Source organism: Suillus subalutaceus (assembly GCF_016647625.1).
Source record: "Suillus subalutaceus strain FC151 chromosome Unknown DFJ58scaffold_121, whole genome shotgun sequence".
Classification (NCBI taxonomy): Eukaryota; Fungi; Basidiomycota; class Agaricomycetes; order Boletales; family Suillaceae; genus Suillus; species Suillus subalutaceus.
This window is the reverse complement of record NW_024540370.1, coordinates 10,619-140,742: the sequence shown is the minus strand read 5'-3', so window position 1 is coordinate 140,742 and position 130,124 is coordinate 10,619. Positions and strand designations below refer to the sequence as shown.

At 48.0% G+C, this 130,124-nt stretch overlaps 38 protein-coding genes across 38 annotated transcripts; 26 read left to right on the top strand and 12 right to left on the bottom strand.

Annotated features, from left to right (window-relative positions):
• Positions 1-5,605: 5,605 nt before the first annotated feature.
• Positions 5,606-7,165, top strand: DFJ58DRAFT_732278 (heterokaryon incompatibility protein-domain-containing protein; the record flags this gene model as incomplete). The annotated part of the gene is made up of 1 exon (XM_041386155.1): positions 5,606-7,165. One exon carries the CDS (start codon positions 5,606-5,608, stop codon positions 7,163-7,165), a length of 1,560 nt encoding a protein of 519 aa, XP_041239699.1.
• Positions 7,166-7,353: 188 nt separating this feature from the next.
• Positions 7,354-8,687, bottom strand: DFJ58DRAFT_916366 (uncharacterized protein; the record flags this gene model as incomplete). The annotated part of the gene is made up of 5 exons (XM_041395474.1): positions 8,256-8,687; positions 8,069-8,199; positions 7,932-8,028; positions 7,555-7,802; positions 7,354-7,444 (listed from the first exon to the last, which is right to left on the bottom strand). The coding sequence occupies exons 1-5, from the start codon at positions 8,346-8,348 to the stop codon at positions 7,354-7,356; spliced, it is 660 nt and encodes a 219-aa protein (XP_041239698.1). The 5' UTR covers positions 8,349-8,687.
• Positions 8,688-9,514: 827 nt separating this feature from the next.
• DFJ58DRAFT_68761 (CHAT domain-containing protein) lies at positions 9,515-13,083 on the top strand. Its single transcript, XM_041383331.1, has 3 exons — positions 9,515-9,738; positions 9,786-9,883; positions 9,940-13,083. Exons 1-3 carry the CDS (start codon positions 9,660-9,662, stop codon positions 12,895-12,897), a joined length of 3,135 nt encoding a protein of 1,044 aa, XP_041239697.1. The 5' UTR covers positions 9,515-9,659; the 3' UTR covers positions 12,898-13,083.
• Positions 13,084-14,919: 1,836 nt separating this feature from the next.
• DFJ58DRAFT_916364 (CHAT domain-containing protein) lies at positions 14,920-18,902 on the top strand. The gene is made up of 5 exons (XM_041395473.1): positions 14,920-15,146; positions 15,204-15,354; positions 15,410-15,549; positions 15,597-15,694; positions 15,754-18,902. The coding sequence occupies exons 1-5, from the start codon at positions 15,107-15,109 to the stop codon at positions 18,718-18,720; spliced, it is 3,396 nt and encodes a 1,131-aa protein (XP_041239696.1). The 5' UTR covers positions 14,920-15,106; the 3' UTR covers positions 18,721-18,902.
• Positions 18,903-21,069: 2,167 nt separating this feature from the next.
• Positions 21,070-24,671, top strand: DFJ58DRAFT_916363 (CHAT domain-containing protein; the record flags this gene model as incomplete). Its single annotated transcript, XM_041395472.1, has 5 exons — positions 21,070-21,109; positions 21,167-21,317; positions 21,373-21,512; positions 21,560-21,657; positions 21,714-24,671. The coding sequence occupies 5 exons, from the start codon at positions 21,070-21,072 to the stop codon at positions 24,669-24,671; spliced, it is 3,387 nt and encodes a 1,128-aa protein (XP_041239695.1).
• A 256-nt stretch (positions 24,672-24,927) lies between these two features.
• On the bottom strand, positions 24,928-26,589 carry DFJ58DRAFT_807456 (uncharacterized protein). The gene is made up of 4 exons (XM_041391241.1): positions 26,297-26,589; positions 26,061-26,243; positions 25,854-26,011; positions 24,928-25,803 (listed from the first exon to the last, which is right to left on the bottom strand). Exons 2-4 carry the CDS (start codon positions 26,241-26,243, stop codon positions 25,158-25,160), a joined length of 987 nt encoding a protein of 328 aa, XP_041239694.1. The 5' UTR covers positions 26,297-26,589; the 3' UTR covers positions 24,928-25,157.
• Positions 26,590-27,893: 1,304 nt separating this feature from the next.
• On the bottom strand, positions 27,894-28,719 carry DFJ58DRAFT_68672 (uncharacterized protein). The gene is made up of 4 exons (XM_041383313.1): positions 28,609-28,719; positions 28,159-28,553; positions 28,038-28,106; positions 27,894-27,987 (listed from the first exon to the last, which is right to left on the bottom strand). Exons 2-3 carry the CDS (start codon positions 28,486-28,488, stop codon positions 28,086-28,088), a joined length of 351 nt encoding a protein of 116 aa, XP_041239693.1. The 5' UTR covers positions 28,489-28,553; positions 28,609-28,719; the 3' UTR covers positions 27,894-27,987; positions 28,038-28,085.
• Positions 28,720-29,902: 1,183 nt separating this feature from the next.
• DFJ58DRAFT_916360 (uncharacterized protein) lies at positions 29,903-34,552 on the top strand (the record flags this gene model as incomplete). The annotated part of the gene is given in 13 exon segments (XM_041395471.1): positions 29,903-29,928; positions 29,992-30,131; positions 30,179-30,276; positions 30,333-30,594; positions 30,646-31,004; positions 31,024-33,163; positions 33,206-33,260; positions 33,293-33,422; positions 33,509-33,607; positions 33,757-33,900; positions 33,964-34,019; positions 34,325-34,418; positions 34,475-34,552. The coding sequence occupies 13 exon segments, from the start codon at positions 29,903-29,905 to the stop codon at positions 34,550-34,552; spliced, it is 3,681 nt and encodes a 1,226-aa protein (XP_041239692.1).
• A 1,571-nt stretch (positions 34,553-36,123) lies between these two features.
• Positions 36,124-38,723, bottom strand: DFJ58DRAFT_807424 (uncharacterized protein). Its single transcript, XM_041391240.1, has 21 exons — positions 38,537-38,723; positions 38,323-38,483; positions 38,191-38,269; positions 38,126-38,139; positions 38,014-38,073; positions 37,921-37,965; positions 37,858-37,867; positions 37,782-37,799; positions 37,692-37,717; positions 37,611-37,636; positions 37,524-37,558; positions 37,434-37,470; positions 37,367-37,382; positions 37,269-37,308; positions 37,122-37,222; positions 37,008-37,067; positions 36,924-36,951; positions 36,816-36,873; positions 36,740-36,764; positions 36,448-36,688; positions 36,124-36,397 (listed from the first exon to the last, which is right to left on the bottom strand). The coding sequence occupies exons 2-20, from the start codon at positions 38,397-38,399 to the stop codon at positions 36,499-36,501; spliced, it is 945 nt and encodes a 314-aa protein (XP_041239691.1). The 5' UTR covers positions 38,400-38,483; positions 38,537-38,723; the 3' UTR covers positions 36,124-36,397; positions 36,448-36,498.
• A 1,412-nt stretch (positions 38,724-40,135) lies between these two features.
• On the top strand, positions 40,136-40,951 carry DFJ58DRAFT_619290 (uncharacterized protein; the record flags this gene model as incomplete). Its single annotated transcript, XM_041381016.1, has 1 exon — positions 40,136-40,951. A coding segment is annotated over one exon (816 nt), but the record flags the coding sequence as incomplete, so codon positions are not given.
• A 567-nt stretch (positions 40,952-41,518) lies between these two features.
• Positions 41,519-43,904, top strand: DFJ58DRAFT_68475 (uncharacterized protein). The gene is made up of 9 exons (XM_041383282.1): positions 41,519-41,577; positions 41,633-41,816; positions 41,864-42,006; positions 42,058-42,669; positions 42,724-42,835; positions 42,896-43,298; positions 43,345-43,492; positions 43,548-43,777; positions 43,832-43,904. The coding sequence occupies exons 2-8, from the start codon at positions 41,687-41,689 to the stop codon at positions 43,584-43,586; spliced, it is 1,587 nt and encodes a 528-aa protein (XP_041239689.1). The 5' UTR covers positions 41,519-41,577; positions 41,633-41,686; the 3' UTR covers positions 43,587-43,777; positions 43,832-43,904.
• DFJ58DRAFT_856154 (uncharacterized protein) lies at positions 43,683-45,969 on the bottom strand (the record flags this gene model as incomplete). Its single annotated transcript, XM_041393922.1, has 7 exons — positions 43,683-43,792; positions 43,858-43,884; positions 43,956-44,058; positions 44,107-44,358; positions 44,405-44,785; positions 44,835-44,977; positions 45,027-45,969. 7 exons carry the CDS (start codon positions 45,967-45,969, stop codon positions 43,683-43,685), a joined length of 1,959 nt encoding a protein of 652 aa, XP_041239688.1.
• A 598-nt stretch (positions 45,970-46,567) lies between these two features.
• DFJ58DRAFT_856149 (uncharacterized protein) lies at positions 46,568-49,062 on the top strand (the record flags this gene model as incomplete). The annotated part of the gene is made up of 6 exons (XM_041393921.1): positions 46,568-47,815; positions 47,838-47,908; positions 47,958-48,338; positions 48,385-48,572; positions 48,742-48,887; positions 48,953-49,062. The coding sequence occupies exons 1-6, from the start codon at positions 46,774-46,776 to the stop codon at positions 49,060-49,062; spliced, it is 1,938 nt and encodes a 645-aa protein (XP_041239687.1). The 5' UTR covers positions 46,568-46,773.
• DFJ58DRAFT_807418 (uncharacterized protein) lies at positions 48,841-52,987 on the bottom strand. The gene is made up of 12 exons (XM_041391239.1): positions 51,675-52,987; positions 51,501-51,610; positions 51,166-51,357; positions 50,928-51,110; positions 50,738-50,880; positions 50,075-50,686; positions 49,909-50,020; positions 49,755-49,848; positions 49,447-49,680; positions 49,253-49,400; positions 48,968-49,197; positions 48,841-48,913 (listed from the first exon to the last, which is right to left on the bottom strand). Exons 1-11 carry the CDS (start codon positions 52,916-52,918, stop codon positions 49,159-49,161), a joined length of 3,111 nt encoding a protein of 1,036 aa, XP_041239686.1. The 5' UTR covers positions 52,919-52,987; the 3' UTR covers positions 48,841-48,913; positions 48,968-49,158.
• A 580-nt stretch (positions 52,988-53,567) lies between these two features.
• DFJ58DRAFT_844860 (uncharacterized protein) lies at positions 53,568-54,805 on the bottom strand (the record flags this gene model as incomplete). The annotated part of the gene is made up of 7 exons (XM_041393108.1): positions 53,568-53,791; positions 53,847-54,068; positions 54,124-54,175; positions 54,347-54,400; positions 54,454-54,612; positions 54,721-54,740; positions 54,775-54,805. The coding sequence occupies 7 exons, from the start codon at positions 54,803-54,805 to the stop codon at positions 53,568-53,570; spliced, it is 762 nt and encodes a 253-aa protein (XP_041239685.1).
• A 505-nt stretch (positions 54,806-55,310) lies between these two features.
• DFJ58DRAFT_807417 (uncharacterized protein) lies at positions 55,311-59,128 on the bottom strand. The gene is made up of 8 exons (XM_041391238.1): positions 58,967-59,128; positions 57,773-58,915; positions 57,648-57,721; positions 57,395-57,589; positions 57,102-57,345; positions 56,941-57,038; positions 55,675-56,885; positions 55,311-55,620 (listed from the first exon to the last, which is right to left on the bottom strand). The coding sequence occupies exons 1-7, from the start codon at positions 59,079-59,081 to the stop codon at positions 55,803-55,805; spliced, it is 2,952 nt and encodes a 983-aa protein (XP_041239684.1). The 5' UTR covers positions 59,082-59,128; the 3' UTR covers positions 55,311-55,620; positions 55,675-55,802.
• Positions 59,129-59,204: 76 nt separating this feature from the next.
• On the top strand, positions 59,205-61,056 carry DFJ58DRAFT_807413 (PIN domain-like protein). Its single transcript, XM_041391237.1, has 9 exons — positions 59,205-59,549; positions 59,599-59,772; positions 59,821-59,871; positions 59,919-60,071; positions 60,122-60,252; positions 60,307-60,454; positions 60,510-60,574; positions 60,623-60,800; positions 60,848-61,056. The coding sequence occupies exons 1-9, from the start codon at positions 59,259-59,261 to the stop codon at positions 60,899-60,901; spliced, it is 1,245 nt and encodes a 414-aa protein (XP_041239683.1). The 5' UTR covers positions 59,205-59,258; the 3' UTR covers positions 60,902-61,056.
• An 84-nt stretch (positions 61,057-61,140) lies between these two features.
• Positions 61,141-63,024, top strand: DFJ58DRAFT_807412 (uncharacterized protein). The gene is made up of 7 exons (XM_041391236.1): positions 61,141-61,374; positions 61,439-61,662; positions 61,727-62,026; positions 62,082-62,285; positions 62,332-62,462; positions 62,509-62,926; positions 62,999-63,024. Exons 1-6 carry the CDS (start codon positions 61,260-61,262, stop codon positions 62,654-62,656), a joined length of 1,122 nt encoding a protein of 373 aa, XP_041239682.1. The 5' UTR covers positions 61,141-61,259; the 3' UTR covers positions 62,657-62,926; positions 62,999-63,024.
• A 174-nt stretch (positions 63,025-63,198) lies between these two features.
• On the top strand, positions 63,199-65,351 carry DFJ58DRAFT_856138 (uncharacterized protein; the record flags this gene model as incomplete). Its single annotated transcript, XM_041393920.1, has 10 exons — positions 63,199-63,636; positions 63,690-63,822; positions 63,863-64,055; positions 64,114-64,249; positions 64,300-64,344; positions 64,400-64,541; positions 64,598-64,693; positions 64,745-64,803; positions 64,855-65,148; positions 65,205-65,351. 10 exons carry the CDS (start codon positions 63,199-63,201, stop codon positions 65,349-65,351), a joined length of 1,683 nt encoding a protein of 560 aa, XP_041239681.1.
• Positions 65,352-66,900: 1,549 nt separating this feature from the next.
• DFJ58DRAFT_68318 (CHAT domain-containing protein) lies at positions 66,901-70,719 on the bottom strand. The gene is made up of 5 exons (XM_041383257.1): positions 70,534-70,719; positions 70,326-70,476; positions 70,131-70,270; positions 69,986-70,083; positions 66,901-69,929 (listed from the first exon to the last, which is right to left on the bottom strand). The coding sequence occupies exons 1-5, from the start codon at positions 70,610-70,612 to the stop codon at positions 66,978-66,980; spliced, it is 3,420 nt and encodes a 1,139-aa protein (XP_041239680.1). The 5' UTR covers positions 70,613-70,719; the 3' UTR covers positions 66,901-66,977.
• Positions 70,720-74,205: 3,486 nt separating this feature from the next.
• DFJ58DRAFT_732263 (uncharacterized protein) lies at positions 74,206-75,124 on the top strand (the record flags this gene model as incomplete). The annotated part of the gene is made up of 7 exons (XM_041386154.1): positions 74,206-74,315; positions 74,389-74,446; positions 74,501-74,570; positions 74,621-74,740; positions 74,798-74,893; positions 74,945-74,988; positions 75,050-75,124. 7 exons carry the CDS (start codon positions 74,206-74,208, stop codon positions 75,122-75,124), a joined length of 573 nt encoding a protein of 190 aa, XP_041239679.1.
• A 210-nt stretch (positions 75,125-75,334) lies between these two features.
• Positions 75,335-75,832, top strand: DFJ58DRAFT_807376 (uncharacterized protein). The gene is made up of 2 exons (XM_041391235.1): positions 75,335-75,502; positions 75,557-75,832. Exons 1-2 carry the CDS (start codon positions 75,385-75,387, stop codon positions 75,787-75,789), a joined length of 351 nt encoding a protein of 116 aa, XP_041239678.1. The 5' UTR covers positions 75,335-75,384; the 3' UTR covers positions 75,790-75,832.
• Positions 75,833-80,047: 4,215 nt separating this feature from the next.
• DFJ58DRAFT_732262 (kinase-like domain-containing protein) lies at positions 80,048-81,410 on the bottom strand (the record flags this gene model as incomplete). Its single annotated transcript, XM_041386153.1, has 9 exons — positions 80,048-80,058; positions 80,115-80,316; positions 80,368-80,592; positions 80,641-80,678; positions 80,739-80,769; positions 80,821-81,003; positions 81,060-81,125; positions 81,193-81,313; positions 81,367-81,410. The coding sequence occupies 9 exons, from the start codon at positions 81,408-81,410 to the stop codon at positions 80,048-80,050; spliced, it is 921 nt and encodes a 306-aa protein (XP_041239677.1).
• Positions 81,411-82,298: 888 nt separating this feature from the next.
• Positions 82,299-83,809, top strand: DFJ58DRAFT_807335 (histone-fold-containing protein). Its single transcript, XM_041391234.1, has 5 exons — positions 82,299-82,522; positions 82,575-82,653; positions 82,768-82,884; positions 82,931-83,028; positions 83,049-83,809. Exons 1-5 carry the CDS (start codon positions 82,400-82,402, stop codon positions 83,334-83,336), a joined length of 705 nt encoding a protein of 234 aa, XP_041239676.1. The 5' UTR covers positions 82,299-82,399; the 3' UTR covers positions 83,337-83,809.
• Positions 83,810-83,894: 85 nt separating this feature from the next.
• On the bottom strand, positions 83,895-85,703 carry DFJ58DRAFT_856105 (uncharacterized protein; the record flags this gene model as incomplete). Its single annotated transcript, XM_041393919.1, has 5 exons — positions 85,573-85,703; positions 85,251-85,518; positions 84,796-85,208; positions 84,005-84,733; positions 83,895-83,951 (listed from the first exon to the last, which is right to left on the bottom strand). The coding sequence occupies exons 1-5, from the start codon at positions 85,675-85,677 to the stop codon at positions 83,895-83,897; spliced, it is 1,572 nt and encodes a 523-aa protein (XP_041239675.1). The 5' UTR covers positions 85,678-85,703.
• A 2,115-nt stretch (positions 85,704-87,818) lies between these two features.
• Positions 87,819-90,190, top strand: DFJ58DRAFT_707652 (arginase deacetylase). The gene is made up of 8 exons (XM_041383763.1): positions 87,819-87,862; positions 87,920-88,532; positions 88,582-88,788; positions 88,838-88,894; positions 88,945-89,105; positions 89,161-89,372; positions 89,425-89,686; positions 89,736-90,190. The coding sequence occupies exons 2-8, from the start codon at positions 87,941-87,943 to the stop codon at positions 90,096-90,098; spliced, it is 1,854 nt and encodes a 617-aa protein (XP_041239674.1). The 5' UTR covers positions 87,819-87,862; positions 87,920-87,940; the 3' UTR covers positions 90,099-90,190.
• Positions 90,191-90,544: 354 nt separating this feature from the next.
• DFJ58DRAFT_807328 (integral peroxisomal membrane peroxin-domain-containing protein) lies at positions 90,545-92,843 on the top strand. Its single transcript, XM_041391233.1, has 7 exons — positions 90,545-90,767; positions 90,806-91,021; positions 91,076-91,271; positions 91,322-91,927; positions 92,000-92,154; positions 92,214-92,650; positions 92,709-92,843. Exons 1-6 carry the CDS (start codon positions 90,602-90,604, stop codon positions 92,351-92,353), a joined length of 1,479 nt encoding a protein of 492 aa, XP_041239673.1. The 5' UTR covers positions 90,545-90,601; the 3' UTR covers positions 92,354-92,650; positions 92,709-92,843.
• A 105-nt stretch (positions 92,844-92,948) lies between these two features.
• DFJ58DRAFT_856087 (WD40-repeat-containing domain protein) lies at positions 92,949-94,531 on the top strand. Its single transcript, XM_041393918.1, has 3 exons — positions 92,949-93,115; positions 93,188-94,033; positions 94,092-94,531. Exons 1-3 carry the CDS (start codon positions 92,972-92,974, stop codon positions 94,407-94,409), a joined length of 1,308 nt encoding a protein of 435 aa, XP_041239672.1. The 5' UTR covers positions 92,949-92,971; the 3' UTR covers positions 94,410-94,531.
• A 2,536-nt stretch (positions 94,532-97,067) lies between these two features.
• DFJ58DRAFT_67984 (CHAT domain-containing protein) lies at positions 97,068-100,595 on the top strand. Its single transcript, XM_041383189.1, has 3 exons — positions 97,068-97,273; positions 97,321-97,418; positions 97,475-100,595. Exons 1-3 carry the CDS (start codon positions 97,195-97,197, stop codon positions 100,445-100,447), a joined length of 3,150 nt encoding a protein of 1,049 aa, XP_041239671.1. The 5' UTR covers positions 97,068-97,194; the 3' UTR covers positions 100,448-100,595.
• Positions 100,596-101,163: 568 nt separating this feature from the next.
• DFJ58DRAFT_732255 (cytochrome P450) lies at positions 101,164-103,390 on the bottom strand (the record flags this gene model as incomplete). The annotated part of the gene is made up of 14 exons (XM_041386152.1): positions 101,164-101,248; positions 101,299-101,431; positions 101,488-101,501; positions 101,553-101,675; positions 101,725-101,749; positions 101,803-101,859; positions 101,907-102,096; positions 102,145-102,158; positions 102,216-102,321; positions 102,376-102,488; positions 102,541-102,692; positions 102,759-102,950; positions 103,003-103,132; positions 103,195-103,390. The coding sequence occupies 14 exons, from the start codon at positions 103,388-103,390 to the stop codon at positions 101,164-101,166; spliced, it is 1,530 nt and encodes a 509-aa protein (XP_041239670.1).
• Positions 103,391-106,253: 2,863 nt separating this feature from the next.
• DFJ58DRAFT_666292 (uncharacterized protein) lies at positions 106,254-106,451 on the top strand (the record flags this gene model as incomplete). The annotated part of the gene is made up of 2 exons (XM_041382552.1): positions 106,254-106,282; positions 106,331-106,451. Coding segments are annotated over 2 exons (150 nt in total), but the record flags the coding sequence as incomplete, so codon positions are not given.
• Positions 106,452-109,218: 2,767 nt separating this feature from the next.
• On the top strand, positions 109,219-111,100 carry DFJ58DRAFT_67803 (WD40-repeat-containing domain protein). The gene is made up of 3 exons (XM_041383157.1): positions 109,219-110,456; positions 110,515-110,781; positions 110,844-111,100. The coding sequence occupies exons 1-3, from the start codon at positions 109,404-109,406 to the stop codon at positions 111,066-111,068; spliced, it is 1,545 nt and encodes a 514-aa protein (XP_041239668.1). The 5' UTR covers positions 109,219-109,403; the 3' UTR covers positions 111,069-111,100.
• Positions 111,101-111,562: 462 nt separating this feature from the next.
• DFJ58DRAFT_67780 (uncharacterized protein) lies at positions 111,563-112,938 on the top strand. Its single transcript, XM_041383152.1, has 4 exons — positions 111,563-112,024; positions 112,082-112,525; positions 112,577-112,647; positions 112,698-112,938. The coding sequence occupies exons 1-4, from the start codon at positions 111,745-111,747 to the stop codon at positions 112,707-112,709; spliced, it is 807 nt and encodes a 268-aa protein (XP_041239667.1). The 5' UTR covers positions 111,563-111,744; the 3' UTR covers positions 112,710-112,938.
• A 300-nt stretch (positions 112,939-113,238) lies between these two features.
• Positions 113,239-114,161, top strand: DFJ58DRAFT_856067 (uncharacterized protein; the record flags this gene model as incomplete). The annotated part of the gene is made up of 3 exons (XM_041393917.1): positions 113,239-113,315; positions 113,368-113,674; positions 113,713-114,161. The coding sequence occupies 3 exons, from the start codon at positions 113,239-113,241 to the stop codon at positions 114,022-114,024; spliced, it is 696 nt and encodes a 231-aa protein (XP_041239666.1). The 3' UTR covers positions 114,025-114,161.
• Positions 114,162-115,778: 1,617 nt separating this feature from the next.
• DFJ58DRAFT_732251 (uncharacterized protein) lies at positions 115,779-116,107 on the top strand (the record flags this gene model as incomplete). The annotated part of the gene is made up of 2 exons (XM_041386151.1): positions 115,779-115,855; positions 115,906-116,107. The coding sequence occupies 2 exons, from the start codon at positions 115,779-115,781 to the stop codon at positions 116,105-116,107; spliced, it is 279 nt and encodes a 92-aa protein (XP_041239665.1).
• A 1,096-nt stretch (positions 116,108-117,203) lies between these two features.
• On the top strand, positions 117,204-118,310 carry DFJ58DRAFT_807280 (uncharacterized protein). The gene is made up of 3 exons (XM_041391232.1): positions 117,204-117,422; positions 117,476-117,755; positions 117,839-118,310. Exons 1-3 carry the CDS (start codon positions 117,346-117,348, stop codon positions 118,160-118,162), a joined length of 681 nt encoding a protein of 226 aa, XP_041239664.1. The 5' UTR covers positions 117,204-117,345; the 3' UTR covers positions 118,163-118,310.
• A 2,381-nt stretch (positions 118,311-120,691) lies between these two features.
• DFJ58DRAFT_718084 (uncharacterized protein) lies at positions 120,692-121,317 on the top strand (the record flags this gene model as incomplete). The annotated part of the gene is made up of 2 exons (XM_041384431.1): positions 120,692-121,088; positions 121,115-121,317. The coding sequence occupies 2 exons, from the start codon at positions 120,692-120,694 to the stop codon at positions 121,315-121,317; spliced, it is 600 nt and encodes a 199-aa protein (XP_041239663.1).
• A 4,225-nt stretch (positions 121,318-125,542) lies between these two features.
• DFJ58DRAFT_856060 (major facilitator superfamily domain-containing protein) lies at positions 125,543-127,545 on the top strand (the record flags this gene model as incomplete). The annotated part of the gene is made up of 10 exons (XM_041393916.1): positions 125,543-125,584; positions 125,748-125,936; positions 125,988-126,018; positions 126,068-126,175; positions 126,226-126,339; positions 126,396-126,599; positions 126,650-126,800; positions 126,851-127,000; positions 127,062-127,280; positions 127,335-127,545. The coding sequence occupies 10 exons, from the start codon at positions 125,543-125,545 to the stop codon at positions 127,543-127,545; spliced, it is 1,419 nt and encodes a 472-aa protein (XP_041239662.1).
• Between the last annotated feature and the right edge of the window lie 2,579 nt (positions 127,546-130,124).

The following is a 130,124-nucleotide window of genomic DNA, read 5'->3' as shown; positions in this document are numbered from 1 at the left end:
ATTGCGCAGAGGAATCGAAGAATGGAATGTTGAGGACGGATTGGTGTTATTCCGAGGACTGGTATATGTTCCAAACGATAAAGAGATCCGCCGAGAGATATTGGAGTTGTTTCACGACTCTCCACCGGCTGGACATCCTGGACGTGCCAAAACCTTAGAATTGATTTCCAGAAACTATTGGTGGCCTTCAATGACGAAGTATGTCCATGATTATGTAGACGGTTGCGATCGATGCAAACAAACGAAAGTGTTCCCCAGTAGACCAACGGGACCTTTACAGCCAAATGAAGTCCCAGAAGGACCTTGGCAAACGATCTCATGTGACTTGATAGTGGACTTGCCGAAGAGTGAAGGATGTGACAGTATATTCGTTGTCGTTGATCGATTTTCGAAACAATCACATTTCATTCCCACCACCAAAGATGTAGACTCGAAAGGAATTGCCGAGCTATTTCTAAAGAACGTATGGAAACATCACGGTACACCAAAGAAAGTGATTTCGGATAGAGGAACACAGTTTATCTCGAAGTTTATGGGACAAGTATCGAAAAGATTAGGAACGAAATGGTCTGCCTCGACCTCCTATCATCCCAGAACAGACGGACAAACAGAACGCGTAAACCAAGAAGTTGAACAGTACTTGCGCATGTTTACCTCGTATAGACAAAATGATTGGGTATCTTGGCTGCCAATAGCAGAGTTTTCACATGAACAATGCAGTCACAGTAACCAGGTCATAGTCCGTTCAAAGTCCTTTATGGATATAATCCTGAATTCACCGTATCTCCGAACTCCACATCCCTTATTCCCTGCCGCCGATGAGAGAGCAGATCAAATGAAAGAAGCAAGAGATGATGCGGAAAATACTCTAAAGATGGTTAACTGAACGCATGAAACGCTTCTATGACCGAGGAGTTAAAGACGCACCTCAGTACCAAAAGGGAGACAAGGTCTGGCTAGACGCAAAGAACATCAAACAACGTCGTCCAAGTCAAAAGTTGTCAGATCGTCGTCTTGGGCCCTTTGAAATACTAGAGAAGACCGGCGAAGTGAACTATAAATTGAAATTGCCAGAAAGCTATAAGATTCACCCGGTTTTCCATGTAGAATTGCTTACTCCATATTACGCATCTCAAATGATCCCTCATTCTCAACCCACCCGACCACCTCCAGACATTGTTGACGATCAGGAAGAATTTGTCGTAGAAGAAGTACTAGATAGCCGACAATTCCGGAGGAAAAGTGCAATACCGAGTAAAATGGGAAGGATATCCGATAGAAGAGTCGACATGGGAGCCAGAAGAAAACGTTAAAAACTCCCCGATTCTAATTGCAGATTTCCATAAGAAAAATCCCACGGCTGCTAAATCCAAACGAATTCTTGGATCTATTTTGGATACGGATGCATTCAAACAATGGAGAGAGAAAAACATTCGACCATCCTACATTCGCGATGACGCTCATCCTAGAGAGGGGGTAATGTCACGAGTTCCAAATACAAATCATTATTCTTTTCTAAATACTCGTAAGACACCCGTTAAGCGCCCGTCACAAGCGCCTGTTGTTAGCGCTCAGCCAGCGTCTGTACCCATAACCTTTCCAAACCCTAACCCGAACTTCTCTATTCCATTAGCGCCTACTACTTCTATATCCGATATCTCTGATTTCGACTTCCTTACTCAAGCAATCAGATCACGTGACTCCAGAACCTTCGAGAACCCTTGTACAGCCATCACACGTTCCATGACATCATAGTGTAGTTATATTTAGAACATCGTACGATTCCCTTTCTTATTTAATGATTGGCTAGTTAATTCAGATTCAGATTCAGTCTCCGCTTCAATATATGTATATAAGTAGCTCATTGTAGTCAGTAGTTCTCCAGTTCAAACCTCTTTTGTATTAGCTTACTGCTAGCAATCCTAAGACGTACCTGCTATCCTCTATCTTCTCGTCGTGATACCTTTGTTTGAGTCCTAGTCTCTGCCCCTGCGTTAATTCATTATAAGGGTTGTGACAAATACAGAGGACTAGTGGAAACTCTGGAAAGCTCCAGATAGGAGTATGGCTGGAAAAATACCAATACCGCTGTCTTGCTACTTAAGGGTCTTATGTACAACGCGTGTATAGTGACAACACAACTATACAGGATAAGACTTCTTGCCAGTCCTTAAGTACACGGTCTACGACTTTTCTAGTTTTCGTTAGTGCTGCCGAAGTTCAGTTCCGTCCGGTTTTTTCAAGATAACTGAGGACCGAGAACTGAACCTCGGTCAAGTTCACAAAGGTAGGGTGGACTCTGGGCCGGACCACTTCGAACGGGTTCACAATGGTCGGGTTCGAGTTCGAACCAGTTCGAACCAGTTCGAACCGCCGAACGCAACATGAAATTAGCAAAATTTTCCAAGTACGAACAATTGTAGGCTAGACTATTCAACAATAAAAATTTGAGGAGCAACAAGCTCAGCCTGCACCATTGCTGATACATGGCCTTGACGGTACGCACTTTTTAACAGTTGAAGTGCCTCGAATGTCTCTGGAAGCAAGCAGTTGCGACGTGTGGTGCCGGTGACGCCGCCACTTGAGAATGCCCGTTCAGATGCTACTGCAGACCCCTGAATAGCGAGGTAATCTTTTGCGATGCGAGCAACAGTGGGATACTGAACCGAGTGATGCTTTAAAAAAATAATTGTCAGCTTCAAGTTACACGGAATATTAAGGATATGAGCTTACACCCCACCACACGACTACATTCTCAACATCCTCCAGTGGTGCAGCTAAGTAGTCCTCCAATTCCCGATGAGGCCTTTGACGAGCTGCGTCATGTGAGACACGAGCTTTGATTGCATCGTGCATCCAGCTCTGGTCATAGGAACCTTGGCGTGAGAGGGATGGTGTAGCAGAATGTGTCGTCGCAGCAGATGAAGGAGGGGCACGATAATACTGATCAAACTAGATACTAAGTTAGTGCACAGACAATTTATTGAGATACCCATGGACTTACCATTCGATGAGAGCCTACGAAAGAGTCCAGGGTACAATGAGAGGGTGCTGGGGGCAAAGCTTTAGATGAGGATTCAGGATGGGGCGAGATGGGCATGTCATCGTCAGGATCATGATACCATTCGATTTTGGACGCATCCTTCAAAACACCATTAGCATTAACTGCAGAGTTCGACATGTTTTGATGAATGAGCTAACCTTGGACGCTCCCCACCCTTTTATCCTTTGCTGATGTTCTGCGTAAGACCAGAATGAGATATGAATATCCACTCTGATCAATTGCATCGGTGATGATAGTGCCGGTGATGATTGCGCCGGTGACGATTGCACCGGTGACGATTTCACCAGTAAACTTACTGATATGTCAACAGTGAGCATCTTTTGACGAACCTGAGGAGTTGCAGAACAGAAGCAACAAACCTGCAACTCTAATGATGGGTTCGGACCGGTTCAGACTCGTCCGAACGGGTCCGACGTCCATCCGAGACCACCCGAACGAAGAACCTATGTAAGGTTCGGTCCTGTATCGTATGTCGAACTACTGACCGAACGGTGGTTCCGTTCGCAAAAGTTCAGGTTCGAACCTAGGTTCGGGACTGAACTGTGGCAGCACTAGTTTTCGTGGTAGATAATGTGTGAGTTCTTGGGAGGGTTTACTGACGTGTCCTCTTCTTGTTGTTCCCTGGTGGAATTACTCGTAGATTCCCTAATGTTCTGATAGTAAGATCTGTTTCAATCTCGTAGGTCGTGTCTCAACCTATGAAAGTCTGTCTCAACTTTGTCGTGTTCTCGTGTCTCCCTTCCTGAAAAAGAGAGAGTCTGTCTTAAAATACGTGAAGCCTAGTTAGAAAGCTGTTCTGGTGTTGTATACTCAACCCCTGTAAGGTAGTACACAACAAGTAAATGAAGTCTGTCTTAAATACGTAAAGCCTAGTACGAAAGCTGTTCTGGTGTTGTACACTCAGCCCCTGAAAGGTAGCACACAACAAATAGTTTATAAATAGATTGTTATATAAGCGACCCCTGTAAGGTAGTATACAACTAATCTCTGATACGATGTTTATCTTACTTCAAGGCACTCTTGGCCTGCACTTTAAGTCTTACGGACTCTCATGGTTTGAGAGAAGAGTGAAAAGTGGGAAGTTATTATTACTCAGTGTAGAATGGGCTCCTTTTATACCTTTTTGGGAGGCCATTTTACTAAGCATGACTCATCACGGCATTAGTAAGTCACTGGCTTACTAACCATGCCATTTGGCAGTGCTGAATCAGCTGCTTACAAAGTAGTTTACAAATAAAGTTCATAATATTACAAAGCATGATAAATCATGACAAAGCATGACCAATCATGACAAATCCTTACAAATCAGATTATTGCCTATCACATGACATGCTTACAAACATATCTGGCGGCTCACTGGTGGCTGAATATACCACATAAAAGAAAGGGGAAAGGTGAAAACTATCATACTGGAAATATAAATACAAGTAAATCTGTCAAAATGGAACCAATCATAATAATACAATGAGGTACACCTTAGTGTACTCTCTGTAGCTACTTCCTGTCTATCAATGTCATGGTATGAGTTCCATACCATGCATGACACCGCTCTGAACACTCAGATGAAGAGTGGCAATGCCGACGAAATATACTGAAGGCCTAGGACGTGGACCTGAAATGCAACTTTGACTGCATTTAAGTCTTGCGGGGGCGCACAGATGCTGTAACAGCTGGATCCTTATCACATCCACTGAAGCGAGAGCACTCTGACCTCGTTGTCAGGTCTGTCTTGCGCCAGAGTGTCCTCATCAGTCATGAGGTTCTTGGACTCGGGATTCACAGTTTCCAATGGCAATGGATTGAACAGACAAGGGCCCGTGATTTCGCCTCAACCACCCCAATGCTGTTTCCGGTTGTCTGAATGCGATAATACAGACATAACGTTCACGCCAAGGACACTGCTCTTCCTGTAAGAGTCCTTGCCTAACTAGTAATGCATCGACATTTGAGATTCCACTATCACTCCGAAAATCGATGGATGCTATGCCGTGGATTCCGATCACTTGTCAGTAAGATGCATATCTGGTTTAATGTTAGGTGATGATGTCAGGCGAGGTTGATAACGAATCTTGAATGTTTCAACTTTGCAAACTCGGATGATTATTCAGTCAACTAGGTTCTATGAGCGACCACCTGATTTCGAAGACCCTACTTATCCGGTATGCTTCTGATTTATATCAATTGGTTGATGGAGTTTACTTGCCAATCCAGGACGATCGTGCACCATGTACATGGTTGATGCTTGCCCTCAATCTCACTCGGCCATCATCGATAAAGAGTCGGTTTCAGCGCAGCGAAGCCCTCAGCTAGTCGCTTCCTGTGGTACTCTGATTGGGGTGGGTGAGTGGGCTTTGCTCCAGTACGCGTCGATGGTAGACGCTCAGCTATCACTTCAGCAGGTTGATATCTCACCAACACGCGACCCTGACCTGATTTTTAATTCCTGATTTGACATCGCAGATATGTAAGTAAGTAGTCCCTTGGTTGCTTTAGTTTTTGCCTATCTTACGTTAATGATGAGATAACATGCGGTTATTGAACATGAAGACCAGAAAACTCGAAGGGTTTTTCAGTCAGATCCCACAATATGCAATACTCTCGCATCAATGGCGTGATGGCGAGGTCCAGTTCCCTGATATCGACCAGCCTCACGCCCGTAATATGCCAGGCTATTCCAAGATTGAAGGTTGTTGTATCCAGGCTAACGAAGACGGCTATCGCTATGTCTGGATAGACACTTGCTGCATCAATAAGAGCAGCAGCTCCGAACTCTCCAAAGCGATCAACTCGATGTTCATGTGGTACAAGAAGGCCCAGATCTGCTACGCATATCTGGACGACGTGTCCAGATGTGACACTTTGACGGAAGAGTTTTCCAATAGCCAATGGTTTCAGAAGAGGGTGGACTCTCCAGGTGCTCATTGCCCCCAACAATGTCGTATTTTTTCGCGCAATTGGGAGGAGATAGGAAGCAAATCTAGCTTCACTCCCTTGATCAAAAAGATCACGGGGATTGACTGCGATGTCCTACTTATGAACTACCTGGAAGAGGTCAGTGTAGCGACAAGGATGTCCTGGGCTGCAGGAAGGCAGACGACAAGGGTAGAGGATCGGGCATATTCACTGCTTGGTTTGTTCGGGGTATACATGCCTACGATATACGGAGAAGGAGAAAAAGCATTTGTCAGACTTCAGATTGAAATCATGAAGAGCTCCAACGATCAAAGCATTTTCGCTTGGAAATCTCACCGAGAACATACGAGTGGTTTACTTGCTTCTTCCCCAGATGATTTTGCAGAGTCCCGCGATGTCGTTAGGATTCCCTCAGATTCATTCAGCAGTATTTTTCCAAGTTCCACCCTATCCATCAGACATCAGTATTCGGTGACGAATCGCGGGGTGAATATTCACCTACCTGCCAGGCGTATGGGAGACCACTATCAAGTGGCCTTAAGCTGCTGTCATCGAGCACAAAACTTCCATCCAATTGGTTTATGCCTCCATCCAGTCCAAGGCCAGACGGAACAGTTCCTCAGGTTCCAGCCCAATATTCTTGATGACGCAGTGGAGGAATCATCCGAGTTCACCTTTCAAGAACTTTACGTCCAAGAAGATGACCCATCGCTATTCATGATAATCGATCCCAAGCGCGACCCTATCCCTGAAGAATATTATTTCTTCGTTAAAACCGACGGGGTGGTAGAAAATGGATTTTCTATGGTTGGCTATGCGACAGCTGAGTGGTGGAAGCAGGAGGAGAGCAGGCTTATCCTGAACTTGGACCACAGTGGAATATTCAGCACATTGCTCTATTGCCATCAAATAACTGGCGAAAGTTTCGCAGTGGTGCTTGGTATGCATAACTATCACGTCTGGTCGTACATTGTCACGGCTGCGGACAGTGAGACGCCTGACAGCGTTCACACGTCATTCAACCAGGGAGAAAGAAGTGATATTCGATGGAGCAGTTTGGACTGGTTCACTCAGGAGCTGAGTATGGGAAGGGCGGCTGTGAAAATCAGGAAGGGAGGTAAATACTGCTCTGATTCTTCTGAAAACTCTGGCGGATACTCTGTGACCATCTCTATCACGGGCGTATAGCAATATTTATTTATCGAAGCTACAAGATAATTACATGTAGTCATAAAGTACTGTGTATCCGCCTAAATACTTTGCAAATCGTGGATCCAGCTCAGAACATGGTTGACAGGAAAAGTGTGTAGATAAATCTTGACAAGTATACCGAAAGCCGCCCCTGAGGGGCTGTGCAGCTTTGTTTGCCAAATCCTTTAGATCCAAACAACCGCTCTTGTCACTTGTGCTTCTGAAAGTCTACGTTGAATGTCGCTATCAACCACGACCTCCCGTCGATCGCGGCCCCTACATCCAAGTGCCAGTGTGCTACCCCCAGCAACATCCTGCAGCTATGGTGCGGCGCTACCATCGATGCAACCACCTGCGCCCTAGAGCAACCACCTCCCACTACACACCTACACCCCCAACCAAGACCCTTCTCCACCCTTCCGTTATCCTCCTGTTGTTCTCCATTGCCCCATACATCCAACAAGGACCTTCCTTGTGCTCGCGCTAACTCGGTGCTGCCGTCACGACCTACTGCAGTCTCCCATTTCCCAGTTCGACCTCCTGCACTTCCTGTCGTCCTTGCACGGTCGCTTGCTCCCTCAAGCTCCTGCTCTCCCCACGCTCCAAGTGCAACGTCCTGCAACGTCTCACTACCCTGGCACACCAATACAGACCCTTCCTCGCCCTTCCGTCAGTCTGATATTGCACACCCGACCATGACCTTTCTGTACTACCGCTAACCTGGCGCTACCACCGCGACCTACCGCAGTTTCCCGCTGCTCACTTCGACCCCCCACACTTCCTTGTCATTCTTGGTGCCTCGCACAACCGTGATTGCTTCGAGTCCACTAGTATATGTCCGTAGTAGAACGCGTGTACAACTGAACCCGGGTATCGGCAACACAGACAGTATGTAGTTACGAAGCAGAACTGCTTAAATAATCTGATGAAACATGATGTAGTACCCTTCGCATGAGTTTTACCGTGAAGAAGTTGTCATATAAATCATCGTGAGCATCCTCGATGATGCCATCACCTCTCATAGCATCAGCCTATAACAAAACTATGAGCAAACGCAATACAGGTAGTTACATGTGAGAGTACTGACATTGAGACAAGACAATGACACTCCAGACGAATTTCCTCCTGCACAACTTCTCTGTCGCCTTCTTGAGGAATGGGCACCACTTTGACCATCCATGGAGTGAAGTTCGTTTGAATATTGTCTCCACCATATGCTACGCACCTCCTGTCCCAAGAGAACGACACGCAATAAAGGGGTTCGTGATCCTGGAAAAATGGCTGGCCAAGTGGGTAAGTTCTTGCCATCGACCTTCACCAAACTGGACGATTAGCCAGAACAGTATCTCAGGTCATGACCCATTTTTTCTTCGTGGAAACCAACGGGGTGGTGGAAAATGAGAGGGTTTTGCAGTGTCGCTCAGGATCCATAGGGAATTGATACGTCTGGTTGTACATTGCTATGGCTAGCCTAGTTAGCTGCATTGATATTCACGTCCTACGCGTACGATGGTAAGAGATGATGTTCAATGAATCGGATTCATTATGTAATTCACTATTTCCAACCAGCCACGTCCGGAGTCCGACTCGGAGGTGGCATTTCCAAATGCATTCAACCTGCCCTGTTGCTTTGGCATGACCTCGTTAGACCCGTGACCAGCCCCTCTATGAGGCAAACCGTCGTATGTATAGAACAGATCGGCTTTTCAGTGGGCGTAGCGCATGACCACGTCAATTTCGCCTCCCCCGTGGTTTGTATTGTTTGCACCATGAAATACACTGCCTTAGCCTTGTGCTAATGATCATACTACGTCTCAAACAATATTAACACTAGTCTACGTCACAGGACGTTCTGAGTTGTCCTTGACGCGCCACTTTTGCTGATCCATTTGCTACTAGTTGGTGATCTTTTAGCTTCAGCGTTTAGTGCAACAATACGAGCGTCTATCATGCTAATGCTAAAAGCGCTGAACTGCCATTGGACATGGAAATACACGTGCAGCATCGCCTGAACGTCCTGAACCCTCGATTTCTCTTCTCTGTCTCACCTGAACTTTCTTTACAGTCCCCATATCCCCACTCACCACCCGGCCCATCTTCGATCACCCCGTGTTGCTTCATCGCACCATGCCCGGTAGCTTAGAAGGCCGATATATCAAACTCGAAGGTGAGTCGCTCCATAACACCTTCGTATCCGTTTCGTATCCTCACTCTCTTTCTACAGTTATCGGTGGAAAAAACCTCAAAGTTCCCTCGGGGCGCATTCCTGCTGGCATCTACATATCCTTCAACGTTGACACGAGGAGACGCTGGAAATCAGCCATTAGAGTCTTATCATCCGACGAATCAGTCGCGTGGGGCGATACTGTGACCCTGTACAGTGCCTGGCGATTTTCGGACGCGACTTGATGACTGAACTTTTGCTTGTAGATCATTAGACGCATCACCCGAATTATCAGCGGAGATCAGGGCGTCCTTCGAGTTCGATCGAATGCTGGGCAATGGAGAAGTCGTTGGAAAACTGGAAACATCATGGGATGCGCTGCTCGACCATGGAAATGAGCCTTTCGGTGAGTAACCTGCTTCTCATTCATGCGCATATACTCACATGTTGTAGACATCTCCTTCCCGCCCGTTCAGGGTGTTCAACCTTCCCTCACGCTGAAGGCCACTGTGCTACATCCTTGCGACGATCATGGTAGTGCACTGGTTGACGTGAGTGACATCAGCCTCTGGGTTGTTGGCTTTTGTTGACGAAACACCTGCTGTAGTCCATCGTTGAAAGTGAGATTGCTCGAGAGACGGATTCGGGCCATGAACGATTTGCCACATACGTGACAAGCAAGACGGTCTCTCACCTGAATGATGCCGTACAGTATTTTCAGTTGGTCCTGGATCAATGTCCGGTCGGCCATCCTGACCGCGCAGGGGCTCTCACCAACCTCGCGCGGGCACGCCTTGAAGGCTATATTCGAAACGATCTTCAAGACATCGACTGTATCACTTCTCTCTTCTGCGAAGCCCTTGCATTGCGTCCGCAGGGCCACCCCGATCATCCATTATATCTTTATCACCTCACCGAAGCGTTGAACTGGCGCCACGACTATCAACATACCGCCGCTGACATCTGTGAATCGGCCCAACTTTACTATGAGTTACTGCCTCTCTGTCCAGAGGACACCCGCCTTCGTAGCGTCGTGGCAGGGGAGAATGGCGTCGATTATGTGATCCGCGAGTGCAACGAACTTCCAATAGACGCATCCGATGAAGGCATCCACCTTCGACGAGTCATACTCGAGCTCTGTCCTTTGAGCAACGAGCGCCGTCTAAACGCACTCGACAAGCTTACATGGGCTCTCGGATCACGTTTTGAACAATGCGGCAGCATTGACGATCTAGACGAGTGCATCCAACGCGGTCGTGAAACCGTTTCTTTGTGCTCTCAGGAACATTCTGAACACAGTATCTGCCTGAATAACTTGGCTACCTCACTCCAAGACCGCTTCAAAAACCAAGGCAAGCATCATGACCTCAATGAGGCTATCTCTTTGTACGAAGAGGCGCTGCGCCTGTACCCTGTTGGGGACGAATTTCATAATATCTTATTGAACAACATGGGCGAGACACTCGTCACCTGTTTCAAGCAGCGTGGTGATCTTAACGATATCAACAGAGCCATCAGCCTCCATCGCGAGGCACTGACGTTGCGCCCGCCTGGGAATCTATATCGTGATTACACACTCAACAACCTTGCCAACGCGCTCAAATCCAGATATGACAAATTGGATGCCAGCGAAGATCTCAACGAGGCCATTGACCTATTCCGAGATTCACTTCAGTTAAGGCCGCGTGGGCATCCAGAACACCATGCAGCTCTTTTCAATTTGAGCATGGTGCTCTGCTCTCGTTTCACGCAAACACAGAAGAATGAAGATGTCGAGGAGGCCATTCGGCTGTGCCAAGAATCGTTGGAGGCTTTACCTTCACTGCACCCGAAGAAATATTTCGGCTACATGTGGTTGCAGGAAGCCTATTTGTCTCGTTACAGAGTGCAAGGCAAGTCTGCTGATTTGTCGCTCGCCGTAGAGAACTTCAGACTGGCATCGCGACATCCCACGCAAGGATTTCCGGGCCGCATCCTGATAGCCTGGAACTGGGTCGACGCAGCAGAGCGGCACAGTGACCCATCTACACTGGAGGCCTACACAACATTTTTCGACCTTTTTGATCGTCACTTGGCATCACGGTCGTCGGCAATTTCACGGCGCGAGGCTGCAACTGCTTTTCGTGACGCCCAATCACTGCCAGTAGATGCTGCATCACGTGCCATACATTGTGATGATCTGCAACGAGCGGTTGAACTCCTGGAGCAGGGTCGTGGTCAACAGTGGTCGCTGGCCTCGCGGCTCAGGACTCCGCTGGAAGATCTCCAGTCCACGAATCCCAACCTAGCTGACAACTTCTCGGAGCTGAGCAAGTGTCTGTCCAAGACTCAAGGTCCCGCAGTCAGTACAGACAGAGCTGCTGCTGACCTGGCAGAAACACAGTACAGGAAGCTTACAGAACAGTGGGGAGCAGTGGTAGCTGAAATCCGTAATCTTAAAGGTTTCTCAAGGTTCCTGCTCCCGCCTTCGTATGAAGATTTGCAAGCGGCAGCGCGTCATGGCCCAGTCATCATCCTCGTTGCGAGTCAATACTCGTGCAGCGCCATCATTGTCCCGACGTCAGGAGAGCCCCATCATGTTCCCTTGCCGTCTATCACTCTCACAGATCTGCAGAGTCTTAAGGATCGCTTCGCTAGGGCAATACGACAATCATCTCGGATGAAACCAAAGGAGTCGAGGACGGATCTCATAGTACTCTTGCGGACAATATGGGAAGAGATCATGCTACCCATTGTACACGTACTCGAGCATGTCCTTGAGCTCAAGCGCCAATCTCGAATCTGGCTGTGTCCGACTGCAGCTTTCACGTCCATACCTCTCCACGCAGCTTACCCCTTTCAAACAAAGGCAGATCGCTCGAAGGAGCCATGCCTGGAGGATCTCTACATTTGTTCTTACACGCCGACACTTTCGGCTTTGATCAGATCTAGGCAGTTGATGAAGAAACTTGTCCCTCCATCTTTCGTAGCGATCGGACAGGGTCAACCGCGTGCAGGGAAAAGCAAGGAGCTCTTGGCTGTCGACAGTGAGATTGAGCTTGTCCGAAAGCTCGTCCCTGCGACGGTCAACCGTGCCACTATATCTGGCGACGCAGCTACACGAGCAGGTGCACTCCAAGCATTGCAAGACAACAACTGGGTACACCTTGCGTGCCATGGAAAGCAGGACCGCGAGCAGCCTTACAACTCTCATTTCGTCATGAAAGATGAACCTATCACGTTGCTTGATATCATGGAGAAAGACATCCCTCACGCCGAATTCGCGTTCTTATCAGCATGTCATACTGCCGTCGGCGATGAGAAGACTCCCGACGAGGTGATTCACCTCGCGGCTGGACTGCAATTTTCAGGATTCAAGAGCGTCATTGGCACACTGTGGGAGGTCGATGACGCTGTCGCAAAACATGTTGTGAAAGCTTTCTATGAGAATATGTTCAAGGATTTGGAGGACGGTGGTGTGATGGACTGTACGAAGGCTGCCTGGGCACTCAATCGTGCTACGCACTCCGTGAAGACGAAAGTTCCGCTTGAGCAGAGAATGGTTTTCATTCATGTTGGTGTGTAGTTCCTGTCGTATTGCTTTCGTCTGGTATAGGTTTTTAAGTTGTTGATTTTCGATGCTCTTTCATCTCGGTCGCTGTAACACCTGGCAATTGTAGGATTACCTTCCATGTCTATTATACCGTTTATTCGCATTCAGCTCATATGATATCGTTAACTCTATAATATTTTGCAATTCATTCGATGTTCTAAGTATCAGTAGCGGTATGTTATTGTGCAACTAGGAAGGAGAGCGCTGGTGGGTTTGACCATAGCTTGTGATGACGATCCTGCCTGTAGTGTGGAGATCACTTCAATGTTAAGCTAGGCTGTGACGAGCTGGCACTCATGTGCAGAAGCAGGAGGAACACCACCCTTCGCTGCTACCGACTTCGCGCACCCGCTTCGCTGCGACATATCTCTCTTCATTCCGTTTCTAGTAAGAACTGAATCCTGCGCAAGATGCAACTGAAGCTCACCTGGAACCCGCAGCGTATCCCTCGAAGATCTCCGGACGTTTCATTGCTGGGGTCATTTCGGTGGAATACTTTCCTTGACTACTACGCATTAGCCGTTTCCAGAGGTTTCGGTTATCGGCGCTGTCGAGTTCGGGAGGGGGAGGGAGATCATCAAGCGGTAGGCCATGTGCGTCAGTTAGAGCTCCTTCTCGTTGCTCGTCTTAATATTTTTAATTTACTGCTGCCGGGCTGAGGATTCACGAAGAACTGACGACCCATGATGTTGAAGGGACTCTGAAAGCCGACAAAGAACTTGCATCATCATGCCTGGTACCTTGCTCGTCTTCTGCTCCTTCCCTTTTTGCGCTGGTTGGTTGGGTGTGATCGAATTGCAGGCTCCACGGGTAAGTTTGAACGAGCAAGACGAATAAAGAAGCTGCGCATGGGTCGTTCTAGTTGAACAGACTGGTCTACCGACGGGCGGTGTCGAAAGATGATGTTCCAGGAGCGGCAAGCTGGGGACAGGTGGAGGAGATGGGAATCAGATGGTGTCGATTCAGGAGGTGCCTTGGAAGAAGACTAATGGTAAATATCAAAATCACCGTGACTAGTACCCTTTGCATGAGTTTTACCGTGAAGAAGTTGTCATATAAATCATCGTGAGCATCCTCGATGATGCCATCACCTCTCGTAGCATCAGCCTATAACAAAACTATGAGCAAACGCAATACAGGTAGTTACATGTGAGAGTACTGGCATTGAGGCAAGACAATGGCGGAGGCACAACTTCTCTGTCACCTTCTTGAGGAATGGGTACCACTTTGACCATCCATGGAGTGAAGTTCCTTTGAATATCGTGCCCACCATATGTTACGCACCTCCTGTCCCGAGAGAACGATACGCAATCGAGGGTTTCGTGATCCTGGAAAAATGGCTGGCCAAGTGGGTAAGTTCGACCTTCACCAAACTGGACGAATCATTAGCCAGAACAGTATCTCAGGCCATGACCCATTTTTTCTTCGTGGAAACCAACGGGGTGGTGGAAGACGAGAGGGTTTTGCAGTGTCGGTCAGGATCCATAGGGAATTGATACGTCTGGTTGTACATTGCTATGGTTAACCTAGCTGCATTAATATTCACGTCCTACGCGTACGATGGTAGTAAGAGGTGATGTTCAATGAAGAACTTTGAAGTTTGGATCGGATTCATTGATTATGTAATTCACTATTTCCAACCGGCCACGTCCTCCGAGGAGGTGGCATTTCCAAATGCATTCAACGCCATGTAAAATGTTGCTTTTGTTTCTAGCTCTTCCCCTTGGCATGGACTCGTATATGTAGAACAGATCGGCTTTTCAGTGGGCGTAGCGCATGACCACGTCAATTTCACCTCCCCCGTCGTTTTTATTGTTTGCACCATGAAATACACTGCCTTAGCCTTGTGCTAATGATCATACTACGTCTCAAACAATCACTAGTCTACGTCACAGGACGTTCTGAGTTGTCCTTGAAGCTTGACGCACCACTTTTGTTGATCCATGGCATTTTGCTACTGGTTGGTGATCTTTTAGCTTCAGCGCTTAGTGCAATCATACAAGCGTCTATCATGCTAATGCTAAAAGCGCTGAACTGCCATCGAACAACATGGAAATACACGTGCAGCATCACCTGAACGTTCTGAACCCTCGATTTCTCTTCTTCGTCTTGTTTTACAGTCCCCGTATCCCCACTCACCACCCGGCCCATCCTCGATCTCCCCGTGTTGCTTCATCGCACCATGCCCGGTAGCTTAGAAGGCCGATATATCAAACTCGAAGGTGAGTCGCTTCATACCATCTTCGTATCTGTTTCATATCCTCACTCTCTATCTACAGTTATCGGCGGAAAAAACCTCAAAGGTCCCTCGGGGCGCATTCCTGCTGGCATCTACATATCCATCAATGTTGACACGAGGAGACGCTGGAAATCAGCCATTAGAGTCTTATCATCCGACGAATCAGTCGCGTGGGGCGATACTGTGACCCTGTACAGTCCCTGGCCATTTTCAGATGCGACTTGATGACTGAACTTTTGCTTGTAGATCATTAGACGCATCACCCGAATTATCAGTGGAGATCAGGGCGTCCTTCGAGTTCGATCGAATGCTGGGCAATGGGGAAGTCGTTGGAAAACTGGAAACATCATGGGATGCGTTGCTCGATCATGGAAATGAGCCTTTCGGTGAGTAACCTGCTTCTCATTCATGCGCATATACTCACATGTTGTAGACATATCCTTCCCGCCCGTTCAGGGTGTTCAACCTTTCCTCACGCTGAAGGCCGCTGTTCTACATCCTTGCGACAATCATGACAGTGCAGTGCTTGACGTGAGTGACATCAGGTTCTGCGTTGTTAGCTTTTGCTGACGACGAAACACTTGATGTAGACCATCGTTGAAAGTGAAGTTGCTCAAGAGACGGATGCGGGCCATGAACGATTTGCCACATACGTGACAAGCAAGATGGTCTCTCACCTGAATGATGCCATACAGCATTTTCAGTTGGTCCTGGACCAATGTCCGGTTGGCCATCCTGACCGCGCAGGGGCTCTCACCAACCTCACGTGGGCCCGCCTCAAAGGCTACATTCAAAAGGATCTTCAAGACATCGACTGTATCACTTCTCTCTTCCGCGAAGCCCTTGCATTGCGTCCGCAGGGCCACCCCGATCATCCATTATATCTTTATCACCTCACCGAAGCGTTGAACTGGCGCCACGACTATCAACATACCGCCGCTGATATCTGTGAATCGGCCCAACTTCACTATGAGCTACTGCCTCTCTGTCCAGAGTACACCTACCTTCACAGCGTCGCGGCAGGGAAAAATGGTGTCGATTATGTGATCCGTGAATGCAACGAACTTCCAATAGATGCATCCGATGAAGGCATTCACCTTCGACGAGTTGTACTCAAGCTCTGTCCTCTGGGCAACGAGTACCATCTAAAAGCACTCGACAACCTTGCATGGGCTCTCATAACACGCTTTGAACAACGTGGCAGCATTGATGATCTAGACGAGTGCATACAAAGACATCGTGAAGCTGTTTCTCTGTGCTCCGAGGGACATTCTGAACACCATTTCTACCTGAATCAGTTGGCCTCGTCATTATGGCACCGTTTCAATCACCAAGGCAACTATCATGACCTCGACGAGGGCATCTCTTTGTGCGAAGAAGCGATGCACCTGTTCCCTGTCGAGTCAGAACATCGTCATGTCACATTGGACAACCAAGGAGCCGCCCTCGCCGCCCGTTTCAAGCGCCGCGGTGATGTTAACGACATCAACAGAGCCACAAGCCTCTTTCGCGAGGCACTGACGTTGTGCCTGTCTGGGGATCCTTGTCATGCCAAAACACTTAATAACCTTGCCCGCGTGCTCAAATTCAGATATGACAAATTGAATGTCCACGAAGATCTCAATGAGGCCATTGACCTGCACCGCGATTCTCTTCGGTCAATTCACAATTCACATCGCCATAAATATCTTAACAATTTGAGCTCGGCGCTGTCCTCTCGTTTCACACAAACACAGAAGAATGAAGATGTCGAGGAGGCCATTCGATTGTGCCAAGAATCATTGGAGGCTTTGCCTTCACTGCACCCGGATAGATATTTCAGCTACATGCGGTTGCAGGAAGCCTATTTGTCTCGTTACAGAGTGCAACGCATGTCTGCTGATTTGTCGCTCGCTGTAGAGAACTTCAGAATGGCATCACGACATCCCACGCAAGGCTTTCCAGACCGCATTCTGGCAGCCTGGAACTGGATTGTCGCAGCAGAGCAGCACAGTCACCCATCTGCACTGGAGGCCTATACAACATTTTTCGACCTTCTTGACCGTCACTTGGCAACACGATCGTCGGCAATTTCGCGGCGTGAAGCTGCTGCTGCCTTCCAATATGCCAGATCAGTGCCTGTAGATGCAGGATCATGTGGCATACGCCGGTGCAACCTCGAAAAGGCCATCGAACTTGTGGAGCAGGGTCGTGGTCAACAGTGGTCGCTCGCCTCACGGCTCAGGACTCCGCTGGAAGATCTCGAGTCGGAAAATCTGAATCTAGCCCACAGATTTTCGGAGCTGAGCAAGTGTCTGTCCGGGGCTCACGGTTCCACTATCAGCACAGACAGAGCTGCTGTTGATCGGGCAGAAACAGAGTACAGGAAACTTACGGAGCAGTGGGGAGCAGTGGTGGCTGAAATTCGTAATCTTAAAGGTTTCTCGAGGTTCCTTCTCCCGCCGTCGTATAGAGAATTGCGAGCGGCAGCACGTCACGGCCCAGTCATTATCCTCGTTGCGAGTCAATACTCGTGCAACGCCATCATTGTCCCGACGTCAGGAGAGCTCCATCATGTTCCCTTGCCGTCCATCACCCTTACAGATCTGAAGAATCTCAAGGATCGCTTCGCCAGGGCGATACGACACGCATCTATTATGGGCCCAAAGGTGCCGCGGAATGACCTAATTGTCCTCTTGCGGACAGTATGGGGCAACATCATGCTACCCATCGTCAGCGTTCTCCAGCATGACCTGAAATTAAAGTTACAATCACGAATCTGGCTGTGTCCAACCGCAGCTTTCACGTCCATTCCTCTCCACGCAGCTCATCCCTTTCAAACAAATGCAGATCGCTCGAAGGAGCCATGCCTGGAGGATCTCTACATTTGTTCTTACACGCCGACACTTTCGGCTCTGGCCAGATCTAGGCAGATGATGAAGCAGCGTGTCCCTCCGTCCTTTGTAGCGATTGGACAGGGTCAACCGGGTGCAGGGAAAAGCAAGGAGCTCCTGGCTGTCGACAGCGAGATTGAGCTTGTCCGAAAGCTCGTCCCTGCGACGACCATCCGTACCACTATTTCTGGTGACGCAGCCACACGAGCTGGTGCACTCCAAGCATTGGAAGAGAACACCTGGGTGCACCTTGCCTGTCATGGAAAGCAGGACCGGGAGCAGCCTTACAATTCTCACTTCGTCATGAAAGATGAACCTGTCACGCTACTTGATATCATGGAGAAAGACATTCCTCACGCCGAATTCGCGTTCTTGTCAGCATGTCATACCGCCGTCGGCGATGAGGAGACTCCCGATGAGGAGACTCCCGACGAGGTGATTCACCTTGCGGCTGGACTACAATTTTCAGGATTCAAGAGCGTCATTGGCACGCTGTGGGAGGTCGACGACGCTGTCGCAAAACATGTTGTCAAAGCTTTTTATGAGAATATGTTCAAGGATTTGGAGGACGGTGGTGAGATGGACTGTACGAAGGCGGCCTGGGCACTCAATCGTGCTACGCACTCCGTAAAGACGAAAGTTCCGCTTGAGCAGAGGATGGTTTTCATTCATGTTGGTGTGTAGTTCCTGTCGTGTTGCTTTCATCTGGTATGTTTTTAAGCTATTGATTTCCGATGCTCTTGGTCACTGTAGCACCTGTCAATTGTAGGATTACCTTCTGTTTTGTCATACTGTTGTTTCGCATTCCCTCACATGATATCGACTACTCTATAATATTTTGCAATTCATTCAATGTTCTAAGTATCAGTAGCGGTATGTTTTTTGTGCATTTGCGCAGGGAGGGATGTGCAGGGAGAGCACTGGGGAGTTTGATCATATCTTGCGATGACGACCCTATCTGTATGGTGACCACTTCAATATTAAGCCAGGCTGTGACGAGCCGGCACTCGTGTGCGCTGCAGCGGGAACAACACCACCTTTCGCTGTCGGTGACTTTGTCTTGCGTACCCGCTTCATTGCAATATATCTCTGTTCATCCCGTCTCTAGTAAGAATGGAATCCTGCACAAGATGCAACTGAAGCTCACCTGGAACCAACAGTGTATACCTCGAAGACTTCCGGACGTTTCATTGCTGGAGTCATTTCGGTGGAATCCTATCCTCAACTACGCATTACCTGTTTCCAGAGATTTCGGTGATCAGCGCTGTCGAGCTCCGCAGGGGGAGGGAAATCGTCAAGTGGTAGGCTCTGCGCGTCAGTTAGAGGTCCTTCTCATTGCTTATCTTAACCTTCTTTTAGTTGACTGACGCCGAGCTGAGGATTCATGCAACACTGACGGCCCATTATGTTCAAGGGACTCTGAGAACCGAGAAAGAACTTGCGTCATCATTCCTAGCACCTTCCTCATTTTTTGCTCCTTCTCTTCTTGCGTTGGTTGGTTGGGTGTAATGATTGCAGGCTCCACGGGTAAGTTTGAGCAAGCAAGACGAGTGAAGAAGCTGCGCTTGGGACGTTCTAGTGGAACGGACTCGTCTACCGACGGGTGGTGTTGAAGGACAACGTTCCAGAAGCGACAGGCTGGGGACCGGTGGGAGAGATGAGAATCAGGTGGCGCAAATTCAGGAGGTGCCTTGCCAGAAGACTAAGGGTAACTTATGCCCTTTGCACGAGATTTACCCGAAAGAAGTTGTATACATCTTCGTGACCGTCCTCGATGATGCCATCACCTCTCGTAGCATTAGCCTATGTCAAAACTATAAGCAACGAGATACAGGTGATTACATGCAAGAGTACTGACATTGGGGCAAGACAATGACGGGGACTCGGGACGAGTTTCCTCCTGCCTAACTTCTGTCATCTTCTCGAGGTATGGGTGCCGCCAGCTTAGGAGTGATGTCTTTGACCATCCACAGAGTGAAGTTCCTTTCGTCCCCACTGTACGCTTCACACCTCCTGTCCCGGGAGAACGAGAGTTCGAGACACAATGAAGGGGTTTGTCGTGGTCCTGGAGAAATGGCTGGCCGAGTGCCTAAGTGCCTGCCATCAATCCTCACCAAACGGGACAGTCAGCCGGAACAGTATCTCAGGTAATGGCCAGATGTTACAAGATCTCGAGCGCGACTTTTCATGCCTCGGGCATATTTTCTTTCTCCGTGAAAACTACTGGGATGGTGGAACACGGGAAGGCTTTGCGGTGTCGCTCGGAAACCATACAGAATCGACACGTCTGGTTGTACATTGCTACGGCTAGTCTGACAGCGTTCATGCATTCATGTCCCACAAAGGCCCAGGAGCAAGAGGTGATGTTCAATGGAATTGATTCAGTCAGGATTGATTACATTGTGAAATATTTGTCAGCGGGAGAATTGATATTTCATTTATTATGTAATTCACTATTTTCGACCACGTCCTGCGGTGTAGGTGGCTCTTGCAAATGTATTCGACCTGCCATGTAAACTGTTGCCTTTGTTTCTAGCTCGATCATCCTTCCCCCTTAGCATGGACTCGTACAGAAGGGAACAGCTTTTCAAAATTCAGTGCGCGTCGTTTTGCGCGTAGCGCACGACCACGTCAATTTCACCTACCCCCGTGGTTTGTACTGTTTGCACCATGAAATACACTGGATTCTATATTTTGCCTCGGCCTTGTGCTAATGATCAAACTACGTCTCAAACAACCACCAGTCTACGTCACAGGACGTTCTGAGTCGTCCTTGACGCGCCACTTTTACTGCTAGTTGTGATCTTTTAGCCTCAGCGCTCAGTGCAATCATACAAGCGTCTATCATGCTAGTGCTAAAAGCGCTGAACTGCCATCGAATAACATAGCATTGGAAATACACGTGCAGCATCACCTGAACGTTCTGAACTTTCGATTTCTCTTCTCCGTCTCACCTGAACTTCATTCACAGTCCCAATATCCCCATTCACCACCCGGCCCATCCTCGATCTCCTCGTGTTGCTTCATCGCACCATGCCCGGCAGCTTACAAGGCCAATATATCAAACTCGAAGGTGAGTCGCTCCATACCACCTTCGTATCTGTTTCGTATTTAATTTCCCTATTTACAGTTATCGGCGGAAAAAATCTTCAAGTTCCCTCCTGGCGCATTCCCGCTGGAATCTCCATATTCATCAATGTTGACTCGAGGAGAGGCTGGAAATCAGTCATTGGAGTCCTGTCATCTGACGAATCAGTAGCGTGGGGCGATACCGTGATCCTGTACAGTCCATGGCGACTTTTGGATGCAACTCGATGTCTTATCTTTTGCTTGCAGATCATTAGACGCATCACCCGAATTATCAGTGGAGATCAGAGCGTCCTTCGAGTTCGATCGAATGCTGGGCAATGGAGAAGTCGTTGGAAAACTTGAGATATCATGGGATGCACTGCTCGATCATGGAAATGAGCCTTTCGGTGAGTAACATGCTTCTCATTCATGCACATATACTCACATGCTGTAGACATCTCATTCCCGCCCGTTCATGGTGTTCACCCTTCCCTCACGCTGAAGGCCGCTGTTCTACATCCTTGCGACAATCATGACAGTGTAGTGCTTGACGTGAGTGACACCAGCCTCTGCGTTGTCGACTCTTGTTGACTCAACACCTGCTGAAGTCCATCGTTGAAAGTGAGACTGCTCGAGAGACGGATGCGGGCCATGAACGATTTGCCACATACGTGACAAGCAAGACGGTCTCTCACCTGAATGATGCCGTACAGCAATTTCAGTTGGTCCTGGACCAATGTCCGGTCGGCCATCCTGATCACGCAGGGGCTCTCACCAACCTTGCGTGGGCCCGCCTTGAAGGCTACATCGAAAACGATCTTCAAGACATCGACTATATCACTTCTCTCTTCCGCGAAGCCCTTGCATTGCGTCCGCAGGGCCACCCCGATCATCCATCATCTATCTATCACCTCATTAAAACATTGACCTGGTGCTACAGCAAGGAGAACTTCACCGCCGTCTATATCCAGGAATCCGTGCAACTGTGCTGCAATTTATTGCTGCTCTGTCCAGAGGGCACCTACCTTTGTAGCATCGCGGCAGATGACGTCGATTATGTGATCCGCGAATGCAACGATCTTCCAATAGATGCATCCGATGAAGGCATCCACCTTCGACGAGTTGTACTCGAGCTCTGTCCTCTGGGCAACGAGCACCGTCCAAATGCACTCGACATGCTTGCACGGGCTCTCCGCACACGCTTTGAACAATGCGGCAGTATTGACGATCTAGACGAGTGCATCCAACGCAGTCGTGAAGCCGTTTCTTTGTGCCCCGAGGGAGATTCTGAACGCCATTCCTACCTGAATTACTTGGCCTCGTCGCTCCAGTCCCACTTCAATCACCAAGGCAAATATCACGACCTCAACGAGGCCATCTCTTTGCACGAAGAGGCGCTGCGCTTGTGCCCTGTTGGGCACAAATATCGTGATTTCTCATTAAACAACCTAGGAGACGCCCTCTTCATCCGTTTCCACCAACGTGGTGATGTTAACGATATCAACAGAGCTGTCAGCCTCCAGCGCGAAGCACTGACGTTGCGCCCGCCTGAGAATCCAGATCGTGATTCCACACTCAATAACCTTGCCAACACGCTCAGATCCAGATATGACAAATTGGATGTCGGCGAAGGTCTCAACGAGGCCATTGACCTGTACCGGGATTCACTTCAGTTAAGGCCGCACGGGCATCCACTTCATCATCAAGCTCTTTACAATTTGAGCGCAGTGCTCTGCTCTCGCTTCACCCAAACCCAGAAGGATGAGGATGTCGAGGAGGCCATTCAACTGTGCCAAGAATCGTTGGAGGCTTTGCCTTCACTGCACCCGGATAGATATTTCAGCTACGTGGGGTTGCAGGAAGCCTATTCGTCTCGTTACAGAGTGCAACGCAAGTCTGCTGATTTGTCGCTCGCCGTAGAGAACTTCAGACTGGCATCGCGACATCCTACGCAAGGCTTTCCAAACCGCATTCTGACAGCCCGGAACTGGGTCATCGCAGCAGAGCAGCATGGTCACCCATCTGCGCTGGAGGCCTACATCACATTTTTCGACCTTCTTGATCGTCACTTGGCATCACGGTCATCGGCAATTTCACGACACGAGGCTGTAACTGCTTTTCTTGGCGTCCGATCACTGCCAGCAGATGCGGCATCATGTGCCATACATCGTGATGATCTGCGAGGAGCAGTTGAACTCCTGGAGCAGGGTCGTGGTCAACAGTGGTCGCTGGCCTCGCGGCTCAGGACTCCGCTGGAAGATCTCGAGTCTACGAATCCCAACCTAGCTGACAAGTTCTCGGAGCTGAGCAAGTGTCTGTCCGAGACTCATGGTCCCACAGTCAGCACAGACAGAGCTGCTGCTGACCAGGCAGAAACAGAGTACAGGAAACTTACCGAGCAGTGGGGAGGTGTGGTAGCTGAAATCCGTGATCTTAAAGGTTTCTCGAGATTCCTGCTTCCGCCTACGTATGAAGACTTGCAAGCGGCAGCGCGTCATGGCCCAGTCATCATCCTCGTTGCGAGTCAATACTCGTGCAGCGCCATCATCGTCCCGACATCAGGAGACCCCCATCATGTTCCCTTGGCGTCTATCACTCTTACAGATCTGAAGAATCTTAAGGATCGCTTTGCCAGGGCAATACGACAATCATCTCGGATGAGACCGGCGGAGTCGAGGACGGATCTAATAGTACTCTCGCGGACAATATGGGAAGAGATCATGCTACCAATCGTCAACGTACTGGAGCATGTCCTTAAGCTCAAGCGCCAATCTCGAATCTGGCTGTGTCCGACTGCAGCGTTCACGTCCATTCCTCTCCACGCAGCTCACCCGTTTCAAACAAAGGCAGATCGCTCTGGGAAGGAGCCATGCCTGGAAGATCTCTACATTTGTTCTTACACGCCAACACTTTCGGCTTTGATTAGATCTAGGCAATTGATGAAGAAACGTGTCCCTCCATCTTTCGTTGCGATCGGACAGGGTCAACCGCGTGCAGGGAAAAGCAAGGAACTCTTGGCCGTCGACAGCGAGATCGAGCTTGTCCGAAAGCTCGTTCCTGCGACGGTCAACCGTAACACTATTTCTGGCGATGCAGCCACACGAGCAGGTGCACTCCAAGCATTGGAAGAGAACACCTGGGTGCACCTTGCCTGTCATGGAAAGCAGGACCGGGAGCAGCCTTACAATTCTCACTTCGTCATGAAAGATGAACCTATCACGCTACTTGATATCATGGAGAAAGACATTCCTCACGCCGAGTTCGCATTCTTATCAGCGTGTCATACCGCCGTCGGCGATGAGGAGACACCCGACGAGGTGATTCACCTCGCGGCTGGACTGCAATTTTCAGGGTTCAAGAGCGTCATTGGCACGCTGTGGGAGGTCGACGACGCTGTCGCAAAACATGTTGTCAAAGCTTTCTACGAGAATACGTTCAAGGATTTAGAGGACAGTGGTGAGATTGACTGTACGAAGGCGGCCTGGGCACTCAATCGTGCTACGCACTGCGTGAAGACGAAAGTTCCGCTTGAGCAGAGAATGGTTTTCATTCATGTTGGTGTGTAGTTCCTGCCATACTGTTTTCGTCTAGTATAGATTTCCTAATTTGATTGTTGATTTTGGATCTTCTATCATCTCGATCACTGTAGCACCTGTCAATTGTATCCATATTGAGTTTCGCATTCCCTCACATGATATCGTCTACTCTAGAGTCTTTTGCAATTCATTTGATATTCCGAGTATCAGTAGCAGTATGTTCTTCGAGCATTTGTGCAAGAGGGGAGCGTGGTAGGAAGGGGACATCTTTCAGTGCGCATATACAAGATCAAAGTAATGTGTATTTGACCAATGATAACAACCACAATAATGGTAATAGTAAGAACGAAGAGGTAGTGCACTGTGCCATAGAGTATGAAAGAATGTATGGTGCTATACAAGAATAGGCGACAGCAGATAGCAAAACATAGAAAGGATAGGGGATAGTAGTAAAGAAGTGAAAAATGTGAACTCTACATCTCATGGTCGATACGTGCAGAGGAGAGAGATGTTGATTCAGAGGGGGGATCGTTGGTGTAAAGCGCTCCCGTAAGAATTATTTAGCCAAGAACTTATGAAAAGGGCCCTGATTGGAAAGCGGCAAAAATCAGGGTCTTCAGCGGCATCTGTGGGAGACTCGCAGAGAGGAAGATCGGGATCCATAGACCCCTCTATCTCATTGATGAGATTCCAAACACCTGGGTCTTCGGTGGCCTCTGCGATCATGGTCTCTGGCAACAGAGGGGTCGAAGGCTCGGAGATGGGAAGGACAGGATCCAAAAAGTCCTCTGCATCGTGAATCCCCCTCCAAAAGTCAAGGTCTCCATGGCCCTCTGCGAATGTAATCTCCAGTACTCGAGATGGGGGAGGCACGGGTGCCAATAAAGCAGGATCCTGTATCTCATTAGCCGCCAAAGACTCAGGGTTTAGGGCGTGTTCGGTGGCCTTTGTCAGCATAGTCTCTGGCGGTGAGCTATCGGGCGTCGTCGTGGCGGTTGTGGGGAAACTGAACGTGAATGCCGCAGTGGGTACTCCCACAGGCGAAGTAGAAGCAGAACTCATGGAACCTTGGTAAGTGGCTGAGTATGGGGGAGCACCCTCAGCTGCTAGCTTTCTACAGCCGTCGTCCCCATGCCTCTTGCAGGCACCACGTCGGGTACAACTAATCATAACAACAATGAGACACGCTCATTTAAGAGTGGAGATACGCACGTTTCCAGAGACAGAGGGCATTGGAATAGCACGAGCCCGCAACAAAGATGTTTTGCTGTCTTGACATCGTATATATGTCTGCCAGGACGGATTACCATACCATCCTTAGAGCACACGTATGTCCCATCATGTTGACCATATTGATCTAACACAGGTTTCTGTCCCAAGGATTAAGAATGCGACCTCACAAGATTAAAAGAAACTCACAAAATACGGGTCGTTGTTGATCTCGCCAGAGCCCATTTTGATCTGCTTGGTCTCGCGGTCTTCGAGGTCTTCTGCGACACGCTTTTGACAGACGGGCGCGTATGGGGGAGCGGCAGCATGCGTCTGTATGGCACTGGAAAAATTGGAACCGTACGATGAGGGGTGGGAGGTAGATTGGGTCATCTGGAGGCAAGAAGTAAATATAGTTAGAAAGCGCGAGTGTTGAATACACGTACCTGGGCCAGTAGATAATTGATCGAAATGTTGTGAGGATGTGTATGCGTTCGCAGTGGTAGCAGGTACAGTTGGTAAGGGATAGAGGATGAAGGCCACCGACACAGTATTTATATGGTTGTTGCGTACCGCTTTGAAAGTGTCCTCGAGTTGTGTTTCCACTGCGTGGACCTTCCTTTCAGGAGAATTTCCTGTGGACCACCATTATTCACTAGATGGGACAGTGGTTGTTTTGCTCAATGCGTCCAGATTTGCATCCACACTTGAGTTGTTCATTGTTGCAAGTCCGCAATGCGTTGTGGATGTGCCCTCCTGAGGCTAACAATCCGATCGGAGCACCACAACTTATTCTTCCGGTCCGCGAACAGTTACATAATCGTGAAACCAAGGCTGAATCACATGAGTGATGACATCCATCAGATCTTCGTGAGTTACAACTGCTCTCATCAAGATCAGATGAAGTCCACCGCTGCTCGATTTGCAAAAAATGGTGATGGCAGGGTTGTCGAGAGACACATAATTTCCAGACGGAGAGTGCCAGTGCAGCTCGATGGAACTCGATGGCCTCATCAAGGTCAGACAAGGCGCATCGCTGCTCAAATATAGCTCGAAGACTGTTGGCAAGGTTGCTCAGAGACAATGACAATCGATTAGAATGGTCAGGGGAGGTGAGCGTCGATCCAGCTCGATGGAGGTTAATCCCCTCATCAAGGTCAGACAAAATCCCTCGCTGCTGGAATTTTGCCAATAAGGCTGTTGGAAAGGTGGTAAAGAGAATCGGATTGATCGGGGTGACCAGGAGGAGCGAACACTAGTACAGCTCGATGGAGCTTAAGGGCCTCATCCAGATCAGATAGTGTGCCCTCCCTGCTTGAATCTGTCATGGAGGCTGTCGGAAAGTTTCTTCAGACGTGTATCGATCGGAATGGCCAGGGGGACGGAGCGTCAGTGCAGCTCGATGGCCTCATCAAGGTTAGACATAATGTCTTGCTCCTTGCATCCGTTTTGAAAGCTGTTTGTGAGGTGGCAAAGCCGTTCTACGGAGATAGATTGCATCTCCCCCGTCATACTATCAAGTGTCTCACTCGTAAGTGCAAAATCAATCGAAATCAAGGTAAAAACGCACAGCAACAGCAGAACTTCAAGCACTGAAATCGAACAGTTGAGGATAGTGAGAGACATGGTGTCTAACATGAACTCTTTGATGATATTGACGATAGATTGCAATTACTATTAAATGTCTCGCTGATAAGTGCAAACCAATTGAGATCGAGGTAGATACACACGGCACAAGCAGAAATTCAAGCTCCATGTAGGGACCCGAGACCAGAAGTGCGCTGAGTATCGGGGATGAGCATGCCTTGTCTCTTACTTGTGTCGAGTGGGACGTTCGGATAGTTGCTTGGTGCCATTACGTATAATTTGGCTTATAGTAATGGGTCGGATCCTGTCGTCGTTATTCCGAAGCGTACAAGATTTTAATGTTGTTCTGCATATCGCTGTTAGAGGAGAGGACAGGCGCGACCTTTCCTTAGGAAGTTCTGACAATATCACATCAACGTAGTTGCGACTAGGGAATGTAGTCAGATCCGATAGCCTCTATTGTAAAAATGCATGACCTGCTACCTTTGATAGTAAGCCACGACAGCTTACTCGTAATCTGTAGAAGGCGGCGATTGTTCATGAATTGTACCTATAAACAATGACTGTCAAATTCGACATAATATACGACGAAAGACTTACCAAAGTCCGAGCAGGGATGTTCATAAGGCACTGCTCAGGTGATGTACTCTATATCGCAGCCATCACAGGCTACAAAGGTGATCAACAATAGTTCTGTTCTCGTTAAAGAAATACACCATACAATCAAATAATTATCCCGGAAAGAGTATCCTTCTCGATCAAGGTAATCTCCTGTCCACAAGTCTGAATCGTCGGAAGGGGCCTCGTTGGAGACGAGACATCGTGCACAGGCATCGAACCTGAGCACATCATAGATTAATCGCCACATGTCGGGATCTAGAAGACGTGACGGCTGGCAGAACAAGGTTGCCAAAATTTTACCACCCCATTCAAAAAGGCCCGAGTCTCTGCAGACGCTGAACGTCATTTCAGTTTGAAGAATGCGAATGGCGGGAATGAGCTGGAGGAATTGCAGGAAATTGGGATATGTGGTCGGGTTGAAGACGATCATTATGTTACGTAGATAGATGATTAATCATACGGTGCGAGATGAAAATACCAGCACGTACAAATCCTCTGGTATGAATGGATTAACTAGAATCAAGCCAACTAGAGTGACAAGGGCGCTTACATGTTCACGTCAACTGCGTCCTGGTCTGATTTACCTGGATGTAAGTCTAATCGTATTTGCGGGTCCTCCCACTGATCCTTGACTTCGTACAGATGAAGGGTTTATGAGGACTATGTTCGTTTAAGGCCTGGAGTAGATCCCATGGGCACTGCAGATTAATGATCATCAAATTGTAGCAACGCACCTAAAATCGCCATCAACTGCATTCCAGAACGTGGCTGGTCGAGGCCTTAATCCTCCAGGTCCTCCGCGATCTGAAAAATTAGCAGATATTAAATAATAACGGACATTTGAGAATAAGTATAAAAACCAAGCTTGCAAACTTGAAGAATGAACGGTAAGCGATGGTACTCCGAGTCAGCTTCATTATGTATTTGTTCAAAGTTGTTTTCATCAACCTGGGGAACCTGTGCATGTCTAAGTCCTTTACCTTCATATGTCTCAAAGACAGGTTAACTAGAGCTCTGCCACATGTGACGGTATTGCCATGCAAATTGTTGCCTCTGTTTCTACAACACTAGCTTGGACTCGTAACGGATCGGCTTTTCAGTGCGCGCCGTTTTGGGCATAGCTGCATCAATTTCACGTCGTTTTGAGTAGTTTGTATTGTTTACAACTTTACACCATGACTCAAATACAGCGGGTTTTTGCCTCAGCCTTGTGCTATTGATCATACTACTTACGTCTCAAATAACCTACGATGAGAGTAGGGTCTACATCACAGAACGCTCTGAGACTGGCACAGCATCCTTGGCGTTCGCTGATCCATGACATTTTGACACACAAGATCTCTCCCTCATGCTACTAGTCGGTGATCTTTTATAATTGGCCCCAGCGCTTAGTGCGGTCCAACAAACGGCCCGTCTATCGTGCTAGCGCTGAACTACCATCGAACAACATGAAAATACATGTGCAGCATCACCTGAACGTTCCGAACCCACATTGAGCCTCTCTCCTCCATCTCACTTGAACTTCATTCGCAGTCCCCATTTGCCCACTGAGTCCGTCTTCTCTTACTATTCATTCTGTCCACTACAAAGCCCATCCTTGACCCTTGTTGTTTTCCTTCATCGTACCATCATACCCGGTAGCTGGGAAGGTCAATATATCAGACTTGAACGTGGGTCCCGTATCACCTTCGTATTCGTTTTGTCTCATTCTCGCACCTTATTCACAGTCATCAGGGTAAACGATCTTCCACTCCCTTCCAGGCGCGCACCCGCAGGCTTTTACGTGTCCATTAATGTCGGTTCGAAGAAGCGCTGGAAATCAGACGTCCGAGTAGTATCATCCGATGAATCCGAAGTGTTGGGCAATACTGTGATTTTGTTGAGTCCATAATGACTTTCAGATGTGATTCGAGGACTGATCATTCGTTTGTAGATCATTATGCGAGGTACCCGAATTATCGCTGGAGATCAGGGTGTCGTATGAGGTCGATCGAATGCTAGGCAATGGGGAAGTCGTTGCAAAATTCGAAACATCGTGGGATGAGCTACTCGATCGCGGAGATGAGCCTTTCGGTGAGTAACCTCCTTCTCACTCATTTGCATATACCCACATCGCGTAGACATTTCCTTCCCGCTCGTTTGCGATATGCACCCATCCCTTACGCTGAAGGCTGCTGTTATACGTCCTTGCGACAAACAGGACAGCACAGTGCTTGATGTGAGTGACATCAGCCTCTGTGTTGTTGGCTTCTGTTGATGGAACACCTACTGTAGTCCGTCGTTGAAAGTGAGGTTGCTCGAGAGACGGATGCGGGCCATGAACGATTTGCCACATACGTGACAAGCAAGACGGTCTTTCACCTGAACGATGCCGTACAGCATTTTCAGTTGGTCCTGGACCAATGTCCGGTCGACCATCCTGACCGTGCAGCAGCTCTCACCAACCTGGCGTGTACCCACCTCAGAGGCTACATTCGAAAGGATCTTCAAGACATCGACTCTATCATTTCTCTCTTCCGCGAAGCCCTTGCATTGCGTCCGCAAGGCCACCCCGATCATCCATTATAACTTTATCACCTCACCGTAGCGTTGAACTGGTGCTACAGCAAGGATACTACTGCCGCCTATATCCATGAATCCGCGCAACTGTGCTGCAAGCTATTGCCACTCTGTCCAGAGGGCACCTACCTTCGTAGCGTTGCGGCAGATGGTGTTGATTATGCGATCCGCAAATGCAACAAACTCCCAATAGACGCATCCGATGAAGGCATTCACATTCGACGTGTCGTACTCGAGCTCTGTCCTCTGGGCAATGAGCACCGTCCAAAAGCACTGGAAAATTTTGCATGGGCTCTCAGCGAGTTTGCAACGGCTCTTGGCTCACGCTTTGAACAACGCGGCAGCATTGATGATCTAGACGAGTGCATACAATGTTGTCGTGAAGCTGTTTCTCTGTGCCCAAAAGGGCATTCTCATCGCGATACCTACCTGGTTCACTTGGCCCACTCACTCCTGTCTCGCTTCCTCCACTCATGAACTCAACGAAGCCATCTCTTTGTACGAAGAAGCGCTATGCCTGCGTCCTGTTGGGCACGAATCTCGTGATTACTCATTGAGCCACCTAGGACGAGCCCTCCTCTCCCGTTTCACTCAATGTGGTGATGTTAACGACATCATCAGAGCCATCAGCTTCCAGCGCGAGGCACTGACGTTGTGCCCACCTTGGAATCCAAATCGTGACTGGGTACTTAACCAGCTGGCCATCGCACTCAATTCCAGATATAACAAATTGGATGTCAGCGAAGGTCTCGACGAGTCCATTGATCTGTTGCGCGATTCACTTCAGTTAAGGCAGCATGGCCATCCACTTCACCATCAAGCTCTTATCAATTTGAGCTCAGCACTCAGTTCTCGTTTCACGCAAACTCAGAAGGATGAAGATGTCGAGAAGGCCATTCGACTGTGCCACGAATCATTGGAGACTTTCCCTTCACTGGACCCCCGTAGATTTTTCGACTATCGGCGGTTGCAGGAAGCCTATTTGTCTCGTTACAGAGTGCAACACATGTTTGCTGATTTGTCGCTCGCTGTAGAGAACTTCAGACTGGCATCACAACATCCCACGCAAGGCTTTCGAAACCGCATTCAGACAGCCTGGCTCTGGATCGTCGCAGCAGAGCGCGGTCACCCATCTGCGTTGGAGGCTTACACAACATTTTTCGACCTTCTCGAGCGTCACCTGGCATCGCGGTCGTCAGCAATTTCACGGCGTGAGGCTGCAGCTGTTTTTTGTGGCGCCCAATCACTGCCAGTAGATGCTGCATCACATGCCATACATTGTGATGATTTGCGACGAGCGGTTGAACTCCTGGAGCAGGGTCGTGGTCAACAGTGGTCGCTGGCCTCGCGGCTCAGGACTCCGCTGGAAGATCTCCAGTCCACGAATCCCAACCTAGCTCACAAGTTCTCGGAGCTGAGCAAGTGTCTGTCCGAGGTTCAAGGTCCCGCAGTCAGCACAGACAGAGTTGCTGCTGACCGGGCAGAAACACAGTACAGGAAACTTACCGAGCAGTGGGGAGCAGTAGTAGCTGAAATCCGTGATCTTAAAGGTTTCTCGAGGTCCTTGCTCCCGCCTTCGTATGAAGACTTGCAAGCGACAGCGCGTCATGGCCCAGTCATCATCCTCGTTGCGAGTCAATACTCGTGCAGCGCCATCGTTGTCCCGACGTCAGGAGACCCCCATAATATTCCCTTGCCGTCCATCACTCTCAAAGATCTGCAGAGTCTTAAGGATCGCTTCGCCAGGGCAATACGAGAATCATCTCGGATGAAACCAAAGGAGTCGAGGACGGATCTCATAGTACTCTTGCGGACAATATGGGAAGAGATCATGCTACCCATTGTACACGTACTCGAGCATGTCCTTGAGCTCAAGCGCCAATCTCGAATCTGGCTGTGTCCGACTGCAGCTTTCACGTCCATTCCTCTCCACGCAGCTCATCCGTTTCAAACAAAGGCAGATCGCTCGAAGGAGCCATGCCTGGAGGATCTCTACATTTGTTCTTACACGCCGACACTTTCGGCTTTGATCAGATCTAGGCAGATGATGAAGAAACGTGTCCCTCCATCTTTCATAGCGATCGGACAGGGTCAACTGCGTGCAGGGAAAAGCAAGGAGCCCTTGGCCGTCGACAGCGAGATCGAGCTTGTCCGAAAGCTCGTTCCTGCGACGGTCAACCGTACCACCATTTCTGGTGACGCGGCCACACGAGCGGGTGCACTCCAAGCATTGCAAGACAACAACTGGGTACACCTTGCGTGCCATGGAAAGCAGGACCGCGAGCAGCCTTACAATTCTCATTTCGTCATGAAAGATGAACCTATCACGCTACTTGATATCATGGAGAAAGACATTCCTCACGCCGAGTTCGCGTTCTTGTCAGCATGTCACACCGCTGTCAAAGCTTTCTACGAGAATATATTCAAGGATTTGGAGGACGGTGGTGTGATGGACTGTACGAAGGCGGCCTGGGCACTCAATCGTGCTACGCACGTGGTGAAGACGAAGGTTCCGCTCGAGCAGAGAATGGTTTTTATTCATGTTGGTGTTTAGTTCTACCGTGTTGTATTGCTGTCGTCTGCTTTAGTTTTACGAGTCGTTGATCATGTATTCTCTACCCTCCCTGTGTACATCAAGCTGTTGTATGTATTACCCTGATATTTTCGCGGTGTAGTCATCTTGATCTCGCACATACCTCTCATGCAAGTTATTCTACTTTAGCAAAGTCATTAGTCCACACGATACCTTCCAACTATTCTTCAAATCCTTCTGCACCTCAGCGCAACCTCATTCGGTGCAACAATGTCAAGATAGAGGCACAGCTGATCCACTGACTTACTCGCGTAGGCATGCTGACTGATCGAAGTTGGCGGCTTATTCGATGCCTCAGGTGCGTGATCTTTCAACGAAAAGCAAGGTGGATGGTGAGACATTGGATACCAACTCGGAGGGCTCGTACAGTTCTGCCAACCAACAACAGGGATATTCAGTATTGCCTTCCATGTATATTTTGGCTGGTAGTAGCGGATGGGATCATGTTGTCATTTTCCGATGAATATCGGATACTTGCTATACATTGACGGGCGACCACTTACTCTTCGTGTTGCATACGAGATTTAAAAATATGTTGTCCACAAGTCAACAAGTGGAGACTGTGCGCTGCTCACGAGTTATACTGCCTTGCAACCGTGGGTTTGTGATGGTGATACTTTGAATACTGGTACTGGGAGTTGGCATGCTGGCAAACGCCGCAATAGGCCGCATCAGGAGACAGGAAGGGACGTGTTCATGGCTAGCATTCATCTATGACATCGGTAGTAATGATTGGCTGCTTGTGTGAAAAAGTGTAAGACGTATCAAGGGGAGATCAGTGGACAGAGAAAAATCTCTGGTGAGAAACGGTGAGACAGAGGACATGAAAACGTTCATAAGAACCGACTGGAGGAAGCAGGAAAACGGTGACGGATAGAGCAGGGTGTAGGCGTAGGTGTGCATCGGGGGTGGGGGGTTGAGCGGTACTCGCAAGTACTACTACTAGCAAGGACTCGATGGAAACAAATGATTTAAGAGATGTATGATGAGCAAGAATAGGGCCATCATACAACATTGAATGGTGTACCGAGAGTACTCACAGCAATTCCTCCGAAACTCCCGCCGTTCTCTGAAAAAAGTCCAGTGCTGACACTCTCGTGTCACGGTACTGCAGAATGCAGTCCTCAGCAAGCACGGGGAAGTTCCGCAATCAGAATCTCGAATCTCGATTTCTCTGGTTCAAAATAGGAGACAGTAACAGCGCCGCAGTAAGTACTGAGTACTACCGTGACTGTCACGGTTGGCAACCTAATCTGCCTGGCAGAAATCCGGTGAGCTTCGCGAGATTCCAGATGGGCCAGATACCCCCGCGGAACTTAAACTCCAGGTACTGCGCCGCTAGCTCTCTGTTCTCGATTCTCCACAATATTTCGAATTTTCATATCATACGAAACCGGCCCCTGGGAGTATAATAATTAGCTGCGTAACAAACCCACCATTATAAGAATAAAACGTTCCGGGGAATGGAAGCCTTCGAGCCCCAGACAACTGATCTGTAGATATGTGACTGCCAAACTTCTGATCAAGTAAGGGAAGGACTGACTTCAGGGTCCGCAAAGTTATGTATTGGAAACCCAACTTGAGAACAAGGTGGAAGACATATTCCAATTGGCTCCCGTAAGCACGCAACCGATTGTAACTTAGCTAGCCTTTCAAAAGGAAGAGGTACTAACAGATAACAGGCACTCTCCGAGTCCTTGATCACCGTGCCGGTAATGGTTACTATAGCACATAGCTCATAACAACCAGGTCCAGACTCATTTAGTTTAGAACAATCGAAGCCTCGTAGGCACGATTCCTCGCCATCATGATGAACGAGCCCAATTAATAAAATCAGGGGAATGACTCACCCACGGAGGTTCTAGAGCACCCTACGCCACCCCCCGCACAAAAAGAGATTCCGGACTTTTTTCGGTTTGTCGTTCCGTCATTCCACTCCCGTCTTTAGTTCGCCTGCGTCATCGGTACAATCCTCGGTTTGCTCCTTCGGATGAGTAGGGAAAAGACCAAGGAAAGGCTTCTGACTTAATCTTGCACGGCCCGGGAGTCTCTCCAATCTGTCCGTCTGAAGTTCGCCTGTACATAATTCAGTGTACAACACCTCCAGTAAGTCGACTCCACACGTATATGAGTGTGTATTCATTGAAATCGACGATGCCAAGAGATGGGTGACTCTTTCAAATACTTTTTCAGTGATAGCCAGGCTGGCAGGAGGAACAGCTGTCTTACTTCTATTGGTCTGCCCACTACGTCAAGTACCCGCAGTGCAAATCTGTGACGCTCTCCTGCTAAGCCCAGGGAAGCCGAGGGCATCATGTTGGCGTGTCCTTGATGTATAACGTGCATAAATTATCTCGAGCGTTCATCGAAAACGAATGGCACGTATCTCTCAGGACATCGAGTCGGTCCTTCACCAAATTCCAATCGAGCCATGCTCGCCGGTTTAGAGAATTCAAGCTAAGACCCTGGGGACCAGATGTTCGATGGCCTGAGAGGTACCACCAGAATGCACAGAAGCAAATGTTACCGCAGCCTGAGCAAGTTGAACTTGAGGACGCATCGGCTGCGGTCTACGTCGCTGGATCAAGTTTTAACTGAACTTCAGTGTGATGGGAGACTAAACTGGTTGTAGAGGAAATTACGAGGTTGGACAGTAGACCCGAGTTGTGTCATTTACCTTGACAATGATGTCCGTCCTTTGCACGACGAGTGGGGCCGCATGCAGAGCCTCCGAGTCGGAGAAATAGTGTACACTGTACGGTATCACACTTGTTTCCGCGGAATCCCACCAGTCACTCGGCGAGATGTTCGGAAACCTTACAATAATAGATGCAGTGACGGTGAATGTTGGTGTGCGACAGGCTGAGCCAACCTATGATGTGGCGATCAAAGGGAGAATCACACGTATTCTGCTGAACGAAACAAGTACAGCGCGTCATCGCGTTTTTATCGTGGTACTATACAAACTCTATTCAAATTCCAAGTTGTGGTTGTGTCTACGTTATGTATCCGGTGTGATTCGGTGTGATTACTGCAACAGGCGCTGCCTTTTGCAAATGAAAGAGAGACGAATAACGCCAAAGCCACATTCAATGATAAAGCGCACCTCGCGCGTAGAGTATGGGTGGTCGAGGTGTCACGAAGGATGATGTATGAAAATTACTAGCCCCTAATCATAGGATGGTGTCTAGATGACCAGTTATCACCAGGTCAATGGCGCAAGACAAAAGCACATACAGAATTTGTTGCTATGGATTTCGATTCACGACATCCTGTCATAGTGAATCCTTAGATGCATTCTAGCAGAATAAAGGAAATCACCGCACCCGCCAATATTTCTTCCCGAATGGTTTGCACCGCCAGCTGTATGGGCATCCCTACTGAAGGCTGCATGGAGTCGGTAACCATACTGAAACTCGCAGCCTTTCCTCCTTCAGGATCTGTGCCACGACCTCGTATAGTTTTTCGAGTGTTGAGTCTAAGCAATGATATAAATGAGGCAATAAGAACAGCCTCATAATCCGCTCACGTAGCCAGGAATGATATCGCATACACTGGATGAACCTATCTTAGCTTGACGCAAGAATGACTTGTTTATGACTGACATTTGCTCACAACAAAATACAGGCATATAAACACGAAGTTCGTCGGCATGAGGTCGAACTTTTCACACAATTCAGCCTGTGAAACCTGCGCATAATATTATCACACACCAGAACAAGGGTCGACAAGCTGACGGTGCTGTATATAGAACATGTGTCAGGCTTAAAACTTTGGAAAGCACCAGTGAAACCAACCTGGTAAGAAGACCGGTATTTACTGCGTATATTGTTAACGTATTGATCATGGAGTCCGCACTAGAATAGCGGATTCATCAGAATACACGACAAACGGGAACTTGTGAGACGTACGTTGGATGGCTCGAGCGCATTTTCTGAAGGTGAAAGCATAATGCGGCAGCTATGCTTATGTCCGTAACGACTCCGATGCCCAAGGAAAGGCTTCCCAAAGACTACAAGGGGTGAGAACGGAAAATAGACAACCGTAAACTAACTTACCTTCAAGGAAATGATGCTCGTGAAAGTAGGTAATTTGAAACTGTTTCATGTACTACGTCAATATAATTGACGGTACAATCAAAAAAAAAAATAGGAACCATTTTACAGTGAACACTGATAACAAGATTCAGAATGGTTTTGGAGTAGAGCCTAGTACGCACTCACCGATCGCCGTGCCAAGTTGCGCGAGAACCATCAAAAACTTCGCAAGGACCCTTATCAGCACAGGGAAATAAGAAATTAAGTTCGACCTACCAAGAACGCTGTGAGCCACCAATTTCTGTAGCTGACTGTGCAAACATCAATACAAAATTCTGGAATAACACGAAGACAGCTCCCTACACCTCCAGACTCGTAGTGTGAAACAACTATCAGAAGTCGAAGGTCAGTCATACGTTCACGTGTTCATATCAATCCACGTACGCCTTGACAATAGCACCAACTACAGCCTATGTTCGAAAGGATGCTTCGATTAGATACATACACCACATATAGTTTACAGGAGACACTCACGCCCAAAGTCATTTGCAGCTGTTACACGAAAGAAAAGTTCAATTTATGTTAACGGTAAGGGAAAGTATGGCCTCACTATAAGAGTCCTAGCCCAAACGTTAGGGGAAAAGAGGACATTACTTGGAACAGAAGGACTCACCACTGTGGTTTTCCTGTTTCCAATGGGAGGGGATCCAAATAATTTCTAGTGGATTCATTCAGCGATATGAGGCGAGGATAGCGGACGACTCACGTGATGGTATAGAAGTATACACTGTGACCAATGAAGGCTTGATCAACCAAAGAAATTGACCTTGATGATGTGATCTGAGCCTTGTTTTCAGTAGGGTATATGTCCGCCTCACCATATCAATGCAGCCTGGTCAAATGATGAGCGTGGGGGTGAACTCGATAGTATTGCTGCACTTACGAGAGCCTTATATGCCGCCTTGTCTTGGGGGAAACGCTTATAGTAGGTGAACACCTGAATGGTCAACATTCCAAACGCACTGTAAGGCAAGGTCGAATTCAAGACTGAAAGGTCAAATGGGTGAATACGTACGTGGCAGAGACAGAGAAGCCTACGAGCAAAGCACCGAGGGTGTTATCAAAACGCGGGATGAGATATTCTACGGACATGTTGCAGACGCAACCAACAGAGTGAACGAACGAATGAGTGAGGATGAAAGTTGGAATTAGAAGACGGTAAAAGGAAATAGTCGGCTGGAACGCAAGTGCTTAGCCTTGGGTATACATACTCCGGAAAGAGACTGAACCTAGTACTAGGTCCGAAGAATTTGCGGAACTACCGATAGGGCTGGGGCTGTGGCAGCGGACGATGGACCAGCGTCCGAATACCGCGTGGAAGTTGGCGTTGAGTGGGAATCACAGAATCACAGAAAATTGCATGGTGGCAAATTTTTCACCAGGAGAGGAATGTTTCTTTAAATGTGTGTTCAACAGTTCATGCACATGCAACTTTACATAAGTAGCGCATTTCAAATTGACCAGTACTTGAGCGTTGCCAAATGTGGAGGACCCGCGGCAGATTGGGGACGGCGCCACGGCAGGAGACGATTCGGGACCGAAAACTCTAGTGAGTACCTTCACCCAGTCGTCGATTAATCGTCAGTTTTGTTCTGCGGGGCAGTCGTACTACAAAGAGTGCTTGCATGACGTTTGGCAATCTGGCAGTACTATTCCCGAGCGTCTATCAGTGCACAAAATTGTGCCTGAACGTTGAAGCTATTTGACGGAATCGCTATGTAGGATGCGCAGTTTCTTCGAGTTTCCTTCAGCTTGCAATTGAGTTTATGCGTCGGATATTATCATAATTTCCCATCGGCGAAGCAGGAATGATCCTGACGAAATGTCCTCAATGGTCAGTAGAAGGACTTCCATCGTTAACAGCAAGCGCCATGTGGTCATCAAAAAAAAAAGTTGATAGAAAGTGTCATGGCACGCCACTCGATAACAAGAAGAGATAGGCACACAATGTATCCTATTCTGGAACATGTGATGGTAGGCGACTTACGTTGAGCGCAAAGTGCCGATGCCCACCCCGGGTGGTGACGCGGACCATCAAATCGATCAATAGAGCTTTGCATCATACTATACCCATCAAGCAAGCACGTTACCAAAAGGCATTTGCGCGTCAATTACTGTAGTTCTCACGGCTACAACACTCAGAGTCGCGTCCAAAATAAGTCTGCAGCATATCTCCCGGGACCAGACTAGTTCCTGGCGCATGAAAAAAATCATGATCCCGAAATGAAGATACTCGAAGGAAGTTGTCTATTACATAATAGTATTGCAATTGACAAAGTTCTGTTTACAAACACCAGACTTTGAGCTAAAATATTCCCCGGCGAGAATGAGTGAGAATTTGGAAATCCGACGTAATTCATGTTGGCGAAAATTTGTAGCGATATCGATCGATAATCCACTGTTGGTTACTCGTTTCGGACTTAACTGCGCAGCAATCAACGTTGTGAACGCATGTACATGTATAGCCGTCGTCGCCCACTGACTCAGCTTCCACATCCTCCTACCGGGTCTCCAGACTCATGCCCAAGTTGTCGTATAAGTGGTGCTCCTGTGAGAGCTACAGATGTAGGGATAATCCTGACGCAAGTGGTCAGAAACTACAGACCGTTCAGACAGCTGCAAGACACCATGCTGCTGATCAGCAGCTCCGCGATGCTCGTACCATTGAACCAGTCGCTTCTGGGCCTCACTCACCTGCACATGAGCCTTTTGGAGCCAACGAACCATTCGCGCATGGTGATGATGATGGGGAAGGGATCTTCGACCCTCCTGAGCCGCTAGACAACCTCTTCGAGATGTGGAATGAACCCCCAGACGTTCGAGGCCCAAATGACTTCAGCACTGACGAAGATGAAGAAATTTTTCAGCGACTTGGACGAGCCAACACACCAGAGGATGACACGGAAGATCCTGCAGTTCCCGATGATGATCCTGACATTGATGTCGAGGATGATGAGGCTGCTGCTGCTATTGATCTCTTTGTATCGCAGGGCACCCAGTTTGATTTCTCGGATGTCCTAGAAGGAGCGGATATTCACGCTGACCCTCCGTCATGCATGGACGACCATCCGGCAGTCCGCCACGCATACATACATGCATTTATATCTGCAGCATTCTATAATGCTACCCACGCAGCAGTGTATCACGATCTTGAAGGAAAGGAGCGCCTTCTGCGCACTGCTCAACAGGCCAACCCTGATATTGAGTATCCAGGGCTCGATAACTTTGCCCGCACACTCCCCACCCTCCTCAGACGACTTGGTCTATCGACAGATCAATTTATTGTTTATTTTTTCGTTTGCAATGTCTGTTGGAAGCTACACCATCCATCAGAGCTTCCTGAGCTACATTCTCCTGATTGCACTAATCCTGATTGTGACGGATTGTTGTACACCTCGAAACGACTGGCTGACGGCACCCTCAAACGAACTCCAACAAAAATCGTCCCATATGTACCTCCTGAACGGGCTCTACAGCGATTTCTTCTACGACCAGGCAAATGGGACCAATTCCAGCACTGGCGCGGCCCTGAAGACCAGCCAGGTCATGTCCCGCCTATTCCTGGTCATGGATACAATTCATTTCCCGACCCGTCTAAGCCAATGAGAGACATTTATGATGGATATGGCTGGCGTATGATTCAGGCGGGGCTAGAGCGTCGAAGAGGTGGACGATGGGAAATAGAGGATGTAGACGTGCACGAACTTCATCAACGTTTTGTTTCACTACCTTGCGGACTGGTATGGCAAATCAATATTGACTGGTATGTCTTACATGTCTTTCACCCTCGCCAATTTGATACTTACACTAGGTGTGTATTGTTACAGGTTTCAAGCGGTTAAAGGAAAATCAGGCTATCATTCTACGGGCGCGTTTTATGCTGTCATCTGCAACAATCCACGCTCTATTCGTTATCTCCCGGAAGAAACAATACTCGTTATGGTTATGCCAGGACCCGACGAGCCGTCGTTGGAGGAGATGAACTATCTGTTGGAACCATTCGTGGAGAGTATGCTTCGTTTGGAAAAGGGTCAGTTGTCTCTAATCTTCGTAGCTGTTTTCAATTGACATCCTACAGGAGTAGAATTCACTGTTCATGGTCACGATGATCCGGAGGTGTCACACTCTCATCTGTACTGCAATGTATCTGATCTCCCGTCAAGTCGCAAAGTGACCGGCCTCCAAGGTCATAGCTCGAAATTCTTCATGTGTCCAACTTGTAAAACACCTTCCTTCTCGCTTGCTCACCCAAGTTGTTTTGATCCGTCAAGTACATGTCTCACTGTGATACACTGCTCAATCACCGCTAACATTTGCTCACATAGAATTCAAGTACCGAGACGACTGGAGGTATATCAAGTATTCATTTCGTTCACGTAATGCAGACTCTGCAAACTGCCGACGCCATTCATGAGAATCGAGGTGCCCGTTGGTCTGCCCTCAATTACCTTCCGGGTTGGATGCCTGCTCGTAGCTCCGTAGTCGAGTTTATGCATGCGGTGTTTTTGGGTAAGTTTCGAGGATTGTAATTGCAATTCATTACTGACATATCAAAGGTCTGGTGAAGCATCTTAACAAGATCATCCTCATTAAGTCTGGTTTACTTAACGGAACGAGACTTGTCAAGCCAATGGACCGACTTGAGGCCTTCTTTTCAGGGCTCGTTTGGCCAGTCGAAGCAAATCGCCTACCGCCTTCAGTCAGTGTATTATTTTCTTTATCATTGTCCGCATCATAATCTGGTTCATAGCTTTCAACTGGCAAGGGATCACCAAAAGCAGATCAATGGCGCAATCAAATTGCAGTCCTCTTTGTCGCTCTGTATGATGCGTGGGCAGTCGACGGCGAGATCCCAGACCACAATGCACCTCCCTCGGCGTCTAATACCAAAAACTTCACTGCCCAAGCCACGATGCAGAAAACTCTACGCTCACGGCTTTTGGAGCATCTGCTCGCTCGCAATGCACATCCCTCTGATGCTGAAACTGAACGTGTTAACTCTGCAAAGATGGACCGTAATTTACGTCGACATTATGCTGTAATTCTCGAGTTCTCGGCTGCGGTGCGCATCCTATCATCTCAATCTATCAGTCCAAACGATGTTCGCAGAGGATGTGTAGCATTATCTCATGCTACACAGAGCTGGGCTCGCATGGGATGTCACCTGACACCGTACTTTCATTTTGTTAATCACTTTGAACAGCAGATGTATGAATTCGGGCCCTGTTATGCGACGTGGGCTTTTGCGTTCAAGCGACATAATGGCAAGCTCGCAAAGATAAATCACAACCAGCATAAAGGAGGAGAACTTGAAGCTACACTGATGCGACGGTGGTGGAGCATTACATTCAATTACGAGCTTGTATGTTGCCTTATACTATGCTCCTCGTTACTAGACTAACTATCTATGTACCAGATCCTTCACATCGAAGCTCTTCCTAACCGAACCGAGGATGATGAAGACTCCCTGCGGCTTCTTCGGATGTCCCTGAAGACTCAACAGAAAGGTCGCCTGAATGTTGTGGAAGGTCTGTTGTATCTTCTTCATCTTGCTGAGTTTATCAATGACATCCGTCTTCGATATGCAGATGATATCACTTTCACTAAGCACCCGAAGAAGCTCAATCTATTGGCAATCAGCAACAACATATATCAGATTACATACAGGTACCTGCGCAACAAGTGGAGCGCAATCATCAATCTCAAGACTTCTACCAACATTCTGGGAGATGGCGAGAACTTTATGGGCAACGCTAGATCATACTCTCATGTGTGGTTACGGGGACTTCGGTATGGTTCTGCAATTGCTCATCGAGGGAAGTCTGCCCGTTACGCATACATCAATGGACGCCAACCTGTGGAAATTCAATACCTACTACAAGTCTCACATGATAGGCGTGTTGCTGACACAGCACCGCTCATCGCTGATCTTGCCATTGTACGACATTTTATTTCGGATGACAACATACCCGAGTTTCCCTGGGCGCTGTGGTAAGCACATTCAATTTTCGCACTACCACATATTGACTGCTTCAAGGGCAACAGATTTGGGAGTTTCTGCATGGTATGCAGACCAGCTTGATGATTTAGAGGTGGTTCCTATCAGTGCCTTGAGTGGGCACTTCATCCTTGCTCCGCTCAACGTACACGACAAAATGCTTTGGATCGCGGTCGTGTATGATCACGTACGTGTCTCTTTTTATCATGTAATCAATTCGTACTAACAGCCTTATATGCTAGGGCAACCCAGAAGCGGATGTTGACGTCGATGATGACTGAATTAACATGCATGTACTACGGCTCGTTCATTACTGATACAATATCTTCTTGGCATGGTACAGTGTGGTTGTGCAAGAGGTCTATGTCTGTGGGTTACTAGGCATTGTACAAGTCCTCATCATCCTCGTTGGCTAGTGGTTCTCCTTCATCATCTGCTAATCCCTCGTCATTCAAGCCTTGGGCTTGTTCAGGTGCGTCTGCCATAACTTCAATTGAATATCATTAATTCATGAATTCATGCGCAGATAATACAATGGTAGTAGTGACATACCAATGCTTCCATCGTACCTCGATGGGTCTTGAGGGTGCAAATGTAGCCACTCAGGATCAATTGCGCCGAGGGGTATCTTCGGACCCATCTTAACATACGGCAACTCTCGATTGCGTGGATCACCAATGATGCGTGGATGACGACGGCTGAATTTTTGTCCTCGAGTGCGAGGCCATTGAGGTGATCCATGGCTTGATTGAACTGATCTGATTCAGCTGTGTGCTCGTCGCATACTTGTGGAATACACACCAACAATGACCGGTAATTTTGACGGTGCGTAATCCATGGTTCTTTTGAAGGTGCTTTTCGCTTACCCTTGGCTTTTGCGGGTGGCTTCTTGCGAACATCCTTTTCCTCATCTGTGTCCGGGTCAATTCCCCCTTGCTCGTCCTCCGATGGCATGCTCTCGTCGGTGCTCTGATACGCTAACTGGAATGCATAGTCCCACGCAGCGGACATGAGGCTTGATGCAGGTCGCACATGGTTACGCTCCTCCAATTTCTCCAGGAAAATCAGTTCATGTGTGCGAAGCTTATGAGAAACTTACGGCTCGTTTGCGTGCTTCGCGATGCGCTACCTGTGAGTCAATCTTTCCTTTTACTTTGCCTGTTGTTAATGAGATTTTGTTGGCACTGCGGTACTCTGCCGCATAATACTTGAAGTTTTCGTGGAGGCGCTTGAGTATGTCTTCATCCGTTTTCGAAGCAAGAAGCTCCTGGGACACCATTGGGTGGCATGATCTGATATTGTGCTTGATGTACTGCACAAGGTGGGTGTGCCACAATGCATTCTCGCTCCAGTCCTTGCTAAAGTCGGGCCGAACTTGTTCCCCTTTGATTTGCACACCGTCGTCGTGCGGATGGCAGACCTTTATTGCTGAGGGTTTCGTAACACCAATGCCTTTCAAGAAACATTTACGGACTCCCGTCTATCTACAGAGTAAGCAAGTGCAGTTTAACTCTCCCTAAATCACTTACATTCCAGATATTATCCTTTGAATTGTCACTAACTGCCTGCGCCGTCTTGGATTTGGATGGCTCGCTACTTCCTTCAAGTGATTTGGTAATCACGTCGACATTTGAGGAGACAGAATCGAGTAACGTGCGTGCTTTTTCAACATCTTTCTCCGAGCTGATTGTGTCCGTTGTGTAGCATTTGAAGCTCCAGACGAAGCTTATCTATCTCACGACCTTGTTCATCTATGATGTCAGTAGCTTCATCCTGCTTCTCCTTCAGGGCCTTCATTTCGTTCTCCAGGCGCGTGATTGTGTCAGTAAGCCACTTCGGGATGACAGCTCGCGTGCCAGTGGTCGGTTTGGTGAGACTCGGAGTTCCTGCACCCTGTTTATTGGCTGCTGATACACGCAAGGCTTCAGATGATGAATTCGAGCCATCTGGAGTCGTGAAAGCTGCAGACAGCGTGAGTGATGAACTGGTCAGTGTCGGTGAAATTGAATTGGTGTTTTGTGGTGTTGCAGATCGCTCTCGGGTGCTCGACAGCATGTGAAAGGGATTGGTGCTGGTCAGACGTGTAGACAAGGCATCAAATGGACTCTCGATGATCGCAGCACTCGCTAATTTGGATGGGATCGTTTGATTTGTAGCAGGAGGAGGCATTCTCGTGGTGTCAGGGTCATAGCCTTGATTTGGTGATGGCACGTCAAGCTCGCGTGTTGCCTCAAGTGCAGGATCGATGGGTACGTCTGCAGGTCCAGCTGAAGGATTGTTTCGTTCTGACAGCTTTGCCTCTATCCCATCAGGACGCATATATGCGTCATAACGTTGGCTTTGTGGCAACATTGCATCGAACGACTGCGGTGGATGAGGTGGAATGGACTCCAGAGGAACTAGGTGAGCTAATGGTGCCATATTATGAACAACCGGAGGTGCTGACGTGGAACCGAGTGCTGGGAACGGGTTTTTGAACCCACCTGTGGTCCGTGGCTGAACCAGAGTCTTCCTACCACGTTTGGAGGTTATGGACACATCCCCTCCGTCATTCAGCTTCCTCTTGGCCACAGCCTTGCCCCCAGCCTCCTGACCGCCTTCTGGACTCGTTTCCTGGCCCAGTTCCACGCTGTGTGAGGCAACCTGAGGCTTCCGAGGAGGCATAGTAGTATTGGAGATGGTTGTTTTGATGTCCCAAGGGTCGAACTACGCGTCAAAGCGGCTTCAGTGGGCTTGTCTGAAAGCTCAGGAGCTGGCTCAGCAGTACAGGCTTGCCATGGAGGGCTCTGATCGTTGCAGGATGAAGGAGACGCGCAATTGCAGGGGAATATGCTGTATTAGGCTACATACGGACTACTTTTTGACAGGTGAATAATTAGGGAGAATCACAACTTTTTTGCTGTCGAAAAACGTCAGATAAGGGCTCATTCCGACGATTTTCAGCTTGTCGGAATATTGGTAACTATTTGCCTGATTATCGTTGGATATTTGTTCTTTCCGACGATAACCCACCGTCGGAAAATTTGTGTCAAAGTCTGGTGTGAGGCATCCTTTCCGACTCGGACGCTGCGGGAAAGTATTGCACGCCTTTCACCAGACTTTGACACAAATTTTCCGACGGTGGGTTATCGTCGGAAAGAACAAATATCCAACGATAATCAGGCAAATAGTTACCAATATTCCGACAAGCTGAAAATCGTCGGAATGAGCCCTTATCTGACGTTTTTCGACAGCAAAAAAGTTGTGATTCTCCCTAATTATTCACCTGTCAAAAAGTAGTCCGTATGTAGCCTAATACAGCATATTCCCCTGCAATTGCGCGTCTCCTTCATCCTGCAACGATCAGAGCCCTCCATGGCAAGCCTGTACTGCTGAGCCAGCTCCTGAGCTTTCAGACAAGCCCACTGAAGCCGCTTTGACGCGTAGTTCGACCCTTGGGACATCAAAACAACCATCTCCAATACTACTATGCCTCCTCGGAAGCCTCAGGTTGCCTCACACAGCGTGGAACTGGGCCAGGAAACGAGTCCAGAAGGCGGTCAGGAGGCTGGGGGCAAGGCTGTGGCCAAGAGGAAGCTGAATGACGGAGGGGATGTGTCCATAACCTCCAAACGTGGTAGGAAGACTCTGGTTCAGCCACGGACCACAGGTGGGTTCAAAAACCCGTTCCCAGCACTCGGTTCCACGTCAGCACCTCCGGTTGTTCATAATATGGCACCATTAGCTCACCTAGTTCCTCTGGAGTCCATTCCACCTCATCCACCGCAGTCGTTCGATGCAATGTTGCCACAAAGCCAACGTTATGACGCATATATGCGTCCTGATGGGATAGAGGCAAAGCTGTCAGAACGAAACAATCCTTCAGCTGGACCTGCAGACGTACCCATCGATCCTGCACTTGAGGCAACACGCGAGCTTGACGTGCCATCACCAAATCAAGGCTATGACCCTGACACCACGAGAATGCCTCCTCCTGCTACAAATCAAACGATCCCATCCAAATTAGCGAGTGCTGCGATCATCGAGAGTCCATTTGATGCCTTGTCTACACGTCTGACCAGCACCAATCCCTTTCACATGCTGTCGAGCACCCGAGAGCGATCTGCAACACCACAAAACACCAATTCAATTTCACCGACACTGACCAGTTCATCACTCACGCTGTCTGCAGCTTTCACGACTCCAGATGGCTCGAATTCATCATCTGAAGCCTTGCGTGTATCAGCAGCCAATAAACAGGGTGCAGGAACTCCGAGTCTCACCAAACCGACCACTGGCACGCGAGCTGTCATCCCGAAGTGGCTTACTGACACAATCACGCGCCTGGAGAACGAAATGAAGGCCCTGAAGGAGAAGCAGGATGAAGCTACTGACATCATAGATGAACAAGGTCGTGAGATAGATAAGCTTCGTCTGGAGCTTCAAATGCTACACAACGGACACAATCAGCTCGGAGAAGATGTTGAAAAAAGCACGCACGTTACTCGATTCTGTCTCCTCAAATGTCGACGTGATTACCAAATCACTTGAAGGAAGTAGCGAGCCATCCAAATCCAAGACGGCGCAGGCAGTTAGTGACAATTCAAAGGATAATATCTGGAATGTAAGTGATTTAGGGAGAGTTAAACTGCACTTGCTTACTCTGTAGATAGACGGGAGTCCGTAAATGTTTCTTGAAAGGCATTGGTGTTACGAAACCCTCAGCAATAAAGGTCTGCCATCCGCACGACGACGGTGTGCAAATCAAAGGGGAACAAGTTCGGCCCGACTTTAGCAAGGACTGGAGCGAGAATGCATTGTGGCACACCCACCTTGTGCAGTACATCAAGCACAATATCAGATCATGCCACCCAATGGTGTCCCAGGAGCTTCTTGCTTCGAAAACGGATGAAGACATACTCAAGCGCCTCCACGAAAACTTCAAGTATTATGCGGCAGAGTACCGCAGTGCCAACAAAATCTCATTAACAACAGGCAAAGTAAAAGGAAAGATTGACTCACAGGTAGCGCATCGCGAAGCACGCAAACGAGCCGTAAGTTTCTCATAAGCTTCGCACACATGAACTGATTTTCCTGGAGAAATTGGAGGAGCGTAACCATGTGCGACCTGCATCAAGCCTCATGTCCGCTGCGTGGGACTATGCATTCCAGTTAGCGTATCAGAGCACCGACGAGAGCATGCCATCGGAGGACGAGCAAGGGGGAATTGACCCGGACACAGATGAGGAAAAGGATGTTCGCAAGAAGCCACCCGCAAAAAGCCAAGGGTAAGCGAAAAGCACCTTCAAAAGAACCATGGATTACGCACCGTCAAAATTACCGGTCATTGTTGGTGTGTATTCCACAAGTATGCGACGAGCACACAGCTGAATCAGATCAGTTCAATCAAGCCATGGATCACCTCAATGGCCTCGCACTCGAGGACAAAAAATTCAGCCGTCGTCATCCACGCATCATTGGTGATCCACGCAATCGAGAGTTGCCGTATGTTAAGATGGGTCCGAAGATACCCCTCGGCGCAATTGATCCTGAGTGGCTACATTTGCACCCTCAAGACCCATCGAGGTACGATGGAAGCATTGGTATGTCACTACTACCATTGTATTATCTGCGCATGAATTCATGAATTAATGATATTCAATTGAAGTTATGGCAGACGCACCTGAACAAGCCCAAGGCTTGAATGACGAGGGATTAGCAGATGATGAAGGAGAACCACTAGCCAACGAGGATGATGAGGACTTGTACAATGCCTAGTAACCCACAGACATAGACCTCTTGCACAACCACACTGTACCATGCCAAGAAGATATTGTATCAGTAATGAACGAGCCGTAGTACATGCATGTTAATTCAGTCATCATCGACGTCAACATCCGCTTCTGGGTTGCCCTAGCATATAAGGCTGTTAGTACGAATTGATTACATGATAAAAAGAGACACGTACGTGATCATACACGACCGCGATCCAAAGCATTTTGTCGTGTACGTTGAGCGGAGCAAGGATGAAGTGCCCACTCAAGGCACTGATAGGAACCACCTCTAAATCATCAAGCTGGTCTGCATACCATGCAGAAACTCCCAAATCTGTTGCCCTTGAAGCAGTCAATATGTGGTAGTGCGAAAATTGAATGTGCTTACCACAGCGCCCAGGGAAACTCGGGTATGTTGTCATCCGAAATAAAATGTCGTACAATGGCAAGATCAGCGATGAGCGGTGCTGTGTCAGCAACACGCCTATCATGTGAGACTTGTAGTAGGTATTGAATTTCCACAGGTTGGCGTCCATTGATGTATGCGTAACGGGCAGACTTCCCTCGATGAGCGATTGCAGAACCATACCGAAGTCCCCGTAACCACACATGAGAGTATGATCTAGCGTTGCCATAAAGTTCTCGCCATCTCCCAGAATGTTGGTAGAAGTCTTGAGATTGATGATTGCGCTCCACTTGTTGCGCAGGTACCTGTATGTAATCTGATATATGTTGTTGCTGATTGCCAATAGATTGAGCTTCTTCGGGTGCTTAGTGAAAGTGATATCATCTGCATATCGAAGACGGATGTCATTGATAAACTCAGCAAGATGAAGAAGATACAACAGACCTTCCACAACATTCAGGCGACCTTTCTGTTGAGTCTTCAGGGACATCCGAAGAAGCCGCAGGGAGTCTTCATCATCCTCGGTTCGGTTAGGAAGAGCTTCGATGTGAAGGATCTGGTACATAGATAGTTAGTCTAGTAACGAGGAGCATAGTATAAGGCAACATACAAGCTCGTAATTGAATGTAATGCTCCACCACCGTCGCATCAGTGTAGCTTCAAGTTCTCCTCCTTTATGCTGGTTGTGATTTATCTTTGCGAGCTTGCCATTATGTCGCTTGAACGCAAAAGCCCACGTCGCATAACAGGGCCCGAATTCATACATCTGCTGTTCAAAGTGATTAACAAAATGAAAGTACGGTGTCAGGTGACATCCCATGCGAGCCCAGCTCTGTGTAGCATGAGATAATGCTACACATCCTCTGCGAACATCGTTTGGACTGATAGATTGAGATGATAGGATGCGCACCGCAGCCGAGAACTCGAGAATTACAGCATAATGTCGACGTAAATTACGGTCCATCTTTGCAGAGTTAACACGTTCAGTTTCAGCATCAGAGGGATGTGCATTGCGAGCGAGCAGATGCTCCAAAAGCCGTGAGCGTAGAGTTTTCTGCATCGTGGCTTGGGCAGTGAAGTTTTTGGTATTAGACGCCGAGGGAGGTGCATTGTGGTCTGGGATCTCGCCGTCGACTGCCCACGCATCATACAGAGCGACAAAGAGGACTGCAATTTGATTGCGCCATTGATCTGCTTTTGGTGATCCCTTGCCAGTTGAAAGCTATGAACCAGATTATGATGCGGACAATGATAAAGAAAATAATACACTGACTGAAGGCGGTAGGCGATTTGCTTCGACTGGCCAAACGAGCCCTGAAAAGAAGGCCTCAAGTCGGTCCATTGGCTTGACAAGTCTCGTTCCGTTAAGTAAACCAGACTTAATGAGGATGATCTTGTTAAGATGCTTCACCAGACCTTTGATATGTCAGTAATGAATTGCAATTACAATCCTCGAAACTTACCCAAAAACACCGCATGCATAAACTCGACTACGGAGCTACGAGCAGGCATCCAACCCGGAAGGTAATTGAGGGCAGACCAACGGGCACCTCGATTCTCATGAATGGCGTCGGCAGTTGCAGAGTCTGCATTACGTGAACGAAATGAATACTTGATATACCTCCAGTCGTCTCGGTACTTGAATTCTATGTGAGCAAATGTTAGCGGTGATTGAGCAGTGTATCACAGTGAGACATGTACTTGACGGATCAAAACAACTTGGGTGAGCAAGCGAGAAGGAAGGTGTTTTACAAGTTGGACACATGAAGAATTTCGAGCTATGACCTTGGAGGCCGGTCACTTTGCGACTTGACGGGAGATCAGATACATTGCAGTACAGATGAGAGTGTGACACCTCCGGATCATCGTGACCATGAACAGTGAATTCTACTCCTGTAGGATGTCAATTGAAAACAGCTACGAAGATTAGAGACAACTGACCCTTTTTCCAAACGAAGCATACTCTCCACGAATGGTTCCAACAGATAGTTCATCTCCTCCAACGATGGCTCGTCGGGTCCTGGCATAACCATAACGAGTATTGTTTCTTTCCGGGAGATAACGAATAGAGCGTGGATTGTTGCAGATGACAGCATAAAACGCGCCCGTAGAATGATAGCCTGATTTTCCTTTAACCGCTTGAAACCTGTAACAATACACACCTAGTGTAAGTATCAAATTGGCGAGGGTGAAAGACATGTAAGACATACCAGTCAATATTGATTTGCCATACCAGTCCGCAAGGTAGTGAAACAAAACGTTGATGAAGTTCGTGCACGTCTACATCCTCTATTTCCCATCGTCCACCTCTTCGACGCTCTAGCCCCGCCTGAATCATACGCCAGCCATATCCATCATAAATGTCTCTCATTGGCTTAGACGGGTCGGGAAATGAATTGTATCCATGACCAGGAATAGGCGGGACATGACCTGGCTGGTCTTCAGGGCCGCGCCAGTGCTGGAATTGGTCCCATTTGCCTGGTCGTAGAAGAAATCGCTGTAGAGCCCGTTCAGGAGGTACATATGGGACGATTTTTGTTGGAGTTCGTTTGAGGGTGCCGTCAGCCAGTCGTTTCGAGGTGTACAACAATCCGTCACAATCAGGATTAGTGCAATCAGGAGAATGTAGCTCAGGAAGCTCTGATGGATGGTGTAGCTTCCAACAGACATTGCAAACGAAAAAATAAACAATAAATTGATCTGTCGATAGACCAAGTCGTCTGAGGAGGGTGGGGAGTGTGCGGGCAAAGTTATCGAGCCCTGGATACTCAATATCAGGGTTGGCCTGTTGAGCAGTGCGCAGAAGGCGCTCCTTTCCTTCAAGATCGTGATACACTGCTGCGTGGGTAGCATTATAGAATGCTGCAGATATAAATGCATGTATGTATGCGTGGCGGACTGCCGGATGGTCGTCCATGCATGACGGAGGGTCAGCGTGAATATCCGCTCCTTCTAGGACATCCGAGAAATCAAACTGGGTGCCCTGCGATACAAAGAGATCAATAGCAGCAGCAGCCTCATCATCCTCGACATCAATGTCAGGATCATCATCGGGAACTGCAGGATCTTCCGTGTCATCCTCTGGTGTGTTGGCTCGTCCAAGTCGCTGAAAAATTTCTTCATCTTCGTCAGTGCTGAAGTCATTTGGGCCTCGAACGTCTGGGGGTTCATTCCACATCTCGAAGAGGTTGTCTAGCGGCTCAGGAGGGTCGAAGATCCCTTCCCCATCATCATCACCATGCGCGAATGGTTCGTTGGCTCCAAAAGGCTCATGTGCAGGTGAGTGAGGCCCAGAAGCGACTGGTTCAATGGTACGAGCATCGCGGAGCTGCTGATCAGCAGCATGGTGTCTTGCAGCTGTCTGAACGGTCTGTAGTTTCTGACCACTTGCGTCAGGATTATCCCTACATCTGTAGCTCTCACAGGAGCACCACTTATACGACAACTTGGGCATGAGTCTGGAGACCCGGTAGGAGGATGTGGAAGCTGAGTCAGTGGGCGACGACGGCTATACATGTACATGCGTTCACAACGTTGATTGCTGCGCAGTTAAGTCCGAAACGAGTAACCAACAGTGGATTATCGATCGATATCGCTACAAATTTTCGCCAACATGAATTACGTCGGATTTCCAAATTCTCACTCATTCTCGCCGGGGAATATTTTAGCTCAAAGTCTGGTGATCATGCGTCGGGCCTCACTAACTAGATCAAGGCGGTTCCACTTTGGTGTCCACTGCCCGTCCCCCATTTATACATCTCGGATAACTCATGACTCCACATCTTCGCGTCTCCTCCGAATAGCAGCCCTTGCAATGCATCCCCTCTGATCGATGGACACTTTGCAGTAATGAGATGGTGCTGACGAGAACTGCTGCAGCTCGGACGGGTGTCTTTTGGACCACCAGTGATACAGATGTAACTGATTAAGGGCCCCGGGAATGTATCAATCTCGCCGCTCGCGCGAGGGCAAATTGTCCATCTCAAGCGCGAATTTAATGTTTCCATCATGAAAACAATCTGTGTTCGACACTCGCTCTGTTCTTACATCGTGTAACTATAAACTGCACGCACCATGGCCAACTGCTTCTACCCGTAAGGCTTTCAGCCGACTTGATATTTTTTTCCAGGCTCCACAACAAGAACCTCAGTATTTCCATTGTCGGTTCTCAACACATGGCACACCTGCAAATTGCTCCGTTTCCAGGTGCTGGACTCCTGTGATGCAATTTCATAGAATCCAGGTGCCCCATTCTCGCCAGTGTTGGTGATGCTAACGGTGATTTTCTCTATGGTGTTGTTGGCTATGGTGACTTCGTTCATATTGCCTGCTCGTGTGTCCAAAATGATTATTATGAACTCGCTTCATACCTCTGGACGCACCTCCGACTTGGTAAGTTTTTCCAGGCTCCACAACAAGAACCTCAGTATTTCCATTATCGGCCCTCAACACATAGCACACTTGCAATTTGCTCCGATTCCAGGTGCTGGAGTTCTTTGACGCAATTTCATAGAATCCAGGTGCCCCTTTGTCGTCGGTGTTAGTAATGCTAACGGTGATTTTTTCCTCTGTGTTGTTGACGATGGTAACACCGCTCATAATGCCTGCCTGCTTGTGTGTCTAGCATGATTACTATGAACCCCCTTTATCTGAACGCACCACGAGGGTAGAGAGATCCCGCACGAGACTTGAACACAGAAGTAAGGTATCTCTAGATAAAAGATCGGACAAGATAAAAGATCTAGACCGATGGACTCGCTCAGAGTAATTGGAGGAGTGAGGAGGGAATGGACTCCTTAACTTTGAAACATCGTGTATTTATACTTAAACTGCCTTCTCAGCTCGGATATAGAAACTGGGGTTCGCGTTGCGAACTTCTGACCTTGCTCCAATATGCAAATTGACCGGTGGTTTGGATTGTTGCAGTTTTGAGTTTCTAGATCAATGTTTTAGATCTCGGTATGACGTTCTTTTATCTCACGTGATTACACTCGTATCAGTGTTCCATCCAACATGACCTTGCTCCGCAAGGTTAATTAATGTCCCGAATATTATACCGGTCGGAGCCTGGCCAGAGATATCTTGATTCTTAAGATCCATTGCAGTGTTTATTCTCGCCGCCGCCACTGAACGTAAGGTGTCCCGCAACTGAGAACGCAACACGAGACACACATCCGAGAGACACAATCCGAGTCAGATGTTGCGACTTCAATGAGCTGCCACATGGCAAGTGAATCATACGATCTGCAAACAGACCTTTCCCTCAGAGGCGACCACTTGCGCCCCATTCCGTAAGATTAAAAAGCACACCGACAACCTTCTTCACCGTCCACATCATCATTTCGGTGTCGTACTGGAGTCTTCGAATCCTCTCTCATTAAAAGACCCAACCGCTATTAATCTCGCGCAATCGCAATATGCAAAACGGTGATACCGTCCTTGGCCTTTTAATGTCTTAATAGGGATGCGATGTGAGAGAGATTGTTGGTCGCATTTCGTGTTGGGCTGTCGTACAGAGGTAGCCGTTTCCTCGGATTCATTGTCTAGTATGCCTAGCGGGAAGTTACTAGACGAGGCGAAGAGAAAACGTCGGCGCTAAAGTGATGGTGTGCAGTCAAGATGCGTTGCTAGCAGCTCGTACACACACAGGTGCTATAATCCAGAAGCAACGCGCAAAGGCATTCTTCACCCGGGATAAGCGACTTTCTTGATGTGGCGTATAGGTACCCTTCATATCGATGTGTTGAACAAGAAGGACTCATACATGCGATACAGTCAGGCCCTGTGTGTATCGTGAAAAGCAAGCAAGTTCCATCATCTGTAAAATGTGCGTAACTACCGCAGTGTCATGTGATAGGCAGATGACATCGGAGGTAAGGTCAACGACTGCAATGGCCATTACAGTCGGTGACGACGACCGAAGACACTAATCTGCAAAATGGATTTATTGTCGCGTTTTGCATCACAATTGAGGTCTCTTGGAATATTTTACATTACCAAATGTCATTTGCAAGGACACGCGCCGATTGCAACACCCAACTGTAACACTGAATACTGATCAGAGCCAAATTTGATTGTAATTTTCCACGTCCAAAACATGTGCAGTATATCTAAAAATAGAATCGATTGACCCGCCACTCTCAAGGCAGGGAGATCCTAGCCTCAACATCAACCACCCGCTCCGGAATATTACAAGCGTAAGGGACTCACCATTTTCGGAAGGCGTGCATTCTGTTTTGCAGAGTCCAGGATCACAATGGATATACAAAAAGGCTGCACTTGCCGCCAGCGTCGGACTCAGAGGATGAACATTCACTTCTAATACCAAGTCCCACCCATCATGGTGGTTCAACTTTAACCACACCACTTTCACCCGCCTCCCTCATTTCCACACTGCCATCTCGATCCATAATCTGACGGAGAGAAGTCCGCGTCAACGATCGTCCAAACTCTACAGGGACTCTCACTCCCGTCAGACAAAGCCCCAACATGTCTTTGAGAGTAGTCGCAGTGAGCCCGCTACCGTGGACAGGATTAGGCAACGACAGCCCTCGTAAGATGTGTCCTGGAGTTAGAACAGACCCTACTTTTCTTCCTCGCTTGGTTCGTGTCACCTTGCCTTGTCCAGCAACTGCAACAGTACTACTATTTCCAGCACCAGATGCAATCGCAATGTCCCGTTTTGCAACGTCCACTGCAGAGCGCACGAGGACGGCAATAAACGGTTTGAGCACAGCGGCTAGTAGTGCTGATGGTGCAAATGCCTCTTCGATCTCCGAATTTGTACGACGCTTGTCCAGAGACGGAGAGGGAAGTTCAGGAAAATGCGGAAGTCGCAAAGATCCGACGCTCCTATGAATAGCAAGAATGAGGTCCGGTGGACTTAATGAGACAATCTGCCGCGCAGAATAACGCCAAGGTCTGAGTATTTGAGAAGAAGCCATAGGTTGATGCGGTAGCCCTCGCCCATCTCCCGCAGCTTCCCCGGCGTATAGGGCAGTTTCTAGTCCACCTCCAAAAATCTTCGTCAAATCAATGATGGGTATTCGTAAACCCCGCTCAAGTTCGTGCGGCGGAACGATATCGCAAACCCATGATACTGTCTCGTCGAAAACAGGCTCCTTCTTCACTTTGGTGGTGACAGCAAGTGCGGGGTGGAAGCGTTTCTTTATGCCACAGACAAAGCAGGGTTCATCCACCGGCAGAAGCGCGGATTCTGTCTCCCTATCCTTATCCTTCACTTTGTCCTTCTTATCTTTCGCACTCGGGACAAGATCTTCGATCTTCGAGGACGAACGGGGAAAAAGCCCCGAATCTTCTAAGAAGGCATAGACATCACCAACAGTGAGGGACATCAATTCTGCGGAGGCCGAGGCTGCATGCTGGACATAAAGTGCTTGCAGTGCTCGAGCTCTTCCCCACTATGAACGGATTTAAAAATATGGTAGAAAAGTCGATACCGACAAAAATACGCACTTCGATAGCCTTCCGTCTCCCAGGCACAAGCGCCAGAAGATGCACCGGTGATGGAACGAGCTTATATGGTACCTGGAAAGGTGAACGGAACTTCATATCTATGGTAACGTCATATCAGAAAATTGGAGATGATCACGGGTTGCAACGCTAGCCAGAAATACCTTTGAGTGTCATGGGGACTCTTGGCAACAAACTCCGCAGAACCTTCTCGTATCCTAATTCATTTATAGATTCTTGAGGTTTTGTCACAGATTGCCTCGTAATCTCTGCAGGTTCACGTTCCAAGGAAGGAATATGCGGTGGAGGACCGGGAGGGACGGGGAGGAGGCGTGTCCCTCTATCAAGTTCGACATCGAGAACTTGTTCTGAACCAAGAACAGAGCTCGCTGCGTTCCCAGGGTCAAGCTACGTGAAGACTGAATATGAGTGACGCCAGGCCAAAAGCAAGACATACATCGATCCAATGCTCTACTTCCATTCTCCCGCCACTGGCCCACTCCATCACGACCTTCGCAAGAAAGGGCTCAGAAGATGAGCCTATGATGGCGAAGGGTACTTTGTCCACAGTACAAGGTTGCCGTTGTGTATTATCAGATGGAGCCACCGCCAAAACTGTCAAGCGTATCATGAATGAGGCCAGAGGTATCGACTACGGAAGCGTGGACATATATCACAAGGCTTAGAGGAGGAGAAAAGAATGCACGCACGTAAGAAGGAGCAGTGACACTGAGCATCCACCGGTGAGTATGCGATGGCGGAATACTGAGGTCTACACGTCGGCCTACACAGATACGATCAAACTTAATTGATATGTTGTAAAATGTGGGCATACTTGGCGAGATGAATAAACTTCTATCTGTGATATGCACACGAGCGGTGATATGGAATCGTGAAGTTGTGCTTCCTGGTATCGCAGGAGTTGCTGTGGTTTCTGCAACGTTATCAACAAGGGCAGGCGCGTCAACAACAAGATCGAGTTCAGGGCGAGCTCTATTTCGATGCGGAAAAGCCATTCGCCAAGGATGACGACTAACGCCCTCATATGCTCTCCTCGCAACTCCTTCCCTACTTTCGAAACTGGGAGAAGGCCTGCGTGGAGCAGTATCGATACTGAGAATGTCCACATCTGTATCTTCCTCATAAGCATGTATGCATCTCCGCTTCGGGGTTCTTCCAAGAAACGTAGCAAGGGCAGGGGAGTCTGCATGTAAACCGAGGGTGCGTGAAAGTAGGGTGCTGGGTATGGCTGCCGCGCCAGCAGCTCCCTGTCCTTCTTCGGAAACAAGAGACGCGGGAAGATTGACACCGACAGCTCGTTCGAAAAGTCGTTGTAGACCGACAACACTGCCTCCCCAAGGCACTTCAACACCTTCCTCCTCGACCCGATCTTTCTCCGCCTCATCACTGGAGGGTACTGGAACAGCACAAGCCGTGATGCACGCGTCGTGGCTGGCCCACTCAATACCATGAGCAAGCCGCGCATGATTCAAGAGCCCTTGAAGGGTGGTGAACTGCGTGCGAGTACAAGTAGGGCAAGTAAGAATAGCAATATGCTCATCGACGGCTATCTGTGAAGGGGGCAGACGGATATAAAGCAGCTTTTTCTGCGGGTGAAGTTTTGCTGCAGCCGTACGCGTCGGCCTGACCTTCGGAGGTATTCGCTCGCGCTGTGTTGGGGCAACAGGGGAAAATGAACGAAGAGAGGGAGGTTCAGGGTCGTCGTATACCGACTCTTCTCGATCAAATAAGAATGCGCAAGGTACTTCGACAGCGTTCAGGGCATCTAAAGCAGCCTCTTGAAAGTCGTCTGGTGTAGCATCAGGAACCGGAGTGGACGAGTCCCGGACGAGAGCCTCCTGTAGCATAAGTGCCCATGTTATGCGAGAGTCGATGGTGCTTAGAAGGCGTTGGCGGATAGCAATTTCCAGGTCGATCTCCTCAGCAATAAGCTGGCGTATTCCAAGGTCGGCTTCATCTGAAAGATATCAGGCGCAGGTTACACAGAAAGTTCTGGGCAACCACGCACCTTCTGTCACGGATTTAGTTTCAAGGTCGACATCGTGGTCCTCGTGAAGTGAGAAGCACCTGCGTTTGTGTGGAGGAGAACCGACCACATCATGTAAGGAAAGTGAATGGCTCATGTACCCATCTAGAGTATTCTACCGTGCTTGTCCCTCGAGAAGAACACATTGGACCAACCCCCACGGAAGGGGTCACATCGCGTTAAGTCACAATCGCGTCACGACTGTCACGCGCACGTTGTCACACGCCTCCTCACCACCGTCAACGACGTCGACATCCAACACAACTAACAAACAATGGGAATCAAAGGACTTACAGCGCTCATCTCCGAGCATGCACCAAAAGCTATTACAGAACACGACATAAAGACCCTCTTCGGACGCAAAGTTGCCATAGACGCGTCCATGTCCATATACCAGTTCCTTATTGCTGTCCGCCAGAAGGATGGCGAGATGCTCACAAACGACGCGGGGGAGACGACGAGTCATTTGATGGGTTTCTTCTATCGTACTATACGTATAGTCGAGAATGGCATCAAACCCGCGTATGTGTTCGACGGCAAGCCTCCCGAACTCAAGTCGGGTGTGGTACGTGGCTCAATCATATCGCATATGCATTGTCCTCACCTTCTCGCAGCTCTCAAAACGTTTTGAAAGGCGGGAGGAAGCTAAGGAAGAAGGTGAAGAGGCTAAAGAAACCGGTACTGCAGAGGATGTCGACAGGCTCTCTAGACGAACCGTCAAAGTCACAAAAGAGCACAACGAAGAATGTAGAAAGCTATTGAAACTTATGGGTATCCCTGTCATTGTGGTATGTCTTTTAATGTGCTCCGTAGCTCAGTTGTTAATTCCCTCTCAGGCACCATCCGAAGCAGAAGCACAATGTGCAGAGCTCGCCAGGGGAGGCAAGGTTTGCAACGCGTTGTCTTGTCAATGTCGGTACTCAACGAGATTCAGGTATATGCGGCAGGTTCAGAAGATATGGACACCCTCACCTTCAACACACCCATTCTCTACCGGCACCTGACCTTCTCCGAGGCAAAGAAAGCACCTATAAGTGAGATAAACCTCCAGAAAGCACTCGAAGGTCTCGAGATGGACATGTCACAGGTCTGTTCTGATTCGCCCCCTGATTTATCCCGAAACTGAATTTTTCAAAGTTCATCGATCTCTGTGTATTACTTGGTTGCGACTATCTCGAGCCAATAAGAGGAGTTGGACCGAAGAGTGCTTTGAAACTCATACGAGAGTACGGTGGGCTTGCAGGTGTTGTCGAACATTTGCGAGAGAAGTACGTGATTCCAGTCCTAAGTAACTTTATGTCTCTGACTCTGTCACTACTCAGGCAGGCAGAGAAGGAAGAGAAAACTGCCGATGCAGAAGATGGCGCCAAGAAGAAAAAGGGAGGCGTACAAGTACCCGAAGAGTGGCCCTGGGAAGAGGCAAAGAAATTATTTGAAAAACCAGATGTAGTTCCGGCTTCTGAGGTCGAGGTATGATATCTACTCACTGCTGTGCCATTAGCATGACCGCTTACATTCTTGTCAGCTCGAGTGGAAAGACCCAGATATCGATAGTCTTGTGCAGTTCTTAGTCACTGAGAAAGGATTCAAGTAAGCGCGGTCTTCCATCAGCACAGCCACCAATTGACGCGCATACAGTGAGGAAAGAGTCCGCAAAGGTGCCGAGAAGCTACAAAAATTCTTAAACGCAAAGCAGCAAGGTCGTCTTGATGGCTTCTTCTCTGTACAACCCAAAACCTCGCCGAAGAAGTCGAAGGTCGACGACGCAAAATCAAAAAGCAAAACTATTAAAGACGGAAAGGGCACAAAACGGAAGGTGAATATCTATTCGAGGCACAACGATCTTCGCTAACATTATATCAGGCAGAAGAGAAAGCAGGGGCATCAGGCAGTAAAAAGAGCAAGACGAAGAAATAACTGGTCAACCACGTAGCATATTCCTCTTCCGCTTTTATTATTTGCTAGGTGTTTTTCGATATCTGCACTATTTTATTAATTTTGTACTACAGCATGTATTTTTCTGCACTGTATATTACCGCCTAATCCTTATCTGATTAGCCGTTCAATCCAAACGCCATCCTTCCATCAATGAAAAACGGACGATATCCCACACTCTAACGAACACGTGTAGGGGGCATTTCAGCTTGAGTCAATGGCTGCTTCATTCTGCGTGATCGCAAAAGGTGGAGTAAATAAGGCACCACGTTCAAAGGTTCAAACGCAAGAGACCTCGTGTTTCCCTCGGGTTCGGGAACAAAGCGAGAGTGGCACATGCATGTCTCCTGACCTTGACCTTGACATCGACAAAGGTTCATCGTATCAGGGTACACAGGCAACACCCAGAGCCGCTATCCATCGCGGAAAAATGCGGTATCGACCGTCTGATAGCGGTGAGTATCAACTTTGAGCGATTGATGCATATCAACTGATTTGAACTCATCGATGGGCATCAAGATTCATCTCATGAGATTGTATCCGTTCAAGCCCCCGTAGCTCGCAAACACCGACATCCCCGAGCACCGACGACAGTCCAGATCGTGAATGATGACTTCGATGCTGTAACCCAGGACGTCGACTTTGAAACTGCGTCAGAGATGCGGGGATTCGATGGTGTCACTCAGGTGCATGTCCACAAGGAGGAGATGGAAGATGCCGCGCGATATAGTGGGGTTTATGGGGTTTATGGGGAGTGGGCGGAGAAGCATGAAATCGACTATGGGCGGGCGCCCTGATCTGCGGCAGGAGGAATACCTTTACGCTGAGGACCTTGCGAGGCGCGTACTTGATGCGGGGCTTAACGATCAAGAAACCGTACATTCATCGGACATGCGGCAACAGAACGCAGGCACTATGAAGCGTCATGGGTCTGAGGCAAGATCGAAAGTCATGGAGCGTGGAACGAAGGTCTCGATGTGGAGGGAAGATGTTGCGAGAAACGATAAGGATGAATTCGGGAATGTGGTTGGAAATAATGCCGCTGATACCGCTCAACGGACCCAGGAGTGGCGAAGCAAGTCGCCGCCAGTACCCAGAGATATAGAGGTCTGTCTCAATACATCATCAAATCGAACATGGGGTTGACCACCAGAATTTACAGAACCTGAAATCAGGACTTAGAAGAAGCCGCTCAAGTGTTTCTCAGACATATCGCTCGGAGAGAATATACACACCGTCTGATCTCAATTCAAACTGGTCACCTCAGGGGAAGAAAGCAAAACGCGATAAACGGGGTACTCCTCCAAGCCCGACACGTTCTGAGCGGATATATACAATGGCTGAACTCAATGCTCTATCCAAACATGTCAGAACCTCACCACTACAACCGCAACCAGCTACTTTCCCGCAAGATCCAACACCAACCAGGAGTTCCAACTAGCACCAGCTCGCCTCCACGTAGCCATCCTAGTAGAAACTGGCCTTCTGCGCCCGTGATGGGCGTTCGTTCAACTTCTACATCATCGGTTGAAATGGTGCTTGCGTCCTGCGAACCCTACGTTGCTTCATATAGCACCTGTACTTGCTAGTCTCGGAATTCGGCGCGAGGAACACCTGCGTGCATTTGCCCGATTACGAGAGGAAACGAGGGACAGGGAGATGAAGGAGGAGGTGTTGAAGAAAGGGGTAACTGTGCTTGAGTGGGCGATTTTGATGGACAAACTTCAATCTCTTTGATGTGATTTACTAGCTGTGCCTTGGATGAAATCATGTCGATTGGTTACTTTCAAGTCTCGATAGCGTACTACTCGACATATGGTGATCTTTCCGTATATCCGACAAATGATGACGGAAAATATCCATGTCAACGCCAATTGGAGATGACTATGATCTATGATTTCGGAGAACATGAGGCATGTCGCGTTAGCGGTAGTTCAGGATCATCTGATGGATATTGAAGACGATGATCATGATGATCAATATTTGCATAATTGAATTTGAAAGTCGACTCTAGATAAGATAATCATCAACTCGTCTCCTTCAATGGCAGCAACGATCTTTGAACGCGTCTCAGCTGACCTGCTGTGGTATTGAAATACGTCTCCACGGTATAGCAATGACATGATTATATTGGATGGTCCCGTGCCGGCTACCGAGCAACGTGTGGAGTTTCCAATGTCGTACTATGCATAGCAATTCCAACTTGATTCACTCACACTTATTTCCCTCCCTGATCATCACTACCACCATTAATCAATCACATAGCACCGCCCATTGCAATGGGAAGCAACACACCCTACTTCATCGGTATCGATGTCGGCACTGGCTCTGCTCGTGCCTCTCTCGTCGCACAAAATGGCGAGATCAAAGCCTCCTCCACAAAGGACACCATCACCTGGCGTGATAAGCACGATCACCGTATCTTCGAGCAATCAACGAACAATATCTGGGAGCAGATCTGTACTGCAGTGAAGGAAGTCTTAAAGGAATCTAACGTTCCCGCAACCGCAGTCAAGGGACTTGGCTTCGATGCCACCTGCTCTCTCGCCGTGTCAGATTTTGACGCGAATCCGATAACAGTGACCAAAGGAAATGATATTGGAAAGAATGGCGATCGGAACATCATTCTGTGGGCAGACCATCGCGCTGAGAAGGAGGCTGAACTCATCAACTCCACTGGATCCATTGTCTTGAATTATGTTGGCGGAACCATGAGTGTATGTAACAACCACTAATCTGGTATACCTTGCTAATTCTATTTTGCGAGCAGCTTGAGATGGAGGTGCCCAAGATTCTTTGGCTCAAGAAGCACATGGATCCTGCCCTGTTCGCCCGATGCCAGTTCTTTGACCTTCCCGATTTCTTCACATACAAAGCAACTGGAGATAGCACACGCTCCTATTGTTCGACTACCGTGCAAATGCTCTTTTGTTCCCGACAAAGGCTGGCAGCCGGACTTCTTCAATCGCATTGGTCTCGGTGAACTCATCGATGATGGCAACTGGAAGCAGATGGGCACCGCCCACGGCCGAGTGCAGACTGCCGGAAGCCCAGTTGGTCAAGGCTTGTCTCGACAGGCAGCTCAAGAACTTGGACTTGTGGAAGGCACTGCTGTTGGAAGTGGTCTGATCGACGCGTACGTCATACTCCATCAATGCGTCTACGTTGATATGAATATTCCTGCGTCATGCTAGGTATGCTGGCTGGATGGGCACAGTTGCCGCTCGATACACGGAGAATGGTCAGCTCTCAGCTGTACTTCCCTCTCTCGACGAGTCTCGGCACCGTTTGGCCGCTGTTGCCGGAACTAGCACCTGTCATATTGTTCAGGTGAGTTACCTGCACAATCTGTCCTTATAGTGACGAAAACGTTATTTCAGAGTCGAGAAGGTGTCTTTGTAAAGGGTGTATGGGGCCCATACAAGGTATTTCATTGCCATTCTGCATATCGATCGATGTTTCAATGATACATTCTTACAGGATGCAGCATTTCCTGGTTGGTGGATGAATGAAGGGGGCCAGTCGTCCACGGGACAGCTTATCGACTTCGTCATCACCACTCATATCGCGTATCCTGAACTCAAAGAACGTGCAAAGCAAGAGGGAAAGGCTATTCATACTGGTTCGTGTAGCTCTTCATGCTGGAGAGGTGTATTGTGTTTTGACGCCTGTCTATAGTCTTGCTGGACGTCCTCGAAAAATTGCGCCACGAGAATCACGTTGATACCTACACGGAGCTTACGAAGCATATACATTTCTATCCCGATTTCCATGGTGAGATGAGCTACAGTTTGATGTTGGTATCTTTGTTCACGTCTATCGCAGGAAACAGGTCTCCGATTGCCGACCCTCGAATGAGAGGCTCCATTGTTGGTCTTGAGCTGGTAAGTCGCCGCTTCGATCGAGAAGTGAACTTTGGCTAAAGTGATCTTCAGGAATCATCCATCGCCGACCTTGCTCGCAAGTACTACCTTACCCTCGAGGCTATCGCACTTCAAACACGCCACATTGTCGAGGCTCTCAACACGGCAGGGCATGACATCACGTCTCTGTATATGTCCGGTGGACAGGCAAAGAATGTGGTAATGATGCAGCTCTTTGCGGACACGTGTGACATCCCCGTGGTCCTGCCCAAGTCCCATTCCGAGGCGGTTGTTCTCGGTGCAGCGATGTTGGGCAGGATCGCAGCCGAAGGTGTCAAGGTCGGAGAAGACATGTGGAAGATCATGGTAAGACATCCCATGTAATCTACTGAACGTAGTAGATGCTGATTGTTGTTATCCAGGTCGAAATGACGCCTGCTGGTACCCTCGTGGCCCCCGGCGCTTCGCCGAAAGTGAAGAAGCTGTTAGATGCCAAATACAAGATATTCCGAGAGACGATTGATATCCAGAATCGGTGGAGACAGGAGATCGAAGAAGCTAGCTGTTGAAATCTGTATGTGCAGTCAAAGAAAGCGCAATTCAGTTCGTGATAGATTTCTGTATTATTGTACAAATATTGTATGGATGGAAGAACATGAGCTTGGTATGCAAGTTGACTGCGAGACAACTATGGAGTGCAATCGATCGAGAATTGGCTATCATAGTGATGCAAATATTGTAGATCGTGGTACTGGTGGAAGTAAAAGTGGGACGACGACAACTGAAGAAAAGCCCACGGCACTTACTTTATGAGATGCTTCTCCCGTTCCACCAGCTGAGCCTTGGGTCATCTTTGAGACCATTGTGCCCCCGTTGTAGGTTGACCTTGTTGCGTTGAACGCTTGACATCATCATCACTCGCACAATGTGGCATCGCCGCGGCTTGCCTCCGCGTCATATTCAGGAGCAATCCATTTTTTTTTAATCGATTCATCAAAGAGGAGCGATCGCAAGCAGCTCGCACTGTCATCGAGCAGGAGCGACATCGACGGGGCTCAACTTTGAAGCGTTAATGGTATTGTTTGAAGCGCATTCGTAGGTCGAGCGTTGCAAATCGAACGCAGGGAACTGAACAAACCGCGCCACTGCAGTGTGCACGATAATTGGTGTGATGCAGGAGTCCTACGCGTCCGGAGGAGCTTCACAGAAGTAACGTGAGAAATGGCCCGCAATATTCGAGCGTTAAGCGAAGATGTAACAGCCCTACGACTCGCGAGAGTTGGTTACTAACATGTATTCGATCACATTGATCGAAAACCTGTTAGTGACCAACTCTCGTAGGGCTCCAGAATACTCGGAGTCCTGAGTACACTCGGATAAACGATAAACGATTAGTCCTGAGTAGTAAGTACAGCTAACAGGTAGAACATTACATAATCAAAATCAACCCTTTTAAATAATAATTAGCCCCTATATCTACGGTACATCTTACCATCGATCCAACATCCAGCTGCCTACCATGACATCCTTTCAGCAACATATTGTTCTAACATTCTCAATTATCGTTGTTGTAACATCGTCTCTCTTTATGATCTTAATCCCTGCTTGGACGACTCCAATCTTGTTTGTAACAGGAGTATTCACCGGGGCATTTACACTCAGGCTTAGAAGGATTAACCCTGACCTTTTCAAGGATAGCGTACTTATGTTACTCGTAACTATATCATCGACTGCTATGCTTGCTCCTTTGTTTAAAGGCAAGTGGATTGCATTTTCAAAAACTATCAACTAATATATATATCACAGGTCTTGCCAGCTGTATAGGTCCTGGACAAAAGTTCATTGGATATGTATTACTCAGTCTTGTCAATTACTTCTTCGTCATGTCAACGATGAGACTGGAGTTTATTAAAGGCGGGGAGTTCATTAAAGGCGGGGGTTTCATTAGAGGCGGGGGTTTCGGAGGTGGGAATTCAAGTCAGCGCAACAATACCAGGATGATAGAGAATACGAGATCTACGGCTTGAAAAATCTAGTATAAATGATAGCATGTTGAGGGAATGCGAAACAACAGTACGATCAACACAGAAGATAATCCTACAACTGACAGGTGCTACGGTGACTGGGATGAATGAGGATCGAAAATCAACAGCTCGAAAACCTATACCATACGAAAGCAATATAACATAGTAGAACTACACACCAATATGAATGAAAACCATCCTCTGCTCTAGCGGCACTTTCGTCTTCACGGCGTTCGTAGCATGGTTGAGTGCCCAGGCCGCCTTCGTACAGTCCATCATACCACCATCCTCCAACATCTTCTCGTAGAAAGCTTCCACAGTGTATTTTGCCATAGCATCAGTGACCCCCCACAGCGTGCCAATAACGCTCTTGAACCCCGAAAATTGTAAACCAGCTGCGAGGTGAATGACCTCGTCGGGCGTCTCCTCATCACCGACAGCGGTATGACATGCCGATAAGAACGCGAATTCAGCGTGCGGAGAATTGTTCTCCATGATTTCAAGCAGCGTGAGTGGTTTGTCTCTCATGGCGAAACGTGAATTGTAAGGTTGCTTCCGGTCTTGCGTGCCATGACAAGCGAGGTGCACCCAGGTGTTACGTCGCAAAGCTTCGAGTGCACCTGCCTGTGTAGCCTCGTCACCAGAGATATTGGTGAACTTGATATTGGGGGAAACAAGTTTATGGACAAGCTTCAGCTCTCCGTTGACAGCGGGGAGTACTCTGCCTTGCCCTGCGCCCGGTTGACTTTGTCCAATTGCCGCGAAGGAGGGAGTCGCATGTGTCTTCATCATTCGCCGAGCTCTGATAAGAGCTGAAAGTGTGGGCGTGTAAGAGCAAATGTAGAGATCCTCCAGGCATGGCTCTCCACCAGAGCGATCTGCCGTCATTCGAAAGGGGTTAGCTGCATGGAGAGGGACGGACGTGAAGGCTGCCGTCGGACACAGCCATATTCGAGACCGAGGCTGCAATTCCAGGTCATTCTGGAGGACGTTGACTATCGGTAACATGATCTCGTCCCATACCATCCGCAAGAGTACTCGCAACTTCTTCCTCGGCTCTTCTGGGCGCATACGAGCCGTGTGCCGTATTGCCGTAGTGAAACCTTTCTTGAGCGTCTCCAAATCTGGCAGAGTGATGCGCGGGAATCGGACGTGGTGGGGCTTTCCTGAGGTCGGGACAATGATGGCGCTGCATGAGTATTGACTTGCAACGAGGATGACGACAGGGCCATGATGTGCTGCCACTTGCAAGTCTTCATACGACGGCGGGAGCAGGAACCGTGAGAAGCTTTCAAGATTACGGATCTCAGCTACCACTGCTCCCCACTGCTCCTGAAGTCTCCTGTACAGTATCACTGCTCGATCAGCAGCAGCTCGGTCAACGCTGCCAGCGGAAGCTTGAGCGCCAGAAAGACGCCTGCTGAGCTCCAAGAACTCGTGAGCAAGGTTGGCATTTTTCGACTCGAGGTCCTCAATGGGACTTCTCAGACGAGAGGCCAGGGACCATTGCTGGCCGCGGCCCTGCTCAACAAGTTCAATTGCGTCTCGTAGATTGTCAAGGCGCGTGGCACATGATGCCGCATCCACTGATAATGTTCTGGCACGACGAAAAGTAGAAGTAGCTTCATGCCGTGCAACAATTGAAGACCGGGTTGCCAAATGTCTATCAAGAAGCTCGAAACAGGTTTTGTAGGCTTCTAGTGTGGAGGCATGACTGTGACTCTCCGCCGCAAAAGTCCAATTGATCGCCTCATTGATACGTTCTGGGAATCCTTGAGTGGGGTGTCGTGATGCCAGCCTAAAGTTCTCTACAGCGAGTGACAAGTCAGCAGACTTGCGTTGTACTTGGTAACGAGACAAATAGGCTTGCTGCAAACACATATAACTGAAATATCTATCCGGGTGCAGCGAAGGCAAAGCCTCCAATGACTCTTGGGAGAGTCGAATGGCCTCCTCGATATCTTCATTCTTCCAAGTTTCCGTGAAACGAAAACAGAGCGCCGAGCTCAAGCTGTAGAGAGTTTTATAGCGATATGGATGGCCATGCGGCCTTAACTGAAGTGAATCCCAGTGGAGGTTGATGGCCTCGTCGAGATCCTCGCTGGCATCCAATTTGATATATCTGATTTTGAGCGCGAGGGCAAGGTTGTTGAGTGTGCTATCACGATATGGATTTCCAGGCGGGCGCAACGTCAGTGCCTCACGCCGGAGGCTGATGGATCTGATGATGTCATTAACATCACCGCGTTGGTTGAAACGGGTGCGGAGGGCAGCTCCTAGGTTGTCCAATGAGGAATCACAATATTTGTGCCCAACAGGGCGCAGGCCCAGCACTTCTTCATACAAAGAGATGGCCTCATTGAGGTCATCTAAGTTGCCTTGGTGATCAAAGCGGTAATCAAGTGACAAAGCCAGGTTATTCAGGTAGGTGTCACGTTCAGAATGTCCCTCGGGACCCAGAGAAACAGCTTCACGACGACATTGTATGCACTCGTCTAGATCATCAATGCTGCCGCGTTGTTGAAAGCGTGATCTGAGAGCCCATGCAATATTCTCGAGTGCTTTGGGACGGTGCGCGTTGCCCAGAGGACAGAGCTCGAGCACAACTCGTCGAAGGTGGATGCCTTCATCAGATGCGTCCATTGGAAGATTGTTGCATTCGCGGATCACATAATCGACGCCATTTGCCCCTGCCGCGATGCTACAAAGGTAGGTGCCCTCTGGACAAAGCGGCAATAGCTTGCAGGACAGTTCTGCGGATTCGTGGATATAGGCGGCGGTGCACTCCTTGCTGTAGCGCCAGATCAGCGCTTTAAGGAGGTGATAGATGGATAAAGGATGATCGGGGTGGCCCAGCGGACGCAATGCAAGGGCCTCGCGGAAGAGAGAAGTGATAGAGTCGATGTCTTGAAAATTCTTTCGAATGTAGCCTTGAAGGTGAGTCCACGCGAGGTTGGTGAGAGCCGCTGCCCGGTGAGGATGACCGACTGGACATTGGTCCAGGACAAATTGAAAATGCTTCACAGCATCGTTCAAGTGAGAGACCGTCTTGCTTGTCACGTATGTGGCAAATCGTTCATGGCCAACATCCGTGTCTTGAGCAATCTGACATTCAACGATGGACTACAGCAGGTGTTCCGTCAACATAACCCAACAACACAGAGGCTGATGTCACTCACGTCACGCAGTGCGCTGTCCTGATCGTCGCAATCGTGTAGGACAGTGGCCTTTAGTGTGAGGGAAGGATGAACACCACGAACGGACGGGAACGAGATGTCTACGAGATGTGAGTATATGCGCGTGAGTGAGAAGGAAATTGCTCACCGAAAGGTTCATTTCCGTGATCAAGCAGCGTATCCCACGATGTTTCAAGCTTTCCAACAACTTCTCCATTGCCCAGCATGTGGTCAAGCTCGAAGGAAGCCCTGATCTCGAATGATAACGTAGGCGACGCATCTAATGATCTACAGACAAAAGATCAGTCCTCGAGTCGCATCCGAAAGTTGCGATGGACTTTACATGGTCACGATTTCGCCCCACGCTACAGATCCATCTGATGCTAGTACTCCGATGTTCGATTTCCAGCGTCTCCTGGGGTCGACATTGAGGAATATGTAAATGCATGCGGGAATGCGCTCGGAAGCAACTTTGAGATTTTTGCCGCTGATGACTGTAAGTAGAGCGAGATGAGCACAAGAAAACACTAAGGTGACATAGAGTGACCGACCTTCAAGTCTGATAGACTGGCCTTCCCAGCTACCAGGGGTGATGGTGGGATCAAACAAATGACGAACGCCACGGAGCATTGTAGATTGAGTGGTGTGTAGAATGAGTAGTGAGAGAAGACAGGGAGTAGGGATATGGAGACTGCGAATGAAGTTCAGGTGAGAGGGAGAGGAAGGGGTCGAGTGTTGTTGAGGGCAGCCTGGGGGCGTTTGTGCGGTTGCAGCGGCTGAGTATTAGCAGGAGAGCAATATGTCATAAAGCCAGTCAAAAGTGACAGCGACATGTCAAGGTCACATGTTGCGAGTTTCCAAGGGTACTGTGGTGCAGATCGAACATGTTACTCCCATCATAGGTTGTTCGAGACGCATTACTCATTCTAGTAGCACAAGACCAAGGCACAATGTGGGATCCAATGTATTTCATAGTGCGCTGCACGGAAAAGCTGAATCATGCTATACGAATATAGGGGAAGGATTATCGAGTGTGTTGTGGCAAGGTGTCGAATGCAAGTCTTAGGAGAGACTTGTCGGAAATTCCCAAGACCTATTTTAAGCACCTCAACCACACTAGTATATATGTAACTTACATAATAAGGATGTCGGGACCTGAACCACCATGTCAGGTAAGCATCAGGTAACCGACCCGAAAAAGATAAATTCTGAGAAAGCTTTATCTAGCGTAAAATTCGTATAAAAACTATCAGAATTGTACCCCACATGAGAAACCTTTGAATACCCGGACTTACTTAGACCCAATGTTTGACATATCTGATTTTGAGCACGAGGGTAAGGTTGTTAAGACGCTTAACAACCTTGCCCTCGCGCTCAAAACTTAAGCGCGCTATCACGATATGGATTCCCAGCCGGGCGCAACATCAGTGCCTCGCGCCGGAGGCTGATGTCACTCACGTCACGCAGTCCTGATCGTCGCAACCACGTAGGACAGTGGCCTTTAGTGTGAGGGAAGGATGAACACCACGAACGGACGGGAACGAGATGTCTACGAGATGTAAATATATGCACGTGAGTGAGAAGGAGGTTGCTCACCGAAAAGTTCATTTCCGTGATCGAGCAGCGCATCCCACGATGTTTCAAGCTTTCTAACTTCTCCATTGCCCAGCATGTGGTCAAGCTCGAAGGAAGCCCTGATCTCGAATGATAACGTAGGCGACGCATCTAATGATCTACAGACAAAAGATCAGTCCTCGAATCGCATCCGAAAGTTGCGATGGACTTCACAGGGTCACGGTTTCGCCCCACGCTACAGATTCGTCTGATGCTAGTACTCCGATGGTTGATTTCCAGCGTCTCCTGGGGTCGACATTAAGGAATATGTAAATGTATGCGGGAATGCGCTCGGAAGGGACTTATGAGATTTTTGCCGCTGATGACTGTAAGTAGAGCGAGATGAGCACAAGAAACACTAAGGTGACATGGAGTGACCGACCTTCAGGTCTGATAGATTGGCCTTCCCAGCCACCAGGGGTGATGGTGGGATCAAACAAATGACGAACGCCACGGAGCATTGTAGATTGAGTGGTGTGTAGAATGAGTAGTAGGGAGAAGACAGGGAGTAGGGATATGGGGACTGCGAATGAAGTTCAGGTAAGAGGGAGAGGAAGGGGTCGAGTGTTGGTGAGGGCAGTCTGGGGCGGGGCGTTTGTGTGGTTGCAGCGGCTAAACTAGTATTAGCAGGAGAGCAAAATAAAGGTCAGTCAAAAGTGAAAGCGACGCGTCAAGGTCAGTCGGGGAACATGTTGCAAGTTTCCTAGAGGTACTGTGGTGCAGATCGAACATGTTACTTCCATGATAGGTTGTTCGAGACGTAGTACTCATTCTAGTAGCACAAGACCAAGGTATAATTTGGGATCCGATGTATTTCATAGTGCGCTGCATGGAAAAGCTGAACCATGCTATACGAGTATGGGGAAAGGATTATCGAGTGTGTTGTGGCAGGTGGAATGCACGGTGTCGAATGCAAGAGGAGGTAAACACTCAATGTTGCCCCTTTATGCATGTAATGGGTCGAGTACAAATTTTAAACCATTGGAATTTGGGGGCGAACGAAAAATTAACAAAGGCAACTTGTTGGGTCCTGTTTGGACAGCGAAATTCGAAATTCGTATCATGTGACTCACCCGTGAGAGTTGCCAGTTCATCCGGGAAACGCCGGGTCAAAGCAATGGCAAGGCGTACTATGTAGTATTAGTTCTGATAATATCATTATCATCGTCCCCTGTATATACTTGTAATGACGTTAAACACTCAGTGGGGACACTCAACGTTAAACCTTAGATTTCGATTCTTATTACTCTAGCGAACCAAGGCATATTCTTTCCTCACATATATTCTATGGTCTCTTGCCTCTGGCCCAGACAGAGCAGGCGAGTGCAGATGATGATCGATGAATATTTGAATCATTCGTTCGTTGCATATCGTGTCTTCCCGTACGTTTGACCAGAGCATTCGGTCGTGCACCTATTCATCTCCGTAACACTTGCACATCCGATCATCACATCAAACACTCCACCCACAAAAGGTCAACCAAGGATTCACCACATCACGCTTCGCTATTATATCATCCTCCAACCAGACGACCTCATCTGGATCCAGGACTATCATTGCTTGCTAGTCCCTTGCATGCTCAGGAATGCGATGTGTTCTGAATGTGTTAGCGTTCTTCTTTCCTTTCCTTTCATTCCATTTGCTCTGTGCTCTCCCATGTTTTCCTTTCTCGTTTATGATGGATGAAAGAAGGGCAAGAGTTTGATATACACCACATAGGATCATCTTTTCATCCACACGTCTTTCTCAAGCTCTGAAGTGTTTAGGTAATTATCACGTACGTCCCCTCCTTCCCTTCCTCCACTCCCTTTACTCTTCCACCACCTCATCCTCCCCAATAAAAACCAACCGAAAATACCCACTAACCAACCTCATGGGCCACAAAGAAATCCTTGACAGAATGCTAGCTCTAACATCATCGTCTTCCCAACCTACTACACCCGCCACTTCACATCGTATGTGTCTTCTACTTCGTCTCGGGTTGCGAGTGTCCATACTTCGCTTAGAGCTGGTGCGACTGCGACCGAGATATCAAACGGCACTGGACCTACCCGCTGACCGAGTCTCACACAGAGGCAAAGGAGTAGAAGGTGGAGCTACTGTTGAGAAACATGCAGGTATCAATGTGCAGTGGCATGTAGCTGCTGTTACTCATTTCTAATTTGGGTGAATGTGAGGAATACTTGGTTTTGTTTTTATGTGGTGGGCGATGCTGATGTGCACGCACGTAAATCTGAACATACGCAAGCCTTGTATCAATATAATGATATCATTGGGTTTCAGTAGCATTGCTGCAACATCCTCCTGCATCCTCTCGCACCCTCTCCCCGCACCCTCGAGCACCCTGCCCTGTCTCGCACTTTTTTATACCGTCTAGCACCATCTCGCGTTACCGTTGTCTTGTGCCTTCTTATACCGTCTCGCGATGTCGTTGCACACTATCTTGCAGCTTCGCTGGATTCTCTCCCACCTTCTTGCGTTGTTACCATCTACAATATTAAAGCACGAATAATCGCTGACGTCGGATGCTATAGCGTCCACCATGTACTACTGTGTTGCTGCGCGTTCATAGTTCTGTCTCTTCTTTACGAGATCCTTTCCTCACTACTATGGCGACCTCTGCTTCATTTCACGGTGTTGTTGGTCTTCAAAATGGAAGCAAGAATCTTGGCGATACGACGGACACTCCAGAAATCAGGGATATTCGTGTAAATGTGTGGTATTTCAAGTTGCGCAAACACTGCTTCTGCCGAAGATGAATTCTATCTATTGGATGCGCTGACAACTATCAGTCCTATCATTGACGACGAAGGCAAATCTGCGCATTACCTTCACCTCTTTGCTAACGATGTACGTGATTTCTTCTCCGTCTTCGTACTTTTGCTCATTCATTTATCTATATAGGACTTACAACCCCTTCCTAATGGCGCTCGCACCTTTCAAACGGCCATCATAGCAGTTAAAGTTTCACGCAGTACCCTTTCAGTCAAGCAGGAAAATGGATGTCTCACAATATGGTTGCAGGCCCCACTACGAATGGCGGGAAGTGCATAGGACAACTTATTGACTTCATCATCACCGCTCATACCGCGTATCCCGAACTCAAAGAACGTGCAAAGCAAGAGGGAAAGGCTATTCATACTGGTTCGTGTAGCTCTTCATCCTGGAGCGACGAATAGTGTTCTCACCGTCTGTTCATAGTCTTGCTGGACGTCCTCGAAAAATTGCGCCATGAGAATCATGTTGATACCTACACGGAGCTCACGAAGCATATACATTGCTATCCCGATTTCCATGGTGAGATAAGCTACAGTTTGATGTTAATATCTTTGCTCACATCTATCGTAGGAAACAGGTTTCCAAATGCCGACCCCCGAATGAGAGGATCCATTGTCGGTCTTGACCTAATAATACTTTGATTGACAACTGAACTTTGGCTAAAGCGATCTTCAGGAATCATCTATCGCCGACCTCGCTCGCAAGTACTTGCAAGCGGAACTGCACGACGAGGCGTGCAGATTAGTGTGATGTAGTGACCTACACGTCTGGAAGAGCTCGACATTAGCCCCTATTGTATTTTTACCTTAAATAATAGATACATCTCGATTTTCTTTTCTTACTATCGATCGATCCAGCTCGCTACTATGACAACCCTTCAGCGATGTGTCGTCCTGACATTCTCAACTAACATTGTTGTAACATCATTAGTTCTCATGATCTTAATTCCCGCTTGGACGACTCTAATCTTGTATGCAACAGCAGTACTCACCTGGGCGTTTACATTCCTCATGGTTGGCCTCTACCCTAACCTTGCCAAGGGTAACACGCCGGTTATGTTACTCGTGACCATAACATCGACCGCTATGTTCGCTACTATTGTCCGCGTGTTCGACGGCACATTGGATGCAGGAGAGTGACTTGCATTATGTTCAGGATTCACAAACTAATTTATATATATCACAGTTCCTCTAATCCAGGGCATCGAAGTATCTGGATACACTTTGCTCGGTCTCGCCTATGTCATCTTCATCGTGTTGACAATCGGACTATCATACGAGATATACAAGGAACAATCGGAGGTGGGGGGTTCGTCGAAGGCGGGTGTTTCAGAGACAGGAGTTTCGGAGACGGGGAATCCCAGTCATATCCTCATTGACACTATCGAAACGATCACTCCTGACCCTGAAAGTTAACCAAAGTATTCTTTACTAGTAAGTCGTTGTATTCCTGATTAACGACAGGAGCTTTATATGTTTTCAACCCACAGCAGGAACCTTAGACTTATGGCCCGAGTTTACCTTCACCCTCCACACCACAGTCTGTTGAATTCAGTGTTAGAGTATCAACCATTGATCACAGAAGAAGACCCGTACTACTTGTATGATTTGCGTGTCATGCTTCCACGGCACTGCTCTGACTTTATATATTTATCATTATGCTGATATTTGTCCTGAGTTCGAGCCTTACTCACCAGGACATGTAACCGAACGACAGCAGAAGTGCGCTGCCTTCGATCATTGTCATCGGGCGATGCAAAGTTTCCAAATGATGAATATCGCTCATATAACGTCGAACGCCGTCATAAAGGTACCAGTAGGCGTCATTCTTTTACAACCCTTGTCAGCAATTTTCAAACCGACTCTACAAATCTGAGAAATCACCCTGCTAGTACATAGAACTCATACTGAGGTGACCTAGGGAAGTATTAAGAGGCTTCATCCAGGCGTTATAGGTGTGTCGAGTGTTATCTGACGTGCGCCAAGTTGCTCACAAGCATTCTAAAGTCCCACTTCAGTCACCGACAGGTGTTCGACCAATCAAATTTTGCGCTTACTTAGTTGTGCCGCGACGAATTTTAGAGGACCTTCCCAGAGTGAGATGCTTCAGCCGTTCCACCAGCTGAGCCTTGAGTCATCTTTGAGACCACTGTGCCCCGTTGTAGGTTGACCTGGTTGCGTTGAACGCTTGACATCATTACAACTCGCACAGCGTGGTCACTATCGCTGCGGCTTGCCTCCGCGTCATATTCAAGAGCCATCCATATCTTCGCATTTTTCTCAATCGTGATTCATCAAAGAGGAGCGATCGCAAGCAGCTCACACTGTCATCGAGCAGGAGCTACATCAACGGCCCGGGCTGAAGCGGTCATGGTATTGTTTAAAGTTTAAAGCGCATTCGTAAGTCGAGCGTTGGAATGAACGCAGGGAACTGAACAAACTGCGCCACTGTGCATGTCGAGGTATGATTATATGGTTGGTGTGATGTAGTGGATTGCAAGAGACCTACGCGCTTCACCGTGACATCATCGCCGAAGTAACATGGTGATGTGTGAAATTTTGAACCAGGCACGCCGCGCCTCCCCTTCCACTCCTTTCTCTCTCTTGCAAATCAATGGATATCATATTCTTGGAGGAATGTCGTAAGTGAAAATGTGAATCCTCTAGGCTCTGGTTCAGAGTTCCTACTCGTGCTGCCACTCAACAAGTATTTCAGTGCGCTTCAGCTAGTGCACCACTAAATATCAATTTTGTCGAACTAGTGACAGCAATCCTCAAATCCGGCTCAGTGCATGCGGTTGTCCTCCGTGGATTCAAGTTTTTACTCAAGGAAACAACCATATTCCGTGCTAATACTCAGGTTGGGGATGCAGGGAGTTATTATAGAGCTTCAAGGTGTTATCGTCTCGAACTGGCCAAGGTGAGGACTTCAGTTAATATCCTATGGAATAGTATATCTGACTGAAATACAGGAGCGTGTCCGAGGAAGCTGCTCGTATTTGTCGTTAGGTTCGAACCCGCCGTTCGTGAGTGTTTGCGTCTCTCTCATTTCAAAAACCACGTCTTGTTTCAAAACCGTTTCTCATTTTCAAAACAAATGAGTTTCATTTCACCCACGAACGCAAATGCTGATCACACCTGTAGTATATCTCAATCTCCTGAACCCCGTACAAGCACTCATCATCATCTCCGGTCTTCTGGTTGGTTCTTTGATCGTTGCGTAGCGCATCACAAGATGACAAAGTAATTAGCGATTTTGTGGTGTTCAGTCTTGTGCGACGATGGTGCAGAGCTGATTTACTCTGAGGCTCTGACCACGCTGGCTCTACTTCTCTCTCTTGAACCTAGGCGGCGTATATCGCGCAATCAACCAAGGCCTTGTCAATACCGAGAAACTCCTACACCTCCTCAATGAGCGGACTTTTTCTCTCCTCTCTCGTTCGTCATCCCCTCCTAATCGTGTCTTGATGTCTCTAACTACTATTACCAACAACAGATCATTGCCAACCAGCGTGTTCTTTTTTCTTGAGCCTACCCCGTTCACACTACTCACACTTACGACCCCCGCCGCGATCAAGCCCTGTAGCTGGACAGCCATGGACCTCTGGTGTGCGCCGTTCATCACAGGGCTCTATACCCTTCTCACGCACGCTCAAGCACTCCGACACTTCCGATAGCACACTCCATAGAACGCACCGGAACACACCCCCGACTACCTTGCGATCTAACTCATCAATACATTTGAAAGCCACTGCATCCTTCGCATCCACTTTTTTTTAAAAAAAAATCCAATTTCTGTCCATTGAGGATGATACCCTATGTAGGATAATCTATGGGACCCCCGGTGTCCCTTCTAATCTCTGACGCATCAGCTTTGCGTTCCATCCAAACCGTTTGTCGTGCAGTGAATCGAAGACGGTTTCCTTTGCAACCCGCATATGCAACTACATTTAATGGTTGTCAAGGTTTGACTCTAGCACGAACCGTGCTTGACTAGGACTAGTGACTTTCGAACGGATCACTTTGCTCACGGTCAATTATACGTCGAGGTGAGAACGCGAAGAGACACATGTAAGCCTAGTGGCTTACCATCGCTGACGCAGCACATGACGCAACCTATGACGCAACTATTTCGATGACGCGTCTTAGCTACATCGCTGATTGGACACTGTGCACGATACGGATCCATATATATGAGATCATCTCTTTACCGTATCCTCAATCATACGCTCTTCCGCGTTACCGCTTGTCCGTTAGTGTTGCCGTCGACGTTGGCGGCATTACAACACACTGTCTATTTGCAGAGGCGAACAAAGGACAAGACATGCTAATATTGTATTTCAACACAGATACTATATCTTCGAAGAGCCGACTGAGGATTGTATGCTAAGAACACAGCTCTCTAATTACCATGCAATTCAGAGTCACGTGAGCAGTCTTTTTTTGTGGCGGGTTGACCAGGACGAGGAAAGGCTTTACACGACTACTTTCAATGACCGCCAAGGTCTCATGCTCTCTTACACAGGATCTCAGAACCGATCCTTTTAACTATATACTACGTTGTCCCGCGTCGAGATAAGCTGCGATGTGTACTTGTAAGTGACTTAGGTATAACATTACATAATCGAAATTAGCCTCTAATGTATTTTTACCTTAAAAATACTAGCCCCTATACATCACGATTGACCATTGATCCAACATCCAGCTCACTACTATTGCAACCTTTCAGCGACTTATCATTCTATCGTTCTCATATAACATTGCGGTAACATCATTAGTCCTCATGATCTTAATTCCCGCTTGGATGACTCCAATCTTGTTGGCAATAGTAGCACTCACATTGGTGTTTGCACCCCTCATGTTTGGCCTCTACCCTGACCTTGCGAAGGGTAACACATATATGTTATTTCTGACCATATTATGTTCCTCTATGTTGGCTACTATTTTCCGCATGTCCGGCGGCACATTGGATGCAGGAAAGTGACTTGCATTATTTTCAGGATCCACAAACTAATATCGGATATGGGGGTTCCGGAAACGGGGAATCCTAGTCATAACACTATCGGGACGATCACTCCTGACCCTGAAAGTTACCCAAAGGATTCTTTATAAGTGAGTCATTTTAGTCCTGATTAACGACAGAAGCTTTATATGCTTTCAAGCCACAGCAGGAACCTTAGACTTATGGCCCGAGTTTACCTTTACCCTCCACACTTCAGTCTGTTGAATTGACTATCAACCATCAATCACTTAGATAACGCAGCCGAGGAAGACTCGTACTACTTGTATGATTTGCGCGCCATGCTTCCACAGTGCTGCCGCCGACGAGCTAGCTTTCTATATTTATCATTATGCTGATGTCTGTCCTGAGTTCGAGCCTTACTCACCAGGACATGCGACCGATTGACAGCGGAAGAGCGCTGCCTTCGATCATCATCATCAGTCGACGCAAAGGCACTAGTTGAATATCGTTCATTTGACGTCGAATCATGAGGGTACCAGCGGAGTTCTTCTTTCACGACCATTGTCAGCAATTTTCAGACCGACTCCACAAATCTGAGAAACCACCCTACTAGTACACAGAACTCGTACTTAGGGGATCTAGGGAAGTATTAAGGGGCTTCACACAAGCGTTACAGACGTGTCGAGTGTTATCTGACGTGTGCCAAGTTGCTCACGAGTATTCTAAAGTCCCATTTCAGTCACGGACATGTATTCGACCAGTCAAATTTTGCGCTTACTTAGTTGTGCCGTGACGAATCTCAGAAGATCTTCGATAGTCGGTCGAACATTGCAGGGACTCCAGCAGCGCTCGATCATGCTCCAATGTTCTTCCGCGATCTTCGGCTCCTCCGGGCGTCTGGGTTTTTTGCCATCCACTACCATCATAATAATCTGCATCTGCTGTTTGATGTAATAGTAGGGGACCTTCCCAGAGAGAACCTGAAGCAAATATATACTTCAGTGAGTAGCTACGCAAAGGACTGACCGCACCTGCAACATGATGCTGCCAAATGAGTAAATATCAGCTTCTTTAGTAGGGCGATTGGTTGAGCCGTCTTGGTTTTCAGGTAGAGCGAACAGCTCTGGGGCTCCCCACCGAATATTGCCAGAGATGGTAGAAGAGAAAGTTGATGAACCAAAGAATTCGGATACAACACCGGAGAGCCCAAAATCCGAAAGACAAGCGGTGCCATTCTCCATCACCAGAATATTGGACTGAAAGATTGTCAGCGTGTTATATTGAAAGAGCTGGTCTCGACAAACCCCACTGAGGTCTCCATGTACAACTTGATTTGAATGAACTAAGGGAACGATCAATATAGTCAGCACACTGGATATCAACACGCCGGACAGATACGGACGATAACATAGACCACTTGCGATATCGGACAGCTAATAGCGGAATCGTCTCAATCAGCTTTGGGCAAATTGAACATGACTCACGAGTTTGAATCGATCGGGTATCAGAAGGTCTCGATGGGACTCAAGATACGAAGTCAAGGATCCATTTTTTGCCCATGGAGACACCATGGCAGTAAACGGACCGAATCCGATGGCGACGCCATATAATGGGAGGATGTTGGCATGGATAAGTTTTCGCCATATGATCAATTCTCGACGCAACCTCTGACGAAATAGACATCATGGTTGCGTTTTCTTAGACGCAAAACCCAAGTACTTACCTTATCCTTCTTGATTCGATCATTCTCATCAAAGAAGTAAGATCTGATGGCTTTAACTGCCACATTCTGTGGAAGGTTTCTGCAGAGTTAGTGACTGAGGGCCCACTATATGTTGCAAGTCACGTCGGCAGACCTCTTCAGTGGATCGTGTAGACAAAACTAAGCTGCATTTCCAAATATCTCCGAAACCTCCGTGAGCAATTGGATAGTTGGATTGCTTGCGAAGATGCTGAGTGAGGTCGTTGAATGATCTGCTACCAACAGAATAAGTAGGTTCCCAACAGATACTTAAAGCTGAAATTCGCACATTTGCTCCTCACCTCGGACTTGATTGACTGTGGTAGGTAACATTGACGCCAAGGGACCCGCTTTTTGATATTGAGTGCGACTATTTATTCGATGTGGCCTTGAAAGAAAACTCGGGGACTAGTTAAAATACTCTCATCAGTAGACTGAAGGACGGCTGGGCACTTGAGTACCGACGTGTTCATGTGGATTTTTGAATCCCTAGTACCCGGGAAGCGGCGACATGTGAATATTAATGTTGTATACGGGTATCAGGGTGAACGTTTTCAAAACGGTGGCAAAATGCAATAGGCTGAGGGTAGGCTTCAATAGCCCGGGAAAAAGTGAAGTTGGAAGCTTACCGTAGAGCCAATATGATGCCTCAAATATTATTAGTTGCATTTATATCAGAATGATGAGTCATATCCGCGGGCCCAATGACACCTTACTAAGCACGCCATAACTCCGTTTTCCATTTAATTATAGCTTGCCCAGTTCTTGGGGGAGCGGCGCCCGACTTCTACCACAGCCGATCTGCCAGATACAACGTTTGGGGAAGTCGAGATCCAGAACCAAATCCTGAGTATTTGTCCAGCGAGGATAAGGATGCACCGTTTGCAAACAGGTAACCATCAGGTATTACAGACGCCTTCTAGAGTGACCAAATCTGCTCGCCGCCGCAGCGCCGCTTCTGGATTCAGAGAGATGAGAAACATTAATGACATAGACTTGGCGGCATCCAGTTTGGTCATGGAGAATGCGAAAAAAAGACAGACACGTACGCTCACGTGGGAAGCTAGTTTCAGTGATCTTCTGTCCCGATATAAGCCCGTCGAAGTGCGTATTCGAACAAAAAGTACAAGTGTAGTAGTTTGTACTGGCCAGAAAGATGAGGAAACATGCTGTAGCATTCTGTAGGTTAAGAATTTTTATTTATGTATACGAGTCGGTAACAAGGCGGGTCCGCAAGTACTTCAAGTTGGACTCACGTCATCTAAGTTGCCATACCTGGGTATAACGCTTTCACCAACCACGACCGTCGCTAGTGACAAGCAATGCCGCGTAAAGATGCTGGCGGTGGACCGATTTCTGCTCAGGCTCAGCAAGATCTAGTCTCAGAGGGTATCGAGAACTTCGAGCTTCCTAAGAGTCTTGTTACGAAGATAGCAAAGTCAGCAGTAAGGCGTACATCATGTGTAGCAAAATATTTTGCGCTGATCATTTTTTCAGATGCCAGACAATGCGAAACTACAAAAAGAGACAGTATTGTCTTTGGTGAAGGGTTCGACAGTATTCATTAACTACCTTGGTACGCGAATACGGCTTATATTCACGCTTTACTGAATTGCTGATCTCTGTACTAGTGGCGACGTGTGTGTTACCGCTGGTTTTATACAATGTCTTCTGATATATCTCCTCAGAGCTCATGACGTGGCGATGTCCAAACAGCACAAAAGTATCTCCGCGTCCGACGTGCTCAAAGCTCTGGAGATGATTGAGTTTGGAGATCTTGTCGAGAATCTACAGAATGAACTTCAAAGTAAGACCTCACCCTCTCGTTTCCGAATTGTGCTGAGGAAGCGCAGTTTACAGGGATAACACGAAAGGAGACAAGAGTCGAAAATCCGGAACGGCAAGTTCCTCGCACAAGGGCAAGGCCAGAGAAAGTGAATCTGCATCAGTCGTCTCAAATCAAAAGGGAAGGACAAGGCGACGAATCTGCCACCGCCATTCACGTTTGCCCCGCGGGCAGGAGCAGCATCCTCCGCGTCCCAATCGGACATGCACAGTGCTATGGTCGAACAAGAAGTTGATGATGAGATGGGTGAGCCAGGCGAGGGGGAAGATGAAGAAGATGAGGAGGTCGAGGAAGAAGGGGACGATGAAGGGGAAGATGACGCACCGGTTGATATGATGGCTATCGAAGATGAGGAGCAGAAAAAAGATGCCTCAAGGTTGGAAGAACCTAGGACTTTGCCAGCGGAGGACTAGGATCTTAATGTGAGTCCCGCAATGGAAATCGATTATGTACCATCACTACATCAGGCATCGTGGACAGCCTCGTCCTTGATTCATCGCTTGTTATCGAATTGGCAATCTCAAGCTGGTGTGCACGATATCATCAAGATTGATCCTGCGTTCCGCAGCCTTGAGCCAGTCTGAATGAATGCAGTGCTCACTATGTAAGTCGCAGATTGGATGATGTGATTTCCACCGATTCACCAGCAAGGAGAGTCGTCGAAATCTAGCAGAACGCAAAAGGCAACACCGAGGCATTGAAGTGTCTTCAGATGTGTCGGTGAATGGAGTCATGGGTCTGGTCGTACGAATGGCGCCTTGAAGGCAATCTGCTTCAACGTGCTTCGACTTGTGATTTTTGAGTTTTTCAATCCCTCTTCATAGTTTTATTCGTAACTGACATACAAAAACACTTGAAATCAAAAACGCGAACGTAGTAAAATGCTTGTATGAAGGATTAGCCATTGGGTGACACCTGACTTCTGGATGGTCTCGCAAAACACAATACCATCATACGGCAATGTGCATCAATCATGGTGATGTAGACTGTGGGCCGATTATCTTGACCCTTGCACCCAAAAGATCATCCTACTCAGAGAGATGTTGAACTTCATTAATTCGACAGGTGAAAATACACTCACAGACTGCTCTAATAACGCCACCTGTTCCTCGTCCAATGCGAAAGCGAGAGGTCGGTCGTGAAGAACACGGCTGCTGACTACTTCGACGTAAGGAAGGTATGTTGTCACTGACATATCGTCCTTATGAAATGGGTGGTAAGTCGTAGCCTCCCGAACTACCTTGCCGATACCGCGCGCCACGGCGGAGGGATTGAAATCCATCATCTGCACCAGAATAGTAGGGTCCTCGTCGTCGTAATAATCCTGGCGAGCAAACGATATGACGCGAGATCCTCCCGCTCCACGTATCCTCCCGGAGAACAAGCGACTGTTCTGTGGGCCCCATGATGACCAAGGGACAGACAGTCCGTCTCCTGAGGTCGCATCAAACCATGATGAAGGAATATTCATGAAAAACAGGCGAGCAGTTATAACAATAAGCGGATCGGAACCCGGACTCGATAGGCATAAAACTCGATCTGCAGGGTTTGTGGTCCAAATCCAATGATTATTGGGTGTCGCCAGATGTGCACAACTCGAGGCGCTGTGAAGAACCGGAGGATATTGAATTTCGTAAAGGTGATGACTATAGGGCAAGATAAATCTCGCCTGAAGTCGCGGTGCCTTTGATAGGTCCTCAACGTCATATAGTTCTATTTCGCCGTCTCTTGTGAAAGCTAAAAGCTTTTCTTTGGTAAGAAAGCGGATTTCGGCAAAACCATGGTAACCTTCGCCGACCACACATATGTCCTTAATATAGGGACAGGTTAAATGAGAACTTGTTGAATGATAGACGGAAGATAGACGCCTACATCAGCTTGAACACTTTCATGCCAATTCCAGACATGCAGCGACCAGTATCCGTATCCATCCTTCACAACCGCCTCACCATAGAGAGCAAGGCGGTCTCCGAGGACATCGATAAACGCACGGCGATACACGCGTACCCGTGATGAGAGTCTTTTGCTAGGGGCTCTGGTCACAGTAACCAGCTGGGATCCACTGGCCAAGAGATGTTCCTTGCCCGTCGATAACTGGCGGAAATTTATTTGGAATCTGGAGTTGCGTCGGGGGCGGGTCTCCAATGAGTCGACAGACACCCAAAGGTCATGCGTCTCATCTACGTAATGATTGCGAGGAGATACGCCAGGGGCTGGATCATCCTTGCGCCAAGTGCAAGGAGGATCATTCGCCGTCTTAGATGTGCAGGCCGTGGTGTCAATCACTTTTGACTTAACATAATTATCGTCTTCAGAGTGGGACTCACAATCACACTTAACCTCGGCGGAATGAGCCGCAAGGCCAAGCTGTCGATGGGTGATGGACAAGGAATTAGGTAGCCAATCAAAATGAAGACTTTTCGTCACTTCGAGCTTGAAGGAACTCCACGCGTTCGCCTTCTCTCTCAGTATGCGCAAGCACTCCCCTGTGGAGACAGTAGCTGGATGAACCTGCACCAATCCTTGGGCGCCAAGTTCGATAGCGTATTGTAGATCCACAGAGTTTTTCACTGTTATGTACATCGTTCGGCAAATCTTGAACGTAGGCTAATCAGTACACGAATTTAGATGAGAATAGGGGGAACCCACCAATGCACAACGTAAGACTTGATTGTACGGAAGGAAGCTAAGAATATAGCAGCGCAACTCCTCTGCGATATGAAGGAGGGTAGCCCTCTCATGACGGGAGACCATCTGTCCATGACACAAGGAAGTCTGTCTATTCATCATCAAGTAAATGGGTTGTATGCATGAAGATGGGAAGAAATTCAAGAAAGCCCCTAGGACGAGCCACGTGACAGGATTGAGTCAAGACGCACTGACCCGGAGCCGCTCTACCAGGGAATGATGTAGATATCAATGAAGCAGCCAGAGGTGAAAAGCCCGAAGACAACTAGGAAGACTCAGAACAAACTGCAAGTCACGAAGAAGCTGCGCTCCATGGACCACATGGATAGGAAGCTTCTGGCTTCAACGAGCTGAGCCACTTCCACTGTCGAATTTCCAAGCTACACCCTTCTAATCAATGCAAAGGATGTACTGTCCACCTGCCCGCTCATCTACACTAGTAGACTAGATGATCTTGAGTTGTTCTTGTACAACTACAAAATGCTGAAGGTCTGCCATTGACAACTGAAGGTGGCTCTGTCCACCGTTGGCCCAATGAACCAAACGCAGCACCAAACGAGCTACAAAAGGAATATTAAGAACATCGCATTCTCGTGCAAGGCATGCAGCACCATATCTGTGGACCGTTTAGACCAACTTGACTACGGAAATGGGAAGCTCACCAATGGCATGAGGGAACGCGATGATGTTTCAGATTTGGACCCGGCACAGAACGAGCTGACGTGTGCTTTATTATCAGATGCCTGCGATGTGACGGGCTGTGATTATTTATTGGATAGTCATAGCAGGCATTTATACGCCATCTATGCGAAGGTTGAGTCATTTGGTCCATGAACGTGCTAGAAATACGATATCAAGGTCACATACTACACATCGTATGACACATAAGAGTACAGCTTACATCTGCGCCACAGTTAGGACGACCAGCCAGTCCGAGTTCGAGTTCACAACCATGCATTTTCTCGATGTCAGTCCCAGTTGGCGGCGGACCTTTGAGTATGGCGTGCATCAGCGTTTGCTGGATATCAGCATATGCATGTCGAGAGTGATCAGCTTTGAAGCAAATGCAGGCTGAGTCTGCAGTGCGATCAAAGCATCAGTGTAGCTATTACCATGCAGGAAAACGCATTACAATGATGAAGGGCAGGGGCCGTTGATAGCTGGTTGTGAATTGTCTGGTACCAAAAGGATAAGTATATCACCGATGGATACTCAGAATCGATATTCATACCTTTCATTATGGGCAGCACCTCATTTCTCTTACCTGATCTCCTAGAGACAACATTCAGGGATGCCGAGATCCCATATCGGTTCTGCCCAAATCATAGATACCGGTCTGGCGAGAATACAAGACGTACAGCTTATGAACATTTCTAGGGTAACCGTCAGGTATCACAAACGCTTCAGATGTAACCAAATTTGTTCGCTGCTTTCCTGAAAGTCAGTCAGAGAAACAAGGAACAAATTTGGACACATTTCCTTGGCGGCGTCCCGTCTCGTTAAGGAAACGCATTCATGGTCCTATCTATGAGGTTGTCTTGAGTAATTCAAGGCGAGAAGGAAATGTGAGCAGGGATGCGGTGAAGATTTTCCGACGTGTGGACAGCCTTGGTAGAGTCCTACACGCCTTGTCCTTGTGCGGGACCAAGTCTTCAGTGGGAGTAGTTGATCATTGTTCACCCTGGCAGTGTGACCTGTGCCAGAAAATTGAATGAAAAAAAGAGTTAGCAGTTGCCTTGTTGTCGTCGCAGCCTGAGAGAGACTGAGCAAAGCTCCTGCAATAGAGCTCGACCCAAGGATGAAAGTAAGGTAACTTTCATTCTAGGTAGGGACAAGCTGGCTGGGGCCGCCGGGCACCCGCCAATTGGTGTTATGCCGAAGGCTTGAGCTAGGAAGGACCACGTATTGACGATCAAAACCCCATCGATCACGCAACCCTCGAGCCGGCGCAAGCTGAAGTTTGATTCTAGTTCCAAAGTAGAGCTGATCACCTGCAAAAGTAGTCAGGCGGCGACCTAACAGCATACGTGAACGGTGACGTACAAATTTACTTGCTTCGAGAATCCGTCAGCCCTTGAAGTAGAAGGAATGACTGCCTTCCTTCTATTAAGGACCGACAATACGGGAGACTAGGTCACTGCTAGCGTGGGGCGAGGTCCGTGAGGAAGAAAATGTCAATTGAAAGTGGTGTAAACAGAGGTAAACAACGCGCTTCACGACTCACTGCAAGTTAAATACATGATCATCTAGCGTAAGTACATATTCTCCAGGTCTTGTTACTTTCACATACACATGCAAGATATCACAGCACTTGACAGTTACGAAAAGCATGAGCACCCAAGCAGCCGATTCAACTACCAAGATAGAAGCTGGGTCCGAAGTTGACCCACTAGGAATCGGCACTCCATTACCCTTAGGTCAGGTCTCTTCCGAGTCAGAGGCCCGCCCATCGTTATCCGAGTCAAAGGCCCCAGCGTATGTCAAAATATACCTCCAAGATGACTGTCTAAAGCACCGATTCATCCGCTCACGAGATACCTCGAGCATCGTGGAGCGACCCGAACGTTTACGCGCCGTCAAGATTGGACTCGCTGCTGCAATAGCGCGTATCGAAGAGGCTGAAGGTGCTCTAAAGCCCTCAGATGCGAATGTCTCCGTAGAGGATGAGCTGGTTGCTGCCCTCGGCAAGATGGATATCGCCGCATCCGATGCTGGACTTATTCGAGCTCGAAGTATTTCTGTCACAAGAAGTACGGCTACTGTCGATCTCTTAGACAACGCTGCGGTGAAATACATTCATGGAGATATAGATGGGGATGTGTATCTCCAGAACTTGAAGGCATGGGCTCGGGATAGTGAAGATAATATTACCAAGAAGGGGTCTGAAATGCCGGAGGGGATGCCACCACTTGACTTGTACCGTATGTGTTTTTTGAGAGAAATTTCGGTTATGAAGCTAATGTTTTGCAGTATGTCCTTCCTCCATTGATGCTATCCAAGGTGCTATTGGTGCCGTGTGCCAAGCAGTGGATGCAGTCATTGCGTCTACTCGTGCAAATCCTTCTACCAACCCTCAACGAGCATTTGTAGCAGTAAGGCCCCCTGGACATCACTGCGGCGAAGATACCCCTTCTGGATTCTGTTTTGTAAACAATGTAGCGATTGGTGCAGCTCACGGTGAGCTTCGCCGACTTCGATTAGTGCCAACTTACTCATACACTTTTAGCACATCTCAAACACCGAATTCAACGTGTTGTTGTACTGGATATTGATTTGCACCATGGCAGGTCCACGGTTGTGCATCGGAGAAACTCTACTTAATTGTTTTGCCAGGTAATGGCACGCAGTCAATAGTATGGCAAATAAATGAAGAAACCTACCAACAGACGCTTGAATCTGAGCAGTCGCCTTCTGAACCCAACGCACCTCCTTCAACTCGCGGTCCGCAGATATTCTACGGCTCAATGCACGACGTTCTGTCTTTCCCGTGCGAGGTAAGGGACGCTTCTGTCATTCGGTCGTTGTCAGTGATTCAGCAGCGTATCATAGGACGGTAAGGCATCTTTTGTTCAAGCCGCGTCAACGTCAATGCACGGACCGCATGGACAACACATCGAGAATATACATCTGCAGACTTACAGCTCTGAAACATACTTTTGGGACGTCCTCTACAAAGAACAATATTCGGCGCTGCTGAAGCGAGCATCGCAATTCCTTGACAGTACCGGCGGACCAGGCGATGATGTCATGATCTTCATCAGGTAAGTTTATTATATCTCGTGTCCAAAGTTCCACGGTAGAAGGTTGAAATAGTTGTGGTTTCGATGCCTGTGAACACGAGTATCCAAGTATGTCTCGTCATAACCGAAAGGTCCCTACAAGTTTCTACCACCGATTTGCTCTCGACACGTGCGCTGTTGCCGATGTTTATGCTCGTGGACGCGTCGTGAGCGTGCTCGAAGGTGGGTACAGTGATCGTGCGCTGAGTAGTGGGGCAATGGCACATATATGTGGACTCGTTGGAGATGCTGTACAAGTGGATGAGAGGTGGTGGGACTTGGAAAACCTCATCAAGGTATTCCAGCTTGCAATGCGGCTCTGACTGTACTCAAGCTTTGTTGTAGCTCGAGAAAGCCACCAAGGCTCGTAAATTCGTGCGCCCCTCGCTGGGAAACGCCGATCCCGAGCCATGGCTTACACGTACCTCAGAGCTGCTCTCCCATATCGACCTCTACAGGACCCCACCACAGCCAAGTTCACGGAATTGGGTCCCACCAACGTCGAGGACCCTACGCGAGCGCAAGAAGCTTTCGAGAAACAGAAGCACACCCGAGGTGGTTAGTAACCCTGGCAAGGACACGCAGACGCCAGTGCCTATGTCTAGTACTTCTGCATCCGCGTTTGAGAGTGAGGTTGTGAGCCCTCTCGTTGCGAAGAAGCTGCCTCGAGTGATTTTACATGTCAGGCCGCCTGAGGGCACGTCGTAATGGTGGTATATGTGATATTGTACTGATTGTTGGAAGCTTTTATACATATCTAACGTGTACTTGTTAATGCAAATATTGATATTGATATCTTTATTAGCTCGTTTGAACTTTGCGCAGATCTTGTCGATTATACCTGGACGACCTCAATTGATGACGATCATTATGATCATCGATCATCTACAGATGGCATCATGGCAGTGTCGATTGTAAACCAATTTTTCATGCGCGAACATGTTGAACGTCGTTCAGTATTATACTCACATGGATAGATATTCGCATACTAGTCACTGTATTGTGATGGAACTATAAAATTCACTGTCAGTACTTACATGTCGCGGTAAACCTGTTGAAATCTTAGATGAGCAGGATACAAAGCTGTCTCATTATTTACAGCTGACTATATATTCCTTATTGGACAATTATGTAAATGGAGGTTTTGATGCGAGCGTCAATCTTTTCTTAAACCACGTCATTGAGGTCGCGCCAAAACTCGGTTGTCCGCAATGTCAACGTTCGACTATGTAGAGATTCCTCCAGACGTGATTCGTCTGCAATCTTCTCCAGCCTCCGACCCTGTTCGTCCATTCACCAAAATCAGCACATCATTGCCATCATGCTCGCCTACTCCTGCGGCTGCGGCTGCGGCAGCACCACCTTCAGCCCGACAAAGTCACTGTCTACCCTTCTTCTTAATACATCTTTCCCAGCTTCTATCCCTACGTCCGCTAGCCCTCGCAAGTCCAGCACTGCGCTGCTAAGTACCAGAGACCCGCTCAGCATTCCTATTACTACTGTCAATTTCAGGAGGTTCGTAGCTAGAGTAGGACCCGTGTTTTGGTTGCAGGATCGAGTGGAGGAGGTCCTTATGTGGAGATGCGGGTGGAAGTATACTGGGGTCTGGATTGCTAGTTACGCGTTCTTGTGTGCGTGTCATCCTTCTTTTCTGTGATGCCGAATCTTATATCATGGGTTGGCAGGCTATTTCCCTCGCATGGTGCTCCTTGTACCGCATGTCATACTAGCATCTATAATGCTCTATACATATCCTACTCCGTCACCATCCGAATCGATATCAACGAAGAACCCACCGGCTGCAATCGCACCACCTCCCTCAGAAGAGAGTGTTGACTGGCAAGCTAACCTTCAAGCAATTCAAAATCTTATGGGGGCGTAGTAAGTGTCAATTATGCGTTTCTGCTTTCATTTATAACCCATCGTCTTAGCTCTGATGGCTATGACCTCCTCTCACCACTCGCTCCCCACCTCATCCATCGATCCACTCATACTTCGCTCGTCCTAACGCTTAACCTGCTCTCTTTCCTCTTTTTGCTGCCGGTCCTACCTCTAATCCCGCTCCGCCTGCTATTCTTTGTTCTAGGCGTATCACCCTTTATATGGACTCACCCAGTCACGCAAGCACGAATCCTACCCCTGCTCAAAGCTGCTGTAAACGGCTGTATCGTAAAGGGAGGCAACGCGAGTGCCACGTTGGCGGGAATGACGAGTTCTAAATACGCCAATATGAAGATAAAGCTCCGCCGCTGGATTGACGACGATAGGCTCGACGACAAACATTGGGGTGCAGAGATGCGGGAAGTGGAGTTGTGGGAGAACGAGAGGTGGACTCCGGGCCCTTCTTCATCCTCCTCATTTGTCACACAGGATGATCTTGACGCTGTGAGATCGGGGTTTGATGTTGGAGATGGGTCCGGAAGCGCATTGCTTGGAGCGGGAGCTGGGACGTGGAGCAAGACAAATTTGAGGCCTGCGGATCGTGCACCATGGACGAGGGCGAGGGACGGTTGGAGTGGGGTGGGTGGAGAAGTGAGGTGCGTGTTTTTTCTAATGGACTGGCCTTTATCACACCATTTGACATTGCTACTAACTCCCTGCGACCCCAGCAGCAACCTCACGTTTTCGCTGGCACTAGGCTGGGCATTCGTAGAGACAGAGGGGTGGAGACCGGACGCACTGGGGAGCTGGGTCTCTACCGTTTCTGTTTCTAATTCTTGTTCTGCTTCTGGGAATGGTGATCCTGTCTCTGGGGCGGACGACAGTGAGTTTTATGCGTTGCTATCTTATGATGCGCTGATTTTCGTCATGATTGATAACCAGGCGGCTGGGTATACACGAATGACGTATGGGCAGATCCGCGTCGTATACCTCTTGAGGCTTGGAAAGCGTCTGGCATGACAAGGCGGAGGAGATGGGTGCGGAGAGTGTATTTTGATCCGGCGCTGATAGAGAATGCGTGAGGAGTTTTGAGGTTCGGGTGAGTTAGTTTTTAGGGGATGGAGCATGTTGATCACTGTACTACATAGCATGAATGTCGTGACATACTGCTAATCATAATCATCTGTAATTCACTCTTGTGGCCCGCCTGAATACTTCAAGTTGTCACTCGAGCACTGGTGCACGACAACAAATAAATAACGAACTCCGGAGACATTGATTATTTCAATTAAGGGTTTTGCCAGATGAAACAGCACAGCCTCTGCGTTACAGGCAAAAATCAACGTTCTCGGCTTGGCCGCGGGTCCTCTCCCTTTGATGTATGCCATTTGTCCTGTGTTCCATCAAATTTCCAGAAAGTAAACTCATGCAATGCAGCTAGATCACCATGAAACTGGACTTGCCAAGGTTTACGGAAAGCTGAAATGCTGTATTATGTACCTATCGCCACAGGAACCAACTGAGGATTAGCACCGCCTCGTAAATTCATACATCTGACACATAAGACGCCCGACCACCTAACGAGCTTGCCACCAGGCGATAAGACCAGCAGACAACTTGGTGAGAGCTGATGAACTGTTGCCCCAATAACTGATCACGAATTTCAGATTGCTACGCCACACGTTCTGCGGTAACGAGCTATGACCCCTGAATCTTCTGCAACGCCGATCCTCGAGGAAGCTTCAACCCCAGCGCAATCCACAAGACCAATTCTGAAGTACAAGTTTGAAGGACACAAGGAGAGGATTTGGTGTTTCGTTTTCTTACACGACAACATCCATATCGTGAGTGCTTCATTGGACGGCACTATGCGCAAGTAGAACTGCGACACGGGACTTGTTGTCGGGGAACCGTAGAAAGGCGAGGGGGGGTGGATACATGTACTGGCGCTTTCACCAGATGGGAAGGTAATCGCGTGCGGGAGGGAGGACGGAAGCGTTCAGCGGTGGACTACCGACGGAAAGAGGATTCAAGGCGTTTGGACGGGCCATAGCGAATGTGTGCGGTCGCTCTCGTGGTCACCCAGCGGAAGTCATATTGCCAGCGGATCCGAAGATGGAACAATCCTCATTCGAAGAGTAGACAGTGGTGGGGTCGAGGTGGGCCCGATCAACACGACGCAGATTGGCGCGTGGAGCCTTGCATACTCACCTTCTGGAGAGAGAATTGTATCAGGCGGGTGGAACAGAACAATTTGCATCTGGAACACGAAAACCGGCGAGCTCGTCGTCGGCCCAATACAAGACTTGGGAAAGCACTATGTGACGTCGGTGGTATGGTCGTCTGATAGCACTAAAATCTATTCCGCATCAGACAGATTCGCACGCGTGCTTGATAGCACATCAGGCAATCTACTCCATTCCTTCGAGCACAACGATACCCTGTATTCAGTCGCACTTTCTTCCAAAGACAACGTCCCGGCGTGCGTGGGCCTCGAAGGTATTGCACAGCTATGGGACACAGAGTCCCATCAGCCACTCGGCCAGCCATTCCACCAGGAGTATAACGAACGGCTTCTCTGCGTGTCGTTCTCTCGAGACGAGAGATACGTAGCATATAGCGGAGATGACAATAAACTCACTCTATGGATGCTCAAAGACATAGCTCCTCAGCTTCCGGCATCCACACCACCCCAACAAAGTGATGGGCAAAACACACAGGAGGAAACTTGGTCTAACTCCTCATTATCATCTTGTCTAGACGTCAGTGACACTTTTCATGTTTGACTGCCTTTGTTCTTTGCTTATATTGTTGTTGCAGGCTGATGCTACCGGGGGTGGTGGCTTCATTGAGGAGACACACGACGACCCATACAACAACTTCTTCCAGGTAAAAACTCTTATTTCATCTAAGGGTACTAACATTGACAACAAGTATTTGAAGTCTTCGCAGCAATCTCTTCCATCACCATCGCCTGGGTCCCATCTCCCACATCTGTTTTCAATTCGTCGCTTTTGGAATGTCATCTCTCGACGTCGCCCACCACCAGATGAGTCCGTTCCAAAACATCGCCCCAAGCTTGGTTTCCTTAGTAGTCGTGACTCCATCAAAAACGTCCCTGGAGCTCGCAGCCATTAAACCCAACCAACCAGTCCCAGAAGGTAAAGTGAGAGAAGGCGAAGGCGAACAAGGTGTCAATGTCGATGATGTAAGTGCTATTTCGACGTTTCAACTCTCACATACCGTCATCTCAACACGACGGCCGTCAGCACGGTCCCGCGCATCATTCGCTCGGCTCCAGAAAAGATAAAGGCAAACAGCAAGATGATCCTTCCACTGACGCGCTGAGCCCACCATCTTATGATCGTACTCCCACCATCCACCATCCATTTCGACAGCAAGAATAACCGAAAATTCTGGGAACGACTAATGCAAGCTCGAATCGAAAAATCCACATTTGGTTCTCTGTATCCCAGCACTCGACTTGCAAATGCACACCACGCAGAATACCGCGCAATTCCTGGCATTGGAATTCTAGCTTATTTTCAGTAGGATCCTCCAGACATCCCGTTGATATTGCTGCTTGCCGCGATGAAGATATGAGTAACTTGTCATTGCCCCCCTTTCATATCATCGAAATCACTCTACAGAGATACGGCATTACCCCTGAATCTGACGAGGAAGCGGCCGCACCCATGCTACGCACAAATAATGATGTAGCCGATAGTTCAACGCGACCAGGTCAACCTGCAGTAGTGTTACGAGTGTCTCAAGGGCGGCCCACACAAATCCAAGCCTCGACAAGCGGGCCCGAAGAGTTCGGAGTAAGCTGCTGTGGGTTTTTCTTCGGCTGTCGTCGTCTTTCGAACTCGCATCAGTCATGAGTTCATTTGCTGAGACATTCTAGCATTCGGTAACTTATTTACTGTATGTACGTTGTAGTATATGGATTATATATCTCATGCCCAGCTTAGTGTCGTCTTATGTACGGGAATGGTAATATTTGTCTTAGCTGAAAGCATCATTTTGAAAGAGCTATGAGTCATCTAGAAACCCAAGCGACTGACAGGTTGTCGCTCAGTTACTCTTGTTTCATTGCATCGCCCTTTCCTGTTGTACATCTTTGGTACTTATTCATTGTCAGTCTTCGCGCAGGGTGCTCGCAACCTGAATTCATCAAACGTAGATAATGAAGCCTGAAAAGTCCACAAGCACGATAACGCAGCCTACAGCGCAAATGAAGCACGCTCCACGGTCGACGATCTCGAGTTTATAGAATTTCTCGCTACCGTTAATGCGCGAAGGAGTACTTCTGTGGGTGGCCTTGGCTTGAAATTGTCGCCGAGGCATAAGTACAAGGAAACATTTGAGGCAAGATCTCCAGGTATGCTTGACTTCGTTAGGTAAAACAGAGTGAAGAGTATAAACGCGGAGTGTTGTGTGTGTGATTCCAAAAGTTCGAACGAAGCATGGTTTTCAGGATTTGCTTTGGGGGAGTACTTACATGCACAGACAGTAGATGGGCCAAAGAGTATCGAACGTGCTTCATGGCCAGGCGTGGACTCCAGCAAGGAATTTAGTATAAACGTTTGCCGTATGTTATGCAGGGCAGGACCTTGTCAGCATCATGATGACATATCAGGTTCATTTGTTTGCACTCCATTACGAAGGAGCATTGACGTTATTTCTGTGGACTTTTGGGCGTCAGTAATTGGAGCAGATAAACAGACTGTACAGACGCCCGTAGTTCTAGAAATCGGTTCAACATCTCAGTGGAAGTCGTATACGTTGAGCTGGTGGGTGGAAGACAGGAAGCCTCGACCAAACACTTTATCATTGTCCGGCGGCAGAAAGCGGTTGTTTGGATCAAAGGTCTTTGGCATTTGCCAAATAAAGCTACACAGCCGCTGTCACTCATTTGTGCCAACTGTTTTGAAAACGGTAATTTGAAATTGTCTTTTCTACTTCATCTCATTGATTTCAGCAGTGAATATTCTTTTCTGCTTCACTTATTGGCCTCACCTACAGGTTCGTTGGAAGTTCATGATTCCGTATGCTAACGAGAGCCCAAGTCAACATGACCTTCACCTCATCTCAAATTGACGAGTGCTGGCACGTCTCGCCGTGCAGCTCTTGCAATCCACCTGTCATGCGAACTGTTACCTTTGTTCCTAGCTCGATCATCCTTCCCCTTGGTCATTTGGAACAGATCGGCTTTTTAATGCGCGTCGTTTCTATTGTTTACACTATGAAATACATCGAGTTTTAATTGGTTTAAACAAGTCGAATCAAAGTTCGCGCTCAGCTTAGCATTTTGCCTCACCCTTGTGCTACTGAGTGCTATGTCTGTGTCTGCGTTACAGGACGGCATGAGACTTACACATATCGTGCGCAACGCTGCACTGCCATCGACAACATAGAAATATACGCGCAGCATCATCTGACTCAACTTCTCTTCTCCCACCTGAACTCACGGTCCCCTCCCGTCTTCTCCCACCACTCATTCTGTTCACCACACAGCCCATCCTCGTTCCTTGTCGTTTTCCTTCATCGCACCATCATGCCCGGTAGCTCAGAAGGCCGATATATCAGGCTTGAACGTGGGTCCCATATCACCTTATTCGTTTCAGGCCTCATTCTCGCGCCTTATCTACAGTCATCAAGATAAACGATCTTCCACTCCCTTCCGAGCGCATACCTGCGGGCTTCTACGTGGCCATTAATGTCGATTCGAAGAGGCACTGGAAGTCAGCCGTCCGAGTGGTATCATCCGACAAATCCGAAACATTGGGCGATATTGTGATTTTGTAAACTCCATAACAACTTTCAGATGCGATTTGAGTACTGATCATCCGTTTGTAGATCATTATGTGAGGTACCTGAATTATCGGTGGAGATCAGGGTATCCTACGAGCTCGGTCGAATGCTAGGCAATGGGGAAGTCGTTGCAAAATTAGAAATATCATGGGATGAGCTACTTGATCGCGGAGATGAGCCTATTGGTGAGTAACTTCCTTCTCACTCATGCGCATATAGTCACATCTCGTAGACATCTCCTTCCCGCCCGTTTGTGATCTTCACCCTTCCCTCACGCTGAAGGTCGCTGTTCTACATCCTTGCGACAATGATGACAGCGCACTGCTCGACGTGAGTGACATCAGCCTCTGTATTGTTAGCATTTGTTGACGGAACACCTGCTGTAGTCCATCGTTGAATGTGAGATTGCTCGAGAGACGGATGTGGGCCATGAACGATTTGCCAAATACATGACAAGCAAGACGGTCACTCACCTGAATGATGCCGTACAGCATTTTCAGTTGGTTCTGGACCGATGTCCGGTCGACCATCCTGATCGCGCAGCGGCTCTTACCAACCTCGCCTCAACACGCCTAAAAGACTACACTGAAAACGATCGTCAAGACATTGTCTCTATCACTTCTCTCTTCCGCGAAGCCCTTGCATTGCGTCCGCAGGGCCACCCCGATCATCCATTGTCTGTCTATCACCTCGCCCACGCGCTGGGCTGGCGCTACAGCAAGGAGAACTTCACTGCTGTCTATATCCACGAATCCGCGCGACTGTGCTGCAAGCTAATGCCCCTCTGTCCAGAGGGCACCTACCTTCGTAGTATCATGGTAGGGCCATATGGCGTCAATTATGTGATCTACGGATGCAACAATCTTCCAATAGACGCATCCGATGAAGGCATCCACCTTCGACGAGTCGTTCTCGAGCTCTGTCCTCCGGGCAATGAACACTATCCAGAAGCACTCGAAAATCTTGCAGAGACTCTCAGATCACGCTTTGAACAATGTGGCAGCATTGATGATCTAGACGAGTGCATGCAATGTGGTCGTGAAGCCGTTTCTCTGTGCTCCGAGGGACATTCAAAATATAATACCTACCTGAATAACTTGGCCACGTCACTCTTGACCCGCTTCAATAAACTAGGCAAACATCATGACCTCAACGAAGTAATCTCTTTGTACGAAAAAGTTCTGCGCCTGTGCCCTGTTGGGCACGATTTTCGTCATATCTCATTGGACAACCTAGGAGCCGCCCTCTTCACCCGTTTCAATCAACGCAATGATGTCCATGACATCAACAGATCCATCAGCCTCCATCGCGAGGCACTGACGTTGCGCCCCCCTGGGAATCCATATCGTGATTACACGCTTAACAACCTCGCTACCGCACTCCAAATCAGATATGACGAATTGGACGTCAGCGAAGATCTCAGCGAAGATCTCAACGAGGCCATTGACCTGTACCGGGATTCACTTCAGTCAACACAGCTTGACCATCCACTGCGCTATACAACTCTTAACAATTTGAGTTCAGCGCTCTCCTCTCGTTTCAGGCAAACTCTGAAAGATGAAGATATCGAGGAGGCCATTCGACTGTGTCAAGAATCATTGGAGGCTTTGTCTTCATTGCACCCGGGTAGATGTTTGAGCTACAGGGGGTTGCAGGAAGCCTATTTGTCTCGTTACAGAGTGCAACGCAAGTCTGCTGATTTGTCACTCGCTGTAGAGAATTTTAGACTGGGATCAAGACACCTTACTCAAGGATTTCCTGAGCGCATTGGGGAGGCTATTAACTGGGTTCGCAAATCAGAACTCTATCAACATGAATCTGCCCTAGAAGCATACCAGACGTGCTTGGATCTTTTCGACAACCATGTGATGATGCGATCATCAATCATCTCACGGCGCGAGGCTGCAACCGCTTTTCGCGGCGCCCAATCACTGCCAGTAGATGCAGCCTCATGTGCGATACGTCGTGATGATCTGCGACGAGCAGTTGAACTCCTGGAGCAGGGTCGTGGTCAGCAGTGGTCGCTGGCCTCTCGTCTCAAGACTCCAGTGGAAGATCTCGAGTCGGAAAATGCGAATCTAGCTCGGAGATTTTCGGAGCTGAGTAAATGTCTGTCCGAGGCTCAAAGTTCCACAGTCAGCACAGATGGAACTGCTGCTGACCAGGCAGAAACACAATACAGGAAACTTACGGAGCAGTGGGGAGCTGTGGTAGCTGAAATCCGCGATCTTAAAGGTTTCTCGCAGTTTCTGCTCCCCCCTTTGTATGAAGACTTGCAAGCAGCAGCGCGTCATGGCCCAGTCATCATACTCATCGCGAGTGAATACTCGTGCAGCGCCATCATCGTCCCGACGTCAGGAGACCCCCATCATGTTCCCTTGCCATCTATCACTCTTACAGATCTGAAGAATCTTAAGGATCGTTTCGCCAGGGCAATACGACACGCATCTATTATGGGCCCAAAGGTTCCACGGAATGATCTAATAGTCCTCTTGCGGGCTGTATGGGACGGGATCATGCTACCCATCGTCAACGTCCTCCAGCATGACCTGAAATTAAAGCACCAATCTCGAATCTGGCTATGTCCAACGGCCGCTTTCACGTCCATTTCTCTCCACGCAGCTCACCCCTTTCAAACAAAGGCAGATCGCTCGAAGGAGCCATGCCTGGAGGATCTCTACATTTGTTCTTACACGCCGACACTTTCGGCTTTGGTCAGATCTAGACAGATGATGAAGAAGCGTGTCCCTCCGTCCTTCGTGGCGATCGGACAGGGCCAACCGCGTGCAGGGAAAAGCAAGGAGCTCTTGGCCGTCGACAGCGAGCTCGAGCTTGTCCGGAAACTCGTCCCTGCGACGGTCAGCCGTACCACTGTTTCTGGCGATGCAGCCACACGAGCAGGTGCACTCCAAGCATTGCAAGAGAACAACTGGGTGCACCTTGCCTGTCATGGAAAGCAGGACCACGAGCAGCCTTACAACTCACGTTTCGCCATGAAAGACGAACCTCTGACGCTGCTTGATATTATGGAGAAAGATATTCCTCACGCCGAGTTCGCGTTCTTATCAGCGTGTCATACCGCCGTCGGTGATGAGGAGACTCCCGACGAGGTCATTCACCTCGCGGCTGGACTGCAATTTTCAGGGTTTAAGAGCGTCATTGGCACGCTGTGGGAGGTCGACGACGCTGTGGCAAGACACGTTGTCGAAGCCTTCTACGAGAATATGTTCAAGGATTTGGAGGACGGTGATGTCATGGACTGCACGAAGGCGGCCTGGGCACTCAACCGCGCTACACACGCCGTGAAGACGAAGGTTCCGCTCGAGCAGAGGATGGTTTTCATTCATATTGGTGTGTAGTTCTACCGTGTCGTATTGCTGTCGTCTGCTTTAGTTTTACGAGTCGTTGATCATGGACTCTCTACCCTCCCTGTGTACATCAAGCTGTTGTATATATTATCCTGATACTTTTGTGGTAGTAATCATCTTGATTTCGCATGTACCTCTCCCGCGCAAGTTACTTACTCCCCATCCAGTGTCGGCAAAGGACCCACGTGCGCCAATTGTGCCTCCCTTGACTTATCAACATCTTATGGGCGTGTTGTACGTATTTTTTGTTCGTTCATTTTACCTTTGTTCAGAGTCAGCTCAGTAACAGTTGCATGTTTACCTACTCATCTTCGGTGAGAGCTGACGTCTGCTGGAATCGTGGAATTTGTCTCAATCGCACAGATGTTTGTGCTGCCAGAGACCACGCCTCATCCTTAGCGTTCGAGACTTCAACGCTAAGCTCATCACCGACTCCGATGCAGGAATCGACATGCCCTCAATCGTTTTCCAGGAGGGCGGCCGTGTGTAGCACTGGAAATGATCCGAGCAATTAAGGCTTGTTGGATACTCTGCCAGGGGCGGCCGCCTGAGGAATACATAGCTTGAAATTTGTCATAGTATTGATTTGGTGCTCCAAAGTATATTTAACAAGAGCAATAAGTATGGGCGAGTCAGTCATGCAGTGCGCTCTACCATTGTACGACCATGTGCTATTATACAGTGACAGCCACAAGTACAAACGACTTCTACTTCGAATTCATCATCGCTCGAAGATGTTCTTCTCTCGCTGTGTTCACGCTTACAAACGAACAGCGAAACGGTTCAGGGTGACTTCGGCAGAGTCAGCCGCAAGTTCTTGGGGTACATACTAGGTCACTTACATCACCGAGCCAGAGGTGAACTCCGGCTTCACCTCAATCCTGTCTCCGTTTGAGTCTTTGGCATGATCGATGCGCAAGACGGCGAGTATGCCAGCAGCCGCAGTCCACAGACCGTACTCTCCAAACCAACGACCTGCCAAGGGCATTTGTCATCCTCAACACTGCCAGATCAATCATGAATCAGCCTACCGGGACAAATACGCCTGCAAGGGTCAGTGAATAATTGGAAATAATAGCAAGCGTGGAATATTCACCTCCCATGACCAAAGGCAAAACGGCTGACGAGAGGATCTTTCAGCTTCCCATCAACTGTTAGATGGCGACTAGGATCGAAGCGTGATGCATCGGGAAAAATGTCTTCATCCCGAGACAATGCCCTGAACGATGCTCAGCTCAAGCCGTTATATCCATTCCACCGTGACATACCACTGATTAACCACTACTGCTGCACCTGATCGAGCTACAGATGAGTCAACGGCAACCTCGACTCATACGACTTCGAACCTTTGGGTATAAAGTATCCGTCGTAAACATCATCATTTGATGTCGCATGTGGAGCTCCTGTGTAAGGGGTCAGCAGACACAAAGGTATATTACTGCCGATCAACCTAGGGGGACGATAGGATACCACCTCAGGATCTCGCGGAGAATGGCATCAAGGTAGGGCAGTGACGCCCTATCATCAAGGCAGGGCATTTTATCATGCCTCACAACTTGATCAATTTCTGCACGAGCCCGGGCTTGAATGTCAGGATAAAGCACCATAGCCAGCAGGAATGCCTGCAATGAGGATGTGGTCTGCAGGACATCAGAGTAAGAATCAGGATTGCTTAAGTAGCGACTCACGGCGTCTATGCCAGCTAAGATGCCGTATTCGCGTCAATGGATGGATTGTCCTGGTAAAAAAATGCTCTTACCGGCGTATCCCGTCAACGCAACAGCCTTCATCGCGTCTTCGTCAGCGTCGTCGTGAGCTTGGCTGAGAAAGTCAGCGACTAATGAGTGCGAAGCAGTACCATTTGCCTTCACGCAAACAGATCAGGCGAAATTTCCATTCACAACTCTGCGCAAACGTACCATCTGTGCCTTCACTTCGTCGAAGGGTCCGTTCAAAAGCTGTTGACATAATTCTCTACTGCGTCCCATCAGGGCAAATGCTCCACTAAAGCACCAAGACGGTAACTTTTCGACTGCAACCTCATTCTGAATGTTCAAAATCATGTCGTCGACAGAGGTACTCACGGAAAGGAAAGGCTGTGAATATGGCAGACTTCTCGGGAGAAATAATATGTTCGGCAATCTTGAGGAGTTCGTGCGCGTCGGTAATAAATTGGTCTTTATGTCCATGAGGCAGGTGTCCGTATGTCACGTCCATGATTAAGGATGCCGTGTATCTGTCACAAGGATTGATTGTCAACTGGACCATACGTCACAAAGACACCACTGAATTAGGTACGAACACTTGAGTGTGTTTTTGTAGTAGGTCACTAGTGGCACTCAGGAGATTGATGATTAGTTCATTTGCATGACGAGAGTATATCTCGTGGTATGAGATCGAGGCTTCAGGCCTGAGGACTTGATGGAAGATCTTGCGATGTTGCCGTAAAGTTTCGCCATATGGAAGGAATACAGTATTGAAACCCAGTCCAGATCTGCATCGTCAGGAGATAAAGAGCAAATTGAATGAAAACCGGCAATGCATACAATTCGTTGGTGCGAATATTGGGGCGAGTAGAGTAATTCGCAGAACGCTTATCCAGCAACTCCCGCGCGATGGTTTCGGAGTTTATGATGATCAAGTCGGTCCCAAGTACGCGGGAGCGAATGATTTTTCCTGTCATCAGGTATGAATTGAACCCAAGAGCTTGGAATAGAGGCCATTGGTCTGCTACTAACCATATGTCTTTCCCCACGCAGTATACGTGAGCCAAGGTCGTTTAGTATCCAATTGCAGCGCGTTACCCAAAAATGGTAACGGACGAGGGCCAGGCGGCAGAGGTAATGGGTAGACACGTCTGCGAGTCAGACCCGAAGCGACAACCAGAGCAATAATGCCTGATATCCCTAAAGCGAGGATATGAGTGGAGAGCATGGGGAGGGATTATGGTCGAGCCAAAGACATGTTAGTTCGCCTTATAAAGGTTGTTTGACTCCTGAAAATGGTAACTCAGAGGTTAACGACATCTTGCATGGAACGGAGATGTTCTGAAACAAGGATGCTAGACAGTATTTGACGAGTAAGGCTAATGCGCTTATCCATTCGAACTGGGAATCTGTGACGACTGTATTCCGATCCAAAAATGTAACAACTTAGAGTTTCAATCACTCACTTGTGAGACCGGCCTTACTTGCCATGTCAAGTACTGCAGGTAGGGTTACCACTGACCTGGAGCTTCCGGCTCAACATTTGATACAAGCCAGTAACTCTTCTAGTCGGGAGACAACTCCTAAGCGCCCTTTCACTTCGTTGTCTGCAGTATCTGTCAAGGAATCGATCTGCTCGTTCTAAGCCACAAACCTTGATGGCAGAAGCATGATAGCAATCAGACCCATTGAACCAGAAATGCCACCACCTCGAGTACTAACCTTCAAATTAGCTAGGCTCCGACTTGTGAAACCTCCGATACGCCACCATAGCACAAAACTGAATTGCCGTAATATTTGAAGATACCATACGTAGCCGCACTGGGTGAGTCTAAACACGCGGCCGGCCTGGGTCATGACTAACTTATCAAGTGGCTCGTATTTGCAGTCTAAATGTCGGCAACCACATTGTCACGGTACCTCGAGTCGTCTGGTACTTCATTCTGATTACTACATACACTTCTTCCTAGAATAAATATTTCATGAACGCCATCACCTCTTAGGACTGCAAATCTCACCCATTGAACCATCAATTTCCAGGCACGAACTTTGCACGATGAACCAGACGACGTGATTCCCTGACACCCAACATTATGTACTGAGTGGGAAGAGGTCTCTGTCGAACACAAAAATTCCCATCACCGAAATGTGCAAAGCTACACGTGCATTTTTTTTCCACGGTTCATACTTTCATGTCGACTTTCCCCGACTGACACGCGCTCAATTACTGACCCATATCTTGAGCAGATCGCACGAGGCAAAACAAAATCAATTCAATGCGGTGTCGGGGAGTTGGGGCGCAGGCGTCGTTATTCCATAACGGTTGAAGTAGCGTCGGGTGCGTGCACATCCTGATGCCCTGCTATTCCAACTCTTACTGTCCGTTTCAGGATCTGCTCACAACTAACTCAATGCACTACGCTGTCTCCGTTAGATTAAGCTTTGTCCTGTCCATTTTGCGATGACTTTGCGTCAGCGCCAAATGGACAGGACATTGACCCTATCTCATCTCAACCCCACTAGTAGGCCAGTCCTCGTTCTTACCGTTTGAATGCCTGCAGTCTGCGTTCCACTTTCCAGGTCCTATAGTCTTCGCGAGCCATCAAGCGAGCATATAACGACGTGCTCTCATCCAGGCAGGTGCTTGGGACTCTACTAAAGAAGATCCTGGACTGTACGCGAGAGCAGCTTGCTGAAATCTTCTGTTGGTTAGAGCAGGTCTTCTTCACCTTCTACTTTTATCTCAATATTGTCAATAGAATCGCATGATGGATTGCTTGCGAGAGATTTAATCGTGATGCACAGGACGGCTTCTGATTATGTATTGAAGAATTGCTCACTGGTGCGTTCTTCGTCATATGAGGATCCCAGATAGTGATTAACCTCCAGCAGACGAGCGTTCAGCCAGTATTCGGTCAAATTGACCACTAAGGTGCATATGCCATGCTATCTCCGTATTCACTTCACAGGTTCGTTGTGCATGCAACCGAGCATGCGCACATCCGTAGATATTCCTCAATCATTTTCTACCTTGTGGGTTGTTACTGACCATCAACTTGTCATAGAATCATCCGTTTTCTGCATGTTTGCTTCCAGCCTATTTTCGCAGGATAATGATGCACACCTGTATTGTAATGACCCGACTGCCATTTATCCAACAAGGTACATCACCTGAATGTCTCATGCCGCTCAGTTACTCTTCTTTCATTGCATCGTCCTTTCCAGTGATTTGTCTGATTTCTGATACTTTTCATTGTTACGTATCACAACATGATGTATAACAATTGCAGGGTACCCACAGCCTAAATTCATCAAACGTCGATAAAATTTCAAGCCTGAAGTGCCTACGTATGTACACACGATAACGCAATGCCGATTTATTTCGTATCCTGCCTTCCTGCATTTGGAAGCCATATTTCCAGTGGGTCGGGTGGAACAGTCCTCATTTGAAAGCAGAAGGCGGAAAAGCTTGGTAGGTCCAATCAATACGGAGCAGATTATGCGTGGAGTCTAGCATACAAACGTTCTAGAGTGAAAATTGTATCGGGCAGGTGGAACAAACCAAATTGCATTTGGAGCACTAAGACCGGCAAGCTCGTCATCGGCACCATCAAATTACTAAGTGATCTACACTCACTGCGGAAATGAGAAAATAGTCCTACCCTATTCCGAGACAGATAACTTGTATAATCGTACCCAAACCCGCGTCATACAGTAAACCCCACCCAAAGTCGACGTGCCGCAAATTTTGAGAGATCCTGGGAAGGCCACAAATGTAAGCAGAGCATTTTCCGACTTGACCTTATCAAATTTCCAGACCAATATCTACGCCTTGCAAATACTGCCTAACCCCATCCTAAGTCTAGCGGGATATTCGTTCTTTCCCGCAAGGCTTAGGGCAAGTACCATAAGCAGAGTCTTTTCTGACTCGTCAACCCACCTATCCATACCTCGGGAAAGTTTTATTACTAGTATCAGCTAAGTTTGATAAAATTCTCCCAAGTCTCTCGAAGTCGCTGTTTCCCTTCTTGACTTGCAACCACAACCATCTCCGCTGAGTCCGCTCCCACCCAGCTGATGTGAGGTTAAATGGAGACGGTCTGATCTACTTTGCTATTGCGTACGTTCACTGTGTGCTGCCCATTCATTTATTCAATCATTACCCCAGATTTTTGGCAAACTTGATGGCGACGATCTTCATGCTCGTCAACTTGAATGCAGTCCTGTCGATCATTGCGAATGTCCCTGCTGCTATCGCATCAACGGTTTGCACAAATGCAGTCTTTTGAGTGTATGCTAACATCCACTTCCAGATCGTAGCATGCCGCGTCGTACGAAGGTTGACCAACTTTACCTCTCACGACGGCTGGGGCTGCGATGCCACCGCCTCAGTTTACAGGTAAGCTCCTGTCATATCTTGTTGTATATGCTCCAGGCTCATTTGCATACAGTTGACATGGCAGGATCATTGCTTGTTGTACATCGTACAGGGAGAGTGACGAGGGAAAGCCTGGAGGATGTGGAGGATACCTAGTAGCCGGCCGTCATCGTATACATCACCTTGTTTGTATGTACATCAAAATCAGATCTGCTTTCAGTTGAAAACCCAACCATAATCTGATGTGCAAATCATTTAAATCAATATTAAAACTGAGGTCTGCTTAACACGCAGGCAACAAACCCGCGTCTGGAAATCTCATCGTTTCACAGTCGGTTTTGCATGTCAAAACTGAACCTTTCTGTATCTGCATTGGTGTACTTTGCCTCGATTTGCATTCTATGCTTTGTGTGTATTTACAGGCTATATTCGGACTCTATGCGGATCCGTTTATTTTGTCGTTTCCGCAGTGACTGATAAGGAAGATATGGGTCAAAGTTTCAGTCATCGTAGCCTTCCTTAGTTCTTCAACGTCAACGCCGATCCGTGTACATTGACATATATATATCTCCAATTGAAAGCTAGCCTGCCTTCAACTGCGGGCACCAAGAAACGTGTAAGACATCGCTGAGGTCCGTTAGCGTGACTTTGTCACATTCTGAAAATTGGGAAGGACTCGGAGTGGATTAACTATGAGATAGAATTCAGAGTCGTGTGCTCTGAAAGTGGAGGTACTGAATAGATCCCGGATTCAGTGGTGGCGGGTTCAAATGGTCGATTGATATAATGTCAGTGGAAGGAGTCGAAGACGCATAGTTTGCTAGGCTCGTGACCAGCCTGGCTTACTAATACCACAGACAAGTCGAGTGACAAACACTTAACATCTCAAAGACGTAGTCCAGACTGGTTACGAGTCTAATAGTTTGCTCGGTGGAGGATTGCGATGTTGCATCGCGGTCGGATCCACAGGCCTATGATCATGTGATCGCGAATAAGGCTACTACTTATCATGCAATGAGCTGATTGCTGTAGACCAACTATAGACACGTCGCACAAGCAACGCACCTTGACCATAAATTGTCAATTCAACAACAGGTATGTTGCCCACATTCTCCTCTCGGTCTCTGACTGCCCTCAGTGCACAACAGAGAATCGAAAGAAGTATCGCCTCTGTAGCACAGCCGAGTATACCTACTATCCGGTAAATCATTTCATCCATTTGTCACATGAGAAACCTGATGTAGTTTGATAGCATCCAATCTGCCCCGCAACAAGAAATAGAATTGAAACGGTAGCTAGTCAGTCACAGCCAGAGGCAGGACCATCCCGTCTGCGCAGTCTTCGTAGTTATTTTCAATTACTCCAAACTTCATCGACACCGATTCGACGGTGATGTCCTCGTCTCGTTGAGACATACGACAATAATTGTCTATTAAAGCGTTCTGAACACGATTTTTTTTTGTAGTTCAACTCAAATAACAAGATAATCAAATTGATTGGTCCTTTTACTAGACGATCATCAGTCAAAATTGAGAATAGGTATCTCATACAAATCTAGTTGGATTCAGAGATGGCTCTGTAGTTACCAAAATTTGTGCTTGTGAATACAACCGTGGCACAGATTCGACTGTCTTTGAGCTTCATCAGAAACGCAGGCATTGTTAGCGGGCCCCGGGGAGTGACGCTTTTCATCCTGCAGTGTAGTTACCAATCCTCTCAGGCAGTGCGTACCAAGAACCCACTAGGCTTGTCCGAGCGTTCAGCGGATATGAGATCCCGTCCGTGGGGGAGCGGATGCCACGGAAGCGTGATGCGAAGATTATCTGGCGCTTCGAGTAGAACGGATATTGCTTGTTATCCACCAGTCACAAACCTCGAACAACATCCCGTGGCAGATCACGATGGGTGGGGCAATGAGTTTCGAACCTGCCACATTATCTGAGCAGCGACCCGACTCGGAGTATAGGTTGCATGGAACAGGGCGTTGTCAACGTGATATGACCAGAGAATTCGTTATTACACGGGTGTTTCCTGCGGGCATCTGGCCATCAGTAATCAACATAAATTGCAACACCCAAAGTTCCAGAACTTGCTTGGTTCAGTCGGTAATATGAAAAGAAGCCTTGCAGCAATGGCGCTTGAACGAGCGTCCCATCACTTCCCTGACGAAGAGTATCCTCTGGTTGATGGTTATGATCTAATTAGAAGAGGGTTATCATATCCACGTAGACATGGAAGACGATTATGACAATGTTTGGTTAAACTTGAGGGCACCCGTTCCTAGACACGTCATGCTGACATTTGCACTTCCATGTCTCTTTGCCAAAAGTATGCTGAACTATCTCGTCCTGTTGGTGTGTTTGGCACGATCGCTCATCCTCGGGAAGATGAGTTCGCGAATGGCTGGGGCAGCGCTGAGCAGCGAATTTATGTTGGAACACAAATAAACGGAGCGACGTGGACTCCAAAGCAAAAAATAAATGGGCGCCGGGTTGAAAGTCATCATATACATATAATCCACTAGAGAATACGCGGTGAAACAGGCTGAAATATGGTGAGTTATTAGTTTACCTAGATCCGATGGATGAACGTTAACGTTGGCCTGGGAATGCACCCGTGTTTCAGAAGCACAGCCAGCGCCCGATCAATCGTGATGATGTAATCTATCATCCTATGACCAACCTCCAACATAAAACAATAAATCAACCTTGCCAGCTTACCGCCAGAGGCCGCTAGGCGAGAGACTACAGACAAGTACTTGGTGAGTAGTAACTACTGATCAACTGTTTACTGACATCCCGATAATTGATCATGGACCATGTTACTAAGATCGATACACCAAGCACCATATGATAATTAAGCTATGGCCGCCAGATCCATTGCAAAGCAGACCTGTGAGGAACTTCCTTCAACCACGATGCAAGCCAAAGGACCACTTCCGAAGCACAACTTTGAGGGCCATGCGAGAACTATTCGAGATTTTGTCTTCTTGCACGATAACATCCACATCGTGACTGGTTCAGAGGACGGCACGATGCGCAAGTGGAACTACGACACAGGACTCCTTGTTGGGAAACCATGGAGTGGGGTGGGCGGAAGCATATATACACTGGCATTATCACCGGACGGCAAGACAATTGCGTGCGGGAGGGCAGATGGAAGCGTTCAGCGATGGAATACAGATGGAAAGATGGTGCTTGAAGGTGCTCGGAGGGGTCATAGCGACTGGGTGCGGTCGCTGTCATGGTCCCCCAATGGAGGTCATATTGCCAGCGGGTCCGATGACGGAACAATCCTCATTCGAAACGCGACAAGTGGAATAGTGGAGTTTGGCCCAATCAAGACGAAGCAGTACCGGGTGTGTGCTCTTGCGTATTCACCTTCTGGCAACAGAATAGCATCAGGCGGGTGGAATACAACAATTTGCATATGGGACAGCAAGACCGGCCAGCTTGCTCTCGGGCTCATCCAAGGCTTGGGTTATGAAGTGACGTCAGTGGTGTGGTCGTCGGACAGTACAAAGCTATATTCCGCGTCCGACAAATTAGCACGTGTCTTCGACAGCACCTCAGGCGCACTGCTCCATTGTTTCCAGCATGACGATGTCTTGTATTCCATCGCACTTTCACCCGCATGCAATGTCCTGGTGTGTGTGGGCGATCAAGGTATCGCACAATTATGGGACACAGAGTCCTACCATTTACTTGGACAGCCATTTAACCATAATCGCCAAATCCTCCGCTGTGCATCGTTCTCTCAAGACGGGAGATACCTAGCATGTGGCGGACACGACAAGACACTCGTCATGTGGATTGTCAACGACATAGCTCCTCAGCTTCTAGCAACTACAAGGACATCTTGGGGTAATCGCGTCACTGACGAGGAACACAACGATTTATATGACTCATGTCTCTGGGTAAACTTTATGTTTATCATGCAATGGCACTAGTACTCACGCTAAGTATTACTTGTAGTACTATTCCCAGAAATCTCTTCCGTCGGAATCGCCTGGCCCCAATATTCCCCACCTGTCCTTCATTCGCCGCTTGTGGAACGTCATCTCACGGCACCGTCGGCCTGCAGATGAATCTGTTTCACGAGAATGCTCTAACCGTGGTTTCTTTGCTCGTCGTACTCGCTCAAATTCGCCCGTGGCCATCATACCCACTCAATTAACAACAGCATGGAAGGTTCGACCAGCCGAAGAAAACGACTCGGAGGAAGATGAAAAGGAGGAGGATGTAAGTTTTTCTCCTGCTCTCTCATATTGTCATCTCAACGCCAGCCTTCTGTGAATACTCAGCCGGGCACAAGCAAACGTGGAGGCAAGCAACGGAAGGGATCTCTTGTCGAAGTGCAAAGCCCACCTCCTTATGATCCCGCTCCTCATGCTGAGCTCCACAGTGAAGAGCATAGAAACTTCTGGAGACGGCTAATGCAAAGCCCACCTCCCTATGATCTTGCTCCCCATGCCGAGCTTCGCAGCGAAGAGAATAGAAGCTTCTGGAGACGGCTAATGCACACGTGAGGGAGGAGCCTATTTCCACCAGATCGGCTCCAACGATACCCACCTTGGTGTCGTTAAGGCATCCTATGTGCGCAGCCCCGAGGCAAGCTTCCGTTTTATCTTTATGCTTTTTTTACTTACTGGATGCGGAAACAACAGGGGTATGTCGCGCTGACACGAAACCAGCGAACAATGTCAACGGCGGCAACGTGCAGCGCTTCCGTTGCTGTACCACGCACCATCGGCTCGTCATACCCGAGTCCACCGTTGCAAGGGGTCTCCGTACATGCAGGGCCATCTCTCACGCTATGGTCTGCAAGAGAGTTCAGCATTTGCAAGCCACTGGAGGCTCATTATCACACATGCCCCATCACACTCACTTTGTCGCCACCTGATATGCCAGCCATGGCTCACGTTCAAACTCGATATGTATTTCCTATGGATGCTACTATTCTGTATCCTTCTTTCATTGTCTTTGGTACTCATACTGCTTCGCGTTTTTTATGTTCTCGTTCGTCGCTTCACTCTGGATTCGTCTATTTGGCCCATCAGAATCACGGTCTACTGTAATACAAACAGCTCCAGAAGCAGTAAGCGCTAGCGGCTGTGAACGGAAAGGATGCACACAGCAAAGCGGAGCCTGTAGCGGTATGATGATGTCATTTATTTTTTCTTAGACATACACCCGTGACTGTGGATGACGCTAATTAGGGGTTTCACCGTCCTTGTCGTCATGCAATGCCGAGCCTTGCGGGTGCTGCGAGAGGCTCCATTCGGTCTCTTGGAACGGTCCACATTGACAAGATTCCACGCTCGCTCCTCAATTAGCCAACTATACGTCAACAGCGCCAACCCCCTTCGTCATCGCTACATCATCGATTTATCGTATATAAAGCCCCATCGACGTACTTTTTCTTATCTTCTTAACTACAACACACAATCAATGTCTTACGATCAAGGAAACCAAGGTTCACGTCGTACGTTGGTCGAAACTGTTTACAAATCCCAGACTGACTTACCATCTTTATGATCAGGGAACTTTAACGACGACTCAAACTATGACCCCACTGGCGATGATCAACGCACCGTCCCAGGGGGAGACTCCACACTTTCAGAATCATACGGAGGCAGCGGGACTGGCCAAGCTGGTGGATACACAGGAAATGAAAGCCGCGTCGGTCGACAAGGTCAGCAGAGCTCAGATAGAGATGACGAATACTGCGACACAGACCCTGGAATGGCTGGTAATCGCGGCGGTCAGGACGTTCAGGGCGGTCAGGACATGAGTATCCCTGGAGTTGGCCAAATTCCCGACAGTGCCTATGGTCAGAGTGGCGGCGGTGATGGCCGTAGCCGCGGGTATGAGCGCGACAATGATGAATATGATGACTCTGGCATTGGCAGTGGTCAGGGCGCTGGCGCTGGTACCGGTCGCGGTCCAACGAGCAAGTTGTCTTCCATGACCTCCAAATTGAGGGGTTGGTCTTTATTCATCTGACTTTTTCAATGATATTCATATTCGTACGTAGGCGGAGCGGAGAAGATGGCTGGCAAACTTACGAAAGACCCCGAACTCGAGGCTAAGGGCGAACAGCGCTCGGTATGTTGTGATTTATACTTGCACATGATGGGTGGCTTATATTTTCGTAGAGCGGCTTCTAGGTTAACCCAGATGGAATTGTACCTATATCTGTATCATAAACGTGCTTACTGAGTTCCATATTATATCTCACGTGGGTAGTGAAATGACTGCAAACAATCTTTCTTGAGATACATCCTGCCTAAATATTAGGCTGTATTATAATCTGTATCCTCTCCCCAATCGGACTCCATTGTACCACACAATAAATCTTCCTCTGGGACAATCGATCGAGGCACTTGGGGCCGCGCGTAGAACATGCCTTCGCGGGCATTTCTTGAATAATGTATGGTCAGCGCGTGACCTTCCGGACGGGCTACGACAAGTAAAAGCGTTGTGTACCACTCTGACAGATAGCATTCACATGTCGTCCGCCAGACACTCATGGCAAATCAGCCGCTGGCGGTCGCACGTGCTCGTGTCAGTGGTATAGTTTATTATGAACCATATCGATGGATCTGAGCTTGTGGCGTAGCGTAGATGACCAAATATAGCACTTACAATCACTACAGAGACAATACCAAAGGTGGAGCTGATAAGTTGACGATAACGATGAAACCGCTGATTCTATACGATATCCCCTCCCGATTGCCTGGAAGCTACTGGTCTCCAAATACATCGAAGCCCAGGTTAGCATACTTGTCTTGAGTGCAAAGATGACTTCCTTACCTCCTGCGCCAGGTTCGTCTTAAACTACAAGGAGTTACCTTTCGAAACTGTCTGGGTCGAGTACCCAGATATTGCAACTGTTCTCAAGGGTCTCGGCCTGGCGCCCAAAAAGAGACCCGACGGTTCAGACATCTACACCGTCCCCGTCCTCAACGACCCCAACACCGGCGCTCTGATCGACGAATCCCTCGAGATCGCAGCATATCTCGAGAAAACATATACCGCAAAGCCCATCTTCCCGTACGGCTCCGAGATGCTCATTCGCGTGTTCGATTCTGCATATCTCGACAACGCGCACCCCATCGTAAGATTGATATATGTGCGCGCTGCGGAGATTCTGACCCCGTAAGCGCGGAGTTTTTCCGTCGGACGCGCTCGGAGAGGTTACAACTTCCGTGGGAGGAGTTTTCACCCGAAGGTCCGAAACGTGATGGAGATTGGGCATATCTTGAGCAGGGTTTCAATAAGGGAGAAACGTTACGCGCGAAGAGTGGCGGGGAGTGGGTGATGGGAGATACGTTCTCGTATGCGGACATCATCGTGGCAAGTCGGCTGTTTTGGTACAAGCGTGTCTTGAAGGAGGATGAGTGGGCCAGGATCAGCTCTTGGAACGGAGGAAGATGGGCAAAGGTGCTGGATAAGGTTCAGCAGGAATGTCACCTCGCGTGATAGTATGAAATGACGGTAACTTGAGATCCCAAAGTTATGATAAATACCAGAGTCACGTATCAACAGTACTTGGTGCGTGATTCTGGCATTTATCATAATTCATTATCCTGTACCGTAGACATACCAAGCAATCTTCCCGAGAAGAGATGGGTGCCCAACTCATCAAAGACGACATTCCGCGACACCTGATGGGCCGCCGACTCACATACGCCGTTGCGCTGATTCTGCCTTGGCCATAAAGGCCTTCCACATGAAGTCATCTGGGTGATAACAATGAAAAGCAGGGAAGATGTAGCTCCCGAAGGAAATACACAATAGATCATTTGGGCTGTGCTCAAAAAGGGCCTTGGGGCAAACGGGTAGTATCTAAAGAGCGGAGGAAGGGGGTTATATCCCCATTCGCAGACATTGTCGTGGTTTCTTCGGTGGCTCAGTGGAGCGCTGTTTTGAACGAATAAGAACCTCAGGAGATCCATGCCTTGCATGACGGAAGATGGGCACGTCGTTTGGAGGATGTGAACTCCGACTCTCCGAGCGTAACACTGATTCTACTTTGAGAAACATGGCCGTTCCTTATGATTTTCGTGGATTTCCTGTTTCCTAGTAAAAGAAATAGCCATATTAGATGTTTCTCCGGAACTCAGAATCTAAGATCGTAGAAGATTTTCGCCTGCGAGTGGAGAGGTATGTTTATGTGGTTCGAACTTCTCAGGATACCCAGCAGCCACACAAAACATTCAAAAGAGCGCGATAGCAGTAGTTTCTGGAAACACATAACCTGAGGGTCGCGATGTATCTGGTGAGAGAAGGACTACAAATCACGTTACTGTTGTGGCCCCTTTAGCGCTTCGATCAGATGCAAACAGTGCGGACAATTGTATGCGAGGGAAGAGATGCCATGGAATACTGCGTTAATTACTGGAGCATGCTACCGGACTTGCCTAGCAGCTTTTGGCTGTAAGCTCTGGGCGTTGTGATGGGTAGGGTGGCGAATTCGAGTGCTGTTGTTGAGCGCACGTCCAAGAGACAGACTGAGGGCACCAGAGAAGTAAAAGGCTTGACATGAATAAATATCATCGAACTTAATGTAGGGCGCTGAGTTTTCGTAAGTAACAGTGATGGAATCGCGAGAATCATTGTAAATTCATGCACCTTTGCAAGTTTTTGCTCCTCAGACAAACTAACGAGGCAAGACCGCGGACCCTTCAAACATCATTGTATTTCGAGCCAGGAAAGGAGGAAAAAGCGTGCTATCTCATGGATCCGGAACTCACAAAAGATGAACAGCCTAGTTTTGACAGGCGTACTTGAGAGCGTCGGTAGTCGATTGGCTTTGTGTTTCGTTTGCGAAAGTCGTAAAAGCATTTAGAGCGCGGATGATCTCCCTGTGGTGAAAACAGACCTCCTGACAATACAGAGGTGAAACGATCCTGGCGCGTTGACGCCAAAAATCCGACAAGCCCTTGAACTGCTGGACGACTTTGAAAGCTGGTGGTAACAGCAATTCTGGGAAAATATATTCTCATTGGCCGTGGGGCAGGATCAGCTCCTGGAATGGGAAATGGGCGAAGGTGATGGATAAGGTTCAGCAGGACTGTCAAGGACTGCCACGTCGTGCGATATGAAATGGTGTGAAAACGACAGCTTTCATGGGTCAATGGACCGGTAACCTGAGATACACGAAGCTTCGTGACGACACAAGGTTATAAATACTAGAATCACATACCAAGTACAGCTAGGTGCAGCCGCTATCAATGCAACCCATCATCCTGTACGACACACCATGCAAGCTTCCCAAGAAGCAATGGGCACCCAACCCATCCAAGACGAGGTGCTGTGGGCATATCGCAAAAGCTGATGGCCGACTCACATACTTGTCAGATTCTGTCTCGGACATAAAGGTCTTCCGTATGAAGTTGTCTGGGTGGAGTTTTGTGACATTGCCGCAACCATGAAAGGTATCGGCGCGTCTCCGACAGCTGGGGAAAGGTACACTGTGCCAGTCATTAAAGACCCCAACACTGGTGCAGTGGTCTCCGACTCCCACGCAATTGCCAAATACCTCGGACGAGACCTACCCTGACAAAGCGCTTATACCCCACGGGACACACGTACTCATAGAGACCTTCGAGATCCTATTTATCAACAAGGTCATGATACCGTCCTTCAAGCTCCTCGCAGTGAGAACTCTGGAAATACAGAATGATATTAGCCGGGGAATGTTCATCGAATCGCGGTTAAAAATGTTCAGAGAAACACGCTAGGAAGATATGGCTCCTGAAGGGAAGGCACAGGAAATGTGGGCTGCGTTGAAGAAGGGCCTTGGTGTGGTGGATGGGTGGTATCAAAAAAGCGGGGGTAGGTGGATTATGGGAAATGCATTCTCGTTCGCGGACATTGTCGTGGCGTCTTGGGTGGCTTGGTGGAACACTATTTTGAACGAACAAGAACGCCAAGAGGTCCACGCATTACATGGGGGAAGATGGACACGTCTTTTGGCAGATGCTGAATGCTGAGTGCAACACAGATTTGGGCACCTTTGAGGAACATATGCATAGTCATTTCGTCTCATGAGTTTCATGGATTTGCTAGCTAAAGAAGTTACTAGTTGCCAATCAGATACCAGATGTTCGATCGATGCATGCCCGGTTGCAAAATTCAAATGGCACAAATAAGGACAAGCTGATTGTCACGCACGTGACCGCGTTGCCTTGCGTCCGTGCTTATATATAACTTATAGCTTTGGTACAGTAGCTGATTGATTTTGTTCCTGTGTCTCATTTGCGAAAGTTGTAAAGCGCGAATGCCGATGAGTCATATCCAATGTGCGGTGAAAACGGAACGTGGCACCTCCTATGCCAAGGTGGGACGATCCTCCCAGTGGTGCCTTGATGTCAGGAACGTCGGCAACTTGGGCCGGACAAGCATCAAGAGATCCGTCAAGCCCTTCGAGGAACGGCAATCCTTGAAAAAAAATGTACTCGTTGATTACCTCAAATGTGCTCGAGAATTCCTCCATCGTCACCCCTGCAGACACCCAGCAGTGCCTGCACAAGTGGACTGTCATGCTTAGCCAAGCCGGCTGTTTTGATATAAGCGCGTCTTGAAGAAGGATGTCGATGAGTGCTTCAGTTACGACCTTTCAGCCGATGCGTGCGAGCACACGTCATTGAGCTGTGGAAAAATTAGCACAGCTTTTCAAATCTTTTCAGTGACGGGAATTTTCGTGTTCGACAGAGGCCGCCGAGCCTCCCACTAACATTCAGGGTGTCGGGACCAGAATCACAGTATCGTAAGTACAGCTACTTGCAGCTACTCTCAATGCAACCCATCATCCTGTATGATATACCGTCCAAGCTTCCCAAGAAGCAATGGGCACCCAACCCATCAAAGACGAGGTGCTGTAGGCATATCGCAACACCTGATAATAGGCTCACACACTATGCGTCAGATTCTGTCTCGGTCATAAAGGCCTTCCATATGAAGTTATCTGGGTGGAGCTCTGTGACATCGCCGCAACCATGAAAGGTATCGGCGCATCTCCAACAGCTGGGGAAAGGTACACTGTGCCAGTCATCAATGATCCCAACACTGGTGTGACGATCTCCGACTCCCATGCAATTGCCAAATACCTCGACGAGACCTACCCTGACAAACCGCTTATACCCCACGGGACACACGTACTCGTAGAGACCTTCGAGACCCTGTTCCTCAACACAGTCATGGGGCCAGTCCTTCAGGCTTATCATGACCAGAACTCTCGAGATACAGAATGATATTAGCCGGGAAGCATTCATCAAATCGCGGTTGAAAGATGGCCAGAGAAACACGCTGGGAAGATATGGCTCCTGAAGGGAAGGCACAGGAAATGTGGACTGCGTTGAAGAAGGGCCTCGGCGTTGTGGATGGGTGGTATCAAAAGAGCGGGGACAGGTGGATTATGGGAGACACGTTCTCGTTCGCGGACATTGTCGTGGCTTCTTGGATAGCTTGGTGGAACGTTGTCTTGAACGAACAAGAATGCCGAGAGGTCCACGCATTACACGGGGGAAGATGGGCACGTCTTTTGGCAGATGTGAATACCGAATGCAACACAAATCTAGGTTCCTTTGCGGAACGTAGACTTTCCTTCTTATGAGTTTCATGGATTTTCACTAGCTGTAGAAGCAGTTCGTGTAGTCTCGTCACTTACTCGCGCTCATTCCCTCAAACATACAAAAACGACTGTGTCAAGAGTTTTTCTTCGAAGTAAGTACTGCCGCAGGACACGGGCATTCCAGCGTTAAGATACAGTAAGAGAAGCTGGATACCTGTGGATTGGAGCCGGCAGCTCTATGGTCGATACGGGTCACGAGAAACTTGCGAGACGGAGGTGCAGATATGGGACTTGAGCATGATGACTGAAATTTATAAACGTAATGAGAGGAGCCTATTATGCTATCGGCCCGTGTCTTTGTTTTAGATAAATCGTTATGCATTAAGGTTTCATTCAGCCGGACGTCTTCTGGTTGTCTCGGTCCTGCAAACTTGAAGCTGAATTACTCGGTAATTCGAAACGTATTCCAGATATAACAGAACCCTTGAACTGTGACGTGAGGATGTCAGGATTCGGACAAGACCATCGAGGCCAGAACGCCCTGACAGACTAACAATGGACCGACACGTTGTACTTTCGCGCAACAAGCTATCATTAACGAAATTTCTTCATTTCATCTAGAGAAGTGTATGTCAAGTGTATATCAAAGTCTTGAGCTCGGGCCATCAGTCATTAGGGGACCGCACGACTCCTGGCCACCGAACGTGACCTCACGTTCCCACTCTCCATCTTAATTGACAATCAGGCCTCCATTCAAGCCGGTGAGAGTTTCTATTCGCGTCCTGGATCATATATAGCAGATCAATTTCGTAGAATGATGCGCCGCATAGCGCGAGACCATGAAGACTTTGACGTAACGGTACGATGGGTACCAGGACACTCCGATGTACACGGAAATCATCAGGGAAATCGGTGATTCCTAATTTGACACAATTCTCGCGGATTGTTGAGGATTCGATACATTCGATTGATATGACTGATTTTTTTAGTCCCCCTCCCAATTGTAGACAATTCACCCTAATTACTACAATACCAAAGTATAAATCACACATTAGATCCAATTCGAACATCGCGAAAAAATCAAATTCAGGCGAATCCTAGTCAATTTTACTACTAGCGCTCGTCACCTACTACTCCTCCGACTCTGGCATTGCGTCAATGTCAATAAACATCAACGCCTCGTCCGTCTCGAGATCGCACACCACGTTGGCCTTGGAGCCACTGCAATACACGGTCAGTAAAATAGCGAGAAAAACCAATACAACGAGAACATACTAGATGAGATGAACTGCGTGGGTCACTGAAGGGCACCGGAAGCAACGTGCGCATGAATCCGTTGACAATAGATGGCAGAAGCTCAGTGCTGAGTTACATTGATGGTAGAGCACGAAAGATGGGGGAACACTAAGCAGAGGGCCTGAAAGTAATGGCCGTGGCACCGTCAGCGTCTGCTAAGAAGCTCGAAGGACGAGATCACGCACCATGTGAGAGCAGGACATGGCCAGGGCACTGTCAGCGTCGGGTAAGCAAGTCAAAAGGCAAGATCACACACTTCCTGAGAGTGGGACGCAACCGCGGCACCATCAGCGTCAGTAAGCAGGTCAAATGACGAGATCACGCACATCCTGAGAGTGGGACACCGCTGTGGCACCATCAGTATCAGGTAAGTAGGTCAAAAGACGAGAAGACGGCGGATGCTTCGTCTGTGGGACTTGGAGACAGGTATTGTGTTGAGGAAGATGGAAGGCATAGCAGCAGGGTGTCGAGAATCGAGATTGGCTGTATCATGAGATCGGCAATTCATAGCAAGCAATGTCAATAGAGATGGAGAGGTCATTGTCTGGCATGGAGAAACTAGCGAATCACTCACGCAACCCATCAAAGCCCATGAAAAGTCCTCAACTGTAAGTTTGTACCCTAGCTGCCATCGCAAATATGATACTCGAGATGATGATGAAAGAACTGATCGATCGATTCGATTTGCAAAAAAAAAATTATACAAATCCGGAAAATGCCGTGAACTTTCGGAACTCACCAAGTCCAACCACCAATGGTTCCATCGTGGAGATTCAGTTCACCGTGCGTCATTGGAAATCCAATACTTTCCAAGCAACCGCGGAAAACGTAACCATTCTGAGGCTCGGTGCGGTCCACCACAATACTAACTACAAATACCTGCACATCAACCACGACAAAGACTTGGACCGACCGAAAAATCCCCCGAGACTGACTCAGACGCGAGTGGTTCGAAAGCCTAAAAGAGGGACAGTGCCTTCCACTGCACTCATAATCATACTTGTATCTCGAAGCGTGTCTTATTTCCTATTTTTCTAGCGTATTTTCTAGGACTGTAGTACTAGTATTCGACAGCCTCGTATTCCCGAATAAAATTGGGGAAGCGCTAGAGTCGCCGGAGCAAGGTAAATAGTTGGCAACACCGGCCCCTAGTCATCATGTATCTAAAAATTTTCTCCGATGCATTTGAATTTTTTTTCGATGCGCACATTGGCTCAGACTGTCGAATATTGGGTCTTTTTGGCACGCATTTGAGAAAACGATGAAGGATTTATTATGTTTGATACAATCTGCTCTAATTGTCCCCAATATGAAAAGGGGGTTTTTCCTGATGATGAAGAGGCGGACAAATACGCCAAACTGGCCTCGGAAGGTCACCACAACGATAGTCCAGTCAACCGCCTGCCACGTTACCTCCGTCATTGCACCCTCCCCCTCAGCATATCGGCTCTTAAGGAACTGCAGGGCAAGACCACTGCCGAACGTTGGAAGCTCCTCTGGAACACCTCTCCCCGCTCCCGCCACATCAATCGCCTCGGCCCCAACATCCTCAAACGCTCATTCATCAAACTGTCCACCAACTTCCCGAAACGACTCACCAGCATGTACATATTCCTGCACACAGGACACGCACCGCTTAAGAAGTACCTGCACCGCATTCGAAAGTCAGCCAGTCCATCATGTCCCCACTGTCCGCAGTCCATCATTACCTACTGGTTTGTCCGCAATACCAACGGGAGCGCCATATCCTAGCCACAGCCCTAGGTCGAAGAGCTTCGTCCATTCAGTTCCTCCTCTCGGAGTCCGAAGCTACCCATTCCCTCGTCGAATTCATCAATGCTACAGGAAGATTGAGAGCCACTCTCAGTGAAGTCCCTACCCCACGCATCTTGTCAGACTAATCACTCGTCCATCAGATACCCGCAACTCATGAATGTACATATCCGTCTCACCCTCTCTCCCCACTCGTCTACACGGAGTCATTAGCGCCTCTTCGGCCCTAACAGGAACACACCAAATGGAATTTAGGACCCACCATTCGCCCCCCGGGACCACGTCAAATAAACATTCCATACAAGATCCAAACCGACCCCTGTACCTGCCCGCGAAAGCGGCCGAGTACGCGTTACCATATTGCATACGTCAAAATACATATAGTTTTACTTACCTACAAGTCATCTCATCTTCGAAGGGCGGCGCGTCTAAAACGGCCGGCGGGAACGGCGGACTGGTGGGGGTATGCCTCACCAGGGCATTTGCGCGCCCAGAGATGCGTTGGGGACGCTGGGAGTCCCCTAGGCTAGATTGTACTGTCCTCCTTAGAGCACGTCTCTCCATAGGACATTAAAATTGAATTAAAAAAAAAGGGGGACTGCAGAAAGCCTCGGATTATCATGTACATACCAGGAGATAATTTCTAACTGGATCTAGTGTAATGGGCTTGCAGGCGATAGGAACAACACGAGTACGCTGACAGCCGATCGAGTCAGAGATACCACTGGTCCAGGAAATTGGATCCGATGTATTTACGAATGTGGCTGGGATTGACGGTGTAGGTTTACGGATCAGCAGATCAATGATTTCATCTGATGAGGGTAACATACGTCAGGGTTACAGTTCCATTAGTCAAATCGTTTGCAAGGACGAGAGTGATAAGAACATGTGGTACTGATCGACTGAATGCTGACGCCTGAAACGCGGAGGGGCACACGGCGCATTCCTGCCGATTGTCTTTTGGTGCTCATCGGCACGCACTACAGTCTCTTGTAAATAATCAAAAACGGCCCGCGTGAAGAAGGCAGTTGTTGGATAATGTGACCTGAAACATCGTCAAACTACGCAGCGACTGACTTCTCGTAGCAACGAATTACCATTGTAGTGATGCACAGGAGGTGATCCAGAATAAAAATCCGACAGACCAATTTCGACACCTAGATTGCGATCGTCCCATCAAGGTATGAGCTGCTGACATGGTCAGCATAAAGTGTTTGCACTGGACAATATTGGAGCTTGAGTCTTGGATATAAAACACTCACGCAATATGTCGATGCGTTCATCGTGCATGAAGCCAATCAATTGAAGTCCATCCTGGTTGGTGTCCACCAGTGACGGTGAGTAGTGAATACGTCATAATTAGGAGTTCTCCAGCTTTGTAAACTCATGGCGGCATGCAGCCGCAAGATTCTGTTTCCGGTTTCAGCGATGCTAGTAGACTGTAGACATCATTATTATACTTTTAAAAACACCTTGGTCCCAAGAAGAAATAATGTCGGAAAAACCAAAAGGCCATTATAATGCTGCCGGATTAGTGAAACTATCATCAAAGCATGACAAGAAAAGACTCTATATACAGCACAGAACACCTACGGACGTGCGAGATGGTGCTCTCAAACCTTGCAGCAGATGGATAGACAGAACTTTCAAACTCTCTAACCATTGTCTTGCTACTTAAGGGTCTTATGTACAACGCTGTGTATAGTGACAACACAACTATACAGGATAAGACTTCTTGCCAGTCCTTAAGTACACGGTCTACAACTTTTCTAGTTTTCGTGGTAGATAACGTGTGAGTTCTTGGGAGGGTTTACTGACGTGTCCTCTTCTTGTTGTTCCCTGGTGGAATACTCGTAGATTCCCTAATGTTCTGATAGTAAGATCTGTTTCAATCTTGTGGGTTGTGTCTCAACCTATGAAAGTCTGTCTCAACTTTGTCGTGTTCTCGTGTCTCCCTTCCTGAAAAAGAGAGAGTCTGTCTTAAAATACGTGAAGCCTAGTTAGAAAGCTGTTCTGGTGTTGTATACTCAACCCCTGTAAGGTAGTACACAACAAGTAAATGAAGTCTGTCTTAAATACGTAAAGCCTAGTACGAAAGCTGTTCTGGTGTTGTACACTCAGCCCCTGAAAGGTAGCACACAACAAGTAGTTTATAAATAGATTGTTATATAAGCGACCCCTGTAAGGTAGTATACAACTAATCTCTGATACGATGTTTATCTTACTTCAAGGCACTCTTGGCCTGCACTTTTTAAGTCTTACGGACTCTCACATTTGAGAGAAGAGTGAAAAGTGGGAAGTTATTATTACTCAGTGTAGAATGGGCTCCTTTTATACCTTTTTGGGAGGCCATTTTACTAAACATGACTCATCACGGCATTAGTAAGTCACTGGCTTACTAACCATGCCATTTGGCAGTGCTGAATCAGCTGCTTACAAAGTAGTTTACAAATAAAGTTCATAATATTACAAAGCATGATAAATCATGATGAAGCATGACGAAGCATGACCAATCATGACAAATCCTTACAAATCAGATTATTGCCTATCACATGACATGCTTACAAACATATCTGGTGGCTCACTGAAGGATTCTGTGGCTGAATGAGCCTGAAACAAATAGAAACAAATGGAAACAAATGGAAACAAATGGAAGCCACATGACAAATCATGCAGGATCCTTACAAAGCAGAATATTGCCTATCACATGACATGCTTACTAACACATCTTGGTGGCTCACTGGTGGCTGAATAAACCACATAAAAGAAAAGAAAAGAAAAGGGGAAAGGTGAAAACTATCATACTGTCACAACCCTTTTAACGAATTAACGCAGGGGCAGAGACTAGGACTCAAACAAGGTTATCACAACAAGAAAAGAGTATAATGAGCAGGGACGTCTTAGGATTGCTAGCAGTGAGCTAATACAAAAGAGGTTTGAACTAAAGAACTACTGACTACAACGGGCTACCTATATACATACATTGAAGCGGAGACTGAATCTGAATCTGAACTAACTAGCCAATCCTTAAATAGGAAAGGGAATCGTACGATGATCTAAATATAACTACACTATGATGTCATGAAACGTGTAACAGCTGTGCAAGGGTTCTCGAAGGTTCTAGAGTCACGTGACTTGATCGCTTGGGTAAGGAAGTCGAAATCAGGGATGTCGGAGATAAAGGTAGTAGGCGCTAACGGAATAGAGAAGCTTGGATATGTAAAGGATGGGTTCGGGTTAGGGTTTGTGAAGGTCATAGGTACAGACGCTGACTGAGCGCTAACGACGGGCGCTTGTGACGGGCGCTTGTGACGGGCGCTTAACGGGTGTCTTATGAGTGTTCAGGAAAGAATAATGATTTGTATTTGGAATTCGTGACACATACTGGAAATATAAATACAAGTAAATCTGTCAAAATGGAACCAATCATAATAATACAATGAGGTACACCTTAGTGTACTCTCTGTAGCTACTTCCTGTCTATCAATGTCATGGTATGAGTTCCATACCATGCATGACACCGTGTGACGTTGAGACACATTGAGACCACTATTGAGCCCAAATTCTAATCTGGGCCGGCATTAGGACCAAATTGGGATATAGTTTAAAACATTGTTGGAAGGCGACGACGTCAATTTATACCCACAACTTTTGTATTGCAACAACTTCAATATTCAATATTCAATAGCATCTCGCATTGAATTTCTTGTAACCCGTTGCAACCCCTTGAAACCCAAATAAGAAATTTCCGACATAATGTCATGGTTTGAGGACATCACATCGTTCTCATTCTGACCATGGCAGGGTCCCATGATGTTGTCACGGATTGGATCCATAATGTGAATGTCACCAATATCATAGAGTAAGTGTTTTACTTTATAAATGTGTCATTTTCATCAAAACAGATTAGACCTGACCGGAATATTTATGCTTTGACAGACTTGGATACAGATCTGTGTTGTGTTGACACAAATTCTATATGTTGTTGAACACTCTTGCTGTCCTAGCCGTCTGTCCGGAGAGTCTGGATTGTGAATTGTGATGCGTTGCACAATGCAGTAGCCTCCCTTCAATATGAGAGGCATCAGGTGATTCTCATATCACCTTCGTCCGACTCTCATTCACCGTGAGTGACACAATTGCCTTTGTTAACGATATCGTGCAGGGAGCTTGGAACAGGCATACAGATAACCAAGCAAATGGAGAAAAATCTCAATTTAGTCAAGCTCCTTTGAGTTAATTTTACTCTAAGGGATGACGATGCTCTAACAAACCCTCGGGGGAATTCAATGGGAATGACACATCCAGAATCTCTGCACATAATCGAGATCTTCACTGGTGTTGAGATGTATCATGTGTCTGATTCACATTGGTCATGGAGATACCTCTTATAATGTGAAGCCATCCATCCATTTCGATAGAGAACGTTTCCAACCTCCCCTTCAACTGGTCGCTCCTGAACTGACAAACCGCAGTATCTTGTTTGCAGTTTTCGGGTGCGATGCTACCACTCCCACCTCTCTCCCTGGCTGAAACGCTGGTTGATCATTGACCCAAGAAACTTTCTCTCACTCACAGACTAATTTTACTGGCTATGTTATGTCTTGCTCAGTTTTTAGATGCTTTCAATAACTCAGCTCTCTTCTCTGCAATCCCTACGCTCGAGGTATCCATGGGTATGACTGAAAGTCAATCCACTTGGATTATCAGTGCATTCAAGTTGACCTTTGCATCTTTTCTGCTTATCGTGCGTGCTCATCCCATTGATTCTGACCTTGCACTTTGATGTATTGTTTAGAGCGGCCGCATTAGCGACGTATACAACCCAAGTTAGTTCTATGCCGTACCCATTAAATAGTGACATTAATGGGCTCACAGAAAGTGCGTTCATCGGGGGTGTATCTGGTCTTGGTGTCATCTCACTGTGCACTGGATTTGTCAATGACACCATTCCGGTCATCATTCTTAGGGCGTTGAGTGGAATAGGCAAGCATTCCCGCTGGTGTGATGGTTTGCTGACAAAGATCGCTCCTCAGCTTCTTCAATGACAATCCCCTCTGCTCTAACACTCCTGGTCGATGTATTCCCCGAACCGCTTGAACAAGCTCGGGCAATAGGGTTATTTGGAGGCTGTGGCGGTGTCGCTAACGGTGAGAATCCTGCCTAGCTGACTATCCATGACTAGCTTCATGGTTCCCCTTCATAGTCCTCGGTCTCATGATCGGTGCAATGTTCGCCGAATGGGCATCTTACCATTGGGTGTTTTGGTTCACAGCCATTGTGGCTGTGCCAGTGGCTCTGACATGCGTCTTCATCATACCACCAGAAATTTCAAAGACCACAGACAATCTTGAACCTGCAGCAGCAAAATGGAAAAGTCTTGACTTAATTGGCGTAAGCATCCTAGCCGGTATGAATTTCCAGCATGCTCCACTTCACATTGCTCACAGGCTCTGATAGTTGCCTTAATTTTGTTCATCTTCGCTGTGACATCCGGCTCCACTGATGGCTGGGCATCCGCAATAGTGCTGGTCCCGCTGATCATATCAATTTTAATGGTGATAGGGTTTTTCTACTGGGAAACACTCATACCCGTGGACAAAGCTGCAATGTATGTTATCAGGGATACTTGCACCGACCACCGGGCTGATCTTGTTACAGACCACCCCGGACATGGTTTTACCACAATTTCCCCATTCTTTTTGCCGTCGCGCTCTCACCAAACCTTTGGTGGAGCACAGTGTTCACGATTTTTACCACCCTGTGGCAAACCGTATTTGAGTGGTCAATCATATCATCGGCTGTACACATGTAAGGGCTTCAATATCACTCCATGTTGTCCGTCATTAAGACTGTTTTTACTTACTGGCAGGTTCCCGATTGGTATCATGTCCTTCGCTATGAGTTTCACCGGATCGCTTTCTCGCATCTTCAGTCCGAAATGGATTATTCTCACTGGTCTGTCCTTTTGCATGGTTGCTACCGTATTGCTGGCACTTGGTGGGGGGAACCCCCAGGATTATTGGTCATATATATTCCCAGCTTTTGTTCTAGGAAGCGCAGGGGCCATGCTGACGTATACACACACAAAGTAAGTTCAAATTATTGTGGTTTCATGAACACGTTTTAATTGCTGTAATTACAGCATTGCTATTTTTCAAGCCGCACCTTCATCCATGGTCGGCACAGTTGGTGCCATCTTTAACGGCGCTCTTCAATTTGGATCAGCAATTGGCCTCGCTGGTGTCAGCTCGATAGAGACATCCGTGGAGGCTGTCACAACCCTTTTAAACGAATTAACGCTGGGGCAGAGACTAGGACTCAAACAAGGTTATCTAACAAAGAAGAGAGGATAGCAGGGACGTCTTAGGATTGCTAGCAGTAAGCTAATACAAAAGAGGTTTGAACTGGAGAACTACTGACTACAACGAGCTACCTATATACATATATTGAAGCGGAGACTGAATCTGAATCTGAACTAACTAGCCAATCATTAAATAGAAAAGGGAATCGTACGATGTTCTAAATATAACTACACTATGATGTCATGGAACGTGTGATGGCTGTGCAAGGGTTCTCGAAGGTTCTGGAGTCACGTGACTTAATCGCTTGAGTAAGGAAGTCAAAATCAGGAACGTCGGAAATAGAAGTAGTGGGCGCTAATGGAATAGAGAAGTTCGGGTTAGGGTTTGTGAAAGGTTATAGGTATAGACGCTGACTGAGCGCTAACTGACAGGCGCTTGTGACGGGCGCTTAACGGGTGTCTTACGAGTGTTTAAGAAAGAATAATGATTTGTATTTGGAACTCGTGACATTACCCCCTCTCTAGGATGAGCGTCATCGCGAATGTAGGATGGTCGGATGTTTTTCTCTCTCCACTGTTTGAATGCATCCGTATCCTAAGATAGATCCAAGAATTCGTTTGGATTTAGCAGCCGTGGGATTCTTCTTATGGAATTCCGCAATTAGAATCGGGGAGTTTTTAACGTTTTCTTCTGGCTCCCATGTCGACTCTTCTATCGGATATCCTTCCCATTTTACTCGGTACTTGCACTTTTCCTCGGAATTGTCGGCTATCTAGTACTTCTTCTACGACAAATTCTTCCTGATCGTCAACAATGTCTGGAGGTGGTCGGGTGGGTTGAGAATGAGGGATCATTTGAGATGCATAATATGGAGTAAGTAATTCCACATGGAAAACCGGGTGAATCTTATAGCTCTCTGGCAATTTCAATTTATAGTTCACTTCGCCGGTCTTCTCTAGTATTTCAAAGGGCCCAAGACGACGATCTGACAACTTTTGACTTGGACGACGTTGTTTAATGTTCTTTGCGTCTAGCCAGACCTTGTCTCCCTTTTGATACTGAGGTGCGTCTTTAACTCCTCGGTCATAGAAGCGTTTCATGCGTTCATTAACCATCTTTAGAGTGTTTTCCGCATCATCTCTTGCTTCTTTCATCTGATCTGCTCTCTCATCGGCGGCGGGAATAAGGGAGTTGGAGTTCGGAGATACGGTGAATTCGGGATTATATCCATAGAGGACTTTGAACGGACTGTGACCGGTTACTGTGACTGCATTGTTATGTGAAAACTCTGCTATTGGCAGCCAAGATACCCAATCAGTTCTGTCTGTACGAGGCAAACATGCGCAAGTACTTGTTCAACTTCTTGATTTACACGTTCTGTCTGTCCGTCTGTTCTGGGATGATAGGAGGTCGAAGCAGACCATTTGTTCCTAATCTTTTCGATACTTGTCCCATAAACTTCGAAATGAACTGTGTTCCTCTATCCGAAATCACTTTCTTTGGTGTACCATGATGTTTCCATACGTTCTTTAGAAATAGCTCGGCAATTCCTTTCGAGTCTACATCTTTGGTGGTGGGAATGAAATGTGATTGTTTCGAAAATCGATCAACGACAACGAATATACTGTCACATCCTTCACTCTTCGGCAAGTCCACTATCAGGTCGCATGAGATCGTTTGCCAAGGTCCTTCTGGGACTTCATTTGGCTGTAAAGGTCCCGTTGGTCTACTGGGGAACACTTTCGTTTGTTTGCATCGATCGCAACCGTCTACGTAATCATGGACATACTTCGTCATTGAAGGCCACCAATAGTTTCTGGAAATCAATTCTAAGGTTTTGGCACGTCCAGGGTGTCCAGCCGGTGGAGAGTCGTGAAACAACTCCAATATCTCTCGGCGGATCTCTTTATCGTTTGGAACATATACCAGTCCTCGGAATAACACCAATCCGTCCTCAACATTCCATTCTTCGATTCCTCTGCGCAATTGTACCGGTGCTACTTTTAGCGTTTCTAGCGCTTTCATTACTTCGGGCTCTCGTTCTGTGCTCTTTCTTATCTTCTTCATGAGCGAACTTTCTCCTTCTATGAGAATTTGGCCTCGTTTAGCAGCTTTGATTTTGAAAAATTCCGGTTTTAACAAAATGCGGTCAGAATTATCGTTTTCTACCCCCCCTCTGTGGTCTTCTCTCCGAGATAGACGGTCGGCTTTGTCATTGACTACACCAGGCTTATGTTGGAGCGTAAATTCATACTCCGCCAGGAACAAACTCCATCTGGCTTGCCTTCTTGTCAACTTCTGACTCGTCATAAAGTACTCGAGATTCTTATGATCTGTCCAGATCTCCACATGTTGGGGTTTTCCCTGCACATAGTGCCTCCATTCTTCCAACGCGCGAATGATTGCTAATAACTCTTTATCATGAATGTCGTAATTTCTCTCTGCATCATTCATTGATTTCGAGTAATAAGCCACTGGGTGCCATAGGCCATCTTCCATCAGTTGAGATAGAACTGCTCCTGTTGCGTAATCGGAAGCATCTGTTTCTATTTTCATTTTCTTCTCAACATCTGGCATTACAAGGACGGGAGCTTCTGTAAAACGCTTCTTTAATTCATCGAAGGCGTTTT

Excerpts from the sequence above, each read along its gene's own strand:
- DFJ58DRAFT_68761 (XM_041383331.1), top strand. The coding sequence starts at position 9,660 with ATGCTGGGCAATGGAGAAGTCGTTGGAAAACTGGAAACATCATGGGAT. Across the intron at positions 9,739-9,785 it reads CCATGGAAATGAGCCTTTCG|ACATCTCCTTCCCGCCCGTT; the intron begins GTGAGTAACCTG and ends CACATGTTGTAG. Across the intron at positions 9,884-9,939 it reads ATGGTAGTGCACTGGTTGAC|TCCATCGTTGAAAGTGAGAT; the intron begins GTGAGTGACATC and ends CACCTGCTGTAG.
- DFJ58DRAFT_916364 (XM_041395473.1), top strand. The coding sequence starts at position 15,107 with ATGCCCGGTAGCTTAGAAGGCCGATATATCAAACTCGAAG. Across the intron at positions 15,147-15,203 it reads CCGATATATCAAACTCGAAG|TTATCGGCGGAAAAAACCTC; the intron begins GTGAGTCGCTTC and ends CTCTATCTACAG. Across the intron at positions 15,550-15,596 it reads TCATGGAAATGAGCCTTTCG|ACATATCCTTCCCGCCCGTT; the intron begins GTGAGTAACCTG and ends CACATGTTGTAG.
- DFJ58DRAFT_807456 (XM_041391241.1), bottom strand. The coding sequence starts at position 26,243 with ATGACCCAATCTACCTCCCACCCCTCATCGTACGGTTCCAATTTTTCC. Across the intron at positions 26,012-26,060 it reads TCAACAACGACCCGTATTTT|AAACCTGTGTTAGATCAATA; the intron begins GTGAGTTTCTTT and ends TCCTTGGGACAG. Across the intron at positions 25,804-25,853 it reads TGCCCTCTGTCTCTGGAAAC|TTGTACCCGACGTGGTGCCT; the intron begins GTGCGTATCTCC and ends TGTTATGATTAG.
- DFJ58DRAFT_68672 (XM_041383313.1), bottom strand. The coding sequence starts at position 28,488 with ATGATCGTCTTCAACCCGACCACATATCCCAATTTCCTGCAATTCCTC. Across the intron at positions 28,107-28,158 it reads TCCGGGATAATTATTTGATT|CCTGTGATGGCTGCGATATA; the intron begins GTATGGTGTATT and ends TCACCTTTGTAG.
- DFJ58DRAFT_807424 (XM_041391240.1), bottom strand. The coding sequence starts at position 38,399 with ATGTCCGTAGAATATCTCATCCCGCGTTTTGATAACACCCTCGGTGCT. Across the intron at positions 36,765-36,815 it reads GTATTTTGTTGTGAGCAAAT|TGTATGCGATATCATTCCTG; the intron begins GTCAGTCATAAA and ends AGGTTCATCCAG. Across the intron at positions 36,689-36,739 it reads GCGATATCATTCCTGGCTAC|ACTCAACACTCGAAAAACTA; the intron begins GTGAGCGGATTA and ends ATCATTGCTTAG.
- DFJ58DRAFT_68475 (XM_041383282.1), top strand. The coding sequence starts at position 41,687 with ATGCAGACTCTGCAAACTGCCGACGCCATTCATGAGAATCGAGGTGCC. Across the intron at positions 41,817-41,863 it reads TATGCATGCGGTGTTTTTGG|GTCTGGTGAAGCATCTTAAC; the intron begins GTAAGTTTCGAG and ends GACATATCAAAG. Across the intron at positions 42,670-42,723 it reads TTACATTCAATTACGAGCTT|ATCCTTCACATCGAAGCTCT; the intron begins GTATGTTGCCTT and ends TCTATGTACCAG.
- DFJ58DRAFT_807418 (XM_041391239.1), bottom strand. The coding sequence starts at position 52,918 with ATGCCCAAGTTGTCGTATAAGTGGTGCTCCTGTGAGAGCTACAGATGT. Across the intron at positions 50,021-50,074 it reads TTACATTCAATTACGAGCTT|ATCCTTCACATCGAAGCTCT; the intron begins GTATGTTGCCTT and ends TCTATGTACCAG. Across the intron at positions 49,401-49,446 it reads GAGTTTCCCTGGGCGCTGTG|GGCAACAGATTTGGGAGTTT; the intron begins GTAAGCACATTC and ends GACTGCTTCAAG.
- DFJ58DRAFT_807417 (XM_041391238.1), bottom strand. The coding sequence starts at position 59,081 with ATGAGCCATTCACTTTCCTTACATGATGTGGTCGGTTCTCCTCCACAC. Across the intron at positions 57,722-57,772 it reads AAGTTTATTCATCTCGCCAA|GCCGACGTGTAGACCTCAGT; the intron begins GTATGCCCACAT and ends GTATCTGTGTAG. Across the intron at positions 56,886-56,940 it reads GGAGACGGAAGGCTATCGAA|TGGGGAAGAGCTCGAGCACT; the intron begins GTGCGTATTTTT and ends ATCCGTTCATAG.
- DFJ58DRAFT_807413 (XM_041391237.1), top strand. The coding sequence starts at position 59,259 with ATGGGAATCAAAGGACTTACAGCGCTCATCTCCGAGCATGCACCAAAA. Across the intron at positions 59,550-59,598 it reads CCGAACTCAAGTCGGGTGTG|CTCTCAAAACGTTTTGAAAG; the intron begins GTACGTGGCTCA and ends ACCTTCTCGCAG. Across the intron at positions 59,872-59,918 it reads AGCTCGCCAGGGGAGGCAAG|GTATATGCGGCAGGTTCAGA; the intron begins GTTTGCAACGCG and ends AACGAGATTCAG.
- DFJ58DRAFT_807412 (XM_041391236.1), top strand. The coding sequence starts at position 61,260 with ATGTCTCCTGACCTTGACCTTGACATCGACAAAGGTTCATCGTATCAG. Across the intron at positions 61,375-61,438 it reads GTATCGACCGTCTGATAGCG|ATTCATCTCATGAGATTGTA; the intron begins GTGAGTATCAAC and ends ATGGGCATCAAG. Across the intron at positions 62,286-62,331 it reads TCAATGCTCTATCCAAACAT|ATCCAACACCAACCAGGAGT; the intron begins GTCAGAACCTCA and ends CTTTCCCGCAAG.
- DFJ58DRAFT_68318 (XM_041383257.1), bottom strand. The coding sequence starts at position 70,612 with ATGCTCCGTGGCGTTCGTCATTTGTTTGATCCCACCATCACCCCTGGT. Across the intron at positions 70,271-70,325 it reads TGGGGCGAAATCGTGACCAT|ATCATTAGATGCGTCGCCTA; the intron begins GTAAAGTCCATC and ends TTTTGTCTGTAG. Across the intron at positions 70,084-70,130 it reads TCACGGAAATGAACCTTTCG|ACATCTCGTTCCCGTCCGTT; the intron begins GTGAGCAATTTC and ends CACATCTCGTAG.
- DFJ58DRAFT_807376 (XM_041391235.1), top strand. The coding sequence starts at position 75,385 with ATGGTTGGCCTCTACCCTAACCTTGCCAAGGGTAACACGCCGGTTATG. Across the intron at positions 75,503-75,556 it reads GTTCGACGGCACATTGGATG|CAGTTCCTCTAATCCAGGGC; the intron begins CAGGAGAGTGAC and ends TTATATATATCA.
- DFJ58DRAFT_807335 (XM_041391234.1), top strand. The coding sequence starts at position 82,400 with ATGCCGCGTAAAGATGCTGGCGGTGGACCGATTTCTGCTCAGGCTCAG. Across the intron at positions 82,523-82,574 it reads CGAAGATAGCAAAGTCAGCA|ATGCCAGACAATGCGAAACT; the intron begins GTAAGGCGTACA and ends TCATTTTTTCAG. Across the intron at positions 82,885-82,930 it reads TCTACAGAATGAACTTCAAA|TTTACAGGGATAACACGAAA; the intron begins GTAAGACCTCAC and ends GAGGAAGCGCAG.
- DFJ58DRAFT_707652 (XM_041383763.1), top strand. The coding sequence starts at position 87,941 with ATGAGCACCCAAGCAGCCGATTCAACTACCAAGATAGAAGCTGGGTCC. Across the intron at positions 89,373-89,424 it reads GATGTCATGATCTTCATCAG|TTGTGGTTTCGATGCCTGTG; the intron begins GTAAGTTTATTA and ends AGGTTGAAATAG. Across the intron at positions 89,687-89,735 it reads ACTTGGAAAACCTCATCAAG|CTCGAGAAAGCCACCAAGGC; the intron begins GTATTCCAGCTT and ends GCTTTGTTGTAG.
- DFJ58DRAFT_807328 (XM_041391233.1), top strand. The coding sequence starts at position 90,602 with ATGTCAACGTTCGACTATGTAGAGATTCCTCCAGACGTGATTCGTCTG. Across the intron at positions 91,272-91,321 it reads CAAAATCTTATGGGGGCGTA|CTCTGATGGCTATGACCTCC; the intron begins GTAAGTGTCAAT and ends CCATCGTCTTAG. Across the intron at positions 92,155-92,213 it reads TGTCTCTGGGGCGGACGACA|GCGGCTGGGTATACACGAAT; the intron begins GTGAGTTTTATG and ends ATTGATAACCAG.
- DFJ58DRAFT_856087 (XM_041393918.1), top strand. The coding sequence starts at position 92,972 with ATGACCCCTGAATCTTCTGCAACGCCGATCCTCGAGGAAGCTTCAACC. Across the intron at positions 93,116-93,187 it reads TACACGACAACATCCATATC|AAAGGCGAGGGGGGGTGGAT; the intron begins GTGAGTGCTTCA and ends GGGGAACCGTAG. Across the intron at positions 94,034-94,091 it reads CATTATCATCTTGTCTAGAC|GCTGATGCTACCGGGGGTGG; the intron begins GTCAGTGACACT and ends TTGTTGTTGCAG.
- DFJ58DRAFT_67984 (XM_041383189.1), top strand. The coding sequence starts at position 97,195 with ATGCTAGGCAATGGGGAAGTCGTTGCAAAATTAGAAATATCATGGGAT. Across the intron at positions 97,274-97,320 it reads TCGCGGAGATGAGCCTATTG|ACATCTCCTTCCCGCCCGTT; the intron begins GTGAGTAACTTC and ends CACATCTCGTAG. Across the intron at positions 97,419-97,474 it reads ATGACAGCGCACTGCTCGAC|TCCATCGTTGAATGTGAGAT; the intron begins GTGAGTGACATC and ends CACCTGCTGTAG.
- DFJ58DRAFT_67803 (XM_041383157.1), top strand. The coding sequence starts at position 109,404 with ATGGCCGCCAGATCCATTGCAAAGCAGACCTGTGAGGAACTTCCTTCA. Across the intron at positions 110,457-110,514 it reads TATATGACTCATGTCTCTGG|TACTATTCCCAGAAATCTCT; the intron begins GTAAACTTTATG and ends TATTACTTGTAG. Across the intron at positions 110,782-110,843 it reads AAGATGAAAAGGAGGAGGAT|CCGGGCACAAGCAAACGTGG; the intron begins GTAAGTTTTTCT and ends GTGAATACTCAG.
- DFJ58DRAFT_67780 (XM_041383152.1), top strand. The coding sequence starts at position 111,745 with ATGACGCTAATTAGGGGTTTCACCGTCCTTGTCGTCATGCAATGCCGA. Across the intron at positions 112,025-112,081 it reads AGGAAACCAAGGTTCACGTC|GGAACTTTAACGACGACTCA; the intron begins GTACGTTGGTCG and ends CTTTATGATCAG. Across the intron at positions 112,526-112,576 it reads CATGACCTCCAAATTGAGGG|GCGGAGCGGAGAAGATGGCT; the intron begins GTTGGTCTTTAT and ends ATTCGTACGTAG.
- DFJ58DRAFT_807280 (XM_041391232.1), top strand. The coding sequence starts at position 117,346 with ATGCAACCCATCATCCTGTATGATATACCGTCCAAGCTTCCCAAGAAG. Across the intron at positions 117,423-117,475 it reads CCCAACCCATCAAAGACGAG|ATTCTGTCTCGGTCATAAAG; the intron begins GTGCTGTAGGCA and ends ACTATGCGTCAG. Across the intron at positions 117,756-117,838 it reads TCAACACAGTCATGGGGCCA|ATGGCCAGAGAAACACGCTG; the intron begins GTCCTTCAGGCT and ends CGCGGTTGAAAG.